The sequence below is a fragment of the Staurois parvus genome, unplaced genomic scaffold (assembly GCF_062004578.1).
Source record: "Staurois parvus isolate SC_StPar_1 unplaced genomic scaffold, SC_StPar_1.0 ptg000052l, whole genome shotgun sequence".
In the NCBI taxonomy this organism is placed as follows: domain Eukaryota; kingdom Metazoa; phylum Chordata; class Amphibia; order Anura; family Ranidae; genus Staurois; species Staurois parvus.
Window position 1 is genome coordinate 8351414 of NW_028317848.1, and position 143587 is coordinate 8495000.

The following is a 143587-nucleotide window of genomic DNA, read 5'->3' on the forward strand; positions in this document are numbered from 1 at the left end:
TTAAAAGAAGGTAGATTGTAGAAGGTTTAGAAGAAGGTAGCGTGTAGAAGGTTTAGAAGAAGGTAGAGTGCAGAAGGTTTAGAAGAAGGTAGAGTGTAGAAGGTTTAGAAGAAGATAGAATGTAGAAGGTTTAACAGAAGGCAGATTGTAGAAGATTTAGAAGAAGGTATATTGTGGAAGGTTTAGAAGAAGGTAGAGTGTAGAAGGTTTAGAAGAAGGTAGAGTGTAGAAGGATTAGAAGAAGGTAGAATTTAGAAGGTTTAACAGAAGGCACATTGTAGAAGATTTAGAAGAAGGTAGAGTGTGGAAGGTTTAGAAGAAGGTAGAGTGTAGAAGGTTTAGAAGAAGGTAGATTGTAGAAGGTTTAGAAGAAGGTAGAGTGTAGAAGGAGGTAGAATGTAGAAGGCTAGAAGAAGGTACAGTGTAGAAGGTTTAGAAAAAGGTAGATTGTAGAAGGTTTAGAATAAAGTAGAGTGTAGAAGGATTAGAAGAAGGTAGAGTGTAGAAGGATTAGAAGAAGGTAGAGTGTAGAAGGTTTAGAAGAAGGTAGAATGTAGAAGGTTTAAAAGAAGGTAGATTGTAGAAGGTTTAAAAGAAGGTAGATTGTAGAAGGTTTAAAAGAAGGTAGATTGTAGAAGGTTTAAAAGAAGGTAGATTGTAGAAGGTTTAAAAGAAGGTAGATTGTAGAAGGTTTAAAAGAAGGTAGATTGTAGAAGGTTTAGAAGAAGGTAGCGTGTAGAAGGTTTAGAAGAAGGTAGAGTGCAGAAGGTTTAGAAGAAGGTAGAGTGTAGAAGGTTTAGAAGAAGATAGAATGTAGAAGGTTTAACAGAAGGCAGATTGTAGAAGATTTAGAAGAAGGTATATTGTGGAAGGTTTAGAAGAAGGTAGAGTGTAGAAGGTTTAGAAGAAGGTAGATTGTAGAAGGTTTAGAAGAAGGTAGATTTTAGAAGATTTAAAAGAGGGTAGAGTGTAGTAGGTTTAGAAGAAGTTAGAATGTAGAAGGTTTAACAGAAGGTAGATTGTAGAAGATTTAGAAGAAGGTAGATTGTGGAAGGTTTAGAAGAAGGTAGGGTGTAGAAGGTTTAAATTAAGGTAAAGTGTAGAAGGTTTAGAAGAATGTAGAAGATTTAGAAGAAGGTAGGGTGTAGAAGGTTTAAATTAAGGTAAAGTGTAGAAGGTTTAGAAGAATGTAGAAGATTTAGAAGAAGGTAGGGTGTAGAAGGTTTAAATTAAGGTAAAGTGTAGAAGGTTTAGAAGAATGTAGAAGATTTAGAAGAAGGTAGAGTGTGGAAGGCTTAGAAGAAGGTAGGGTGTAAAAGGTTTAGAAGAAGGTAGGGTGTAAAAGGTTTAGAAGAGGGTAGATTGTAGAAGGTTTAGAAGAAGGTAGAGTGTAGAAGGAGGTAGAATGTAGAAGGCTAGAAGAAGGTACAGTGTAGAAGGTTTAGAAAAAGGTAGATTGTAGAAGGTTTAGAATAAAGTAGAGTGTAGAAGTATTAGAAAAAGGTAGAGTGTAGAAGGTTTAGAAGAAGGTAGAATGTAGAAGGTTTAGAAGAAGGTAGATTGTAGAAGGTTTAAAAGAAGGTAGATTGTAGAAGGTTTAAAAGAAGTTAGATTGTAGAAGGTTTAAAAGAAGGTAGATTGTAGAAGGTTTAATAGAAGGTAGATTGTAGAAGGTTTAAAAGAAGGTAGATTGTAGAAGGTTTAAAAGAAGGTAGAGTGTAGAAGGTTTAGAAGAAGGTAGAGTGTAGAAGGTTTAGAAGAAGGTAGAGTGTAGAAGGTTTAGAAGAAGGTAGAATGTAGAAGGTTTAACAGAAGGCAGATAGTAGAAGATTTAGAAGAAGGTATATTGTGGAAGGTTTAGAAGAAGGTAGAGTGTAGAAGGTTTAGAAGAAGGTAGATTGTAGAAGGTTTAAAAGAAGGTATAGTGTAGAAGGTTTAGAAGAAGTTAGATTGTAGAAGGTTTAAAAGAGGGTAGAGTGTAGTAGGTTTAGAAGAAGTTAGAATGTAGAAGGTTTAACAGAAGGTAGATTGTAGAAGATTTAGAAGAACGTAGATTGTGGAAGGTTTAGAAGAAGGTAGGGTGTAGAAGGTTTAGAAGAATGTAGAAGATTTAGAAGAAGGTAGAGTGTGGAAGGCTTAGAAGAAGGTAGGGTGTAAAAGGTTTAGAAGAAGGTAGGGTGTAAAAGGTTTAGAAGAAGGTAGATTGTAGAAGGTTTAGAAGAAGGTACAGTGTAGAAGGTTTAGAAGAAGGTAGAATGTAGAAGGCTAGAAGAAGGTACAGTGTAGAAGGTTTAGAAAAAGGTAGATTGTAGAAGGATTAGAAGAAGGTAGAGTGTAGAAGATTTAGAAGAAGGTAGAATGTAAAATGTTTAGAAGAAGGTAGATTGTAGAAGGTTTAAAAGAAGGTAGATTGTAGAAGGTTTAAAAGAAGGTAGATTGTAGAAGGTTTAAAAGAAGGTAGATTGTAGAAGGTTTAAAGAAGGTAGAGTGTAGAAGGTTTAAAAGAAGGTAGAGTGTAGAAGGTTTAGAAGAAGGTAGAGTGTAGAAGGTTTAGAAGAAAGGTAGATTGTAGAAGGTTTAGAAAAAGGTAGAGTGTAGAAGGTTTAGAAGAAGGTAGATTGTAGAAGGTTTAGAAGAAGGTAGGGTGTAGAAGGTTTAGAAGAAGGTAGAGTGTAGAAGGTTTAGAAGAAGGTAGATTGTAGAAGGTTTAACAGAAGGCAGATTGTAGAAGATTTAGAAGAAGGTATATTGTGGAAGGTTTAGAAGAAGGTAGATTGTAGAAGGTTTAAAAGAAGGTATAGTGTAGAAGGTTTAGAAGAAGGTAGATTGTAGAAGGTTTAAAAGAAGGTAGATTGTAGAAGGTTTAAAAGAAGGTAGATTGTAGAAGGTTTAAAGAAGGTAGATTGTAGAAGGTTTAGAAGAAGGTAGATTGTAGAAGATCTAGAAGAAGGTAGAGTGTATACGGTTAATAAGAAGGTAGACTGTAGAAGGTTTAGAAGAATGTAGATTGTAGAATGTTTAAAACGTCTTTTTTTGCTATGGATGTCTGCACCCTGATGGCTAGATTTCTTCTCATTTTCTGTTCTGTGCTATAAGGTTCTAAAGCTGACCATACACTGATTGATTTTCTGCTGGTTTCTGATAAATCTGTGTGGCATTAACTACTGTATTCTGACAGTTGCTGGCTCTGGATGCAAGTATACGATAGCCTCAGTGGGAAATTTGTCCATATGCTCTGCTTAGTGTTGAAGGAGGAATTTGCTATATTCTGTTAGATTACAGCTTAAACCTACACTTCACTAAAACAGTTTCTTTCATGGCTCTGTACAACCCCACTGCATAGATTCCCAGAGTCTACATGGGATGTGAACAGAAATCAAAACCTGGTGCTATACATTGCAGTGCTATTCATTTTGAATGGCACCCCAAAGCTCCTAACAGAATTGTTAGGTTAAAGACATTCCTTATCTCTCTTTGCTAGAAAGAAGAGAATTAAGTCATGGCTTGTAGAGACACTATCCTGTTCCTATTAATGACCATCTCTACTGGCATAGATTGCAGTGCTGGTGCTGTCAAGTGATTCACTGACTCCTTGATGTCTGCAAAGATCTACAGTGATGATGGCCCTTTCAAGGCTTTTCAATGTCTTACTGAAGTTCAGAGAAGATCCCTAATTAGCTGGTGTTAATAATAAAGTGTGTTTAAATAATAAATCACACAGCATAATTAAAAATGTATGCTATATTCAGCATTTTTGAGGAGCCAAGGGGTACATATGACATCCTCTAGTTTTACCAATACAAACTAAAGTCATCACACATTTTGTTTAGTATTAAAGAAAGTTCCCCACCATCTAGGAAACCTAGGGATTGGTATGTTTTCAGTTAGCCTCAGTAGACCAATATATTTTAGAGAAGACTAGCTAAGCCCAAGTAATGTGCTGCACTGATAATTAAGGATATGTCTACACATACACATACAGCCTAACTTCAGCCCAATATTTTTTTTTCTGGATAGAGTGGGGATGAATTAAAATTTTGGTAAGGTTTTTATTTTGGGCTGTGTCCACATTAGGCCAATTTTTCTTTATTTCCTCTCCCCGTGACACCAGAATCAGAAATATGGGGTGTGGTTGTTTGCAAGAAAGGATGGTATAGACAGCAGTAACACAATGCCAGGGGTTCTAACCCTTTCCCTGATCTACTAAACATGTAGTTCAGTGTGTATGTGTTTGTGTGTCACCTTTGGAGAGGTCACCCTGTCCTGTCATAAACAATTTAAGACCTGACAGAGGCTCTAACTCAGGGGTCCCCAAACTTTTGAAGCAAAGGGCCAGTTCATTGTACTTTAGACTTTTGGGGACCACACTGTGGCCAGTGGAAGTAGGAAATGCCTTTGTGTCAGTGGGATTAAAAAAAATACCTAAAGCCTGTGGTCATTGGGAGGGGGAATAGTGCACCATCACTGGTGTCAGTGGGAGAAAGAGTACCCCAGTGTTGAAGTCAGTGGGAGGAATAGCGCCCCATCATTTAAGTTTGTGGGAGGAATAATACCCCATCATTGAAGTCAGTGGGAGGAATAGTGTACTATAGTTGGTATCAGTAGAGAGCAATAGTGCCCTATCCTTAATGTCAGTGGTAGGAATAGTGCCTCATTGTTGGTATCAGTGGGAGGAAAAGTGCCCTGTTTTGGGGTCAGAGGAAAGAATAACACCCCGTCATTGATGTGAATGGAAGGAATAGTGTCCCATTGTTGGTATCAGTTGGAAAAGGAATAATGCCCCATCATTCTTTCAGTGGGAGGGATGTCCCATCATTGGTGGTAGTAGGAGGATGTCATTGGTATCTATGGGATGAATAGTGTCCTATTATTCCGTGGGAGGAATAATGTTCCATCAATGAAGTCAGCGGGAGGAATAGTGTCCCGTCAATGATTTCAGTGAGTGGAATAATACCCCATTGTTGGTATCAGTCAGAGGACTATTGCCCCATCATGTTTGTGGGAGGAATAGTGGCACAAGGACCAGATAAAGGAAAGCAAAGAGCCACATCAAGCTCACACAGTGCATTTTGGGAGGGCATTCTACCTAAAACAAACTGGATTAAACTTTGGTTACTTTCCGGTGAACCTTCCAATATGTAGTGGATATGCCTGCTCTTTATGTTGTAAGAGTTACATTTTGGTGGACGCTTGAATTTGTGCCATTATTTCATTTGTTCACATACATCTTTGCGGTCTGGACTAGACCGCACTAATATGCATGATAGAAGTTTTTGTTTTTCTGCAGTTGAAAATTAAAGCTGATATATCAAGTTGCATGCACAGTCACTAGACCACCCAGGGAAGAGCCCCATAGTGCGAAGCTTTATTTACTGTATGTAAAGTTGCACAATTCTCTTCTACCCTTCGACTCACTAAATCGGCCCTGGAAGAGGTTTTGCTATCTGATTGCTTGGTGAAGCCTACTTCCTATCTGTGCTCACACCTGTTAAGGGTTTCCCTACCAGCTTTGGGTGGCCTACGAGAGAGATGATCACAGGATGTTCCAGAATTAGCTGATGATGACTAGGATGATATTTGGGACTTTTGGCCTTTCTGCTCTCTGGTCTTTCTAAGAGACTGATTCAGTTCAAGATTGTACATCGGGTCTATTATACCTCATATAGGCCTCACAAAATGAGCTCCACACACTCCCCCAAATGTTGGCATTGTGGGGGCTCACCGGGAGATTTCGCTCATGTGTTTTGGCATTGCTCTGCATTGTCTGATTTTTGAAAGGTGGTAATATCATTGTGCAATAATTTGACCTTGACCCCCTTACAACCTACCATGTAGGTGTGTTTGTAAGGTCTGGTTAGTGACCTCCTGCCCACTATAGCTGAACATGCTCTGATTAGCCTACTGTTGTTCTATGCTAGAAAGGCCATAACTCTGAATTGGAAAAAACCTGCTCCTCCATCTATAATGTTATGGAAGTGGATAATTAATGTTAACTTACCACTTTATAAGATACTTACATGCACAGGGGATGCCCTAAGAAATATGATAGAGTATGGTCCAAATGGCTGGCTGAACCCTCCACTGCCTTTGACATGACAATGCCCTGAGCGATATTGTAATATTGTATTTTATGATGTTTTTTTGTATTGCTCTTGGTCTTGGGGACATAGTACATGCCATAATGTACACTAGGATGGGAAACTTTATATCCACACATTTATTTCTTGGTTGGTGGTGATAGCCATGTGAACCTTTCAGAGAATCTTTGCCTTTTGTTTTCAATTTCTCTGGATGTATGATTGACCTTCTCCACCCCTGCGAGGGTAGGACATATGGGAACCTTTGTTTATTTTTGTTTGTTTGTTGTGTGTACATCCTTAATATGTTAAACGGTTCAATAAAAAGAATAGAAAAAAAAATTGCACAATTCTAATATGGATATGACAATGAAGTCCTCACCATGCACTGCCGTGTGTATCAAATAAACTGTTAGTCCCTTTTTTGGAGAAATATAAAAAAGATAACCAATGTTTACAATTTATTGAAACAAAGTAATATGTTTTTTTCCAAGCACTGAAGTACCTAGGATCAAAAGAATTTTATGACATACTGGAACACAATTTGTTAGTCAAATGTTGAGACAATGTATTGAATTTTTTTCTGGTACCATATTGTGCAGTGGTTGTGTTTAAAAATAAAAATTATTAGGAAGTATATTTGTATTATATATAATGTAACCCGTCTAATTTTTGATAATTTATGAAGGGTTTAAAATGATATGAACATCTTTTATCTGGATGTAGTAAGCCGTTGCCATGTGTCAGTAGATCTGGGGTAATTATGTACTAGTTGTAAAAAGGATTATAGATTTACAGAAAAATATATGGAACTAGCATGCACCCACCCACTGTATTGTTATGTGACCTTTAATTACCTGATTTTGGAGAACTGTGTGTGATTTATTAGGCTAAAACTCATAAAGATAGAGTTTGCTTTGAAGTGGAGCACAAGCTTCTGTGTTAACCACTTGCCCTAAACAGGATTTACCCCCCTTCCTGACCAGGCCATTTTTTGCAACACGGCGCTGTATTACTTTAACTGACAATTGTGCAGTCATACAACGCTGCACCCAAACTAAATTTACGTCCTTTTTTTCCCACAAATAGTGCTTTCTTTCAGTGGTATTTGATTGCCTGTGTGTTTTGTATTTTTTGTGCTATAAACAAAAAAAGGCCGACAATTTTGAGAAAAAAAAACAATATTTTTTACTTTTTGCTATTAAACATGTCCAGTAAAAAAATGTAAAAGTTATTTCATCATAAATTTAGGCCAAAATATATTCTGCTATGTCTTTGCTATGAAAAAAAACCCTAATACATGTAAATGAATTGGTTTACGTGAAAGTTATAGCATTTACAAATGATGGTATATATACTGGAATTTTTTATTTATTTATTTTCACTAGTAATGGCAGCAATCAGTGATTTATTGAGGGACTGCAGCAGGCATTCTGACACGGGGGGAACTGACTTGGTGTCACTGACATCCCCAGTGACACCAATACAGTGATCGATGCTAATAAAAAGCACTGACACTGTACTAATGGCACTGGGCAGGAAGGGGTTAAAGAGGAGCTAAACACTGTGATACTTACCTTTCCATCAACAGTCCTATGTTCCTCTCTCAGCATCTTCTACCTGGGCTGGGACTGTTTTCATTGGCCAGCAGGGGATGATGTCACTCCTGTGCATATGCAGGATTGCACTCATCCCGGCACAGAGGCGCTGTGCCGGAATGAAAAATGAGCTGTGCTTCCAAAAGAAGACTGTGAGCCGGCAGATAGGATTCTTTTATTTCAGAAGAGACATTGCATGGCTCTTCTGTAATAAAAAGCCTGCTTGCTTGCAGTTTTTGAAAGCAGAACTTTAGTTCTACTTTAACCTCTTCACGCCTGTCGAATGCAAATGTGCAGCCTCCCGGTGTCTGGGCCTAGACGTTGAGTGGCCGCACATTTGCGTTCTATTAAAAAAAAAACATATGTGCTGAGAGCGCGCGCCCTGCGCGCTCCCAGCACACATTTCCGGTACTACTCACGGAAAGGTCCTCTTTCAATCAGGACCTTTCCCGATCATGTGATCGCCGTGTCATGGCGGTCACATGACTCTAAACCCCGCCCCGCCTCCCGGCTTCTGAAACCCTTAAAAGGCCGGGAGGGCACCGGTGCCAGGGGTTAAGGTCCAAATCCAGGTTCATCCTCCAGGTCCCCTCTTCCCCCCACGTGTGTAATTTTTATACCTTTTGTTTAGATGTCACCAGGCCAGTCACAGGACACACAGGGCCATCGTCCTTTTCAGATATTATCCCTGCAATAGGTGGTCCGTGTTGATGCAGAGTGTAGCGCTGACTTGATGATCTCTATACTTTAACCACTTGTTAACCACAATACATATACAAACATGGGTTTCAAGAGATTTACCAGGGTTATGTCTGAAGAAATCAGCCATAACCATGGTACAGTTTTGTTTAGTGGACAGCCAGCTTTCACATGAAAGCAGTCCTAGCGGCTCTTGAGCCTTTACTGTTAATGCCGGCCGATCTGCTGGTGTGGCCTCCTCAAGATGGCAGCAATGAAAAACTCTATGGTCTTGATCGCCTCTATCATGATGGAAAACTGGAGAAACGTCATGACTTCACATCCAGTCATCAGTGGAAGTAAAACATTTTTTTTTCTTTTTTAAAGCAAAAGTTAAAAAAAAAATTATTTTGCTTTTAAAAGTAGAGAAGAGGTTTGGGTTTTTTTTAACCCCAAATCTCTTCTTAAAGATGACCTGTCATGCATATTTCTATTGCAAAATGAAATAAAAAACAAAAAGCGCACCAGCCTTGCGCATTACCTCAATAACCAAAATTTATTACTTGTAAAAAACATACTCACAAACAGCGAATAAAATCAGGCATGTAAGTCCTCTCAGGGACTTGGAGATAACATGAGTCCCATCAGGGGAATGGGTGTTCAGTACACCTGACGCGTTTCGAAGGGGGTCCCTTCTTCCTCAGAGCTAACTGAACCATAAGTGCTCCCTCCTATATATACACATACCTCTGGACTAAAACTAGGCCCTCCCTACCGGGTTGGGCAGTCTCAGGATAGTAGGAGGGGCCAGAATCTTGTAAACTGACCATCAAAATTTGCAATGCCATTAGAGAGAAATAACAAATTATAAAATATATAAAAAATGCATAAAACACACATACAAAACAAAAAGTAAAAAATAAATAAAAAACACATATATATAAAAAAGACCACATTTTGCACCCACCACTTAGTGTGCATCTAATCCCTCAATTTAACAGTGACATCAAAGGAGATGGTGATCATCAACAATTATAAATAGTTGTCATGTTCCATGTTACATTAATGAACCATGTGTCCTATGGACATTTCATCTAGAGGACTTGTCATAACGCTGGATGGAAATATAGCGATCAATATGACAATAGACATAAATTGTTAATATAGATTGTTCATCAACGGTTATCTATTGGTTAAGTATCCATAGTGACCCAACTGCATGTATATAGATGTATGTACTAGCATATAGACTTAACCACCCACACTCAGGCCTTCAGCCCGGAGCTGTGTGTTTTTTGCACCTCCAGGCAGCTGCATGCGTTTCATGATCCGATGGTAGAGGGGATTAGATCAATACTCTTAATCCACATGTATATACATCTACATATATTTACAGACCCACCGACATATCCATCCACACTCTGACCTTCACCCCGAAGCTCTATGTTTTATAATACCAGACGGCCACATGCCTTTCATAATCCGATGATGAGGGGGATTAGATCGACTGCTCTTGGATCCATGATGCTTTGTAGTCAGCTGCAGAGGGAGAACATGAACTTCCCTCATAACTTGCAGCTTTACCCTGTGTGTGGAACGCACGCTAATGCGCTATACTCGTAACTGCGCATGCGTGAACCAACACGCGCATGCGCAGTAAAAGAAGGAAGGTCCGTCTGCGCGATCACGTACGCCCCCTTCACGCGCATCTGACGGCCACTATGTACGCGTGCGCTAACCCCGCTCTATTGAGTCAGATACCCGACATGCTACCCCGCCCCCAACCTCTGACGAGGCTCTCCTTAAGGGAAACGACCTATCTGGGGAATCCCCTCTGGCCGGCTTACTATTGTGTGCACCTTCTAAGCAGTCAAAGGAGGTGGTCAGACCGCTCTGATTGAGATCCATCAGACCTGGATTGGCAATGCCTTAGAAGTCTTAGGGACTTGTTAGTTTGCACCAGACTGCTAAAAAACATATATATTAAAAAAAAAAAAAACTAAAGAGACCATAAATGTCCTTGTAGTGTGGGCAGTGAGATGAAAAATTCTTCTTGTCAGGGCTAGTACTAGGTAACCACATTCCTTATACTCAGAACATTCCTGTTGGTAACAGAATATGTATTACTAGAAACAGTACATATATTAGATATATTAAATCGCAAACTGAAATAGGGGTGGAACAGTAGAGAACACCTAATAGTGTTGGTACTTCCTGGTGACTAAATGAGAGTATGGATCTCCAGGTCATCATTTAAGCCTCTAGGAGACAGAGTACCCAATGTGAAGATCCAAAAACTTTCTCTTCTGCAAAGTTCTTGGTATCTCCTCCCACTATCTAAGTCCTTTGTGATTGCTTCTATTCCAAAGACTTTCAGTCCATCGTAATTACTCTGATGTATTTCTTTGAAATGACGGGGGACTGAATATTTATCTTTTGCCAATTTTATATTACTTTTGTGCTCGCTGATGCGTGTCCTAAGACACTGTGAGGTACGGCCTACATAAAGTAGGCCACAAGGGCAGATTAAGCCATAGATGACAAATGACGTCCCACAGTTGATAAACTGTTTGATGGGAAATCGCCTGCCGTCTGTGCTCAAGAAATCTTTTTTCCGATGCCATATGACTCCACATGTGCCACAATTGGGAACGCTACATCTGTAGCTGCCCTTTTGGTCGAATAGCACTGACCATGGACCTGGGTTGGATGTCTGCTGGTAGTTCCTTTTCCGTACTCTACTAGGCGCTATTATGCTCCTAAGATCCCTAGGCTTCCTGAAAATAAGTGTAGGTTTATCAGGGAGTGCCTTACCTAGAGTCGGGTCGTTTTTTAAAATGTTCCAATTTTTCGACAGAGTGTGTTTGATATCCCAGGCTTTATTACTAAATCTCGTACAAAAACGTACTTCGTTCATGTTACAGGTGTCAGTGGTAGTCTGGGAGTTAACGCCAGCTTCCACGACAGTAGAATCTATGGGATTGCTATCATAAAGGGCTAGATATTTATTAGAAGCTGTTTGAATAAGCTGTGCATCATACCCTTTCTCCTCAAATTTCTTTTTAAGGATCAGACTTTGTTCTAGTCTTTTTTCATAGTACACGTACGTTGTAGCCTGCAGAACTGTCCGAAGGGAACATTACGAATCCATTGCGGATGATGATTGCTCTTGGCGTGTAAATATGAATTCCCCGCTGTAGATTTAAAATATGTTTTTGAGCATATCTGGCCGTTGATATCATGTCTTAATTGAAGGTCTAGAAAGACCAGATTATCTTCATCAATTACATGAGTGAATGTGATATCATACGGATTGTTTCCACAATGTTTAAGGAACCCATCCAGCTGGGAATCTGTACCATTCCAGATGATGATAATATCATCAATATACCTTCCATATAGGATAAGGTTTGCACTATAGGGGTTATTCGTCCAGATATAGTTCTTTAGTTCATTCTATAGTTCATTTTGCAGTGCTGATTGGGCTTCCCCAGCCTTGGTTTGGAGCTGCACAGCCTTTTATGCAGTGGTGGATGTTCTCCCCAGGCCTGGTTCCATCTTGTGCCACCTGTCTGGGTCCCGGAGCGCAGGAGAATTCTCGTTTGTTTTTTATGCATATTTCTATTACAAGGGATGTGTACAATCCTTGTAATAAGAATAAAAGCAATACAAAAAAACTAAAGGGGCCATAAAAAAAAAAAAAATTAAGTGCCTCCATCCCACCGTGCTCGTGCGCAAAAGCAAAGGCATACGTAAATTGCGCACATGCTCATGGGGTGAGTCCATACCACTCTTAGATTGTAAGCTCCAAGGAGCAGGGCCTCATAACCCTCTTGTATTGAACTGTATCGTTGCTGTATTGTCTCCCTTTATATTGTAAAGTTCTAAGAAAACTGTTGGCGCTATATAAATCCTGTATAATAATAATAATAATAATACCACTCTCCACTTACTGAATATCTTCAATCTTTTTGGTAAAATTAATATGGCTCTAATGGCTGAAGGTCTTTTACCTTCATACATTCTTAAGCGTAGGGACCGCACAAGGGATTTTGGGCTGCCTCTTTGCACTTTGAACTTTTTACCTTATCTTTTGAGCACTTTGAATTATTGGATATTGTAATCTATGATTCCAGCAATTTATACATTGAACACTTAAATTATATTGGATTTTGGCTATTATATGATCTATATACACTCAATGGCCACTTTAATAGGTACACCTTGCTAGCACCGGGTTGGACCCCCTTTTGCCTTCAGAACTGCCTTAATTCTTTGTGGCATAGATTCAACAAGGTGTTGGAAACATTCCTCAGAGATTTTGGTCCATATTGACATGAGCTACTGTTGCCTTTCTGTCATCTGGAACCAGTCTGCTCATTCTCCTCTGACCTCTGATGTCAACAAGGCATTTTGGTCCACACAACTGCCACTCACTGAATATTTTCTCTTTTTTTGGGCCATTCACTGTAAACCCTAGAGATGGTTGTGTGTGAAAATCCCAATAGATCAGCAGTTTTTGAAATACGCAGACCAGCGCGTCTGGCACCAACAACCATGTCATGTTCAAAGGCACTTAAATACCCTTTCTTCCCCATTCTGATGCTCGGTTTGAGCTTCAGCAAGTCATCTTCACAATGTCTAAATGTCTCAATGCATTGAATTGCTGCCATGTGATTGCCTGATTAGCAATTTGTGTTACCGGCAATTGAACACTAATAAAGTGGCCAGTGAGTATATACTGTATTTGTAATTTCACTTTATTCTTAGCACAATACCTTTTCATCTAGTTCATGCAAGGAAACTCACAAACATCTGACAGACTGTCAGAGACAGGTGGGCAGTTATACAAAAGAAGTCACTAAAGAGGGTAATACCAGCTTCTGATACCAAGGGTGTACTTACTACTTCTTCAGAAAAAAAAATTTTTACTTTTATATTTTATAGTTCTGACCATTAAAAAAACAAAAACATATGCATTCGGTTTAAAAGATTGTAAATTCTTTTTACTAGGACAAGCATTTGTTGTCAGAGTAAAAAGAATCATAACTATGCTTCTGGTCTTGTATTCATTGCCTTGAGTTACAGAAAGGTCATGAAGATAAGCTATTTAAAACTAGAACATGCTGGTAGGTAACTAGCTGTGATCACACGGAGTTGAAGGAGGCAACAAGGACTTACAAATGTCTTATTAGCTAACCTTCACATCCTCTTTGTTATTTTATTATTCACTCACTTCACTTCATTATTCTGCTTCAGACTGATTTGTGATTCTGGTTCTGCATTCCCCTGGCAGCATGTTCAGAAGAGGAATTCAGTGTATCTGATTGGGATAAGTAATGCGTTCTTTGTGTTCCAGGAGAGCACAGTGGGTATAGATTAGCGTGCAGAGTCAGATCTTTTTACCTCTATGAACTGACTGATTTCTGAAGATTTGCACTCGTTTGACTGTACAGGTGAAGCAGTACTGGTTACAATAGGCCATTGTTTGTATCATGCAACTAACATGGCAGTGAGACTTTGTGCCACACCAAGACTGAAACGCTGAACTCCAAGCAGATATAGATTACTTGCATTATTAAGGTACAAAATTCTGGAAGCTGTACCTAAAAAAGCAGGCATGGGGCACAGGACTAGTCATCAATGTTGCCTATTGTCTGTTCCCCAATACTGACTTACCATGCATTGTTCTGCACTGTGGTGTGTGACGATCGCGGTGTCAGACCCCAGCCCTTCTCAGCAAACTCGTGACCGAAGGACTAGCCAATCTAAAACCACGCTGTCACGTGCGTAACAATGCCACGCCCAGCTGCACCCTGCACAAATATTTTCCAGCTAATGGACCACAGGTGTGGGAATTTCATCCGAGACCCCCACCTCCCTCATCCCCCTTCCCGCACCCCAATCTATGAATACCTTTGCACAGGGTATGCGTGAACGGGTCCCCCCAACTCCCGTGAGGTTAAGGAACTTTCCTGGGATGAGGTTCCTTTGCTCAATCACCTCTGGTCGGATCAAGGTGACTTCTGCCCCGGTGTCACGGAAACCAGTTACAGTACAGGCTAATTGGTGTTAATAACCATGAGCTCTCCCGCTGGGCCTTGATGCCTTTTTGAACTCAGCACCCAGGGACCACGTGTCACTCAACAGAGAGGGAGGGGGGATTTGTCTAGGAGAGAGAGAGAGATACAAGATGGAGGATCCTTAGCAAGATGGAGGACCACGTCCATCTTTGTATGCACAATTGCTACATGGTGCACTGGTGCTGTATGTAGACTGCCATCTTGGTAGAGGCAGGGCTTTGCTTCCTCATGTCAGAGTCTCTAGCAATAAGAACAGTGAGCAGTACAGTAGGGGTGTCATCTCACTCCAAATCCCCTAAGACTAACACTCAAAGGCAGAAGTTCCTTAGATCTCACAGATATACAGCTATGATTATGTAGACACAGGCACTAAAGCCAGCCATAGATGAATCGAATCTTGGCTGGTTCAGCAGGGACTTGCCAAGATTTGATTCATCTATGTGTAGGATGCTTGCACTGAAGTTGATCAATTGATTGACTTCAGCACAAGCAGCATGGTGGCTCTAGCTGACAGCAGTAATCATTGTGTTCTGCCAGCAGGGAAGGCTCCCTGCCAAAAGGAGACAATAGTGTTGATTGTGTTGATGGGGGAAACAAGCGATTTTCTTTCCTGTGTAGTGCTACCCCACTTAAGAGCCTCTGAGTATTTTTGGGCTCCCTGTCTGCTCTGAGCCTGATTTGGAAGCACAGCCCCTGGTGACACCACCATATAACCTTGACCAGGGGAAACCCCTGGCCCTGAAACACAAAGTAATCACACAGTTTAAGATGAATCAGTACTCTGATTGTATTGAGATCAAAGTTAAAATAGTAGAAGCACAAAAGAAATAACAGTAAATGAGAACAAAAATTAGACAATCTGAGCTGAAATAGGCTATCAAGAATCTAACTCACTTTTGGGTTCTCAATGACTGGGGACAAGGTTTAACTCTAAGAATGGATATGTAGATAATAATGTCACCTTTAGTATTACCCTACAATATAAAAACAACACTTCTGCACACTTGTTGGGGCCCTAGTTGGTGCACATTAAGATTGAGGTCCTTTTTATTTGAGAGGAAGATTTTTTGAAGAAGAAAAGGCAAAGTAGTACTTCCCCTGACTGATGGTAGCAGAACAAGAAAGGGTCCCTTTGTGGAAGAAAGTGAAGGCAAAGATTGATATAGATGAGGAAGGGGTGGGAGCAGACTCTAGTAGAATTTATATTCCAATAAGTAGCGATGTGGCTTGATGAAGCAAGTTCCTTTATCGCCATAATATATTGAATTTTAACAGGGGTACTGTCCCCCAAGACACATGTGCTGCAGAAGGAGTCCTGCGTTCAGAGAAATGGGGAGGGGGGGGCATTAAAGCTTTAGGCTGCAGTACTGAATTGGTCTAAGAAGTCTGTGTTCCAAGTGGTAGACTGTGATGCAAAGTATACTGCACTGAAATAACTTGAAAAAACAGCAGGATATCCGGTAACTGAAGACACTTTTGGGTTGCAGAACCCTCTCACCAAGTCTGTAGTCTTAGCAGAGTGAAGAAAGGTCTCTTGGTTGGGGGTCCCTTGTCCTCTTGGTCCTTCTGAGAATGAAACAATACTGGTCACAATTCCACGATCTGTCTGCCTGCAGGATCGACTCTCCTGCTTGACAGCAACACCAGAAATCTGTATTCCTTCCTTCTGGCTTTCCGATGCAACCTTATCTGGTCTGTCCAGAACACGTCCTCACCCTCACACAGTTTCTCTCCTCCCTCCTGGAAGTTCCCGGGCTTTTGATTTTAAAGGCTCCCGCCCCATCACCAGCTCCTCTGGGAAATGCAGTCTGCTTTCAGCCTGTCCTGGCATAACAATTCTACCTTCAGCAAGTTCAACAATGCTTTGCTATACTCAAGTCTGTGATAGATAAACTGAGAAACACCGCCATTTTGTGGTCAATTAACATCCTGCAAACAGTAGGAACACAGCAGCTACAAGCACAAATGACACCATTCATGTAAGTACTGTCCCTGGCACTGATTACAAAAAACCTAATTGTTAGCTTTAACCACACCCCGACTGGCCTATAGCAGATATGCTGCTACAGGGCGGCATGGGTGCATAAAATCACGCATATATACGTGATTTTGTATTTCCAGGTAGGGGGTTCTTGCAAGCTCTCTACTCACGCCACCATTCGCGGCCGCGGCTGTCATTCACCAGGTAATTCTTTTTTATTTCATTTATTTCCCTTTTTTTTAACCTGGAAGTCCTGCAAATAACACACTCCCTGCCCCTGGTGGCTCTGTTAGTTCTCCGCTGTATCTATGGAAGAAGCCATGGCTTTCACCGCAGGCTGCTCTCCTGATATGATATGATATATAAGGACTGTAAGCTGCAATATATTACCATTTGTGTACTTGGGTTTAGTTATCCTGTAAAGCCTGCACCGCACATTTTTGTCTAGGGCTGGAGTCTCCAAACTGTGACCGGGGGGCCGGGTATGGCTCTTTGCTTGCCTTTATTTGGCTCTTGGGGCACTGTTCCTGTCACTAACATTGATGGGGCACAAGTTTTCCCACTGACACCAATGATGAGGCACTATTCCTCACCCTTATACTAAAGATAGGGCATTGTTTACCCCATTGATGCCAGGACATTTTCTGTTCCCACTGGCCAAACTCCAGCTCCCCTAAAGTCTGAAGAACAGTAAATTGGCCCTTTATGTAGAAAGTGTGGAGACCCTTGGTCTAGGGGATTGGAGAACAGAGAAATACTTACCTAATCCTCTGATCCTCCCCACACATGACCAGTCCTTGTGGCTCCTGCCCCTCTTCCCTGCAATCTAATGGTCTTGTGCATGTGGACGGTTCTGGGCATGTGGACGGCAGGAACACTCCACTGCTGGATTGTGGGGGAGTGCTGTTTGCAGGTGGAGCAGAGGATTGGGCGAGTATACAGCTTTTTCCTCTAAAAAAAAAATGAATGAAAAAAGTCAGCACTTTGTGGAAAATAAAGCAGCTACTAGCATTAAAAGGTAAATATGCTTAAATTGATACTAAACCCAGGACTCTGCATTCACTATTTCTGGTCTCTTACAGTACACAGAACGTGGAAATGCAATTATTTTAGTAAATATAAACTGCTAAATACCTTTTCTCATCAGCAGTTAGAGCAGTCTTGTGACTGCAGCAGAGCACTGATTAAAGCTTGTAGGAGAATGTGAAACCTCTGACCTCTGTCTGGACAGTGCTGAATGGCCCTGTGCTGATCACATGCACTCTCCCAAGAAAAAAAAAACCTCTCTACACACCAAATTGAGCATGTGCATGTGACTACGGATTCAGTCTGTATCAGGTGGTCATTTCAATACGAGAACAGCCTTTTTACACAGTGCAGAGGATTAACCCCTTAGGTTCCACAGTGAGTATAACAAGCATGCTTTACTCCATATACAGACTAATTTTACTGTCATGATAAATTATATGTGAAAAAAGTGCAGACAAGTGTCATAACATAAACATACAGATAGAAAAGTCCATCAAGTAAGGAAACTCTGGGGATAACAGTTCATCTAGTGATAAAAGTACAAAAAGTTATATGTGAAACGTGTTTATCACTAGATGAACTGTTATCCCCAGAGTTTCCTTACTTGATGAGTCTTTTCCTCTCTCCTGGAAAAAATAAGTTGTTAATCCATAAAGTGCAGGCACAGCCCTACTGCATAGGAAGACTTCTTTTTTGCCTGGAGTTGGGCTTTAACTATATGCACTGCAACGCACACATGTACGGTGTGATCAGAGTATATGGGAAACAATTGCTTTCTATGTCCCTCTACATTGAGCCTACCCTGATCTGTGGAGACCAATGCAGCTCAAAAGACCTGGTGTGAATGAGCCCTTATACCCTGTACACAATCCAAAGCACTTTGTTAGGGGAAAGCTGTAGTGAGGGAAATCTGGAACTTCTGTTTCAATCTGCTGCTGAAAATATCAGATGCCTGGCAATCTCTGGCTTCAGTATTGGAGTCAGTGATCTAGAATAAGGCAGGCCATACATTATTCATTTTCTTTCCTTCAACCTGCAGGTTGAATGAAAGAAAGTGAATCCATTTCCCATTCCTCACATTCGAGGTGGATGGGGGAATCCCTCCTGTGAAGCTATTATATTCTGATGGGAGTATAGCTGGAGGCACTGATTGAGCAAACATTTTCCAACAGGCTAGTTGTACAGAAGTCGATTAACTTCTGTACAACTAGCCTGCCCATAGATGGATAGAAATTTAGTTGAATTTCGATCATTTATGGCCAGCTTAAGAACGTCCAAACTTCTGATTGTTTGCTTGTTCCAGGTCTAAACGACTGAAACCACAGGAGAACCAATAAATGTTAATAATGGCAGGCTCTGTCTCTACATGTATCTTTTAAACTGAATATTGCCTATACCGGTAAGTGAATTGATGAGGTCTGTGTGTGCACAAGTAACAACAATCTCACAATCTGTCAGGCTGTTCTGTGTTTTTCTTGGCAGCCCAGCAGACACTACAGTCATGACCAATGAACCCTAACTAACAGGACAGGAGAGAAATGATTATTACAGACTAAACACCCTAGGATCAAAGGAAATTTCTTCTTTGCTGCATCTGTAAGTGCTTCTGCAAAATTAACTGACTTGTCCAGTTGTGAAAATTTAATTATGTTTTATAATTCAAAGAGCAAGACAGAAACAGGATCCTGTACAGTGAGCGGAATAATTGTGTCATTCTTTCCAGGCAATTCGTTTTGCATTATGGTTTTTCTAAAAAGGTGGCCTATAGAAGCTAGTGTTCTTGTATCCTTTTAACCAACAGAAAGATAAAGGATTTACGACCGATCAAACTATCTGTAAGACTAAAGGATTAAACTTGCAGTTGGGGGGGGGCAGGAAAAGCATGCGGTTGAGGCCTGTATTTACTGTCCCCAACAGCTCCCTATTAAAGCAGTATTAAACCCAAAAGCAAATATTTATTATATTGCTGCTTACCAACTCTTAGATGTGATGGCTGCATTAGTTTTCTTTTTTTTTAGCTTGCCTTCCTTTATTTTCTTCTACAAATGTAGCAGTTTATAATGTTAAGACAAACCATTTACCAATGACAGTGATTGCTTACAATGATCAGCTTTTATTTATGTAAAACCTTCATTCCAAACAGAAAAAAAAACGGTTTGCTGTAACTGCAGCGTGAGCTGGAGTTTGGCTTCAATTTCTTAGCGTATTTAAATCTGCTAGTACATCTAATTCTCCCCTCTCCAAAAACTGACACTGCTGTGCCCCTGTGCTCCTTCATTCAGAGTGGGGGCACTCTAAAACAGGAGATGTGTTACTGGACAGATCACCAGGTGAAAACAGAAAAAAAAAAGAAACAAATGCAGCCACAACATCAAATGATTGATCAGCTGCAATATAATACATATCTAGTTTTGGGTGTAATACTGCTTTAAAGTGGTTATAAACCTCAGATATGAAATATGAACAAAGCATATCCCTCTATAGTGCGTACTTGTCTCAATTAAGAGTACTAAGTGTCATTTCTGTCTGCTGCTTTGTCCTTTGCTATCAATATGAATCACTTCTGACAAGTTTTCCTGACACAAGAGAAAAAAGGTGACAGGGGAGGGACCTCCAGCAGAATGACAGCCTCAGCTTTGTTTCTGTGAGCTGTGTGGAGGTGGGTGTGCTTCTTCCCTCCAATCAGCTCTCAGAGTTCTCCTCAATGAGCTCTGCAGAGAGTATTTTCAGCTCTCCACCCCCTTTTCTATGAACTCTCAGACAAGCTTGTAAATTCAGCACTTTGAATGGATGTAGAGGACGGCTGTAGAGGAATACTACAGACAAACAGGTACAACTTATGCAAGAAAATGTGTTTCATCTGTATGTATCACCTGAGGCCAGTCACTTCACAGGATATATGCAAGGGTTTACAACTACTTTAACCTCTTCCCGTCCAGCCCATGTAGATAAATGGCTGGACGGGAGCACTGCCGATGCGAGTGGATGTTTCTAAATGTCCCCCCGCATCTATTGCCTGTGCCCACTCCCTGGGACACAGCAGAACACAAATCGCTGTGTGGGACCTCTGTGTGAGGTCCCAATTCATGTGATCACTGATTAGCCAATCAGTGATCACATGAATAGTAGTAAACAAGATGTCACTTCTGACAACATTGCTTACTACTTGTGAAATCTGTGAATGATCACAGAGGTCACATGGTACAAGGCTATTCAAAACAGCCTTGTACCATGTGACAAGCTGTGACCAATCACAGCTCACACAGTATTTCTCAATGGCTGCAAGAATGCAGCCTGAGAGAAGGAGAAATTATTATTATTATACAGTATTTATATAGCGCCAACAGTTTGCTCAGCGCTGTACATTATAATGGGAGACAGTACACGAGACAGCACAGTAACAATACAATACAATACACGAGGGGTTTGAGGGCCCTGCTCCTTGGAGCTTACAATCTAGGAGGGAGGGGAGAGTGGTACAGGAGGAAATAGCTGTGGGGGATGGAGTGGTGGGAAGAGCGGAGGAGATCAGCAAATTAGGTGAGGGCGGGGTAGGCTTCTCTGAAGAATTATTGTTTTTACAGCCTTTATGGGTGTAAAAGCAATCAGTGTAAAAAAAGAAAAAAAAAATCTTCATCACTCCCCACAAGTAGTACAGTGTCACCATGCTAGGGTGACAGTATGTAAAAAAAACAAAAACATAAGTAATAATATAAAAAAATTTAATAAAAATGTAAAAAAGATTTTTGAAAAATTTACATTTTTGGTTATAAACTAATTTGGGTTTTTTTTACTAAAAAGATAGATGAATACATTTTGGCCAAGATTTATGAAGAAAGATTATTTGCAAAATTGTATAAGAAACACTTTTTTCAAAATTTTTGGACTTTTTCATTTATATAGCAAAAAAATAAAAATCCCAGTGGTGAATAAATACCACCAAAATAAAGTGTTATCTGTCTCAAAAAATGGTAAAAAAATTCATATGGGTACTGTGTTGCATGACCGCACAATTGTCGATTAAAGTGTGATAGCACTGAAAGCTGAAAATTGTCCTGGACTAGAAGGGGGTGAAAGTGTCCGGACCAGGGGCGGACTGACAACTCATGGGGCCCCCAGGCAATAGGTGATCATGGGGCCCCCGTGTCCTTGCCCACACCCAAAAAAGCCTATAAAAAAGCCAATGAAAGGTACCAGGGGCATCTCATGGGGCCCCCTACTGACCCCGGGGCCTCAGGGCAGTGCCCGAGTGCTCAAATGGTCATTCCACCCCTGGTCCGGACTTGAAGTTGTTAAGGTGCAATAACAAAAGGAGCAGCTTTGAGTTTGCTGTAGTTTAGTTTGATTCACTTCTCAATAAGTCAGATCCACCTTCGGAAGAAATACTGTATAATGATTTGGACCTGTAGCACAATCAGAAGCACTCCTGTGCTTATGTGTTGTATATACATACGTAGCACACAGTTTAATTTGATTTTCCAGTAAACCCACCCAGTAGTCACATTCACAAATGCTCTATTGCACTACCATTACTGAACCTCATAATAAACAGTTTATAATGTGATAATCAGGAGACTATATACATTCATATGTAGAAGCTAAAGGGCCCATTCACACCGTGAATCACACAGGAATGCGCTGTGTGGTCCTGTGCAATGCGCATACGATCCGTGTGCAGTGCGATTTCAGCCCATTCATTTAAATAGACTGAAATAGTGCCAGACCGCACCAAAAGTAGTGCATGCATTAGTTTAAAAAACACACAGCAACTGGATAGCATGGTTATACTGTACCATGTGATCTGGTGCAAACAAATGTGTTTGGGGTTCGTTCGCTCACTGCAGATCACAAGTGCCATGCATTTTGAACATGGTGCTGGAAATGCGTGTGAACTGGCCCTAAAGGCATGTTGGTAGTTTTAGCCTTGCAGGCCATAAGGGAATACATTATAATAAACAATAAAAAAATGTTGGCACCAAGTTTGTCAATTAATCCCTAAAATTACAATTACTCAGAATTTACTCTATTAAAGATGGGCATTGATCTTTATCCTTGGTAACATGAATTGTTTTATGTCAGGTCCTTGTTATTCAAAACTTGCAGTAGTCAAGTGGAAATCTACACTAGTTCCCACACTATATGAAATGACTGATATTTGAAATGTCAGTGTCTTTTATGAACATATGTTAGCTATTAAGAACTATAAACAATCTCTGTGTTCTCAGAAATTGGAAAAAGAGTGACTTTCTCGTCCTGATTGTACGCAGGGTATTGAAGGGCTTTTGTCTGTTCAGTATCGTTTCATTTAATTACAATTATACGGAGCTGGCCCTTTCCTTGAGTCTCTTCTTGAGTAAGCTGGATGTTAAGATATTTTCTTGAGCTTTTTTGCCTAAAAGCAATCTATATGTTGTTTCACATGCATGTACCATGTATTCGTAATAGCTTCAAGTGAACATGTATTCATGAATTCTCAAAAGCTCTTTAAAGCAGAGTTCCACCCATTTTTAAACATTGCTTTCATCTACATGCCCACCCGCAGTATATTCCTAAATGGATAATAATATATATTTTTTTTATTTCTGAATACCTTATTTTTATCTGTGTATGTGGCACTTCTGGTCTGGCCACCTAGGCAATGTCGTCAGAAACTCCTGGGATATCTGCATCATCTATCCCAGGAGTCCAAGCGAATTGACTAATACTTAAATCTTACATTATTTCCCCTACCACATCTGAATTCTGGGTCTTCTGATTGATAGGTTGCCATAACAACAGGGCAGGAACTTCCTTTGATGCCACCATTGCTATGGCAACCTTCAATCAACAAACTAAACTGTGCGGTGTTATTACTGCGCAAGCACGAGATCGGGAGCTAAATGCTGGGTAGCCAGCTGCACTGAATCCCGGAAGTGAACAGGAGCGAGCTTCAGATGCCCACATCTACCATGGCTCCTGCCTGCTGACAAGATTGTGTGATCAATTACAGATGTAAGAATAACAGGTATGAATACAGGTACACCAATAGGCAATTATTGAAGTACAAGTAATAACAATCATGGTGGTGCTTTAACCTCCTTAGCGGTAATCCCGAGTGTAGCTCAGGGTAAAATTTCTATACCAAGAGCGGTAACCCCGAGCTACACTCGGCCTTACCATGCGGCGTTGCTCTGGGGGTCCCTGCAGCACTTACCTTGTCCCGCGATGTGTCCCTTGCAGCGTCCCCGGCCATCTCCTCCGGCCGATGCCGGCATCCGGCTTCTGTGTTCCGGTCCCTGTGACGTCGGGACGTACGGGCGCCGGAACCGGCGGGAAATTTGAAATTTTTAAAAAATGTCATTTTTGCTGTCATTGCTGTTTCAATGCATTTCACATATATTTTGTCCCTACTGCTTTGTCCTGTGCCCTGTCTGCATTTTGAATGTTCTTTCTGCCTGGAAACTTAGAAAAGTCCATGGCATCCAAAAAGCGTCCCTTTACGTCAAAAGCGGTTTTAGAACAGCGATAGTAAATCAGAACCACTTGCAGAATTGAGTGATAATGATTCGTGGGGAAATTTGTCATCAGACACTGAAAACGATTTTGCGACTTTGCTCAGTGATGTGCGAATTTGCCTCTGTATTTCAAATTTCAGTGTTTTTGGTTTGATTATATTATTGAATTAAATTTATTATTATTATATTATTATTTTTTATGATTATTTATTAAATTATAATTTATGATTTCGTGTTTCAAATTTTATCATATCCGGAATGTTTAATAGACTCTTGTTCGGACAGATTTCAGTGAGTTATTCCTAAAAATTACAGCCTACAATAAAAAACTACATATTTCCATGCAAAAAAATGGTACCGCTTTCAGCACAAAAAAATCGGAAAGAATCATACCGCCAAGGAGGTTAAATAAAAATTGCTGTGAAGACTGGAGCTCCGCTTTATTAACCTCTGTAGCAACAGGCATTGTGGGGAAATTATTCATCTGCCCTTACTTAAGATGGCAATGGCGAAAACTGCTAGGGGTACTTTTCTAACTCATTGCTCAGCAATATAAAGCATGGAGATATGGATGGATGGGTGTGTGTTTGCCTTAAAAATTAAAAATGAATTAAATAGCGCTTTTGGTTTGTGGTGCTCAGATAAAGTGTAGTTCCACGTTAAGGACCCGTGAGAATCGGAGATTGCATGTTTTAAACCTCATTAAAACACAGCACAAGGGACACATCATACTAAATGTAAGTTATGTTCCTTATGCTAATTTTTTTTTTTTGTAATTCAGACTACTGGTTGTTACTCTAAGTCAGTGGTTCTTTTTTTTTTTTTTTTTTTTTTTTAATTTAAATATTTATTAAATTTTTCATGTTAATACAAAAACCCAAAAAGGGGAATAATTCGCATAAAAATAGACATTTATAACATTTCTATCTTTCCCCTACTAAAAACACTTTTCTTTCCCATCCCACAACCCCCCCTTCCCACCCCTCATCCCCCCTCCTCCCCCTCTGCAGACTCTAGTCCATTCTAATCTCTCAAGGATTATTAATTTTTTGCTAACATCCTAGTTCATAATTTTCCTATATTTCTCTTTCAATCCAGCTCTTTCCCACTTTTCCCATCTCCTATAATAAACTCTCATCCTATCTTCCTGCATATGGTATGATCTTTCCATTCCGCCTATCTGGTTTACTCTATTGATCCAGTCTTCCACCTTCGGCACCTCAGATCTCCGCCAAAACTTGGGTATCAACCCCTTCGCCGCATTCAATAAGTACCATATACCTGAGTCTTTATATTTATTTACAGATGTCTCCACATTGTGTAGGAGACACATCGTTGGGTCTAACCCTATGTCAATTTCAGTTATTTCCTCAATCAATTTGACTATTATCTTCCAGAAAACCTGGATTTTTGGACATTCCCACCAGACGTGAAACACCGTGCCTATCTCTCCACATCCTCTCCAACACATATTTGAGTTTTCCCCATTCATCTTGTGCTCTACACTCGGTGTAATGTGCCATCGTGTCACACACTTGTAATTAATCTCTACCTCTCTCATACTAACATTATCGTGTATCAATCTAAACATCTTTCTCTGTTTATCCTCATCAAACCCAACTCCCATATCCCTTTCCCATTTTGTTACAAAAATTAACTTTGTGTTCGTGTCTAATTCTGTGAGTATTCTATACACCTTTGAAATACCGTGCTTCCCATCCCTTCTTGTTTCTAACAACCTTTCAAACATATTCCACTCTTGTTTTAATCTCAGGGGTTTCGGAAGATTTCCAATAAAACATTTCAATTGATGATATTTCCACTCATCTATTCTAATAAAAATATCTCCCTTCTTCTCTATTAAATCTTTAAGTGATCTCAATTCCCCCTCCACCAAAACATCTCTCAGTTGGGTATCCTCCTTTCTAAACCATCTCCCTGATATCTTATTCTTTCCCGGAGGAAAGTACTCAGTGTTTGTGAGAGGCATTAATATAGAATTAAATTCCCATTTCATGTTTTTGTGTAAATTGTCCCATACCCTTAACATATTCAAAGTGTAGATACTTGTGCTTTCTTTAATTCCTCTAAACTGTGGTGGAACCCATATCATCTAACTCAGTCTAATACCACTAAGATCGTTTTCAATTGTCACCCAGCTTTTCCCCCCATGGTTAAATGTCCAGTCATATATTCTTGCTAAGATCACTGCTTTATAATATCTCTTGACATCTGGTAGACCCAATCCCCCATTTCTCTTTAGTCCTACTCAATGTTTCATATGCTATTCTAGGTTTTTTATTCTTCCATATGTATCTTGTTAACATTTTTTTCATTATCTTAAAGAAGGCCTCTGGAATTTTAATTGGTACCATTTGAAATCTATACAGTATTTTAGGCATAATTACCATTTTGGTGGTTCTTAACCTTGTTGGAGGTACTGAACCCTACCAGTTTCATATGCGCATTCACCGAACCTTTCTTAATTGGAAAAATAAAATATGATTTTTAAAATTCAAAACATAGGTATATATTTAGGTATATATTTATACATAGGTGCACAAAATGAACAAAACCGTTAAGAACAAAGAACAAAACAATTAAAACATGATTTTCACACAAAAACAAAAACATAATAATGAATATTTACTGCACGAATCATATGAGTCGGGTGTGGGACTTCACCTCCGCCGAACCCGCGAGACTGACTCACCGAACCCCTGGGGTTCGATCGAACCCAGGTTAAGAACCACTGCTCTAAGTGAATCTTGATATTAATGTCTAAGTTTAGCCTAAATTACAAACATAGAATTCAGCATAAGGAAAATAACCTACATTTAGTATGATGTGTCCCTTGTGCTGATTCTTTTTGTTTAGGAGAAATCTTCTATGTTACTAAACCCAGGGGCTGAGTTTCAACTTTTGGCAAAGGGGGAAGTACAACCCAGAGGCCCATGGTGCACCGACTCGGCCTCCCGCACTCCTTCCTTCTTGCTTCCTCCCAACCCCATCCAAGGCTGCAGCTTCACTCCAGGTACTCCCTGTTTGCTGGGTGGGTTGGGCTGGACAGTGCCTGCTGCACCAACTCCAGGCTCCTGAAGTGGCCAGCAGGGGAGAGCTGGGGCAGCTTGTTTGGGGCTAGTAGGGGGAGGAGAGCCTCCAGAGGGGCACAAAGCCTCAGCTTGGACACAGTGTACACCATCCATGCCAAGGGGGTGGCCTGCACTCTGTCCTCATCCTCATCTCACACTCGGTAGGACACCAGCGGGGACTTTTTACTCCTTTTCACCAGGAAGCCTTTAGTGTAGGCATGTTTGCAGCGCAAGCAGTGAGGCCAAAGCCAAATTAGCAGCATCATGGGCCTGGTGCTTGCGGCAATGGAGCAGATTTAGGAGTGGCAGTGATATAACAATATGATGTAAGTAACATCAGATCCCAGATCTCCTCTTACTGGCTATCCTCCTTCCAAACCTGTGTTGGCGTGTGTCCAAACCTGAAAAAGCGCAGTCACACAGGGGTAACGCTAGGGAAACCTGGCACTTGATTTCCAAAAGGGCCGTGCGTCGTATGCCGAGGGGAAAGAGCGCAGCCCCAATGCTCCAGAAGCCCAAGGCTTCCTTAAGAGCCCTGCATCAGCATGCGCAGTGTGTCCTGAGGTGACGTGGAAGGGCGCAGCACATCTGCACAGGCCTAACACAACACCAAATACCAGGCTTACGTTAGGACTGCCACCCCAGTGCCCATTAATAATCCTGCCACCTGGCCCTGGCATAGGGTTGCCACCTTCAAGAAACCTTCAAGACAAATTTGAACACTTTAGTGGTGCATGGAAATTTTTTTTGTAGCATACACTATAGGATTGGGACTATCACTAAAGACCTGGGACACCTTTAGGTGGCCCAAGGAGAAGTTACAATGCGGAGCATGTAGAGTGCCATGGAGAACAGTGAGTGTGGCCAAATTGTGTTAATAGTAGGAGGGGCTTAACCACTTCAATACTGGGCATGCTCACCTCCTTCCCACCTGTGCCAATTTTTAATGTTCATTGCTGTCACACTTTGAATTATAATTGCGCGATCATGCAACACTGTACCCATATGAAAGTTTTATAATTTTTTTGAGACAAACAGCTTTCTTTAGGTGATATTTAATCACCACTGGGTTTTTTAATGTTTGCTAAATAGACAAAAAAAGAGAAAATCTTGAAAAAAAAAACATTTTAGTTTCTATTATAAAATTTTGCAGATAAGTAATTTTTCTTCTTCACTGATGTGCACTGATGAAGCTGCACTGATGAGGCCGCACTGATGGGCACGAATATGCTGCACTGATGGGATTGCACTGATAATCTATAGATGCCCTCCCAGAACTAGACAATCACGTTGTAGCTGTCTTTCGCGGTCGGGAGATGGTTAAAGGGGTGTGGTTAAATAAAACAAAATCAAAATTCTTGTTTCTATAAAATATGCTTAGATTGCTGTGCCACAATTAAGAGTCACACAGACATGTATAAACCTCAGCGCAATAATGTAAAAAACAAAACAAAAAACCCATTACCAAGGAGGTAAGTGCAGTGGGGGCCAAGGATGTTCCTTCACCTTTTAATTTTCTGTAAGTACAAAGGGTATTAAGGTATGTGCAGGAAAAGAGTGCGGAACGTACAGCGGTATACAGTATGCAGGAGTGTGGAGCGTATGATGGTATGTGTAGGAAAGGAGTGCAAACTGTATGATACCAGGGCTTTTTTTCTCAGAAAATAGGTGCAGGAACTCAACCATAACCCCCCCCAAAACTCCCCTCCCCCCCACACACACACACCCTACAAATCGCATCAAATAGTGGCTATAGTCAAATTTCACTAACAGTGGGAGGGTGTAATGGGGCATTAAATACCAAGCATGCATTATGTATCGAGTGCAGAGTTCAGGGGGGAGTTTACACAGAGAGTGCAGAGTTTGAGGGTGCACTACTCGCAGAGCGCAGAGTTCAGCCTTCTTCCAAAGCTACTTACCTCTGCATCACCCATCCACATCTTACTTTCACCCCTCTTCAGCTCTGACCTCTGCATGCAACCTCCTTCTCCACTGCTCCCATCCCCCCCCCCCTTAAAAGCTGCACCATCTTCCACATTAAAGCTGCAGCCAGGGCCGAAGCCAGACTATTTTACACCCTAGGTAAGACCAGCTACTTGCACCCCCCCTCCCCCCGCAAACAAAATAAAAAAATGTAAAAAGATAAAATATTAAATCAACAAAACATGAAACTGCTAAATGTCTTTTAATTTGCAAAAATAAGTGCCATAAGATGCTACCAGCACCAATATTAAAGACAAAATCAGTGTCACAGATGGACTGTATCTGTGGCTGGCAGTGGCAGGGTGACAGTTGCAGTGAGTGGAGGATGATGGATCCACACTCTGACAGATCCCAGGCTGGAATTCCCCAGACAATGGGGGGAGATAAAATGCTGTGACAGCAGGCAGTCCAGCCCACACACACACAGAGAACCTGAACTGAGCGATCCCACACAGTGACAGATCTGACACAACACACCACCACCAACACTGACACAGATCAGCGGGCCCAGCGGGCACTAGAAGAGCAGGATGTGGGATCGTGATGATGTCATCCTTCACTGACACATTTCACATGTGATGGATGGCCAGCCGGGTCACACTCACACAGACATGTGACATCAGAGTCAGACATTACCTTTCTCCACAGGCGCAGCTCCAACCTCCACTGATGAATGGGAAGAGAAGGACTTGAACTCCACACAGTGATCAGCAGCTGCCACCAGGCTTGCATTAATGGACTGAGTCTGAGAGGAACACTGGAAGGAGCAGCAGCTCAGCTGCTACACTGGACCCAGACACCTGGCATCTTCCTCTGTCCTCCTTCCTTCTCCCCTCAGCTGAAGGATCATTCATGACAGGGCAGTGTCCCACACAGAGAGAGTGCCGGCCTGTGCTGCACCCAGGAGCCCCTAGGCGGCTGCCTAGTTTGCCTGGTGGAAGGCTGTAGCACCCAGCTGGCTCTATTACCTCCCCATATACAGTAGATGGCTCTGCCTCTCTCACTTGCAGGGAGGTCATCTATTTGGAGTCTCAGTATGCACACTGCACCCCGTGCATCTGCATCTCCCTTGTTGCCATCTTGCACTTAGTGGGAGCCGCTCAGGATATCGGAGCTGTTGGGAGACAAGCTGTCACTTGTAACACAGACTTCTGTGTTTACAAGTGATAGTGGTGAGCAGCAGGTGAGCCAGAGGTGGTACAAGAGAGTAGACGGAATAGGCGCTTGGAGGGAACCACAAGTGCGGAGATCCTAATTTGAGTAAATACAGCAAATAAAAATCACAAACAGTACAGATAAAAGGTGACATATTAGGCATGAAGTCCAAAAATCCAAAGGTCCTAGATAGGGTATGACAGGTGAAGGCAGCTCCCCATAGAGCGAAGCAGTACTCTGCCGGAGATAAAATCGAACAGAAGGGGGCGCCAATTATTATTAACCCTCTACACTCAGATTGGCGCCCCCTTCTGTTCAATTCGAGCCAGAGGTGGTGGAACTGAGTTCCACCAAGTTCCAGCTGAAAAAAAGCCCTGTATGACATAATGTGCAGGAAAAGAGTGCAGAAGATTGGACGGTAGGTAGTATTTGAAGGAGAGGAGTGAGGAGGGTGTAACAGTAGTCAGTATATGCAGAAGAGGAGTGTGGAGTCTATAATGGTGGGTTGTATGTGCTGAAAAGAAATGTGGAGTGTTTGAAGGCCGGCATCCGTGAGCGGATCAGACCGCTAGTCTCAGACTTACTACAACGAGCAGGTATTGCATCACTGCCTGCTTACTGTATGAAGAACTACATTGGGAATGTGACAAGACCAGTGGCCCCTGGTCTTACAAAATAGAAGACAGAGGGAAATAACCCTGTATTTAAAAAAAAAAAATGCATCAGCTATATCTGAGAAACTACAGAGCCTACCTGAAAATGGACTACATATATTAGGAAGGTAGGATCAAAACTAAGTAAAAAAAAGTTTATGCCTGCTTTAACCATTTGATGTACACCTGCCCAGTCATAGCTCATTACTGCAAACAAGGGGGGAAAATTCCTCTTTTTTGGTGGGACTTTAACGGCACAATTTACTTGTTTGATAAATTTCAACAATTCAAAAGAGATTTTTTTCTAAAAACAGTATGCTGTATATACTGTTTTTTATAAAAAATCTCTTTTGAATTGTTGAAATTTATCATACAAGTAAATTGTGCCGTTAAAGTCCCACCAAAAAAGAGGACCTTTTCCCCCCTTGTATATGTTAGGGATGTTGGCACTTTGTGTATTATATCCCTTCCTCTCTCCATTACTGGAAACAGGTTATAGACCAGCTTTCCAGCCTTCCTTTTACTCCTGTTCCATTCACTCCTTAATACATATGTGTGCTAGGACTTCTTGATGAAGAACTATGGCCAGTATACATTAGGACAGTGGTTCTTAACCTTTTTGGAGGTACTGAACCCCACCAGTTTCATATGCGCATTCACCGAACCCTTCTTAATTTGAAAAATAAAATATGATTTTTAAAATTCAAAACATAGGTATATATTTATACATAGGTGCACAAAATGAACAAAACCATTAAGAACAAAGAACAAAACCATTAAAACATGATTTTCACACAAAAACAAAATAATGAATATTTACCGCAAATCAGTGTGACTTCTGCTGTTGTCTTTCAGAGGCCAGTTCAGAAATGCGCGGCATTACCTTGGCAAGTGCCACTCTCATGTCATTTTCGCAACAAAGTCTGTTCCTTTTCTTCGTCTTTATGTCCAGCATCCTCGAAAAGGATTGCTCGCAAAGATATGTTGTAACAAACGGTATGAAAATTCATCCCCCATATAGTAATTCATCCCCCATAGTAATTCATCCCCCATATAGTAATTCATCCCCCATATAGTAATTCATCCCCCATAGTAATTCATCCCTCATAGTAATTCATCCCCCATATAGTAATTCATCCCCCATATAGTAATTCATCCCCCATATAGTAATTCATCCCCCATAGTAATTCATCCCCCCATATAGTAATTCATCCCCCATATAGTAATTCATCCCCCCTATAGTAATTCCTTCCCCATATAGTAATTCATCCCCCATATAGTAATTCATCCCCCATAGTAATTCATCCCCCATATAGTAATTCATCCCCCATATAGTAATACATCCCCCATATAGTAATACATCCCCCATATAGTAATTCATCCCCCATATAATAATTCACCCCCCATATAGTAATTCATCCCCCATAGTAATACAACCCCCATATAGTAATTCATCCCCCATATAGTAATTCATCCCCCATATAGTAATACATCCCCCATATAGTAATACATCCCCTATATAGTAATTCATCCCCCATATAATAATTCATCCTCCATATAGTAATTCATCCCCCATATAGTAATTCATCCCCCATATTAATTCATCCCCCATATTAAGTCCCCAAGTCCCCCCTGTGTCAATTCACTTACCTTTGCTCCACACGTTCCTCTCGCTGTATTACCGCGCCGTTCTGGTCTTCAGGGCGGACTGTGAGAGGAGCCTAGCTCCTCTCACGTTCGTCACGCTGCCCCGCCTACACACATCCTGACAGCCAATCACTGGCTATCAGGATGTGAGTGGCAGCGAGACTGGCCAATCATTGCATTTGAGTCCCTGCCGCCCGAGAGGAGGGAGGGGAGCGGGCGCCCGGCACACAAGAGCCGCGGCTTGCCGACCACTGGGCTAAGCGATGTTGCGTGACCACCTGCAGCCAATGATGGACAAGCGGGGCATGTCATCACAAATCATATGAGTCGGGTGTGGGTCACCTCCGCCGAACCCCCGAGACTGACTCACCGAACCCCTGGGCTTCGATCGAACCCAGGTTAAGAACCACTGCATTAGGATATTTTTGAAAGAAACCTTATTCTTGGCACATAAACATATTGCATTTAAGGGAATGCAGGCCCCTTCCCTTTCAGTCACTCAGTGGATTATTGCTTTCAACCAAATCCTCCCTTATGAAAAAGTTCTATATGAACACAGAGGGTGCCCTCGTAAATACCACAAAGTCTGGGATGTGTGGTGTAGTTCAACCATACTATAATGGTCAATGGAAGATGACCTTATGTTTTCATTGAGATCTGTCTGAAGGAGGTTCTTATCCCACTCTTTTCAGATATTATTCTAGAATTCTCGACTATTGTATAGTCACACACAGAAGGAGACAGTGTTTGATATGGTTTGTTTGTCTATTGATGCATTGTTATTTCCTCCTTTGCTTTGAATCACTGTACCCTGCTCATTGAACGTCTCATGCAATAAACAGTGTTTAAAAAATCCATGATGTGTTATTTGGCTTCCTTCTAGATTTTTTTTTTCTAAAAGGTATTTAAAAGTATTGGGCTTGGGCTTTGGAGCATTTCATCAGCTGTAGCACAGAAGTAATGGAAACAGCTAAAGTGAGATTATGCTGCCATCTGCTGTTGGGAGAACACAATTGACTAACTAAAATCACTAGAGGTAATGTGTATAGCTGGTTACCTAAAACCATTTGCAGGGGTTATCCACAATTTTACACACCTTTCCTCAGATCTACTCATTTGTTCTGTATGGACATCTCATTTTAAAAGGATAAGTTCACCTTTATACAAAAAATAATAACTGCACATTTTTTTGGTAAAAAAAATGTGCATTTATTATTTTTTGTTGCAGGAGCCTGAAGCATTGCACCTGCAATCAGCAGATTGCTGGTGCCATGCAGATCTCCTGCTGACCTGTCAGTATATTTGCTTGCCTGTACAGGATGCACTGACAGGAAGACTCAATGAATGACCAGGACGCTCCACAGCAGCATGGAGGTTCATTGAGAACTACAAGCTGACACCTGCTCAGGCTGTCAGGACTTGTAGTTTCTCATTCAGAGAACACAGCGAATGAGTGACTCGGGTGGGCTGGAGAAATCCCACATGGCCACGTTTTTTTTTTAAATCTGACAGCTAGCAAGGGTGGAGAAGATCCCCCACTAGCTATCAAAGTGGGGGCCGGTCTGATCATAACATGTTACACTCTGAATATGCGTGTAACATGTTATGAAAGGTGAACTTATCCTTTAAAGTGTTACTAAACCCACAACAGTAAAATTAGTCTGCACAGTACATGCAGTAAAGCATGCTTGGTATACTCACTGTGAAACCTAATGGGTTAGTTCTCTGCATTGTGTAAAAAGGCTGTTGATCCTGTCTTCTCGGATCCTCCCCTTCTTCCAGTGCCCCCCTTTTATCTCCTGATAAGACATATCGTGTGGAGTCACTCTGCACATGCTCAGTTTGGTGTGTATTACTATAGAGGGTTTTTTTTTTCTTGGGAGAGTGCATGTGATCAGCACAGGGCCAATCAGCGCTGTCTAGACAGAGTTCAGAGGTTCTCCTAGAGTAAAATGAAAACTCCTCCTACAAGCTTTAACCAGTGCTCTGCTGGACACTGATAGAAGTCACAAGACTGCACTAACTGCTGATAAGAAAAGGTATTTAGCAGTTTCTATCTACTAAAATAATTACATTTCCATGTTGTGTGTACTGTGGGAGACCACATAGAGTGAATGCAGAGTCCTGGGTTTAGTAACACTTTAAGGCACCAAAAAACTTATTATGTATGTACAAGTTGTGTAGTCTTTTTGGTAGCGCGCCTCTCTATATTGTGTAACCACACAATGTGCTGTGTTGCAATGTGGCTGCCACACACATCCGTTAGCAGGGTGGGGTGACATGTCATTGACTATGAATGTTAACGCAACATCATAAGTGATTTATTGGCTTTTACCATTGAGAGAAGGCATTTGATTTTATCAGTGATTCACCAATTGCTATGGACGACCTGATGTGCTTGCACCTCATTGCACACATTCCACACCCTGCAAATGAGAATAAATTCTAAAATATTCATCTGTTTACTTTCTGTTTATAGGCTTCCTAAATGTGAAATCTGGAGAATGTGCCTTGATTTCCTCCTCTTTTTAAAATACATTATTTCTTAATCACAAACTAACGCACACACATACATGGATCCATTAATCATGCAAACACCAATCAAAGCTAAAGCCTCGTACACACGATGGAAAAGATCAGATGAAAAATACCACTTTCTGAGCGATCTTCCAATGATCTGATTGTTAGTACACAGCTTTTGAGAGCTCATCACAACAGTTCATGTCAAATTATCTGAAAGCACAAACAAGAATGCAGGAGCACTACTGGAGCATAGCATTGACACTTACAGGAAGTGCCTGAACAAGGACCTTCATGCCAGGATCGCCAGATATTATTTTAATGAAAGCTGCAGATTTAAAATACTGAAAATGCCTTTTCAAATGACATTAACATGTTAAAGTGTCTATGAGAGAATAGCAGTTGGATTAACATACATGGTTGTTTGTTTTTTCACTCTGTAAACCACCACAAAGTAAATCTTAGTTGTCTATTTAACTGGTATAATGAGATAGGAGACATGATACAAGAGATGGTCAGACTGCAGACATGCTACAGGAGATGGTCAGAGATGGCAGACATGCTACAGGAGATGGTCAGAAATGGCAGAGATGCTACAAAAGATGGTCAGAGACTGCAGACATGCGACAGGAAATGGTTCGACACTACAGACATGATACAAGAGATGGTCAGAGACTGCAGATATGTGGCAAGAGATGGTCAGAGACTGCAGACATGATACAAGAGATTTCAGACACTGCAGACATGTTACAAGAGATTTAAGGTGGTTGAAGACATGCTACAAGGGATGGAAAGAGACTGCAGACATGTTATAGGAGATAGTCAGAGACTGCAGGCATGCTTCAAAAGATGGTCAGTGTCTGCTGACATGATATAAGAGATGGAAAGGAACTGCAGACATGATATAGAAGATAGTCCGAGACTGCACACATGATACTAGAGATGGTCAGAGACTGCATGCTACAAGAGAAGGTCAGAGACTGCAGACATGCCACAAGAGAAAGTCAGAGACTGCAGGCATGCTACAAGAGAAGGTCAGAGACTGCAGGCATGCTACAAGAGAAGGTCAGAGACTGCAGGCATGCTATACGAGAAGCCCAGAGACTGCAGATATATTACAAATGATGATCAGAGACTGTAGACATGCTACATGAGCTGGACAGAGATGGCAGACATGCTACAAGAGATGGTCAGAGACTGCAGACATGCTACAGGAGATAGCCAGAGATCATACACGACCAAATATACTTTAGGAGTTGTTGGAAAGTGGAGACATGTTTTAGGAGACAGATTTCTACAAATCAAAGCTTTTATAGCCATTTACAAAATTATTGCCTCCATATTTGTGTTCCCTACAGCCCCTTAAAAATGATGTGTGCCACATCTGAAATTTCATTCAACAATATCCTTTATAAAAACATAAAGGGATGGGCAAAACAACTAAAACCAAGCATGTGTGAAAGAAATAAACCAACTTCACTGGTTTGAGCAAGTACCTAAGTAAGGAAAACACAGGCTACTGTTTGCAGGAGCCCTGAAGACCATCAGTTGCGCACCAGGGCTCTTACAGAACATTTGGCCAAGTATACAATAATTATTTTGTTTGCTGCAGGTAATACAAGACTGTAATTGAATATAGTGTACCAATAAACAATCCCCAGTCTCTGCTAGGTTCCTGTAAACTTTGTCTAAATGAAAAAAAAAGCCAAGTACACCATTTTGTTTTTGTCCTTTTTTTATTGTAAAATCTTTCAATAAAAAATAAGTTAAAAAAAACAAAAACACAAAAATACTTACAAATACAAACATTTAAAGTACTAAAATAATATGATAAAAGGCTAAAGTAGCACTTACTAATTTGTATTTTCTCGGGGTCTTTTAAAAAAATGAACAGAAAATAGGGAACAAAAGTGGATCTGAATCAGATCATAAGAAATTTCAGGTTATATGTTCCCGGGTTTAAGCACCTTCTAAATGCACTAGAGAGAGGCCAAGTGACAAGAGCCTGTTGTCCAATCCAGAAACAGTGGGAATCCATGTAGAAGAATTCATATAAAACTCATAGTACATTAATCTGAGTGACTTTCTCCTAGGCAACGCTCCCCCTCCAGAACTGAGCCTCCCCACTCTACTGATGAGCTCCTTGGGCTCTCTCCTTAATTGGGCACTTTCTTTGAATAAACTGCAAAGGCACAAGATGTCTGCTTGAGAAACTCAATAAAAAGCCTGCATGTCTGAAAAAGGGGAGCATGCTGCCAAAAGAAGGCTGTCAAAGATTATTCTGCCTTCATAGTGGGTATGTGTGTGCGGGGGGGGGGTCTACATTAAAGTAAGCTGGTCACACCCTTGAGCAAATCAAGTTGAACATAAGTTGCAAAAATTATAAGTAAAGGCAGGTATTTTTTTTCCTAGAAAATAGGTACAAGAACTCAACCACGACCTCCAAAACCCCCCTCTCCTACACACACCCTCCAAACCACATTAAATAATGAGTGTGGTCATATTTCATTAACAGTAGGAGGGTCTTTAAGGGCCATTAAATAAATACCAGGAGTGCATTACGTACAGAGTGCAGAGTTTGGGGGGAAGGAGGGTTACACGGAGAGTGGAGAGTTCAAGGGTGCACTACATGCAGAGTTCAGGGGTGTGCTGTATACAGAGTGCAGAGTTCAGTGATGTGCTACACACAGAGTTCAGTCGTCTTTTACAGCTGCTTACCTCAGCATCCCCCACCCACATCTCACTTTCACCCCTCTTGAGCTCTGACCTCTGCATGCAACCCCCCCCCCCTCCACTGCCCTGCTCCTTAAAAGCTCCTCCATCTTCCACGTGTTTTACTTTTGTTGCTGTATTAAGCTGAAGCACCCAGAAGGGTCTAGAACCTCCCCGCACACTATAGGTGGCTCTGCCTCTCTCGCTTGCAGGAAAAACTTCTAGTGGGAGTGTCGGCATCCGCACTTCACCCTGGGTATCAACATCTCTCTTGTCCCCATCCTGCACTCAGTGGGAGCCACTCACAAGATCAGATCTGTGGGAGCCGTTGGGAGACAAGCTCTCACATGTAAACACAGAAGCCAGACTTTTGTGTTTACAAGTGATAGTGGTGAGCAGGGGGCCTGAGCCAGAGGTGGTGTAGCTAAGTTCCACTAAGTTCCAGCAGAAAAAAAGCTCTGAGTACAGGTTACCTTGAGTGAAAACTGCCTATTAAAACAAACAACAAATCTAGAACTATAGGAAGTTGCAGTTATAGGTTATATTTTTTACTTTTTTGCTGTTATTGATCAAATTTGACCTGATTCCCACTTCAACTCCTTCTTATGAGTACTTTAATGTGACAGATAGTCTTACTTGACCAATAAAAAGGCTCAGAATGAAGGGGCTGAACTGTTACAGAAAAATAAAGATTTCTTATCTACCTGTGGTTTCCACTGATAGTAACTTTTACCTGTGCATTTTTTTAAATTATATACAGTATACAATCTTCATTGTCCAGGTGTGTAACTGATTTACTTTAATTAAAGCTCAGAATGAAGACATTATCTACTTTTTCAAAGTAATTCTTTAAAAATCTTATTTGTTCTGATATTAAAGTTTCAGAATACTGAAAGGTAAAGTGTTTCTCCTTAAAAACAAACTCCAGAACAAAAAAAAACTATATTAATGTCAGAACTATTTAGATCTGTAAATGTGATTGTAGTAATTCTGTGTAAATTTCTGAAACTGGGACAGCTGTCAGTACAAGTCTGGTGTGATCTGCTACACCAGACATCCAGAACAATTTGGTGTCTTTGTTCATCTTGCATTATAGAGACACTGGGGTTTATTTACTAAAGGAGTGCAAAATCAGGCTCACTTCTGCATAGAAACCAATCAGCTTCGAACCTCAACTTGTTTAATTAGGCTTTGGTAATAAAACCTGGAAGCTAATTGGTTTCTATGTAGATGTGTGCCTGATTTTGCATTCTCCAGCTTTAGTAAATAAACAACACTGTCATTTTTCACATTCATAGCAAAGTGGCATTGTCTTTGGATAGCTCATTCCCACAGCAAGGCATACTCACTAGTCCATGCTCCCTTGTCAGCTCCCAGCTACAGAAAGTCCATTCTGCGTAAGCTTTGATATTGGAGTTTATTTAAGCGGATGATGTCGGCGCATCCCAACATGACCATGTTGAGGTCTTTCAACTAACTGCACAGACTTGAAAAAGGAGTTAATTCCATTTTCTCCAGAAACCCCCTTAGAATACAGCAATGGAGCAGGTAGGCAGCAATGATTGAATTGTTAGGTGGGCTATCAGGAGACACTGTCAAACTTCCTTGAATGATAAAAGCAGAAGTGTGCCTTTGAGGTCACGAAGTGCCGTTGGGAGCCATGATGTGTCTGTGTCCACCTCCACCACTAAAATTCTTAACATATTGAGGAAAGGATTACATACAATATCTCTTATTTAGAGGCAAAGGGGTCTTACAATGTTTTTTTTTTTTAAATCTATATAGAAAAGGAGGCGGTTTCTCTGAAAAGAGCACTGTGGTTATATTATGTAGTAGTTTACATGTAAACATTATTTTGCTGAATTTAGCTTTAAGTAAATACTGAACAAATTTAAAACTATAGAAAAATATATATCCTACAGTACAAAATGTAACATTTACAAAATGGTCAAAACACATCACCAGATCGTACACAACTGCATTCTCATATCAGAAATCTTTCATCTATTAGAGTTTTGGACGCCAGGTTCTTCTGTCCTGCAGCCCCACGGATGTGACGGAAACACTAACGAACAAAAACATTCTCATGGTCAATAGGAAAGCAAAGTAGTTTCAAATAAAAGAGTTCTATTTTTCTATAAATATGACCTGTGAAGATATGCATCCCAGTTTTTGAATTTAGGAAGGTGACTAATCTGCAAATTAGCTCTCCTAAATCAGGTACTAGAGATAATTTGTTTCCTGTTCCCAGGCTGGGATTCAAGTTTCATCATCCTGTATTTGTGGCCATGACATGTTGAGCACAAGACCCACAAACACAGAGAACCTACACTATATTGTCAAAGGTTTGTGGAAACCTGACTATACTAAAGGTGTAGTGTGTGCCACCTACCTAAATGGCCAAAAATATGTTGCCACCCTTTCAAAATTATTGCATTCAGGTGTTCCCAGTGAGGTTACTGTTAAAATTACAACATGAAAATACATTTCAGATAATTTCAACCTTGTGGCAACAGTTTGATAAAGGTCCCTTTCTGCTCCATCCTGACTGTACCCCTGTACACAAAGACAGCTCTATAAAGACATGGTTTGATGAGTTTGTTGTGAAATAAATGCAAGTGGCCTGCACTCAGCCTTGACCTTAACTCTACCAAACACCTTTGGGATGAATTGTAAGGCTGATTGTGAGCCAGATCTTCTCGTACAAACATATAAGTGCTGAGTGAGCACAAATTCCCACAGGTGCACTGCAAAATCTCATGGAAAGCCTTCCCAGAAAAGTGAAGGCTGCGATAGTGTTATAGCCACAAAAGGGGTGACAGCTCCATATCAATGTCCATTATTTTGGGATGAGATTAAAAAAATCTCATATTGGTGAAATGTTCAGGCCTCCACAAACTTTTGACCATTTGGTGAATTTTTTGTAAATTCTTCAACATGACTGTTCATGACTATTAAAATCACAAGAAACAGTTTTTCTGAAATTCCATTTGGATTTTGTTTTGTGGTCAATTTAAAGACAAGCAGTGCTTAGAAGAGAATTTTTGTTAGTGGAATTACACAGATATACAATACATAGGCTGTGCAGTCTGACAATGGCAGGTTGTGCTTACTCTATATGTGAAAATACAATATAATAAATTGCATACCGACATAGAATGACTTACCTCTTGCTGCAGGTATGTGATGACTGCAGCCAGAACAAAGTTTTGTGACATGATATCAACAATGCAGAAAAACAGAGTATCAAAGATGATTAGTGTTGATTCATGACCGTAGAAGAGAACATCACTGAAGGAATGATTTTCATCTGTGGAGATAGAAAACATTCTTTTTCAGTTAGAGAAAGAAAACGTATATACAAACATGGAAACAGTTTTATGCTGTTTAAGAGAAACTCTGCCTGTACTTAAAATGGCTCAATGACTTTTTTTGACTGCAGGAAGGGAAATCAAAATTGAATATTAAAGTATGATAATTGTTTTATTTAAAATAGATATGACCTGTGTGTTCCATATTCCCATTCTTTAATAGATCCAAAAGAGAACACTTGGCTTTCTGGATCCATAAAAATAGAGATTATTTGTTTGAATCAGGATGTTTCCAGCAATTGTGTTACAAAGTTCAGTTAGAGAAGGAAGCATATTGGCTGCAGCTGCTGAGAGCAGTGTTTGAGTATGACAGTGGGCAAAGCAAACTATCAAGCTCATACATGGCATAGACTCACAGCTAGTATGAATCAAGTCCTCTGGGGGTGAGAGGGTACAGTACTACATAGGCTTTGTCTATGCAAGCTATAAATGATGCAGCTTTCTTTCCTGCAACCATGGGTTGCCGGAAAGAAAATTGCTCAATTCTCCCATCAACAGAGTCAGTGTTGATGGGGGAATTCCTCCCACAGCGCTATAGTGTTCTGCTGGTTGGGAGTCTATAGCCGCCGGCAGTAATCGCATGCAAAAAGTCCAACAACTTGGGTGTACTGAAGCTGATCAATGGATCGACATCAGTATAGCCATCTTGCCCATAGACATATCAAATCTTGGCTAATCCCTGCTGAACTGGCTGAGATTGGATCCATCTATGACTGACTTAAATGCAGAAAGTGGTTATCAAAACACTATATCATTAAAGTCAAAAAAAATTATTCATAGCTGCAAAAGGAGGATGAGGCGAACACCCCTATGGGGTAAAGGAAAAGGAGAAAAGCATCACCCATCCTATTACTTTGCACTATTCTAGTGTGATGAATTGTTGAAAACATGGACAAATCTGTTTCCTAAGGGATGTTAAATAAGAGTTGTGTAAATGAAAGATACAATACCATTATAGAAGATACTTCTGTCCATTGGCTCCATGAACTCCATGCTGAGCACTCGCTCCAAAAGCAGTTTGTCTTTCACAAAGTAATCCATGTCTTTGAAGGACTGCAACAAGAGCAAATGAACATTCTACAGGTTCCATCATAACATGCACAGTAGGGTAACTACAGTAGCTTCTAAACACATTTGTTTAGAGTGAAAATGTATAACTATTCCCTCCTTTTTATTTATTAGCTATCGTCTCAATTTACAGCAATGGGTAAAGATTTTTTTAACTTCCTTTTTCCAATTCCATTATTTGTCATTTGTGTCATGGAACCAAATTCCAGGGTAAAGCTCCTTCGGCTGCTCATGCATGTGATCAAGAAAACTGTCCCTGAGCAGCTGTATTATGGGAAAACAGTTCTGATGCCGCTTGCTGGATGGTTTTAGCTGCATCGTCAAGTGTGTTTTCCTGTCACAGGTGGCCCTAGCTTGGCTTTGGCACACTTCCAGTACTAACTCTATATACATGGCTTGGATTGGTTTGGCTTGTGTTGCATTTCCTGAATGCCTCTAGAAAAACATAGAAGACTGACAGCAGAAAAAGACAAAATGGTCCATCAGGTCTGATATTTTAGCTTTTTGTCTGAAGTGGACATGTCAAGCATGTTAAAATTCACTTACTGTTGGATTAGTTAATTACCTCTGCTGGAACTCTATTCACTACTCTTTCAGTAATATAACACTTTATAAGGTTTCCCTTTGATTTTTCTCCTGCAAGTCTTAAGCCATGCTCCCTTGTACTTGTTCTTGGATTGATTATGGAAATTTGATTAGAATTGATGTTTTCTATTTACTTTGTCCTCGTGTACAATGGTAGAGGAACAGCAAATAATGGGACTTGAAATACTCTTCCAATGGTCAAATATGCATGTGACACGCTTGTTAAAAAATGTTCCAACACTTTATGCCAATGAATTAAAAGTACATAATTTCCATTAAAAAGTATTAATGAAAATGGAATGTAGGTGCTACCAATTGTCTTCCATATACAGTGATGGAGGGACTGTAGCATAGAGTCCTTTAGAGATCTGAAGTGTTTTTGTCCTCATGTACAAAAAACCCTGCTATTCTACCTTTCCTGACTCTGGCCATGCTTTCGGTAGCTTGTGTCAAGATATATCCAATGGGGAAAACCATTGGATATATCTTGACACAAGCTACTGAAAGCATGGCCAGAGTCAGGAAAGGTAGATGAGCAGGGTTTTTGGTACATGAGGACAAGGGTGCACTTCTATTCAGGGATCTCTGGTGTTTACTAGATACTACAGTTTACATAGACTTGATTTTAAAAATTGCACTTCAAGAGTTTAATGTGACAGGTGAATTCTGGGTGAAATATAAGGGAATCCGGGTTAAACGAAAAAGTTAAAGTTTTGTTACTTATCGATATGCCATGGAATATAACATTGATATTTCTATAGTAAATTGTAGCAATGTTTTTATTGGAGTTTCATTTAAAGTTTGCACTAGAACAATGTGCTCTTTAGTTACACCTTTAACATTGAGGCTACACTCACATATTTGTGGGTGTGGGAGTGAGTGTAAATTGCATGCATTCCTGCAGCCGTGCAAAAAACACAGTGCTGTATAGAAAACACGTAAGGGTACCAATAGCTCTTAAGGGTACCCCCACACACTGAAAAACGCGGTGCGGTTTCTTGCACATGGAAGTTGCATGGTGCAAAAGCACCATGTGATTTCCATGCAGCCGCATTTTAAAAAAGGTGCAGGGACCTTTTCCCTGCAGGAAATGCGGGCACAGAACCCCATTCAAATAAATGGGCTGCAGTGCTCATGTGGCATGGAGAGCCCCATAGATGTGAACTGGGCTTTAAAGTGACAGTACATATAAACTGCCCTGACATGCATAATGAACACATACAGTACACTCGTAGCACATAAAGTTGGAAAACTGGTTTCAAAAATAATCATCCAGACAGGATACATACATGGTCAATGAAGGCACTGAGGAATTTATTCATGGTGTGATAAGCCTTTGTGCTCTGTTCAGATGCAGTTGGCGAATTCTGAAGAAAGCGCGAAGGTCCATGATTCTGAAAATAATACAGAGTATCTTTTAGGCTCTGTGTACACCGTATTGGGACATTTGCAAAACACTGATAACTTGGATCATTTTTACCTTTGTTAAGTTGCTGTGTATCCGGTCAAACTGGGTTCGGAGTCTGCCAGATATAGAGATCTGAAAAGTCTGAATATCGGAGTTTGGTTGTAGCCCTCTCTGACTACACATGTTCTCCTAAAAATAAGGAGCCAGCACTGAAATTCACATTTATACCAATATATACAGATAAGGTTAGGAAACACAAAAATCATTATGCTTATAAAGCTTCTAATACTTCAGACTGTCTTCTAGAAGAGACAACTACTCTTAATGTTTTACCTTCAACTGTTCCTTGAGCAGCTGCTGCCAACACTGGGAACTGAATTCCTGAGTCATTTGTATATAATGTAGGAGCTGCTTACAATGACAAGAGGCAGATTTACCCCTGAACCTATCTGAAGCACTCTCTGGGGTATATGTACTGCTGGCTGAGAACTAGTGTCCCTTGGCCTGTTCTCCTCTCTTCACTCAGAAATTACAACGCATATTTAGGTACCTATTATTGCTATTTTGTACTTGGGACTATGCTTTTAACCTCTGCTGTGCTTTTAACCTTTTAGTACAAACTGATGTTTTTTAAATTGTACACCTAGCTATTGCTTTGGATAGTAACAACTTAAGCTGGTCATAGATAAGCTGGCACGGCACTGCCCCCCACCACACCCAAGGCCCTGCCTACCGTAACCCCCCCATCACTGCACTCCTTCAGCCCTACTACCACTGAGGAAGTCAGCAGAGTCTTCTCAGAAGCCCGCCTCACTACCTGCCCCCTGTCCCCACCCTATCCCCTCTCAACTCCTCCGGTCACCCCCCTCTTCCCTTCTTCCCTCATCCGCTCCCTTACCCACATCTTTAATCTCTCCCTCTCTACTGGCGTCTTCCCCTCCCCCTAAAACATGCGCACATCACCCCCATACTCAAAAAGCCCTCCCTGGACCCCACTGACCTCAACAACCTCAGACCAATTTCCCTGCTGCCACTCACTTCCAAGCTCCTTGAGCGCTTGGTCTTCGATCGCCTAAGCGCCCACCTGACTGACAGCAACCTCCTTGACCCACTACAGTCCGGCTTCCGTCCCCTACACTCCACCGAAACTGCCCTCCTCAAAATCACCAACGATCTACTAACCGCCAAAGCCAAAGGCGACTACTCTGTCCTCCTCCTCCTAGACCTCTCCGCGGCCTTTGACACAGTCGACCACCCCCTCCTCCTTAATAAACTACTCTCCCTTGGCATCAGAGACACCGCTCTCTCCTGGTTCTCGTCCTATCTATCCCAACGCTCCTTCAGCGTTTCCTACAACGGTGCCACCTCCTCCTCACTCCCCCTCTCTGTTGGGGTCCCCCAGGGCTCTGTCCTTGGACCCCTTCTCTTCTCCATCTACACCTCCTCCCTTGGCAAACTCATACACTCCCACGGCTTCAATTACCACCTCTATGCTGATGATACTCAAATCTACCTATCCACCCCTCACCTCACCCCCACATTCTCCGCCCGCATCACTCACCTCCTAAACGACATCTCTGACTGGATGTCGCTCCATTTCCTCAAACTCAACCTCTCCAAAACCGAGCTTCTCATCTTCCCCCCAGCCCGCGCCCCCCCCATCCTTTCCATCACTACCAACAACACCACCATCAATCCCGCCCAGCAAGCCAAGGTCCTTGGCGTCATTCTGGACTCAAACCTTTCCTTTCAACCTCATATCAAATCTCTCACAAACACATGCAGGCTCCACCTCTGGAACATCTCCAAGATACGCTCCTTCCTTACCCCAGACACCACTAAACTACTAGTACACTCCCTGATTATCTCACGCCTGGACTACTGCAACTCCCTCCTCACCGGCCTACCCCAGTGCAGGCTCTCCTCCCCGCTTCAGACCATCCTGAACTCAGCGGCCAGACTCATCCACCTCACCGGCCGCTCCACCTCTGCCACCCCCCTCTGCCTCTCCCTCCACTGGCTCCCCATTGCCCAACGCATTAAATTCAAATTGCTCACCCTGACCTATAAGGCCATTCACAACACTGCCCCTAACTAGCTCACCGACCTGATTCCCAGGTACCACCCTACCCGTACCCTTCGCTCTTCACAGGACCTCCTTCTATCTTGCTCCCTGGTCTCCTCCTCCCACGCACGACTGCAAGACTTCTCCAGGTCCTCCCCCATCCTCTGGAACTCACTACCCCAATCCATCAGACTGTCACCTTCCCTCCTCACCTTCAGGCGCTCCCTGAAAACCCACCTCTTCAGGGAAGCCTACCCCACCCTCACCTAACAGCCGCTGCCCTTCCCTCCTCCTACCACTCCATCCCCCACAGCCGTTTCCTCCTGTGCCTCTACCCCCTCCCTCCTAGATTGTAAGCTCGAAAGAGTAGGGCCCTCTTACCCCTTGTGTACTGTTTGATGTTACTGTTCTGTTTCATGTATTGTCCCCCCTCTATTGTACAGCGCTGAGCAAACCCTTTGGCGCTATATAAACTCGATAAATAAATAAATAAATAGATGGATGGAAATTCAGCCAGTTCAGCAGGGACTGGCTGAATTTCGATCCATTATGGGCAAGCTAGTTGTACTGAAGTCTATACCTCAATCGACTTCAGTACAACTAGCCTGTCTGTTTTCTTTTCGTTCGATCACTACTGGTGACTATAGCTGCCGCTGTCAGAATACAAAAGCTCCACGGAGGGATTCCCCCATCAACACATTTAGTGGTTGCAGGAAAGAAAATTTCTTAATGTATGGCCTGCTTTAAACTTGCTAATGTATGTGTATGTATAGGCAAAACAGAATAAGTAGGGTTGAAACCCTACCATATTTTTTTTGTTGTTTTTGTCTGTGTCCTGCTGGTGAAAAATCCCATCATTTCTTACTGTGGAGATGCAACAGGAGGTCAGTGGATATTTCCTTAATGTGAGCAGAATTCCCATATTGGACAGTTGTCAACAGAATATTTATCCACTTTGGAAGATTACTTCTCACCTTGCTTTATGACAACTGTGAAACTTAGGATTTCTACTTACTTTCTGTCTCAGTGACTATGATCACCAGTACAAATAGAGAGGGGTATATCTTACCAGAGAGATACAGACAGCCATGAGAAGGGGTATAACCTTTCCCCACTCTATCTAGTACAATATACAGTACTCTATATACTGTATAATATATAAATGTTTCAGTTACTTTGGTGGACAATCCAATATTCTGCTCACAATGGTATAAAGAAATATTACTGTGGATTGAAGGCTAGTTTGGCTGAATTACATATTTAAAAATCTATCAATTAAATATTCATAATATATTTACAATCAAAGTTAAAAAAGGACAATGTCAATTTGTTACAAATCAAGGCCAACTCTAACCAAAAACTGTATCTGTATGATGAATTGTACATTGTTTTTTTTCTCTCTAAGATTGCATTGGAGAGATTTTCCTGCAGCAAATTGAAACTGTGGGATGGGGCTGAAGAACATACTAAAGAAGTCAGCCAAACTGTGGGATGTAGCTGAAGTACATACTAAAGAAGTCAGTCAGTCATTCTCGAGCATCTAGCATACCCCATTATCTATTTATTCTATACTACGGAGAATCTCTCGCAGAAGGTGTGTCACAAATATACAAGCCTGATTTCCCATTTATGGGCAACTGTCTATCATTTAGGTTTCTAACGGGAATGGCAGTTGCCCATAAATGAGAAATCAGGCTTGTATATTTGTTTTCTGAAGGCCTGGATATATAGCAACAAAAGAACTCTTTTCTGGTTGGATTTGCCGTCTAGCCCTTAGAAATAATAATTGTATTTTTGTACAAAATCAACAAAAGATGTCTTCATTCACTTACTGCTTCCCTCTTTAGATTCATGTTCATCTCCTCCATGTTGGTGTCAGAATGCCCATGGACTGAGCGGCCATGAACATAGTAACCATAGCGTTTGTGGGACAAAATGAACACTGAAATCTGCCAGTGAAAAAAACGTTAAGAAGCAAAAGTTATTAATGTAATAGAAGTAAACGGTATGGGAGCATTTCAAAGAATTTGTTGAAAGCAGAATTCCAGCCAAAAACAATTAGATGAAAGGAATAACGAATTAACACATAAAACATTAAAAAAAAAAAGGATTTTGCTCCAACATTCACCTTCAGTCCAGAGATTTCCCACACAGTACTTTTTTTTTCCTGCTACTACATGTCCTTAGCCTGATTACCAGTATCAATCAACCCACTTCCTCTTAGCCTAGGTCAGCCTGGACCTGCCCCAGTCTGTGACTGGACAGCAAAAGAGGCAGCACAATGATGAGCTCATCTATCAGTGTGGGTTCACACATGTGCAGTGCGGATTGAAACTCAGGTTTCACAGCTAACTGGCACAGTAGTTATTCAGGTCAGGTTTACATCAGGTTCAGGTCAGGATTTTATCCTGTTCACAGCTGATGACGTGCGGTTTATAAACGGTTCCCATAGAAGTCAATAACCTGTAATCTGCACCTGAACCAGATCACACTGTTCAAAAATCATACAGGATTCCTTTGCAATCCGCACTGCCAATGCACTGGACAAATGTGAATAGGCACCATAGGAAACAATATTATTTCACATGTCATGTGGAGGGGATGCGGTTCAAGCCGCATCCAATCCACATATATGTGAACCGGCACTTACTCTGTTTTCTCCTCCTATCAGCATGCTTCTTGTCAGCAAGCACATGAACTGATTTGATAACCTTAGACTGTAAGCTTCTTTGAGGACAGGGACTGATGTGACTATAGCAAATGTAAAGTGCTGCACAAGTTGTCTGTGCTATATAATTGCCTGTAATAGATAAATAAATTGGCTCCTTATACTGCTTTTTTACTCTCACACTCAAGCACAATGTACAAGGATTAAAAGAGACTGATAACAGGTAAAATGTGGGTACTTGCACTGCTTGCATTAAAAAAAAGAAATTGAATAATGTATTATTGATTACAGAGTTGCATTAATTGTGCGTTTTATATATGTCTGGAGTTCAAACTCAATATGGTTTCTTCTATAACATAATTGCCTGCAGTAAAGCAATTACAAACTGGATCAGTAAGACAAACTTAATTGCAGCTTGATTCATAAATTTCTCTTTCTGCTGCCCTGAAGCAGCACTGTGACAGTATAAAACCTACAGGTACAATTAAACCATGGTAAGCCAAACTACAATATTAATATAGCCTGAATGGACATGCTTCCTGCATGTAGACGCCCCAGCCCTGGCCTCATCCAGGAGAAAAACAATAGTGATCTGCTAAAAAGATATAACATGGCCCTTGATTATACCTGCAAGCAAGATCAATGTGGTGTCTGCTGGTACTCACAGATTTAATGATCGCTCTCCAATCCAGTCAAAACTGGCCACATTCTGCAACAAGGTTTACAGATACCTTTACACATTTTAAAACAAGGCATTATCAGGATTACTTACATTACTCATTGAACATAAATCAACAAACTGTCGGATCTTGTCTTCCACAAATCTTTCATAAATTCCAGAAAAAAACAGAATCTGAAAACATGCAGCAAAAAAGAAAAAAAAAATAGTGTTTAAATGTGAATTTTGTAAAAAATTATGGTAAAAAGCCTTTCCTATCTTCACCAATACCTGTAAACAGCCAAAGCCAAGCCACAATGCAGAAGTCACACCATAACGCAGAATACAACTCCATGGGGCTCTGTAATCTTGTGGATCTCTGGAGAGACTTGAAGATGAATCCCGTAATGCCAGGTTTTCAAAACCAACAATCTGAGAAACATATAACCATTATAAAAAACGTCAGCACTAATCTCTCATAATAAAACAGCACAATAACAGAGAAGTCAGTTAGGGTGGCTTCAGGCTGATCTGCTGTGATTTGGCTGTAGCGCAGTGTACCCATGGTTTTCGTGCACATTCCCCATTCTGTTATTTCCCTCTGTTTTAAGGAATTTTCTGAAAGGGCATGCAGGACTTTTGGTGCGCTTTTAGAAAGCACACCAAAACCTCATGAAATTCAATGTGTTTCAAAAACTTGCAATTACAAATCAGCAGAAAAAATGCTAATTCTTTAAAATGTTTTAATTTAAAAGCTAAAATATATTAGTCATCAATACAACAGCTGATAGGTTAATGAAAGCCACCCAAAACAGCTTATTTTAGCTGAAAAAGGATGCCAACATCTTCTTCTGTCTCTCAGGGGACTACAGTGAAGAATCTCAATGCTGCAGAATTACCATGCTATTGACCTTTGGGGAGAGAATGTTGCCTTAACCCCTGGGTGAGAACTTTATATTGTGGTCTGATTTTGACTGAAATACTTTAGTCATCAACAATTGTGCTGTCAGAAGTTGAAGGAAAAAAAAAATCGAACAAAACATATCAACCTTTAGAAAGAAGAGTACAATGAAAACTTGAAAGAGGGGGTTGATCTTGCGCACTGTCTGGATTTCATTCCATTCATTTGCAATGAAGTAAGATCTCCAGATACTGACAGGTGCAGGACCACTCTTCACACCACCTTAAAAAAAAAATATGACAATGAATAAATTGCAGTTATAGACTGTCTGCATCCAAGGCTGATCATTCATAAGTAAATCGCTTCATAAATCAATGATATGGGAGCAGCTGCGTTTAGCTGTCAGCCTCCCAATGCTTTCAATGGGGCTTCTGCCACTGCTAATTGTCGGAAACCCCTGCTGGGTCTCCTGCATCTGTTCACTAATGACCCCATTAGAAAGTGTGAATGGGGCCTTAAAATGTAATTCCAGTCAAAAAACATAACTAAGCTTAAACCTGCTCCTCCCCCATTCTAAGCCTATTCCTATACTCTGTAAAAAGTAAAGATGCCTATATATACCTATTCTGAAGTCGCTCCAGTCCGGTCACATGATTGGGTCCTAGTGCTGGCTTCAGTGTAGAGGAGGCACAGCCAACATCAGCTGTCCCATAGGCTTACTATGGGTGATGTCATCGGCCAGGCTCTGCAGCCGCTGTCGCTGCTCTCTTCTACACTAAAGCTGCTGCTGGAGAGACCAGACCAGAGTGAATTCAGAATAGGTAAGTACAGACATCTTTCCTATTAAAGGGTAGTGTGAACCCAGCATAAAACACTGTAAAGTGACATGTCAAAGAGAAGGCACCTCCAGGTGAAACCTCTTCTGCAGTGAAATCTGAGACCAGCTTCCATGATTTGAAACCTTGCCCCAAAAGGGCAGCCTTACTAACCATACCAGCATGACCCAGGATTCTGGAGTCCCCTTGAGCTCTGAAGGAGATCCAAAGCAATGTACGGACACCTGGAGGTAAATGCCATTGCATTAGGTGCCACTGTTTTGGTGTGCCCATAATCTTAAAACTTAAAATAAACCTGTGTGTCCCCACCCTGTATATGCAAAATATAATGCTTGTTCGGTCTATGAGGATCTAATAAAGAGGAATAATTACTTTACTCTGAAGTCCTGTAGCATCCGACACTTTGGACTTCTTCAATCCTGCCCCAGAATGCTGGCAGTTCCTCTACATCATTACATACCATGTAGGAACAGCTGTGGCTGCTGGTCCTGCACTGTACATAAGGATGTTGGCGAGAAGGTAAGAAACACAACTGAAGAAGAGGAAGGGCTTCAGAAAATGGTCATCAATACTGCAACTGCCTGGGAGGAAGCCTGTGGGGTTGTGGGGTATTCCTGTACATTAGAAACAGCAGACTCTTGGGCAAAGATTTATTAAAACTTATGCACTCAGAATCTGGTGCAGCCGAGCACGGCAGCCAATCATCTCCAAACTTCAGCTTGATCAGTTAAGCTTTGAAAATAAAACCTAGAAGTTGATTGGTTTCCATGCAGAATTGCACCAGATTTTACATGCTCCGGGTTTAGCAAATGCACCCCTTGGTGTCCAGTCTGCAGCCTTCCAGTACTTATTGGGCAGCCCCTGGACTCCAGTAGTAGTGGGAGTGAGCGCATTGAATTGTAAAGGATTTATGGTTTAAAGCAAACCAGTGCAAAGCAAATGGGACTAACATTAAAGCAGTGATCTCTACTAGCCTCATGTAACATGCTTCTAGTCCCTCATTCAGCAGAATGTCACCAGTCTCCAATCAAACCTGTAGAATGTCCACAGTTTTTAACCATCATTCCCATGTATTTTCTAGTATGCCTGCAGTCTCTGAAAACCTTCTCAAGCATTACATATACTGAACTATATGAAGCCCTTCTATAATGTCAGCAGCTGCAGCTGGAGCTGGGCTGTTATTCAAGACTCTTTAGAATGTGCTTGCCACAATATCCTAATGGAACCCATATGGACTTTTCCTGCAACACCTGGTTTACAGGTTCAAACACTCAAGTCTATGTTTGACCACTCCAAGCCTTTCAATTCTGTTTTTGACTTAGAAATACACATAAAAGTATAATCTCACCTTCTGATTTTAAGGTTCTGTTTTTGGGTCTTTCCCAGTCAATGAAGAAAATATCAATGGTCAGCTGAGAGATAAGAGTGTGCAAAAACTGAAGGGCCTAAAACAGAATTGATACAAATACCTTCAGACACACACAATAAGAAATATAATCTGTAGAATCACTATAAATAAATATATGTTTTAACTAATTACAACCCAGGAACACACCAGGTACTTAGTAAATCCTTAAATGTCCCACAACCCTGCTTAGTGTGCAACTTCTGAGTTGCAGATGGCAGGACCATTTATGATGTCAAAAATATTTACATGTGAATTCCAAGGCTGGGTATTAGAATTCACTCACAGTTTCCTCTATTAGCAGCCCACGTAGGGCAGCACCAGAATATCTGCAATCAGTGTGTGTGGAGGACCCTGCGAGTTAGATTAGTACAGCCACCATTACATTGTCAATTCACACAAAGACCTTTATATTTATCAGTGAAGGTAAGAATGATCACATGGCTGACAGTAACAATTGTTATGACAAATAAAACATGCATTGTAGCATGGTGAATATGTTTTATCACATCCCTTCCACAGACCAGTGCCAGTATTACTACTTTGTGGCCAGGCAGCTTGGCAGTTTCAAAGAGAAAATGAAGCAAGCCAAACATAAAAAGCCAACAGGAGCATGAAATTATTCAAAAAAATGCTATTATAGCTGCAAGATCACCCAATTGCTGAAAGCTGAGCATCCATCCCATGGAGAAGCTCCTGGGGTAGAAGCTCCTTGTGTGCATTCTATGTCCAATGATAGACTTTGTGGGAAGTGGATTTCCTAGCCCTGAGTATGGTAAGAATCACAGACTCAGAGATGCCTGTCCCTTACAACCTGGGCTTCAACAGCCATGCTATTATAGTCAGAGACCAATAAGAAGGATGGCATATTGGTCCTTGGGAAAAAGGTCTGGCAGGGCCTATGGACAGTCTGCTAACATTCTTAACAGGTTGGCATACCACATTAACCTGAGGCAATTTAGAGCAATGTATCACTGGTACTGGATTAGCATCTTGTGAATACCTGAGGTGCAGAGGAAAGGCCAAATGACAGGGCCACAAATTGAAGATGTAGAAGGTACACAGCAAAGTTTAGAAAATGCTGATGCGATGAAAAGATGGGGATATGTAGGTACGCATCCTTTGTGCCTGCAGATTTCATACAGAACTTCTAAGCCTAAATAAAGACATTCCAAGCTTTAAGATGCAAGATGGGGCAGATTCCCCTTTGTGCCTGGAATCTGAACAGTTCAGAGTAAAGCCTCCTAAAACCATTCTGCCACAGTGAGTTGGGCAATGACACCCTGATCTAATGGACCTCTCTTGTGCTACCTGTGTGGTGACAAAGCAAGGTCAGAAGTGCGGAGCCAAGGAGGGGAATGAGAACAAAACTCAAGCGTGTAGCCCCAGGAAACCACTTCCTGCATCCAAGCACCTGAGATAAAGCATATACAAGTGCATGCAAACACTAATACACACACCCCCCAGTTTGGAAAGTGGGGGGTGCACTTTCATGCCCAAGAAGACTGAGGTTTGGCAGACTTTGAGTTTGGACATGGAGTTTTCAGACATGGAGTAATGAAAAGGACTTTTCTTAACCTTCAGTGGGAATGATGAGTTTTCCCAGACTGAGTCTTAGTCTTCATTTGCTGAGAAAGATAGGTGCTCTTTTTATCTGTGGTGATGGCATACAGAATAGACCTTAAGAGGTGCTGTCCCTCAACGGCCATGTGGAGTAACCACTTCTTACATGCTGGTTCCACAGTCCAGTACTTTAACCAAAGTGCTGTCTGCCTGTGGACTGGCAGGAGACTCATGTGGGAAATGAGATGGGAAACAAACAGTCCTACACAAAAAAGAAAATCTTGTCAGGGTATTTCCATTCTCCTTAAAGGAGAAGTAGGTGCACAAGATAGGTCTTGGTGGTCTTAGGCACCCTAAACAATCCTAGCCTAACTACAGCACTAGTGGAAGCAATGGTTTAATCCTCTAGCTTCAAAGTGGTGCATACTGTGTCAATAAGAGACAAACAGGTCTCATTTAGTTTAGGGATGATGGCAGAAGACCAACTCTTGGAGGCAAGTTCAACTGGTAGGGACTGGAGAGATATGGAACTGGGCAGAGTTTCAGCTGCCAATGGCTCAGAGGATGCGGGCAGATTTGATTGAGAATCTGCGGGGGAAGGTGCAGGAGAGCACTTGTGTTGCCTCTGTATACAGAGTCATTACACAATTGTGTGAGCAGAGGAGGCGGCCATGTCGGACAGATTAGAGAAGATTCTAAAGATTGTACAGAGTATAGCAAGAACAAAGCAAGATGATTCCAGGCTGCAGGGGGGGCAACCGGAATAGTGGGACTGCCCCCCCCCCCCGTGCTTAGGAATCAGACCTGTTGCAACCTTGTGGTGGTGAAGCAGTGCTGCTCAGGGTACCAGGCAAGGGCTCAGGTACTCGCAAAACCCAACCATTGGTAGCAGGTGAGGGCCGGATAACCAGAAGTGACTGAGTCACTTTAGGTGTGCAGCAGGAACAGACTGATTATTGGAGTTCCATTTGGCTCTTGGCAAATCAGGAACAGCAGCACGAAGATTCTTCTTCAACACTGAATAGAAGGAAAGCAGATGTTGTCAGCACCTAATGCAAAAGAATGAACTCTTCCTCAGTAGTAACTGAAGGGAACCTGGTATTTTATAGATGCCCAGCAATTCAAATAAATCTATTATTATTACAGGTACTTGTATAGCGCCCAGGGGCGGACTGACAACTCATGGGGCCCCTGGGCAATAGGGGATCATGGGACTCCTGTGTCCTTGCCCAAACTCAAAGAGCCTATAAAAAAGGTACCAGGGGCTTCTCATGGGGCCCCCTACTGACCCCGGGCCCTCGGGCAGTGCCCGAGTTTCCAAATGGTCAGTCCGCCCCTGATACCGCCATCAATTTACGCAGCACTTTACATACAGTATATTGTACATTCAGATCAGTCTCTAACCCTCAAGAAGCGTACAATTTATGGTCCCTAACTTACATTCATACATACACATACTAGGGCCAATTTAGACAGGAGTCAATTAACCTACCAGCATGTCTTTGGAGTGTGGAAGGAAACCGGAGTACCTGGAGGAAACCCACGCAGGTAAAGGGAGAACATGCAAACTCATGAGGTAGTTCCTGGTGCTCTGCCTGATCAGCTTACTCACTGAGTAAATTTTCAAACACACAGCAAGCACTGAGGCAAAGGCAAACGGCTCTGGACCTGGAAAGTGCTTCACAGCTAATTTGTTCCTAGATACAACCTGGAAAGCAATTGCCTGAAAGTCACTACCAGGCTAGCTCTGCAACATCCAGCCCAGTGAGGTCCAGTCACAGCACTACAAGAAGGCAAAGCTGAGGATAGGCCACACTGGGTAGCTCCTTTCGCAGGGCCAGCTCTTGCAGCATATCTTGATTAGAGAAAAATTTTGAAGAAAAAAATAGTGCTACTAAAAATCAGTTAGTCCTTCACTAGAAGAGATGTCCATCCTCCTAGGATACTGAGGCAACTGGTAGTAGGAATAGTTTTTTTTTTCCTCAATGAATAGAAATACATTTTTTTTTTACATTGTTGTGTATTTGTCAGCCTATAATTTAAACAGTGGTCAGGAAAAGGTTAAGAAACAATGCCTTATACTGGACTAATGTGGACTGGTTGGTCAAAGCACTGTATAAAGATACTGCCATACCTTCAAAACAAATGCACATGATACATAAGTTATAAAGTCTTTTTCATCACTGGGTAGAGGCAGTAGCACAGAGACATATTGCTGACCCTAAAAAACAAACAAGACGCTGAAATTAAATCAAACTCTTTCTTAAAGGAAACCTGATATTTTTAATTATTATTAAGCATATACTGATTCAACATACAGTACATACAGTTGTGCTCAAAAGTTTGCATACCCTGGCAGAAATCGTGAAACTTTGTCATTTATATTGAAAATAGGACTGATCATGCCAAAAAACCCTGTCTTTTATTTAAGGATAGTGATCATACGAAGCCATTTATTATCACATAGTTGTTTGGCTCCTTTTTAAATGATAAAGATAAACAGAAATCACCCAAATGGCCCTGATCAAAAGTTGACATATCCTGGAATGTTTGGCCTTGGTGCAGACACTTGGGGCAGTAAAGGCTGCTTTCTGGTAACTCTACCATGTAGCTAATTTTTGTTCAAGTATTGTCATATTGTGCTCCTCCAAAACAATCATTCCAGAGAAGCCTGTATTTCTCCTGAGGTAACCTGTGGGTTTTTCATTGTATCCCAAACAATTATTCTGGCAGTTGTGTCTGCAATCTTGCTTGGTCTACCTGGCCTTGGCTTGGTATCAAGAGATGGCTGAATTTTCCACTTCTAAATGATTGAACAGTACTGAAAGACATATTCAAGGTTTTGGAAATCTTCCATCTCTATAAAGTTCCATTACTTGTCACGCAGGTTATTTGACAGTTCTATTCTGCTCCCCATGGCTCAGTATCTAGCCTAGTCACTGTATCCATGTGAAAGCTTTCAAACTCATTGACTATTTATATACAGATACTAATTGCAATTTAAAAAGTCACAGATGTGGGAAATTAACCTTTAATTGACATACTAACCTCTTGCCCTCCAGAGGATTTACCCCTTTCCTGACCAGGCCATTTTTTGTGATGTGGTGCTGCATTACTTGAACTGACAATTGCGCACTCATGCAACGCTGTACATAAACTAAATTTATGTCCTTTTTTCCCACAAATAGAGCTTTCTTTCTGGGGTATTTGATCACCTCTGCGTTTTTTATTTTTTGCACTATGAACAAAAAAAAATACTGACAATTTTTTAAAGAAAACAATATTTTTGACTTTTTGCTATAAAACATATTCAATAATAAAAAATGAAAAAATCTAATTTCTTCATAAATTTAGGCCAAAATGTATTCTGCTATATGTCTTTGCTAAAAAAATCCCAATACGTGTAAATTAATTGGTTTACGTGAAAGTTATAGCGTTTACAAATGGCGGTATAAATACTGGAATTTTTATTTTTTTAATACTAGTAATGGCGGCGATCAGCAACTTATAGCGGGACTGCAGTAGGCATTCTGACACTGGGTGGGAACTGACTAACTGCCACTGACATCCCCAGTGACACTAATACAGTGATCAGTGCTAATAAAAAGCACTGACACTGTACTAATGACACTTGGCAGGAAGGGGTTAACATTTGGGGCGATCAAAGGGTTAACTGTGTGTTGTGTGTGTTTTACTGTGTACTGTTTTATTAGGGAGACATGCTGTGCAGAGAGATATAAAAACAGTATGTCCATGCTGACAGAAGAGAGACCTGTGTTGTTTACACACACGTCTCCCCCGTCAACTTTCCCTGCCAATCGGCGAGTACCGGCCGGGAATCACCAGCCAGGACCCAGTGATTGACATCTCTAGCAGCCAATAGCGGCGCAAGTATTTATACATGTAATTTTGCGCAGCCCTGCCACCCTGTAGCAGTACTTCTGCTATAGGGTGGAGGGCAAGCTGTGTGTGTCACCTTGTGTGTCTGTACCAAGGCCGAACATTCCAGGTAAACTTTAACCTTTTGATCATGGCCATTTGGGTGATTTCTGTTATCATTATGATCTATAAAAGGAGCCAAAAAAGTTATGTTATAATAAATGGCTTCACATGATCACTATCCTTAAATAAGAGACAGTTTTTTGGGCATGATCAGTCATATTTTCAATATAAATGCCAAAATTGCCTGATTTGTGCCAGGGTATGCACACTTTTGAGCACAACTGTATGTATAAGAGTAATCTGGAAGAAATGAGTCCCAGTGCTTCTCTTACAAAACATATTATAAGTTATAAGAGTTAGTGAAAGCCTCAACACAAATAGTAGCTACAAATAGTAGTATAACTAACCTCAGGCCACTGCACCAGTTTCTGTCAATGGTGGGGTCAAAATTCAGGATTGTCAAAAAGAAATGCCCGATGACCAGCAATGAGATGGCATATTTGCCTGAATGACATCAGAGGCATCTTGACCAATCCATGTAAACAGGGCAATTTGTTCTGTTGTGCAGGCTGTCATCTTGTTTGTGGATATAAAAAAAAAAAATCAACTGCACAGGAGACATTCACAGCTTAGCTTGCTCGGATGCCTGTGACATCACCCAGGGAGGCAGACTGTCTTGAAGTTGGTCATCAGGCATCATTGTCATTACAACCAGCCTCAATGAACCATTCAACAACAGACATATCAGTCCCCCACTGCTAGGGTAAAGTACATTGGTGAATTTTATTTGTGTTCACACACTCACTGCCTCTTCTCTACAATATTTGTAGAGTAATTTTACCTAAGAATTCTTTTTAAAATATTTGCCTGATTAATTCTGGATGATAAAACAAAAATTACAGCAGTGCAATTGTCACTGCAGTGATAAATGTGGGGTCTAAATACCAAAAGTTAACACAAATTCTTACTTACTTTGAACAAAAGAAGCCAGTAAACACCAGTCCCCACGGTCACAGCAAAAAACACATTGGCCAGAACTCCAGCATATATAACTAAGAACTGAATCACAGTCTAAAAATAAAGGAAGATGGTCTTTAAATAACCACTACAATCATTGTCATTTTTTATCCACTATGCTATTAAATAAAGCCTGTGGTATAATAATAAAACACTATGTTGTTCTCCGTATTTTAAGAAGCATGCATCTCACCTGCAAGTCAATGACCTGGCTACCTATCCGTCTTTTCCAAGCTGCAGTTTTGAGAAGGGACCACAGCACAGCCAGCCCACCAAGCACACCTAATGCCACCTGCGGTACCATGACAGGGGTCATATATATGCTGGACACAGAATATTAAACACACTGTGAAATTTATGGTAACTTACATCTGTCTGGGTGACAGAATCTGCCTGATTCATTTCATACTGAACAGAGAAGAAAACCTGAAACAGAAAACAAAAAGTTCACATAGTAATTTTTGATCAAACATAGACACACATTTGCATAATCTAAAAAATGAAGAGCTAGAGATTAAAGCTAGAGATTATACATCACACACAAAATGATTCCACTTGATGAAGTCTGGGACAGTGCTAGGCCCTGCCGCTGTGTGAGTATTGGGAAAAGCAACATAGGGTTCACACTAATGCTGAGTGCAGGGCCCCAGAGTGTCTGTTACTGAGTGGAGAAAATTGGATTTTCAGTTTTTTCTGGGTTTTGCAATCATCTCCACATTAATAGGGCTCCAGTGCCATTCATCTTCTCCCTCAAGTTTAAGAGCAGTATTCTTCTCTTCAGAACACACTGTCACAAGTTTGCAGGCAGCTGACCATCACACAGAAGTATGAGAATACCTCTCCAAACTGAGATCAAGTGTTTCCGATGTTGGGTATTGTTATTTAGTAATACCTCAGCATACATGAATATTTTAGACAATTGTGCACGGCAGGTTGGAGAAGGCCCTTTTCCATTTCAGTATGATTGTGCCCCTGTGTACAAAGTCAGGTCCATAAAGACGTTTTGACCAGTTTGGTGTGGAGGAATGTTCTGCATACAGCCCTGTCCTCAACCCTGCCGAACACTTTTGTGCACAATTCCCAAAAACACCCTCCAAAAATTTTGTGGAAACTTACATTTCAAGGAACATGCTGTGGCCAAAGTTAAACAGCACGTTGTATTCAAACGGGCATTACCGTTACCAAACTCAACCAAACGTCTATGGGGTCGAACTGCAACCATCTGCAATGCATGCGGTAGCGCAGCATTTACAGGGTTAAATCAGGTGGTAAGGAGGCAACATAACGCCTCCTCACCGCCTGTCAAATGTCCTCTGAAGAGCAATCCAACACATATCGCTTTTAGAGGGCACTACATTTGTGAATGAGCCCTTAGTAAACACAGAGAATTGCCGTAGTAAAGAAGACATTATGGAATCTAATTAGTAGCTGATTTCTCCTTAAAAACCACCAAGATTTCTACAATTTTGTAAAAAGTATTTGCTCATTTTCTTTTTCTGGGTTTAGTGACATAACATGCAGTATGTAGACATACTCTGACTTCGTGATCTGATACAGAGTTCAGTTAAAGAAAATGCTTTTCTCTGTTGTATTCAATAAATACCTTCACAGTCTGGCTTTCTGGATTTTGTACTTGTATATCTGCGTATTCCACAGTCATGAGTGGGGGGTAAACTGTTCCTCTGTGGGTGCCAGGAACCAGGCTGATGCTGTAAGAGATGATAAATAAATCAATAGTGGTGGCTCCTGGGTAACATGTTCTTCCACTATTTTTCCTACCACCTCCCCCTCCCCTTTTTTTTCTTGTTTCCCCTGTTTTCCCCCCTCTTCCTTTTTGCTCCCTTTTCTCAAGACATGGTATCTACTCAAATACCTTTAGTATTGTAAACCGATGCTTTATGGGAATATACTATGCTTTGTGCCGCACTCATTTTACTCTCTTTGAGGTGTACTCTTTTTTTTTTTTTTTTTTTGTACAGTGAAAAAAAAATTCAATAAATACTCTCCAATTTAAAAAAAATACAGGAAAGCTTAATATACTTGTCGGTAAAGCAAACATTTTAATAGGAGGTACTTTTCCATCCAACTCTAGTGTTTAGTGATCTCTGTACTCCTGGAGAGGGCTCCGAAAGAAGCAGGTCACTTCTGTTAATGCTGCTCAAATGCTATTTGTGACTTTCTGGTCGGTGCCTTGAAAAGCCATGCCCACCAAACACCATTATCCAGAAAGCCGATTTTTAACAATTTCTGACAACCTTTTCAACCCAGCAATTTGGAGCACAGGTTAGGTGTCACAAAAGCATGCAAAGTCTATAACAGGGTGATTATCTGTAAAAGTACCAATGTACCTGATGGTGATTTTAGATGCGATACGAATCACACGAGGTGAACTGCTTAGAGTATTTTCTCGTCCACTTAGGGTGTCAACCAAAAATATTCGACGAGTCAGCAGCCAGTTGTTAACATTGTTTCCTTGTAAACATGTTTAACAGAAAGACACATTTTAAGAGCAAAACAAATGCAAACAAATTAATTATTATATAGTAAGGGACATCCTTTAATTTTACACAGCACAAAACTCTATGGTCTCCAACTCCCCTTGACTTATACCCAAGTCAAAAGACTACTTTTGTTAAAGAAAAAAAAAAAACACAACATACAGTATAACTTCTATACATAAGTCATTTTGTAATTATTCTTGCTAAAAATTACCTTTCCGTTTCAAATCAGCAGCAAAAAAATTTAAATGCTACTCCTTTGTGATCATGTCAACCCTGGGGCATCCTTTATACTACTATCTCTGTAAAGAATGCCCACAGAAATGTAACTTAAGGAGACGTATGGTCAAAACTATTTTGACCATACTTCTCCTATGGATCACAGATGTGCACTTTGTTCTGCACTCCTGTGAGCCATTTTTAGCCTACAGCGGGAAAGCCTGCTGTTGGCTGATATCACTCAACCAGTCCAGGCTGGGGAAATATCCAAAAATATCCAAACTACAGTCGGGATCCACCAAAATACCTGGACTGGCAGCTGACTCAGCCTCTCAACTGCACTGCTGGGGGACTGGAGTGCTGGATGGGCAGAGTTGAGAGCTGATGACTTACAGTCACAGCTCTCTGCTCAGAGCTGAGGGGGAAAACTGAACAATCAGTGGTGTTTGATCGCGCAGTTCTCAGTGTAGAGGCAGCGGGGGGACAAATGCAGTACTGGATCGATGCTGCATCCACCTAGGCAAGTATACACATTTTTTATTGTAAACCCTGAACTTTTACTACTCATGTGACTGACTTGCTGCTTTTCCTAGTAGTTGTTCTCTTACTACAAATCTAGGACTGATCAAGTATTAATAATAGGCAGACACTCCCACTGAGCACTCCAGATGTAGGAGTTTATTAGAATCCATTTGCCATTTTCATCAGATGCAGGTAGAATTCTGAAGAGTGCTGTAATCCTTGCAATGTACATATTTACTTACAGGGTTTTTTTTTTCCTCAACATAGTTGTGGCCAACACTGCCAAAAAACAGTTATTAGGATTGTCAAGAACAAAAAGCCTGCTTGCAGTTCAAAGAGCTGCCTGAGGGACCTTAAGCCAGCATTAGATGCAGAAATATTCACCTGGTTAAAACATGAAGAGTGTGTGAACACAAGACCAGGTGGAAACCTTCCAAATTCATGAAATGGAACTGCCTTGAAGGAAGCCACCATAAGCCTCAAGTCTCTCATGCCACAAAGATCTGCAGATCTATGGCAGCAGTGGTCAGGCCAAAACATGGTGTGGCAGAGAGGAACTGCAGCGAGGACTGTGTGTAAAGGGGACTCTGCTAAAGGAGAACATGACTCTGGAAAGAGCTTCTAGATCCTTATTAGTGTGGTTCTTAAAGGAAGGGACATCCTATACTGGTTTGTACATGTGTACTGTGACCTAGCTTACAGTTTCTGCTTGCCAGTGTCCAATCTTCCTGTAGGTAGTAGTATAACATGAAGGTTTTAGACTTCCTGCATCCCTCAGTAGACAAGAGAGAAAAACATTTTCTTACAAAGTCCTTGAGTCATGTATTGCGTGTGCAACAGTTTCACTTTCTGTGGCATCCAATACAACAAACTAATTTAAGTACATCTGAGATCCTTTGTCTTAAAAGTCTACAGTTGTGTCATTGCTGCTGAATATACACTCTGGCTTTTTACATCTTTCAGGAATTACAGATGCATTCCAAATACCAGTTCTGTACAAATACTGCAACTATTACAAAGCCACATTCCTCCAATAGATTTTCTATAAATGTATAATACGGAAAAAATGCTTGTCCGGGAAAGAGATACCTTTGTTATTATCTTGTGACACAGAACAGAGCTAATAAGCATACCTAAACATACTTAGAAACTAACAGCTTCAGAACCAAAGTCTGAATCTGATCGGTGGCATAGAACAGGTCCTACTTGAGATAAATAATACGTGAGGGCAGTTATGAATAAATGGAATTTTACAGACTTACCTAAATTGACAAACTGGTCATTGTACTGGAGGTTAAGGTTTAGGACAGGTACAGGCCATATGTACTGCTGACTGTCACTTCCACGGTAGGAGAGATACACATCATAAAAGACGGGTTCTGGAAAGTCATGGAGGATCTTGGACACAGACAACTCACACTATGCAAGATAAACCATAGTAACATCAGAAATTCACAGCAAAACTGTAAATTGGAAAAAAAACCACACACAAAACCATCCAGTATATACAGATTGTGTTTATTATTTTGAAAGCACCTCTGTTGTGCACTAAGAACTCTCTGAATCTGGGTCTGCATGAGACACCACATACCACAATGCAATACCAATTGTCTTAATTGGTGGTGAGGCACCTGAGTGGCACTGTAATGGGGGAATTGCTTAGACCCATTTTTCAGATCCTGGGGCTTTTCACAGCGCAACAGAAGCACTTTTACACAGCAGACCATATAGCTTTCTGGTTACAATGCGTTGTTTGTTGGTATGCCATGAACTATGTCATGTACAACATCTAAACTGTAATACAGCCACTAGTGTACCTCTTTTAGGAATGTTGAACTTAAGATTATTTTGAAACACCTTCAAAAACTGGGGTAAAGGTACATTTTTAAAGCAGTAAAAGTTTCTGCCACTCAGTTCTTACATTTTGGTCATATGTTGTTCCAAATTCATATGCAGCATCCAACCGCTTGGAAGTGTCAGGACACAACTGTAAAGAAAGGAAAACAGACAATAAATAGAGAGTTTCACACCTTTTGAATCCATAATTTTCCCTTTAATCAGTAACACAAGAAGGTGCAATATACTCCGAATTTATGATCTCTCAGTTCTCCTTAAAAGTAACCTGACATATGGATGCTGATCTACTAATGGAGTTTAGAATCTTTACACAATCTTTATCCAATCATGTAAAAAGCTAATGCCTGACCAGTGTGTTCTGGTGGAGGACAGTCCCCCTGTCAGAACACAGTAGCTCAGTGGGGGGAATCGCTGTACTAACAATAAATAATTAGTACAGCAAGCTCCTCTCAATCTCATCAGTTTTGTTTTTTTTTCATTCAGCCCACTGGAAAAAAAAACTGATAGTGTGTACTAGGCATGAATGTACAGTATGACCTGTTTAACTCTACCATTACTAAAGATAAAAAAAGTAATACATAATTTTTAGGGACAAACAAGTGTTTCAAATGTCAATACTGTCTTGCAAAATAGTTTTGATTTTTTTATGCAATCTATAGACAAGAAGACATAATAAAACAAAAATATATGCTTTGTCCTAGTTTGACCAATGTTAGGTTCTTAAAACAACTAGTGTTACTTTACCATAGATAAAAAGTGCACACTTTATTTTACAATTTGTCCCCTTTTTTTAACGCAGACTGTTAGACAGGACCATTCGGTTGATTGCAGGCTGGTTGGTAAGTTGAGCTGGGAATTTTTCTCTCTTATTGTTTGACATGCGTCACCTTTCCATGTACTCCTTCCTGTGAAGGCCAGTTATAGATTGGAGCAGTGGCAATTTGTAATTCAGGGAAAAAAATACTAAAATTAATTTTAGTGCACACAAACACATTATAATACCCATTTTTCTTGCCCTTACTCTGACATTCTCAGCGATACCTCACATGAGTGGTGCAATTGCTGTTTACATATGTGTGCGTGACCTATGGGTGATGGTCCTTCTCACTTAAAAGTGATCATATGGCTGTAGAACCACCTGGATCATGTTAACTAAAGAGCCAATCTCTGGCTGTAAAAAATATCACTAAACTCTTGGCTGCCTCTGCAGACATAAATTTGTTATAACCGCTTGAGGACAGGAAGTATATACACATATGGCAGTCAGCACATGGTCATGTAGAACTCTGGGAATCATTTCCCATGACAGACTTACTGTAGGCCAGCTTGGTTAAATCCAGTTCTACATGTCATAATTGTAAGGACGCCGGGGATTCCACAGTCCACTGTAATAGCATTTGCTTCATACAGTAAGCTGTGCCCTCTTCCAGAGAGTCAAAAGCAACTCCCCTCTGCTGCCAGAAACAAAAGAGCGCTCCTCACTTCTGTCCCTCCAACACCCAGGAGCTACCTTGTAGTCTGCAGAGGTGACGAGGAAGGGTAGATGACGTCATGCTCTTCACTTCACCCAATCAGAGCCTACCTAGTATTTGTTGACAAAACTACAAGGCAGTTCTTGGGTGTTGGAGGGACAGGAGTCAGGAGCACTCCTTTGTTTCTGGAATCAGAGGAGAGACGCTCCAACCCCTCCAGAGGTGGTCACACCTTACTGTATGTAGCAAAGGCTACCACGGTGGATTTGTTTATTTAAAATCATATCCAAAATTATTCACTGTATATAATAAAATAAATTCCCTGTGTAATGACACTTAAAAGTCCCACTTTCACCCTTGAAAGTCCTAATACAGTATAAATAGAATATTGCTGTATGTGTATTAGTAAAAAATTACGTCCCCGCATAGTTCGTAATATGTATTATATAACAAATATTGCTTAGTAAGAGTATATGGAGTATGAAAATCTGAGTTATAGGAAGTGATATAGGTTTGTAAGATCGTGGCAATGTGGAATTATCATCTTTCCCTTAAATATAATGGTGGCGAAGGACTCGCTGCCAATTAGGCAGACGGAGGTAAATGTGGCAGCCGATCCAATGGATACACCCCTTATGAGGAAGTCAGGAAGTGCCGAAACGCATCAAGGTACGTGACGTTGGACATTGCACAAAAAATTGGAAGTGGCGGAGCGGCCATCTTAAGTGACGTTTACCACATTTGGCGTTCCAGGAAGCTGCTTGAGGTGGCGTTATGGGAATACATGCATTTTTATGATTTCTAAATGTAAGCACATTTATTAAAGTCTGGATCTTTTATAATTGAACATACTACACTATATGGCTGTTATTTCTTCTATCTATGAGTAACATGGAGAAAATGAAGGCAGGAGTATATGAATGAATAATTTGTGATCTGAATGTATTCCTGTGGATATTGGAGTGAGGTTCCACTGGATTACTATTTTCTGGATTACTAGCTTTGAAGGCTGGTTTATTATCTAATTAGGGTAAGGGTATGTGATTCAGCCACTTAGATGTGTTCACAGAAGAATGTGTATATAGAAGTTTGCTTCACTATCATAAGTGTTTTCACGTTTTTGTGTGTTTTTATTTGCACAAAAAAGTTTTTCTTCTCTTTTTGGATTTAATTGTTATATAATTTATTTATTGTTTTATTGAGGATAATACACTATCCAGTTTTCCTTTGTTTGGAGGTACACAGCAATTTTGGAGTCACACGGTGAATTTAAATCAGAATTGGTATGAATAATTTTTTTGGACTTTGATTTTTGTGGATTTTTGGATATTTCACAGACACTGGAAAGGTTTATATAATACCACGGTGGATTGCCAAGTCTCCAGTGCTCATTACAGTTATGGCATTTGTAGGATCAGTTTTAACCAAGGTGGCCCAAAGTAAGTCTTTCATGTAAATGTGTTCCTAGTTTAAAGTGGTTGAAAGTGGTTGTAAACCCTTACATATACCCAGTGAAGTGACTAGCCTCAGGTGATACACAAAGATTAAACAAATTCTCTGACATAACTTGTACCTAATTATCTGCAGTCTTCTCCTCTCTACCTTCAATGTTCAGAATTGAAACAGCTCGTCTGAGCTTTCAGAAAGCAGGGGACAGGTAGCTGAAGTTACACTCAGTTAGGAGAGCTGTTTGAAAGGAGGGGACCCCCCCTTCAGAAAACACACAGGAACAGAGATGAGGCTGTCAGTCACAAGCTGTGTGCTGGAGCTCCCTCCCCTATCACCTTTTTACCTCTTGGCATCAGGAAAACTTATCAGAAGTAACTCATGCAGGTAGCAGGAATAAGGCAACAGAGAGAAATGACATCTAGTGTTCTGGATTGAAACCTGTATACACTATTGAAGGATATACATTTGTTCATATTTCATGTCAGAGATTTACCACCACTTTAAGGTTTTCAGATCATATGCCACATGCCCTAGGTCCTCTGCTGGTTAAGGAAAATACAGTACTTCCAATTACCTGCAGTAAGCCTCCATGAAGTGACCTCCAAGCAATGAACTTCCCGCTTACATCATACAAAGCTGCTAAAAATGCCAGTTTTGTGTTCTGTGCCTGAAATTAAATATAACATCATATTTCACTGACAAAATTATATTAATTCCGGAGTTTAAAAAGATGGCCCTTTGAAATATCTTATTCACCAAAGTAATTTTCTTCAATCACCAATCACATTACACAGATCTGTCTACCCACTTCACTTTTCCAGCTTAGTGGTTCACCTCCCAGCTCGTTGTATAGGGGTCATGAAGATGATTTATTGCCTACTGAACAGCCAGAGGGGTGACACAGGAAGCTAAATTAATGAAACAGGAAGTACGGGTGTCATCTGCATGGAATTGTGCACTGACAGAAATGTGTAAATTAAACAAAATTACGAGTTATTTGGCAGATAAAACATACATACAGTGGGGATCGAAAGTTTGGGCACCCCAGCTAAAAATGTGTATTAATGTGCATAAAGAAGCCAAGGAAAGATGGAAAAATCTCCAAAAGGCATCAAATTACAGATTAGACATTCTTATAATATGTCAACAAAAGTTAGATTTTATTTCCATCATTTACACTTTCAAAATAACAGAAAACAAAAAAATGGCGTCTGCAAAAGTTTGGGCACCCTGCAGAGTTAATATCTTGTACTGCCCCCTTTGGCAAGTATCACAGCTTGTAAACGCTTTTTGTAGCCAGCCAAGAGTCTTTCAATTCTTGTTTGAGGTATCTTTGCCCATTCTTCCTTACAAAAGTCTTCCAGTTCTTTGAGATTTCTGGGCTGTCTGTCACGCACTGCTCTTTTAAGGTCTATCCATAGATTTTCAATTATGTTGAGGTCAGGAGATTGTGAAGGCCATGGCAAAACCTTCAGTTTACGCCTCTTGATGTAATCCCTGTGGATTTCGAGGTGTGTTTAGGATCATTATCCATTTGTAGAAGCCATCCTCTCTTTAACTTCAGCTTTTTCACAGATGGCATCAAGTTACCATCCAAAATTTGCTGAAATTTTATTGAATCCATTTTTCCTTCTACTCGTGAGATGTTCCCTGTGCCACTGGCTGCAACACAACCCCAAAGCATGATTGATCCAACCCCATGCTTAACAGTTGGACAGAGGTTCTTTTCATTAAATTCTGTGCCCCTTCTTCTCCAAACAAACCTTTGCTCATTCCGGCCAAAAAGTTCAATTTTAACCTCATCGGTCCACAGAACTTGTTTCCAAAATGCATCAGGCTTGTCTATATGTTCATTTGCAAAGTTCAAACGATGATTTTTGTGGTGAGGACGTAGAAGAGGTTTTCTTCTGATGACTCTTCCATGAAGACCATATTTGTACAAGTATCTCTTTATAGTGGAATAGTGTACTACAACTCCAGTGTCTGCCAGATCTTTCTGGAGGGATCGTGCAGTCAAACGTGGGTTTTGAATTGTTTTTCTCACAATCCTGCGAGCTGTTCTGTCTGATATTTTTCTTGGTCTTCCAGATCTTGCTTTAACTTCCACTGTTCCTGATGACTGCCATTTCTTAATTACATTCCGAACAGAGGATATTGACATCTGAAAACGCTTTGCTATCTTCTTATAGCCTTCTTCAGCTTTGTGAGCGTCAACTATTTTCAGTTTCAGTTTTCTAGACAACTGCTTAGAAGAACCCATGGTGCTGATTGTTGGGGCAAGGTCAGATGAGTCTGGGCATTTAAAACCTTTGAGATTGACATCACCTGGTCTTCCCAGACGATGATTGAGAACAATCCATGACACTGGCAGGTCTCAGCTTGGCAAAGGGGGCAGTGCATGCTATAAATTCTGCAGGGTGCCCAAACTTTTGCAGACGCCATTTTTTTGTTTTCTGTAATTTTGAAAGTGTAAATGATGGAAATAAAATCTAACTTTTGTTGACATATTATAAGAATGTCTAATCTGTAATTTGATGCCTTTTGGAGATTTTTCCATCTTTCCTTGGCTTCTTTATGCACATTAATACAATTTTTTAGGTGGGGTGCCCAAACTTTCGATCCCCACTGTATGTATAACTTACTTTAAAAAAAGTGATAGTAATTTTCTGCTGAGTCCAATAAAATGTAAAAATTACAGACACATGGTTAATATCCTTATCTTTGTGTTAGAGCTTTGTAAATAGAGCCTATTGTGTGGGGGCTTTTACCTAATATTAAAGTGGAGCTAAAAGCCGCAATACTTGCCTATCTTTAACAGTCCAACATCTCTCACTGTGGCCGTCTTCATTGGCTGGCAGAGGATGATGTCACTTCTGCACATGTGCAGGAGTGAGTGCAGTCATCCCAGCACACAGGAGCAGGGCCACAAAGTAAACTGAGCTTTACTTACACAGCTCAATGTAAATTCCACAGAAGACTGCAAGCAGGCAGGTAGGTTTTATTGCAGAACAGACATGCATGTTTCTTCTGCAATAAAGGGCCTGTCTGCTCGCAGTTGTAAGTTTTGTTTTAAAGCATTACTAAACCCAGGACCCTGCATTCACTATATCTGATCTCCCACAGTACACACAACATGGAAATGCAATTATTATTTTGGTAAATAGAAACCACTAAATACCTTTTGTCATCAGCAGTTAGAGCAGTCTTATGACTTCTATCAGTGTTCAGTCAAGCAGTAGCTAAAGCTTGTAGGAGGAGTTTTCTTTCTGCTCTAGGAGGATACAAAACCCCTGACCTCTGTCTGACCAGTGCTGATTGGCCCTGTGCTGATCACATGCACTTTCTTAAGAAAAAAAAAAAAACCTCTCTAGTAATACACACCAAACTGAGCATGTGCAAAATGCCTATGGTTCAGTCTGTCTTATCAGGAGCTAAGAGGTGGTTGCTTAGACAAGGGGAGGAACAGAGCTAACAGAATCAAACTGCCTTTTTACACCATCAAGACGATTAACCCCTTAGGTTCCACAGTGAGTATAACAAGCATGCTTTACTGTATATACAGACTGATTTTACTGTTGTGGGTTTAGTAACACTTTAAGAGTCAAAGTAGATGTAAACACTAAAATAATGACATATAGTTTGCCAAAGCAGTAGTGAGACACGGGCATCTGACACACCCAGTGGTGATGGATACTGAAGGTTCTAGTGACATCTCTAGCTCTGCAAGAGAGCAAAGACTGAAGTCAACAGAGTCAGTAATGGTGAATTTTATGCCTGTATTTATAACACTGTATTCACATAAGCTTTTCCAGTGTCATAGCAGTGTCTTCAATGGAGGAGATCATTTGAGGAAAGTGGAAAAATAGAGCTGGAACCATAAGGTTATCTTACTGGCAACTTGGCTTGTAGTGTGATGTAACAAAAATGTTCATTGAAGCGCCACACCACTGCTAAGGGTCCAAATACAACTTTATTCCAATGCGTTTCATCAGGGCTTGAAAACAATGTGAATAGACTAGAAGTTAATTGGAGCTTTCATTTTATTTATTCTAGCGTAATTACAAGCACAGGCCAGTGAGAAGAAGGGTTTGTTTTCATACAGTTTTCTCTTGCTTTCCATTCCCATCATGATCAGTGCAAATTATTCCAGGAAACAAAGAAACGGAAACGAGTGATGACTCGATAAAACTGCAAACTTTGTAAAATAGAAGGATTAAAGTGGTTGTAAAGGTTCAAGGTTTTTTACCTTAATGTATTCTATGCATTAACCCTTTCAATGCCAGGTCTGTATTGTCTGGATTGTGTATAAAACTGATAGGCAGACTCCTGCCTGCCAGGTGGAAGCAATCGGGCTGTTTCGCTGCCGCCTCATTGCTTCCACAGCCCCCACAGCGATCTGCATTGCAATACATTGAATGGAGGCCAGAGGAGGCACGCTGGTTCTTTTAGACTCTGCATGCCTCAATAAAGAGAACCTGTCACCTACAAATCATCACATAAGAGACTTTGTGTCCCCTGTGTGATGCAAAAAGATAAAAGTTACACCCAAGCACATAACATCCCCCCCAGAATAAAAATTTGCTCCTCCCCACCCCCACATACACACGTTCGAACGCAAACACACACGTGAGGGTGCCTACTCGTGAAAACGTCAATTGCGATGCACAGGTTACAAATTGCCACGCACGCCGGAGTGGGAGCAATAATTCTAGCACAAGACTTCCTCTGTAACACCGAACTGATGAGCTATAGGGGTTTTTGAAGCGTCGCCATTTCATAGGCGCACGCAAATTTAAGGTTTGGCATGTTGGGTATCTACTTACTCGGCGCTCACTTACTTACCTTGTTGAATTTCCTAGACCTATGGTAATATCTTAGGACAAAAAAATTGTAACTACTACTTTATTCTCTGGGGTGTCTGCTTTCAGAAAATATACAATGTTTTGTGGGTTTTGTGAGATCTTCAGGCCTAAAATGATTTTTTAAACAGGTGTGCAAAAAATGCAAAAACAGCTCTGGCAGCGAAAGTGTTAGTGTAAAAAACCTTCTGGGTGCAGCTCCCGCCTAGCCTCTCATACTTATCTGAGCCCCAACTCCTTCCAGGAATGTACGCGAGAGCAGCGGCTCTCATTGCTCTCTCTCTCCTCATTGGCTCATTCAGCAACGGCAGCCATTGGCTCCTACTGTCAATCACAGCCAGTGGGCCAATGAGGAGATAGTGGGGGGCGGGGCTGAGCAGTACTCCGTGAATGGACACAGAGCGAGCTTGTTCGGGTGCCTCCATAGCAACGTTTTGCTATGGGTGCACTCGATAAGGGGGAGGAGCCGAGACCATCGGTGGGGGACCAAAGAATAGGCAGATTGTGGATGCTCTGTGCAAAACCATTGCGCAGAACAGGTAAGTATAACATGTTTGTTTTTTTTTTTTCAAATCCTTTATAATCACTTTAATACATGAAATAAGGAATAACAGCACTTACAGGAAACAAGAATGCAGTTGCGCTCCTGCTTTTTATGATAAGAGATCAATTACAGTCATGGCCGAAATTGTTGGCACCCTTGATATTTCTCCAGGAAATCATGTATTTCTCACGAAACGTATTGCATTAACACATGTTTTGCTATACACATGTTTATTCCCTTTGTGTGTATTGGGACAAAACAAAAAAAGGGAGGAAAGAAAGCAAATTCGACATAATGTCACACAAACCTCCAAAAATGGGCTGGACAAAAGTATTGGCACCCTTTCACAACTGCGGATAAATAAGAATGTTACAAGCATGTGATGCTCCTGTAAACTCACCTGGGGCAAGTAACAGGTGTGGGCAATATAGAAATCACACCTGAAAGCAGATAAAAAGGAGAGACGTTCACTTAACCTTTGCATTGTGTGTCTGTCTGTGCCACACTAAGCATGGACAACAGAAAGAGGAGACGAGAACTGTCTGAGGACCTGAGAACCAAAATTGTGGCAAAATATCAACAATCTCAAGGTTACAAGTCCATCTCCAGAGAACTAGATTTGCCTTTGTCCACAGTGCGCAACATTATCAAGAAGTTTGCAACCCATGGCACTGTAGCTAATCTCCCTGGTCGTGGACGGATGAGGAAAATTGATGAAAGATTGCAACGCAGAATAGTCCGGATGGTGGATAAGCAGCCCCAAACATGTTCCAAAGACATTCAAGCTGTCCTGCAGGCTCAGGGAGCATCAGTGTCAGCGCGAACTATCCGTCGACATTTAAATGAAATGAAACGCTATGGCAGGAGACCCAGGAGGACCCCACTGCTGACACAGAGACATAAAAAAGCAAGACTACAGTTTGCCAAAATGTACTTGAGTAAGCCAAAAGCCTTCTGGGAAAACGTCTTGTGGACAGATGAGACCAAGATAGAGCTTTTCGGTAAAGCACATCATTCTACTGTTTACCGAAAACGGAATGAGGCCTACAAAGAACAAAACACAGTACCTACGGTAAAATATGGTGGAGGTTCAATGATGTTTTGGGGTTGTTTTGCTGCCTCTGGCACTGGGTGCCTTGACTGTGTGCAAGGCATCATGAAATCTGAGGATTACCAAAGGATTTTGGGTCGCACTGTAGGGCCCAGTGTCAGAAAGCTGGGTTTGCGTCCAAGATCCTGGGTCTTCCAGCAGGACAATGACCCCAAACATACGTCAAAAAGCACTCAGAAATGGATGGCAAAGAAGCGCTGGAGAGTTCTGAAGTGGCCAGCAATGAGCCCAGATCTAAATCCCATTGAACACCTGTGGAGAGATCTTAAAATTGCTGTTGGGAAAAGGTGTCCTTCCAATAAGAGAGACCTGGAGCTGTTTGCAAAGGAAGAGTGGTCCAAAATTCCGGGTGAGAGGTGTCAGAAGCTTATTGATGGTTATAGGAAGCGACTGATTTCAGTTATGTTTTCCAAAGGGTGTGCAACCAAATATTAAGTTAAGGGTGCCAATACTTTTGTCCAGCCCATTTTTGGGGTTTTGTGTGACATTATGTCATATTTGCTTTTCTGCCTCTGTTTTATATTTGTTCCAATACATACAAAGGGAATAAACATGTGTATAGCAAAACATGTGTTAATGCAATACCTTTTTTGTGTGAAATACTTGATTTTCAGGAAAAATATCAAGGGTGCCAACAATTTCGGCCATGACTGTATATATGTGCAATAATCTCATGTGGGTCACCAATTGATATGAATGATTCATAAGGCGCTATGGAATGTGCCTGTGGCATGTAAAACAATAAAGTAGGGAGTAGATAATATGTTTCTATGGTAAAAAGAAGAATAAAAAGCCCAGTATTGATTTACTGGTTTAAGTTAATCCTAAATACCTACAGTATATAGTAATGGTGGCTCACCTGTTCACCCCACTTAAAGCTGAAGTTTTCTGGGAATGGAGAAGCTGTAAGTACTCGGACTGCTAATCCCGGCTGGTCATCATAGTACAGCCATGGAACATTGGTCCTCCTGTGAGAAGAACCATTTATTGGACAGTTGTACATTGAATAATGAGAAAACCGTTCATTATGTTGGAGCCTTGTCCATAGCAGACTGTAGCTGTAATTTCTGTACAACAAGTTGAAAACCAAATATCGTCCTACTTTTTCTGTGTCCGAGTCTTCTACTTAACAATTGACAAAAAGTACTCCAGTTTAACTTCACGGCGATGCCTGAACAGACACTTTGAGAATGAATGTTCTGCCAGATGCATGTCTGTCTGAGCAAGGCAGGCAAAAAGCCAGCGTGATGTAATATTAAAAGTTCCCTTGGATGTGCAGACATTTCCGGATAACAAAGTAACATCATTTTGTACCCAGTTTATCACCTCCTCTAACACGGAGGAACCCATAGGATTCATTCACACCATACGTGCAGAAAAACGGATGCATATATTTCATTTGCAGAGACACAAATTTACATCAGTGTTCATGCGTGTTTATATTAGTTTTATGCATGTTGCAGATTCCTGCTCAGAAAAAAATCTGCACGTGATACTAATGTTGTGGTGTGCACAGGGCACATAGAGAACAATTGTTTTCTTTGTGCCCTTGCAGAAAAACGCACATCTCTGTACACTAGTGTGAACAAGGCCTTAAAGCGGAACTAAAATCCTGCTGTCAAAAAACGCGAACAGGCAGGCTCTGTATTGAAGTTTACAGGCTCACTGGCACAAAGAAGTGTTGAAATGTACATCCAATAACAAAACATAAATAAACATTTTAAATCGTGAGAATTATTTATAGATTAGGAATACAGCTGTATTTTTATTTCATCCCTCATAAGACTTTTGAAAAACACTTGGTTACTTATATACTCTCCATTATTTATTATCTTTTAAATGTCAGTGCTTTCTGCTTGGCTTTAAAAATAACTAAAAGCAAAACGTTTTTGGTGTATAGAGTGCAGAGAAATTGGAACACCTTTCAGGTTTTTTTGCTGTCTGTGTCCCCATTACAGAAATTCCCCATCTCTAATTGTTTTCAATTTTCATTAAAAGTAAATGTAACAGAAAATCCAAAATTTTAGGTTGTCCGCAGAACAGTATTACAGGAGAAATATTCCAATGGGAACATCAGTTCTTTTAACCCTGGTAAGAACCAGGGACTCCCTCAGTTTGGAGGGATTTTCTGTTTTGGTTACAGGACAGAAAGTGAAGGGAAATCTCAGATCTCATACAGATGGCAAAAACAATTTATAACTCTCTCTTACTGTATCCAAAATGAAAAAAAAAAAGTTTTGCCTTTAGTTGCAATTTAAAAGAAACATGAAGTGAGAGAGTTACAGAGACTGCCATTGCTGATCTTCCTCTAGAAAGCCTAGTTGCCTATCTTTGGCTTCAGTGCTTTCTCAGTTAGAGACCTGAAACAATGAGAGATAAGAAAGTCAGAGTGGCGTCAAAGCTCCTGATTTACATACTTCTTCCAGGTAAGTGACACCGAAAGCGCTGAAGCCACAGGACCTTCATGACAACCAGGTAAATAGCATTTTCAGAAGGTGAAGTCAGCAATGGCAGCCTGAATTTTCTCTCATTACAGGTTTCCTTCCAAGAATGATTTTATGTATTGCCTGGCAGTAGGTTTTCACACTGTATATCAATGAAGACATGCAGAACAAAGCTGGAACGTTTAATGTTGTTCAAGACATTATAAAGACCTCAGCATATTTCCAAGGGGTTACATATATAAGTAATGCATAGTTTACCAGTATGAGATGGAATGGACCACTCCACGTGCAGCTGTGTTAGTGAATATGTACCGGAACAGACCACAGGCATCAGTACTCTGCAGACTCACAGAGTTCATGTTCATTACACACATGTTCCCCAGAGCCTGGCATGCTGTATGGTTGGAGTAGAGCTGTGGAACAAGAATACATCACAGGGCTAAGAAATAGAACACACATGTGAGTAACAGCTTGATTTTTGTTTCTCCCTATAAGAAGTCATACAGTAGATATATATGGCACATGCAACAAACCGAACGGATGGCGGTCAAATGTAACATATCAGTTACATTCATTACCTACTCAGCTGGCATGTTGTCAAATGAGCGTTGTGATATGTAAATGCCACCTGTAGGGATGACCTAACCTAGGTTCAAACTGAACTTTGGCTGTTTGGGCGAACATCCACACTTTAGCCCATTTAGCCCCCTGTTAAGCAGTCATATGATTTTATATAGGATCTTGCTGGTGGAAAGATTCCATGTAAAATCTTGTTTGTACACTATACGCATGTAACATTTGTGATAGCGATAGTGGAAACAGGCAGCTTCTGCCACCTAATGTCATTGGTTGTGACAATGCAGGCAATCTTGCTACCTGTCATCCTAGGATGCTACTACTCAGATGGCACCTACCGCATCCTTACCCTAGGTTCACACCTAAGCGTTTTCTGTAGCATTTTGCGTTTTGAAGAAACGCAGTACAGTGCATTTAACATGATTTCCTATGGGACATGTTCACATCTGCGCGTTTTCACCTGGTGTATTTTTTTTTAAAGGGTCAGGGACTTTTTCGATCACCAAAAGTTGCGTTTTGGGTTCTATAGACTTTATTGGAAATGCTGCAGAAAAGTCTGTATTGCGTTTGTGCTGCGGTTTTCATGCATTTTGCGTTTTAAATATGCCTAGCAACAAGAAAAATGTAAAAATGAAAAGAAAAAAAAAGCGTATCAAAAATGAAGCAAAAATGCAAGTGCAAAAACGCAAAACGCAATGCAGAAACTACTCAAACGCAACCTGCATAGGTGTGAACCTAGCCTTAGAGTGCTTAGTTGTTAGGACACAGGCAGCTACTGCGGTCTAGGACCTGGGTCACTAGGATGTAGGTAACTCCTGATATCTAGTATCCTTGGTTGCTAGGATGGGTGTGACTCTTGCTGCCTAATATCCTTGGCTGCTAGGATGCAGACAACTCGTGTGGCTCCTGCTATATAGCATGCTTGATATTCATGACCAATATCATACACTTATGCTAAACGCATGTAAATATTAGCACAAGCGGTAATATGCATACAGCAATAAATACGGTCCATATGCAGGACACTGAGTGCAGAATATTTCTTTTTTTTTTTTCTTAAGCGGCTGAATGCGGCTGCATGTTACATCACTGCTGGGCATAAACTCATGGCATAACATGCAACTTCATTCAGAGTTTAAAAAAAAAGTGTGCATTACAGATCTGATGCGGCATATTTTGTGCCCATGTGCATGAGGCAAAATAGTGCTTTTGTTGTTCTGACAGCTGTTTACAATGAGCTAAAATGGTGACCAGACTGTAAGGGGATGTACTACATCATGTTAATACCATCTACCCATTGCTAATCTATGAATGTTAATACCATCTACCCATTGCTACTCTATTAATTTTTGTTTGTTTTTGTCCCCTATTCCTTCTCTAATATTAGCCTTAAATCTTTTTTTTTTAAACATACGATCACATCTATCTAATAAAAGCAGTAAACAAACATACCAAACAAGCTGCAGCTGCTGCCTGCAAGTGAATGGAAAGCCATTCTGATCTTAGCAAAACTCCCTGGAACAAAAATACATTAGAAACAATGACAAATCTTTTTAATATGCAGTCTTATGATCTGTTCTGCAGAGTATAACGGGCTTACCAGTTGTGCATAGCGGATAGTCGAAATAACTCTGGACAGGATATGGCCTCCTGCTGCATTGAAACAAATACCTCCAGCCTAAGAACATAGTAGAATTAACTGGTCACCAACTGGATAAAAAAAACCTACTCAATATATCACACATAATCTTATTTGATAAACATTACTTTAAATGTATTTTAACCACTTCAATACAGACACTTTCACCCCCTTCCTGCCCAGGCCAATATTCAGCTTTCAGCGCTGTCGCACTTTGAATGACAATTGCGCGGTCATGCAACACTACCCATATGAAAGTTTTATCTTTTTTTTCACACAAATAGAGCTTTCTTTTGGTGGCATTTAATCACCACTGAGGTTTTTATTTTTTTGCTAAATAAAACAAAAAACACCTGAAACTTTTGAAAAAAAAAACAGCACTTTTCTTCATTTCTGTTATACAATTTTGCAAATAAATAACATTTCTTCATAAATTTAGGTCAAAATGTATTCCACTACATTTCTTTGGTGAAAATAATAATACTAATTAAATTTGTATTTTTTTTTTCAAATTTTTCTATTATTTTTTTATTACATTTTTTCTTTTTTTTACTATTTTATTTTTCAGCACACTGTGACCAAAGCAATACAATGTTACCATAGTAACATTGAACTACTCTTCAGTATTTTTTTTTTTCTTAAACACATTATGATTGCTAATACCAATGTACTTCATTGCTATGTGCAATCATTGTTACTGAATGAAACATTAATTCAGTCTTTTGTTGTGATTAGCTGTGATTGGGCAAAGCTGATCACATGATACAGATAGGCTGTGATTGGCCCTGCCTGCATCATGTGACTACCTTGACAAGTCACAGCTAACAACATAATTGTATACAATGGATGGCATGACAGGAAGCCATCCATTGTATACAATTGACATGTGATCTGCTGTGATTGGTCACAACGGTCACATGACAATGGCAATGGGCCAGTGTAGTGATATGTCATCCCGTGGACACAGCTGGTGACAGATCGCGCCGCTGCGTGGCTCATTTTAACAGGACGTCATATGATGCCCAGTCACAACAGTGAGTGTACCACCCTGCCGTCAATCTGCTATAGGCCGGGTGGGAAGGTGTTAAATATTAACAACACTACAACCATGGATCACTTTTTTAAAAAACAAAAAAGCAAAAATACATATGTTGCATGTTTATTGCTCTACCAGCTAAATATTTTGTAATTCTGTGCAGCCAGTTATGTGATTTACACACATTATTGTACAAATAGACAAGTAACACCCGTAGTTCCTTATCAAACAATTCAGCTTCCTAGTTCAGCAGTCTAACTTCCTTTGTCATTTTTCTGGCTCCTGCTTAGATAGTGAATCAGCATCAAAATCAGATGCAGGCACTGTTTGGGTATTCTGACAGCTTGTGGCGCTGGCTGTCAGAATACAATAGAAAGTGAATAGGCTATCGCGCTGACTATAACCCAACCGTCATTTAAAGGGGCACATAAGGCGGCTTATGGTTTGATAAAGGGGCAATCCTGTCTGCCCTGTAACATGTAGCCACATCCTGTCACCATCACCCAGCAGAGAGAGGTGCTGTTTGCAGCTATCTTGATACTTCTGGAAGCCATTGTTGCTTATGTTCCAGCCTGAAGCCTGACAGCTGTACTTTTTTTATTATTATTATTATACAGGATTTATATAATGCCAACAGTTTACGCAGTGCTTTATACCATAAGGGCAGACAGTACAATTACAATACAAATGAATACAGGAGGATTCAAAGGGCTCTGCTCTTTAGATCTTACAATCTAAGAGGGAAGATCAAGAGATAGAAAAAGGTGATAACTGTGGGGGATGGACTGATGGACAAAACACATGTACAGTTGTTGGGTGGGGGCAGGATAGGCCTCTCTGAAGAGATGAGTTTTCAGGGATCGTTTAAAAGTGGACAGAGATGGAGATAGTCTGACACATTGGGGAAGGGAGTTCCAGAGGATGGGAGAGGCTCTGTAGAAATCCTGGAGGCGAGCATGGGAGGAGATGACAAGGGAGCTAGAGAGCAGGAGGTCTTGGGAAGAATGAAGAGAACGATTTGGTTGGTATTTTTAGACCAGGTTAGTGATGTAGCTGGGGCTGAGTTGTGGATGGCTTTATAAGTTGTTGTAAGTATCTTGAATTTTATTCGTTGGGTGAGTGGGAGCCAGGGGAGGGACTGGCAAAGAGGGGTGGCAGACACTGAACGGTTGGTAAGGTGGATGAGCCTGGCAGCAGCATTCATGATGGACTGGAGGTGGATAGCTTATGCAAAGGTAAGCCACTGAGGAGGGAGTTGCAGTAGTCGAGGCAGGAGATGACCAGGGAGTGAGTTAGAAGCTTTGCTGTGTCATTGTTTAGGAAGGGGAATATCTTGGAGATGTTGTGCAGGTTGAGGCGGCTAGCTTTGGACAGCGATTAGATGTGGGGCCGAAAGGAGAGTTCAGAGTCCAGAATTACATCTAGCACCCTGGCATGTGGGGACGGGTTGATGGCTGAGCTGTTGATTTTGACAGAGAAGTCAGTGGAAGGGGCACATAGGGGAGGAAATATTATGAGCTCAGTTTTGGATAGATTAATTTTCAGGAAGTGGTGTGACATCCAGGCTGATATGTCTGTTAGTTCCACCAAGAACACTGCTTCAGCCAGCTACATGCCTGCAGAGCTCTGCAGCCTCATGGTGATCCTTTGGAGTCTATATGGGTTTATGATAAGCCTTGAACCACTTAACTAGTGAGTGCATTTTTATTGTCTTTTAGTCTTCTTAATAAATCGCTACACCTAGATGGAGGCGCCCTTTATCTTTTGTTCTGCGTATCGGTGTATAGCTAGCTTAACTAACTAGTAGAAGTGAGGTGTTCTGTCTCTCCAATCTAAGCATTGAAAGTGTGATCTCTGTAACTTAAAGTTGTAATGAGATAGCGATAACTCCAATCTTAGTTGAATAACACAGGCAGTGACTCAATCCAGATGACACCTTGTAGTTCTTGTGAAGTTTATTCCATAAACTGAGAGAATCTTACAACAATGAACATTCAATAGGTCAAAAGATCATAATGTGATCTTCTTCATGACATGAGGCTTGAAGCTGATATGCATTACTGGGAAAAGGGGCGGGCTATCTATACAACATTAACTAAACCAAAAGGAAAGGGGGAGCAGAGACAAAATTCAAGAACACTTAAAGGCATATGACAGTCAATGTGAAACATGACATGAGGGTATCAGAATGATTGGCTAAAGTTACAAAACAGATAAAACATTACACACATACAGTAAGTATTTCAACCATGTATTTATCGGTTTGCCTATAGTTCCACTTTAGCTTGCCATAACTCCTCACACACCAGAAACCAAGAGGACAGTAAGAGTTCCCAAAATAATAGCTCTTTTGTTAAAGGGATTGTAAAGGATTTTTTTTTTAAATAATAAGCATGTCATACTTACCTGCTCAGTGCAATAGAATTTCAAAGAGCGGCCCTGATCCTCCTCTTCTCAGATTCTCCACCAGCGCTCCTGGCTCCTCCTCTCCTGTTGGTGCCCCCAACAGAAAGACGATTCCTATGGGGGAACTTGTACGGGCTCGCTCCTGAGTCCCACTAATGCATCCATGGACACAGACAGCGGGAGCCAATGTCTCCCAATGCTATCGATCTGCCAAGTGAGGAGGGACAAAGCCAGGAGAGCAGCAGCTCCCATGCATGGCGCTGGATCTCGATGGGGCTCAGGTAAGTATAAGGGGGGTGAGGGGGCCAGTTTGTGACACAGAAGGTTTTTACTTTAATGCACAGAATACTCCAAAGACATGCTGGTAGGTTAATTGGATCCGGTCTAAATTGGCCCTAGTATGTGTATGTATGAATGTGACTTAGGAACCTTAGATTGTACGCCCCTTGAGGGTTAGGGACTGATGTGAATGTACAATATATATGTAAAGCGCTGCGTAAGTTGATGGCGCTATATAAGTACCTGAAATAAATAAATAAAAATAAATAGAATGCATTAGGTTAAAAAAAACCTTGAGGCTTTAGAACCACTTTAAGTGCTGTCTCATTTACATATCATAAGAGAATAGAGTTTTCTACCATTTAGAGACATATACCCCCTCATTCATGTCATACTTTGTACCTCAATGAACAGCAGGAGAAACTATCAATTGTTTGTAGAATGTTTGGTATATATTAATAGACTTTTTTTTTTTTAATTTTATTTAGGAGCCTATTTTTAAAGTCGTGAATATTACATTCACCAAACATTTATTGGTGATTAATCATTTACTGCATGTTAAAAACACATTCACTGGAAACATTCACTGACATTCACTACTCTATACATTTTTTTAACTTGCAAAAAAAAAAAAAAAAAAAATCATTTGAACATTGAAAAGAGTCTAACTTTCATCACAATTTGGATTGCAAATCAGAATTCCCAGTTGTAATTGTCTATTGGTAATTTGGCTAATGCATTCCATGTCATGTTAGACCTTTTTTACACAAGTGAAAAAGAGGTGGTAAAAGCAGGCGGTTGAACCATGTTTTTGCTGCCTCCCCAACCAACCACAAAAAACCTACCATGGTAGCTGGAGGGTTCAGTAGCAAATGTAACTTGGCGTGTCAAGTCACTTGCTCAAGTCAGTAAGATTAGCTTGTGGTTGCAGCACAAATGCTTCACTTGCGGTTGCGGAGAAGTATTTAAATGCAAAACCCCCCTTCAAATGAAAAAAAAAAACAGGCATTCAGGAGGTGGCAGAATTGTTTCCTGAACACCTGAAAACTGCTGCTTTACTATCCTCTAAAAAGCAATCCACTGCAGATTGCTTTTCAGTGGGGCAGTAGAGACTGCCAACCATGTAAAAAGAGACCTAAAAGGGTATTATTTGGACTGTGTGTTTTGAATGGGTGACTTTAAGATCTACCTCGTATCCTATGCCACATCCCTTTGTAAGTTCACTGTGGTGGGTTTGAGACACTGCCATGGATTCACACTTCTCTGCCCTTGCACCATTGCTTTAATGAAGTGGGGCTTCTGGGTATGAGGGAATGTATGATCCCTCCTATGTGCTTAGGCCTGAACGGCCAATCACCATGCTCAAACACTATCATGTAGGGAGGGGCACTGACATCATCCACCCAGGCAAGTTCTGACACCAGTTCTGAGAAGCACAGACTGGTGAGTATAACTTGACTGGAGTGGGCTATATAGGCAGACACTGTCATTTTGCCCTGAATTAACAAAGTGACAGTGTCTTTAAGTTAGGTTGTCACTTGCAGTGATGTTCTATGATTCTGAAAAGAAGAGAGAACAAGCATTTATAGGATAAATATATACTTTATACCGGTATACAATTTGTGTTTTGCAAATACAAATGAAAAAACAGGGAACATGCATAACTAGAGCACAGAAGATGTTTCCTTCCAAATGGAGGGAGTGGGGAAAGTCACTGCTCGCTGCACACATAGCTTTAGTTATGGAGCTTGGTTAACATCAGGTTTTTATCATCAAGTAAACAGAAAATGAAACATGAACAGGAGACTGGAGCTCAACCTCAGTAATCTTACTACCAAGGCCTCGTTCACACTGGCGTACCACAGCGTAAACCAGTGTGAATGTCATGTTTGTCCGAAAGAGGGATGTACAGGTTCTCCACAGCTGCTGCTCCCAATCTAACAGCCATGCGGGTGCAGGTACATGGCTCTGAACGCAGACAGTGTGCATTCTGGGCTGTGCTCCTGCACCCACACATCTGTCAGATTGGGAGCAGCAGCTGCGTCCATGCAGTTGCTACATTCCTATTGATATGAATAGGACTGCGTTTATGGGGATGCAAGGAACACCCGTGCATCCCTATGCAGGCAAACATGGGGCTCGCTCTGGTGTACACTGTAATGTACAATGTGAAGGAGGCCTTAAGAAAAATGTATAAATGTGTACATTTGAGATATGTTCTGTGTGTCCTTACCAAGGTATTTGGCTGGTAGCAGCTGCATGAGTTGGTCCGACTGATAACTGTTTGATGGCATCGTTCACACCTAGAACATGACAAAGAACAGTCTATGATAAATGTATTTGCACTGACTTTGAAAGAATAAAATGAAACTATTTTTCCCTCACCCCCTTTATATAGACAGAAATGGGAAGCTGATAGTGGTGTCACCTTCTCTGTAGAGGACTGGGACCCCATGGTGGATAACATATGTAAGAGCTCTAGATCTCTTTCTGTCCGTAAGTATTAACCCTTTGGTATTATACCCCCTCTAGACTACACATCATGTTCCCAGAGAGGTCCCACCTTTGCTTCCGGGGTTGTAGCCTAGCTGGTACCCTTGTACATACATTTTGGGCCTGTCCAGGCATTTCATTGATATGGCGTAAGATCTCTGCAGTGGCCTTTGCTGTGGCTGATGTCCCGGTACATTTGTATATGTAGACTTGCCTACTGGGAGCCCATACCTCGGGAATACAGACTGAGGCTATGAGGCTGATTCACACCATCTGTGTCTCAGCCTTATGGGCCATTGCCCATTGGAAGTCGCCCATGGTACCACTGGCCTCAGTTTTACAAAGAGTCGATGCGGTGATGCTCATGGAATGTATTCACTATATGTTACTGGATAGGATGCACTTATTTGCCAAAAAATGGGATGAAAACTCATAGGCATTTACTGTCTGACCAATGAATATTCATGATTTAGTTGATGGTGTCTTTCTGTTGGTGGCCTTATTGCTCTGCCTACCTTGCTCATGTACTTAACTTTTATGTTCTACATAACTGTACCTTATTGGAATGAATATTACAGATGTGCCTTTTTCTGTTGTATGTTACACCTTATGCTGTTAAGCTGTTTTTTCTGTTGTATTTTATACCTTATGCTGTTAAGCTGTTTTTTCTGTTGTATGTTGTATGTTATACCTTATGCTGTTAAGCTGTTTTTTCTCTTGTATGTTGTATGTTATACCTTATGCTGTTAAGCTGTTTTTTCTCTTGTATGTTATACCTTATACTGTTAAGCTGTTTTTTCTCTTGTATGTTATACCTTATGCTGTTAAGCTGTTTTTTTCTGTTGTATGTTATACCTTATACTGTTAAGCTGTTTTTTCTCTTGTATGTTGTATGTTATACCTTATGCTGTTAAGCTGTTTTTTCTCTTGTATGTTATACCTTATACTGTTAAGCTGTTTTTTTCTGTTCTATGTTATACCTTATGCGTTAAGCTGTTTTTTTCTGTTCTATGTCATACCTTATGCTGTTAAGCTGTTTTTTTCTGTTCTATGTTATACCTTATGCTGTTAAGCTGTTTTTTTCTGTTCTATGTTATACCTTATGCTGTTAAGCTGTTTTTTCTCTTGTATGTTATACCTTATACTGTTAAGCTGTTTTTTCTCTTGTATGTTGTATGTTATACCTTATGCTGTTAAGCTGTTTTTTCTCTTGTATGTTATACCTTATACTGTTAAGCTGTTTTTTCTCTTGTATGTTATACTTTATACTGTTAAGCTGTTTTTTCTCTTGTATGTTATACCTTATACTGTGAAGCTGTTTTTTTCTCTTGTATGTAATACCTTATGCTGTTAAGCTGTTTTTCTGTTGTATGTTATACCTTATACTGTTAAGCTGTTTTTTCTCTTATATGTTATACTGTATGTTATACCTTATGCTCTTAAGCTGTTTTTTCTTTTGTATGGTATATGTTATACCTTATGCTGTTAAGCTGTTTTTTCTGATGTATGTTATATGTTATACCTTGTGCTGTTAAGCTGTTTTTTCTCTTGTATGTTATACCTTATGCTGTTAAGCTGTTTTTTTCTGTTATATGTTATACCTTGTGCTGTTAAGCTGTTTTTTCTGTTGTATGTTATACCTTATGCTGTTAAGCTGGTTTTGCAGCCTATGTCTTAATAAATAAAAACGTTTGTAAACAAAAAAGGAATATAATGAAAAAGAGTGTAAAATACAGATACCGTAGTCCTAGCTGGTCAGGAGCTGTCAGTGATGACTCGGACCCATCACAGTCAATGCATTCAGCTTCATGAAGTGGTGTGCCATTCACAGACCTTTCAACTAAATGAACAGGTTTAAAAGCAAAACTCACATTAAAGCAAAAAGCTACTAATGCTGTACCAAAATGTTGCACTACATTAACACTATAAAGTTCACTCAATTTATACTATTCTAGGTTTTCTGTAAACCCGTGTAACCCCATTACTCCAGCTTACAAGGTAGGCTTGAATCTGATTGGTTGGCTGGAAGAACATCTGAGTGTTCACTTTCTTTTACATCAGATGTTCTTTAGGCCCCTTTCACAGCACATGGCTTGCTCTGGGCACACACAGAGAAGATGAAAAGCATAGAGGGCTCCCACGGGACTGTAGAAGAGGAGGTAAGGGACTGCTTTGTGCATTATCATAGTACAGTAAGTATAACTTTGTTTCTATTTCAATGGAGGAAAAAAATAACTTTATTGCTTTAAGTTTATTTTATTGCAGAAGAGACATTGAATGCATGTCTGTTCTGTAAAAAAAGAGCCTGCCTGGACATTTTTTTAAATTTAAAAACTTTAGTTCCCCCTTTAAGGCCTCGTTTACACTTGCTTTGCTTTCTGAAGAGTGATCCACATTTGGATCACTCTTCAGAGAGCATTTGCCAGAAAATGAGGAGGCGTTTTATTGCCTCCTCACTGCCTGTTTTAATTGCTAAATGCTAGGCTATTAGGCCACAACCACGCACGTTGTGTGCCCTTGCAGCAAGGCCCCATTCACTTGACTGGGTCATGTTCAGTGGGTGGAAATGCTAGCTAAGTGCGACAGGTTGTATAACTCCTGCCACAAAGCAAAGCACCATGGCTGCAAGCATGTGAACATCCCCTTTTCCATCTAAAGAGGGAGCAGGGGCAGACTGACCATTTGAGCATGCGGGCACCGCCCGAGGGCCCGGGGTCAGTAGGGGGCCCCATGAAATACCGCTGGTACATTTTATAGGCTTTTTTGGGTGTGCTTTGAGTGTGGGCAAGGACACAGGGGCCCCATGATCCCCTATTGCTTGTGGGCCCCATGAGTTGTCAGTCCACCCCTGAGAGGGAGCATTTTAGAAGTGCTATAAATGTGGCTCAAATGCATGTTTTTACCACCCCCCCAACCACTAGTGTAAATGAGTACTAAGAGGTTTCAATCTTTATTTTTCTGCTTGCCCTGCCCCCCTAAGCATGTTATAACTGAGTAAGGCTGAGTTAAAAAAGCACACTTTCTAAGACGTAATGTAAACCTTCCCAGGTCTGCTCCTCCATTTGTTTTCCTGTGATCCAGTGCAGTGAAGTTAGTGTTCCAGAATATATGCATGAAACCTCTAGATACTGCACTGCTGCAATATATGTGTTGACTATGCTGTCGTTGCAGGAAAATGAAGCAAATGCCTTTAAGTGTTTACGTTAGCTCCTTATAAAATATTACAGATGAAGCTTACCCAGTATATTTCCTGGAGAACACTGGCACGTGCCGCGTGCACTTAATGCGCCAGGGCATTTAATGCAATCCCAGCCATCAGTGGATACACCCTAAAATAATATGTAGATATATTACATCAAGGGTGTTATGTCAAATACTTAACAATCTTTGTTATCTTATTTTATTATTTAGGCATTAGAGTTTTTTTAATACTTTTTAGGGCAGGATGGTGGAATATCTTTGACCCCCTTTGGCATCAATGATATTCCCAATTTAGGATCTGAAGCACACTTACTAGCAGACTGATTGGCTCCTTGTACTGGTTCTCCTTCTCACACTCCAGCCCTGCTATACAGGAACTGCAAGAGGCTGATACCAGGTCAAATCTAGAATTCAGTTTTAGGTGTGTAATGTTGAGTGTTCATTTTAGGAGACAGGTTTTGTTAGAAGAGTACATTAGAGCTGCACATTTAGGGGTCATTCACATGTGCAACGGAGACTGCTGCTTTCCTGTAAAGATGCCCACGCTCGGATTGCTTTTAAAAGGTGTTTGGCAGGTGGCGAGGAGGCGATATGTTGCCTCCTCACTGCCTGATTGACCCTTTAAATGCCGTTTGAATGCTGAAATGTACTGCATGCGATTACAGGGTGGTTGCAGGGTGGCCCCATAGAACTGCATTAGTTGCATTCAGCAGCAGCAGCAGCACTGCCCTCTGAAAGTGACATGCTGGCTAAGTTATGCTCTATGTTAGCATTCAGGCAGGTGGTAAAACAGCAGCTCAAGTGCCTAGTTTTACTACCCCCAGCCATGGCCGGATCTAGGAGGGTGCTGGGGTTGGCTATCCCCCCCAGATTTTAGTTGTGCCCCCCCCCCCCCTAAAGCCAACCGCCTCCCCTCCATCTCAAACACTCTGCCTGTCTGCTGAACCATACTGCAAATAGTTGCCCTTTCCTTGCAGCTTTGTAAATATACAAGTAAATGTACTGCCCAGTTAAACTTGTAATCTGGTTAGCAGGGGGCCTAGCGGGGTGGGCAAGGCAGCCAATAGCATTTGCATTCTCCTCCCCTGGAGGTGTGCAGTGCAGGGATGGGAGAAGGAGCTCTGCTGAGTGCCCTGCCAGCAGCGACCCCTTTCCTCTGCCCTGCCAGCAGCGACCCCGGTCCTCTGCCCTGCCAGCAGCGACCCCGGTCCTCTGCCCTGCCAGCAGCGACCCCAGTCCTCTTCTCTGCCAGCAGCGACCCCAGTCCTCTTCTCTGCCAGCAGCGACCCCTGTCCTCTGCCCTGCCAGCAGCGACCCCTGTCCTCTGCCCTGCCAGCAGCGACCCCGGTCCTCTGCCCTGCCAGCAGCGACCCCTATCCTCTGCCCTGCCAGCAGCGACCCCTATCCTCTGCCCTGCCAGCAGCGACTCCTATCCTCTGCCCTGCCAGCAGCGACCCCTGTCCTCTGCCCTGCCAGCAGCGACCCCTGTCCTCTGCCCTGCCAGCAGTGACCCCTGTCTTCAGCTCTGTTTCCTGTACACTGCCCTACAAACTTATGGCCTCTGTACACTGTCCTACATAATGCTGACCCTGTTGTTTGCCCTGCTGACCCCTTGTACACTACTCTGCTGATTTCCAATCTTCTGCCCCCCTGACATTTTTCACTGCACCCCTACATTGGACAGGCTAGGTCCAACCCTGCCCCCAGCCACACATGTAAACAATCCCTAAGGTTGCTTTCACACAGACCGATCTGCGTTGGATATCTGTTCAGAACGTGGTTTACACCTGGTTTAGAGATATTCAGAAGGAGATACTGCCACCCCCGAAAGGCCTCTTTTTTCAATCCCAAGGGAGATTTTACATTGAAATACCATGCTGAAAACACTAAAATCAATGGAACTGTGTGGCAACAGCTTTTGAGATGTAGTCCTTGGGGGGACTACTGGACGTGTCTGGCTGGTGAAAAGTCTGCAGAATGTAAAACCGGTATATCATGCAGCGATGTGAATGCACTAGTCTGAACTGCTGTATTGGGAAGTAAGGTAAACCTCAGGTGTGGGTGTAACTACTATGACCCAAATACCTGCTTTTCACTGCAGCCCTCTGCCCAAGTGAACAAGGCCCGACTCCATGGCGGGAGCCCTGCACTAAAATCTATTAAGCACTGAATTTCCAGTGCTGAGAATATACAGTATGTCTGCATTTTACAATACCTAGCAACTATTATTTCTTACGGCCAAAGTCTTCAAACTGGTGTCAGAGTGTAAGGGGGCTAATTCAATGTCAGTCTGACATCTGCCAACATAACTTATACCTATGGCCCTTTTTGTATGGCAGGTCCAACTAGGTCTGCCAGTCAGTTTTTCAGGAGGACATGATTGGATGGTCTATTCACCACAAAGACCTCTGAGTTTAAATGGTCTTGTGTCTGATCTGGTCCAATAATAAATAAAATGGAACGGGATCTGTCCCCCTCTGTCTAGGCGGATCAGATTGGAGGGTGTACAACGGACGGGGGCAGGGAACTCGGGCACAGCCCGAGGGCCCAGGGTCAGTAGGGGGCCCCATGAGATGCCCCTGGTACCTTTTTCATAGTTTTTTTTTAGCTTGGGCAAGGACACAGGGGCCCCATGATCCCCTATTCCCCAGGGGCCCCATGAGTTGTCAGTCCGCCCCTGGATGTTGGAGTACGTTTACACCCGGCCACCCATAGAGCAGAGTGGGTTTTGTCCGTGTCCACTTTGCGGAAACTGAGCGGACACGGAACTGTCATTCTCCCGCTCTGCTGTGATCTGCAGGGCATCCGCGAACAGATTCCCTGCTGATCAAAACCGTGTCCGCCCCATGTGTAAGGGGTCTAATAAAATGTGCAAAATTGCTTGAAAAATAAATAAATCCTTACCATCCTGTCGGGGCATTTTTGGCAAGTGATAACAGGATCATTCTTGGGACCAAGTTTATATCCAGGAAGGCATTCACAGGATAAACCTAAAGAACAGAAAATGTTTAATCACCTGTGTATTGGTTTTCTGATCTAGATGTAGCTTTCAAATATTCCTTGTGTTACTTTTGCATATTATGAAAAGAACTACTAGCTTCTTTACGGTTAGTTTTTCCCCTGGGCAAACATAAAACAAATAAAAACGTACATTTTGGGCCTGAGTTGATTGCAAATTTTTATGTTACACGATATTTGTGGCTATTTCAGTCCAGAATAGGCACTGTATTGTCAGCCCACAACAGAAAATTAAAGTGGAAGTAAATGCTCTTTTTTTCTTGAAATAACAAACATGTTTTACTTACCTGCTCCGTCCAATAGTATTGCACAGAAGGGCCACTTACCTTCTTTGCTGGGGTCCCCTTCCAACGCTCTTACCTCCTCCTCTTCTCTGAGCACCTACTTAGCAATATGTGAGGGGGCACTCTTGCTGGTGTGCTCCCAAGCAGGGCTGTGTGCGTCTATAAACATACACAGTGACTCAGCCCCACTCCTTCCTCACAGGATTTGACTGACAGCAGCTGGTGCCAATGGTTCTCGCTGCTCTCAGAGAGTCCTACAAGGAGAGGAAGAGAAAGCAGTGCTGCTGCAGAAGAGCACAGCGCTGGATCGAGGTAAGACTCAGGTAAATGTTTGCAGGGTGGAAGGAGCAAGTAGTTGGACATGTTCTAACTGAATGCAGGGAGTGCATTATGGTAGAAAAAAGTCTTGGCTTTAGAAGCACTTTAAAGTAGATTTCTGGGAAAAATCTAACTAATCTTAAAATTGTGTCTCCCCCACCCCCACCCCCATAACACCTATGCTAACCTATGTAAGGTGTACACACTTACCTATTTTCAGCCGGCACTGGTCCAGTCACACCCTCCCTTGAACTTTGTGCCCATACCTCAGTATGGGCTTTCACTTAGAAAGCTGGAGGAAGATGGAATGGACTACAAGCATGTGGAGTGGGGGCAGGGGTACTCAGTTGGAGGGGAGCACATATGTGATAGGAAGTCTTCTATTTAAGGAATTGGTTGATAAAATAGTTGGAAACCAACTGCAGGCACCAGAATCCAGTTAACACACATCAGATATTAGGGCATTGCAATAGAACAGCCATTGATGTAATTCACTCAATATGGCACAGTATTGTAAAGGCAGACTACTCAGCAATGGCACAGTATTGTAACGGCAGTCTACTCGGCAATGGCACAGTATTGTAACGGCAGACTACTCGGCAACGGCACAGTATTGTAACGGCAGACTACTCGGCAACGGCGCAGTAATGTAACGGCAGACTACTCGGCAATGGCACAGCATTGTAACGGCAGACTACTCAGCAATGGCACAGTATTGTAACGGCAGACTACTCGGCAATGGCACAGTATTGTAACGGCAGACTACTCGGCAATGGCACAGTATTGTAACGGCAGACTACTTGACACGGTGTTGCGGGGGGGAGAGCTCAGGGGGTGAGGTGGCAGGAGCTGAAACATGTTACACCTTAACTAAGGGTGTAACATGTGCCAAAGGTGAATTTAGCCTTTAAAGCTGCACTCCAAGAAAAAGGGATATCTTATACCTGAGGGGCTGCTGGGGAAACTGACAATCGCTGTAGTAGTTGGTGCTACTGCAGTGATAGCTGCCATCTTCGGGGTCCCATTGGGATTCTGTACAGGCAGCTTCCCCTCTGCACACTGACCTCAAGTCATTCATTAAAAACAATACAAAGTGTTCTATGAATTGCATGTGTGTGGGGTGAGCGTCCCCTGTGGTCAGTTTGCAGTGGGGCAGCTGCTTACATAGAATCTGAGGAGGACCCAGAAGATGGTGGCTATCACGGTAGTAGCACTGACTACTACAGTGATTGTCGGCTTCCCTAGCAGTCAACAGGTATGAGATATGTGTACTTACATTGTGCCAAGCTGGACCAAAGTAACAATATAGCTATGAAGACAAATCTTTTCTGGAGTTCACCCTTGACAAGACTGAAATACGGTATGCAAAGGGAGGGGGGGATTTACTAAAACTGAAGCACTCAGAATCTGGATTAGCTGTGCATACTAACCAATCTCTGCCAATCACTCCACTGGCTTCCACTCGCCCAACAAATAAAATTCAAACTTACAAAGCCATCCACAACTCTGCCCCCAGCTACATCGCCAACCTGGTCTCAAAATACCAACCAAACCGCTCTCTTCGATCCTCCCAAGACCTTCTGCTCTCTAGTTCCCATGTCACCTCCTCCCAAGCTCACCTCCACAACTTCTCCTGAGCTTCTCCCATCCTATGGAGCTCCCTACCCCAATCTGTCCAGCTGTCTCCTAATCTATCCACCTTTAGACGATCCCTTAAAACCCTTCACTTTAACCGCCTCCCGCCTGCCATATAGTACAATGACAGGCGCAAGGCGGTTCTCTCATTCTGGGAGGACGTCATATGACGTCCTCCCATTCTAACCTCGCATGCGCAGCTCCGGGAGCGCGTAGCGTGGCGATCAGCAGTGCGCTGTGTCCCTCGGCGGATCACCGATCAACGGAAAGAGCCGAAGATGTCGGCTCGGTCATGTGATCAGCTGTGTCCAATCACAGCTGATCGCATGTAAATAGGGAAATGCCAGTTATTGGCATTTCTCTCCCCACGAGCAGTCACGCTGACAGCTCGAGAGGAAAGGAGAGCCAGTAATCGGCATTCCTCAAAGGGGACATGTACACTGATCATCAGGGCACAGATGATCAGTGTGCCCTGATGATCTTTGTAGCCCCAGCAGTGCCACTTGTCAGTGTCCATCAGTGCCAGCTGTCAGTGCTCATCCATGCCACCTGCCAGTGCCCATCAGTGCCACATCAATGCCACATTTCAGTGCCTACCAGTGCACATAAATGCCACATATCAGTGCCCATCTGAGCTGCCTTTCAGTGTCACCCATCAGTGCCAGTCCGTGCCACCTATCAATGTCAATCAGTGCCACCTATCAGTGCTGCCAATCAGTGCTGCCTATCAGTGCCAGTCAGTGCCGCCTATCAGTGCGCATCAGTGCCACCTAACAGTGCCAGTCAGTGCTACCTAACAGTGCCAGTCAGTGCCGCCTATCAGTGCCAGTCAGTGCCACCTATCAGTGCAAAATATGAGTGCTGCCTTTCAGTGCCCATCAGTGATGCCTGTCAATGCCCAACAGTGCCATCTACCAGTGCCTCATCAGTGCCACCTGTCAGTGTCCATCAGTGCAGCCTATCAGTGCCCATCAGTGCAGCCTCATTAGCACACATCAGTGAAGGAGAAAAATAACTTATTTACAAAATTTAATAACAAAAACTAAGAAAAAACATTTTTATTTTCAAAATTTTCTGTGGTTTTTGGTTTGTTTAAGAAAAAATAAAAAACCCAGAGGTGATTAAATACCACCAAAATAAAGCTCTATCTGTCTCAAAAAATTATAAAAAAATTTATATGGGTACAGTGTTGCATGACTGCGCAATTGTCATTCAAAGTGCAACAGTGCTGAAAGCTGGAAATTGGCGAGGGCAGGAAGGGGGAATAAGTGCCCTGTAGGCTTGTGGTTAAAGAAGCCTATCCTAGTAAATCGCCATTTATTTCCTCCATCAGCTCATCCCCCCACAGCTATTACCTTTTGTATCACTCAACCCTTCCTCCTAGATTGTAAGCTCTTACGAGCCGGGTCCTCTGTTTCCTCTTGTACCAAATTGTATTGTAACTGTAATGTCTACATTTCATTTTGTAAAGAGCTGCGCAAACTGTTGGCGCTATATAAATCCTGTATATTAATAATAATCTACCTCCAGCTTGTTCAATTAGGCTTTGAGAATAAAACCTGGAATCTGATTGGTTCCTACGCAGAGCTGCACCAGATTTTACACTCTCCAGTTTTAATAGATCTCTCCCCAGTGTAGATATTCCAAAAAGTGAGTCTTAGTGTGGCTGTATAAGCACCGTGTACAGTCATTGTCTTACTTTTTTCGGTTTATGCTCTTCACAGCCTCCCTTCTTCCAATAAAGTCACATAACACTGGTTGATTCCCCCCTTCCTTGTAATATGGAGCTGTGTGCATCCCCCATGACCAGTACAGCACCCACCCCCAATGTATTTATATATATATCTACCATCCTGGCCGGGCCGCTGGGTGTCTGGGCACTGCACACAAGACAGATTCCCCAGGTTGTAGTATTGTTGTGGTGAGCAGTCCTCTGGACGCTGCAGGGGGATGGAGTAGAGGAGGCCGCTGCATGGCAGGCACAGAATGGCCAGGCACAGGCCTCTGGAGCCCACACTGATCCTCTTCCCAGGCTCCATGGCTGAGTGGGGGAGGGGGAGGAGGAGGAGAGGGGATAAGTGGGGACATGCAGAAGGAGGAGGGATGGATGGAGGAGTGTACACACATACACGTGCGCAGCCTGGATCCTCATTCCTAGTACACACCTCATCTATGTGTACAGTCAGGGTTGGGACAAGGAAGGGGCTTTTTCCCTGGGTGCAATGTTAACAATAGTTTTCTATGTGTCGTGTTCACACCAGAGTGCAGCGTTCCACTGTATTCTGCAGCGTAATCCCTCCTCGCTGCCACCAACTCGCTCTCCCTCCCTTCCAGAGGAATGACTTTCACACAATCCTCCCATCTCATACATCCGCACTGCACACATCTACTAGTGTCTCAGCTCCGAGCAGTCCACACACCCGTCTGTCTGACAACCGCAGTCCACACACCCGTCTGTCTGACAACCGCAGTCCACACACCCGTCTGTCTGACAACCGCAGTCCACACACTCGTCTGTCTGACAACCGCAGTCCACACACCCGTCTGTCTGACAACCGCAGTCCACACACCCGTCTGTCTGACAACCGCAGTCCACACACCCGTCTGTCTGACAACCGCAGTCCACACACCCGTCTGTCTGACAACCGCAGTCCACACACCCGTCTGTCTGACAACCGCAGTCCACACACCCATCTGTCTGACAACCTTTCCATCCCAGCTGACTTTTTATCTCCTCCAACTGTCCTGTCCCCATCATGCAGTGTAGCACATTCTCTGCAGCTCTGACTACCCCCACCCCCTCCCTTGCCTTTTTTTTTTATCCTAATGCTCATTACACATGATAAGAAAATCGTATGAAAAATTTTGCGGAACCACTGATCGAACTATTTTCTCTTCGTTGATGAGCAGGATGTTTTAACCAATAACGATATTGTGAACATAAAAATCCGTTTGAACAACAGTGAAAAATTTTGTCGTTTCGCATACGAAAGTCTGATTTTCTATGCGTTGGTATGACTGTCATACGAAAAAAAATCTATCAAGTGCTATCACGCATGAGCGGAAACAGAAGATGACTCGGATGTTTATTTCCAAGAAATCTTCGTAAACACAAACGAAAAATCCAAATGTTAAAAGTTGGCCTAATGAGATAATGAAAGCAGAATTCTGCATATTCTATTTTATGTATCACTATTTATGTATATAGGTAATGTAATAAACTATATTATACTCATTGCTGGTAATTGTTGTGTATATCGCTCGTTCTGGCCAGAAGGGCGTGGCTACAAGGTCACATGCACGATGCATCACTTCCACTTGTACGGAAGACGTCAACATTACGTTTTGTCTGCCGAATGTTTTTTTTAGATTGGTTAATGTGGGTCACAATTTCAACCAACGAACGAACGTCGAATGACTGATTGGTCGATTTTCTAATTGTGTATTCCCACCTTTAGGCTTGGTTCGCACCTGTGCTTTTTACTTTTGATGTTTTTAAATGCACATTGCATTGTGGTTTGCATTTTTGCCATGTTTTTACTGCGTTTGCATTTTTTTCAGCTTTTTAAATTTTTGTTAAAGTGGAAATTTTTTTGTTGCTTGGCGAAAACAAAACACAAAACGCTGCAAACCACACTACATGCGTTTCAGCAGCTTCTCCATTGGACTCTATTATAGCACAAAAAAAAACTCTGCTTCTTTCCTAAAACACAGCAGCTCAAAAAAGTATAGATGTGAACATGGCGCACAGGAAACCATGTCAAATGGACTATAGTGTATTTCTGCATAAAGCACTAAAAGACACATTGGTATGAACCAGGGGTAACTGATTCCGCATTTTTATTCTATTTTTGATTCAAATTTTATCAGCCATATCTCGTTCCTCATTCACACCATATGCGCAGGGAAACGGAAGTCCAGATTTCACTTGCAGAGACATCAGTTTACATCAGTTTTCATGTGCACTCCAATGAGTTTTATACATGTTGCTGATTCCTGCGCAAAAAAAAAAACGCATGTGATACTAGTGTTGTGGTTTGAACAGGGCACATAGAGAACAATTGCTTTTGTTGTGCCCTTGCAGAACGCGTGCAGAAAACCTGACATCTCTGCACCATGGTGTGAATGAGCCCTCAAATGGCTAGTTCACCTTGAGCACTGGTTCACACTGACCCGGAGTTCATGCTGAAGCGCATAGTGATTTATGCATGTGTTTCTGCATGAATAGCATTGCAGTTTGAGTGTGATTTCACCAGAGGTGTGATTTTAGCATTTGACTTTAAGACAAAATCGACAGCCACTGACTTATTTATTTCAGGTACTTAGTCAGGTCCATAAATATTGGGACATCGACACAATTCTAACATTTTTGGCTCTATACACCACCACAATGTATTTGAAATGAAACAAACAAAATGTGCTTTAACTGCAGACTGTCAGCTTTAATTTGAGGGTATTTACATCCAAATCAGTGAACGGTGTAGGAATTACAACAGTTTGCATATGTGCCTCCCACTTGTTAAGGGACCAAAAGTAATGGGACAGAATAATAATCATAAATCAAACTTTCACTTTTCAATACTTGGTTGCAAATCCTTTGCAGTCAATTACAGCCTGAAGTCTGGAACACATAGACATCACCAGACGCTGGGTTTCATCCCTGGTGATGCTCTGCCAGGCCTCTACTGCAACTGTCTTCAGTTCCTGCTTGTTCTTGGGGCAGTTTCCCTTCAGTTTTGTCTTCAGCAAGTGAAATGCATGCTCAATCGGATTCAGGTCAGGTGATTGACTTGGCCATTGCATAACATTCCATTTCTTTCCCTTAAAAAACTCTTTGGTTGCTTTTGCAGTATGCTTTGGGTCATTGTCCATCTGCACTGTGAAGCGGCGTCCAATGAGTTCTGAAGCATTTGGCTGAATATGAGCAGATAACATTGCCCGAAACACTTCAGAATTCATCCTGCTGCTTTTGTCAGTAGTCACATCATCAATAAATAGAAGAGAACCAGTTCCATTGGCAGCCAGACATGCCCACGCCATGACACTACCACCACCATGCTTCACTGATGAGGTGGTATGCTTAGGATCATGAGCAGTTCCTTTCCTTCTCCATACTCTTCTCTTCCCATCACTCTGGTACAAGTTGATCTTGGTCTCATCTGTCCATAGGATGTTGTTCCAGAACTGTGAAGGCTTTTTTAGATGTCGTTTGGCAAACTCTAATCTGGCCTTCCTGTTTTTGAGGCTCACCAATGGTTTACATCTTGTGGTGAACCCTCTGTATTCACTCTGGTGAAGTCTTCTCTTGATTGTTGACTTTGACACACATACACCTACCTCCTTGAAAGTGTTCTTGATCTGGCCAACTGTTGTGAAGGGTGTTTTCTTCACCAGGGAAAGAATTCTTTGGTCATCCACCACAGTTGTTTTCCGTGGTCTTCCGGGTCTTTTGGTATTGCTGAGCTCACCGGTGCGTTCCTTCTTTTTAAGAATGTTCCAAACAGTTGTTTTGGCCACGCCTAATGTTTTTGCTTTCTCTCTGATGGGTTTGTTTTGTTTTTTCAGCCTAATGATGGCTTGCTTCACTGATAGTGACAGCTCTTTGGATCTCATCTTGAGAGTTGACAGCAACAGATTCCAAATGCAAATAGCACACTTGAAATGAACTCTGGACCTTTTATCTGCTCATTGTAATTGGGATAATGAGGGAATAACACACACCTGGCCATGGAACAGCTGAGAAGCCAATTGTCCCATTACTTTTGGTCCCTTAACAAGTGGGAAACACATATGCAAACTGTTATAATTCCTACACCGTTCACCTGATTTGGATGTAAATACCCTCAAATTAAAGCTGACAGTCTGCAGTTAAAGCACATCTTGTTCGTTTCATTTCAAATCCATTGTGGTGGTGTATAGAGCCAAAAATGTTAGAATTGTGTCGATGTCCCAATATTTATGGACCGGACTGTATATAGAGCTGTCAATTTACGCAGCGCTTTACACATATATATTGAACATTCACATCAGTCCCTAACCCTCAAGGGGTGTACAATCTAAGGTCCCTAACTCACATTCATACATACACATATTAGGGCCAATTTAGACAGGATCCAATTAACCTACCAGCATGTCTTTGGAGTGTGGGAGGAAATTGGAGCACCCAGAGGAAACCCACGCAAGCACAGGGAGAACATGCAAACTATATGCAGGAGGCGCCATGGTTGGGAATTCGAACCCATGACCCATTTTAATGCAAGGCAGACGTGCTAACCACTAAGCCACTGTGCCGCCCCAATGCAAAAATGTCTCACATTGACTTCAATGCAACATTGCCTTCCATTGACTTCAGTGCAAAAACATTTTCCTTTGACTTCAATACAAAAACACCTGTCAATCGCAAAACTATGCGAACAATGACCTCAGCATGCCACTATACTCTATCACTTGCGAGTTTGGAAGGCACTGCTCCAAGCTTGCACAGTACCTTTTATGGAATCAGACTCAAAATGCAATGCCTGTGGATTGCATCTGTGTAAAGCACCTCAAAGAGAACACATAATATCTAGCCTGCCATGAGAATCTGTGTGTTTGAAAGCACATCCACACATATGTGTGAACCAGGGCTCATGCAGTTCTGATATGTTCCAGAACGCATAGATTCACATATCAAGGGAGATAACATGGCTTTCTACGGAGGTTGTTCACACCTACAGTTGTGTTCAAAATAATAGCAGTGTGTTGAAAAAAGTGAATAAAGCTCAAAATTCTTCTAATAGTTTTTATTTCCATACACACAAATGCACTACACATTCTATTCCAAATCAAAACATATCAAATTTGTATTTTTCCTCTAAAAAAATTGAAGAAAGGTGAATATTAGACTTCAAAAAAACAGTGTTTGTATTCTTCTTTACAAACTCAAACATTCACTATATAAACTGAAAAATGTTTGAAGATTTTGCTTTCCTTTGAATCACTTAATTAATATTTAGTTGTATAAGCACTGTTTCTGAGAACTGCTGTACATCTGTGTTGCTTCTTCTGAACTGTGGAATGTAGTCCAATCATCCTGGGCTGGAATACCTGTTCACAGGTGCCAAGTATTCTGATGTATTCAGACTGATCCATGATCCCTGGTATGCGATAAATAGGTCCAACACCGTAGTATGAGAAACATCCCCATATCATGATGCTTGCGCAACCATGCTTCACTGTCTTCACAGTGTACTGTGGCCTGAATTCAGTGTTTGGGGGACGTCTGACAAACTGTCTCCGGCCACTAGACCCAAAAAGAACAATCTTACTTATATCAGTCCACAAAACGTTGCGCCATTTCTCTTATGCCAGCCAATGTGCTCTTTGGCAAATTGGAACCTCTTCAGCACATGTCTTTTTTTCAACAGTGGGACTTTGCGGGGCTTCTTGCAAATAGCTTGGCTTCACATAGGCGTCTTCTAATTGTAACAGTACTCACAGGTAACTTTACACCTTCTTTGATCTTCCTAGAGCTGATTGTTGGCTGAGTCCTTGCCATTTTGGCTATTCTTCTATCCATTCGATTGGTAGTTTTTCGCTTTCTTCCACGTCTTTCAGGTTTTGGTTGCCATTTTAAAGCATTTGCGATCATTTTAGCTGAGCAGCCTATCATTTTCTGCACTTCTTTATATGTTTTCCCCTCTCCAATCAACTTTTTAATCAAGGTGCGCTGTTATTCTGAACAATGTCTGGAACGACCCATTTTCCTCAGAATTTCAGAGAGAAATGCACTGTAACCAGCATGTACAATATTTGCTGCCTTCCTTCCTTAAATAAGGGCAATAATTGCCACCTGTTTTTCAAAGAATGAATGACCTCACTAATAGAACTCCACACTGCTATTATTTTGAACATGCCCCTTTCAATTAGTGATTCAATTACACAGAATCAGCAGCATGCATGTCATGACTGTTGGGTCTGTTGGATTTCTATTACTCTACTACACCTGCTAGTAAAATATTTGCCATGTAGAAATATTATTTCTACCAAAAACAGTGATTGATCAGGTTAGTGATGTCTGACTGCTATTATTTTGAACACAACTGTATGTATTCCAAACATGATGCAATTTCCAAAAGGGTCCTGTGCATGTTTGGTGCGATGTGGTGTGTTTTTGAGCCTCATAGACTTTAATGGAAAAAGCAGTGAAAACACATAGGTGTTCAAATTTAATTTCAGGTACTTATATAGCACTGTCAATTTACTGTCACTGCTTTACATATATATTCTACATTCACATCAGTCTCTAATCCTCAAGGAGTGTACAACCTAAGGTCCCTAACCCCTAAGGGGTGTACAATCGAAGGTCCCTAACCCTAAAAGGGTGTGCAACCTAAGGTCCCTAACACTCAAGGGGTGTACAATCTAAGGTCCCAAACCCTCAAGGGGTGTACAACCTAAGGTCCCTAACCCTCAAGGAGTGTACAACCTAAGGTACCTAACCCTCAAGGGGTGTACAATCTACGGTCCCTAACCCTCAAGGGGTGTACAATCTGGTGCCTTGTTTGGGATTTGAACCAATGACCCTAGTACTGCCAGGCAAAAGTGCTAACCATTTAGCCAAACACAGATTGCCAGGCCTGGACTGGCCATAGGACACACCAGGCATTTGCCTTGTGGGCCAGGGCTGCCGGGCTTAAGATGACCGGGCCACACAGCGGGAGGTAAGTGGCAACCGCAGTCTGGACAGGGCTAATAAAGACCTCACCCGCCGCTCACCTCCTGCTGTGCGGCTATGCCCAAAGCAGGGCCGACAGGAGGAGTGGCAGTGATGGCTCCTGAAGACAAGCAGGAAGCGCCGCTGACACACGGACACCTCCTTGGCTGGCCGCTGCACTGAAGGGAGAACAGCAGCAACCCTTCTTCACCCGTGGCCACCGCCACACTGTGACAGGTCTGTAGCGGCAGTGGATAGGGCTTTCCCTGCTGGAGGGGCTGTCTCTTTGCTTGATGAGCTGTCTCATTGCTGGATGGGCTGTCTCTTTGCTGGATGAGCTGTTTCTTTGCTGGAGGGGCTGTCTCTTTGCTGGATGGACTGTCTCTTTGCTGGATGGGCTGTCTCTTTGATGGGCGGGCTGTCTCTTTGCTGGACGGGCTGTTTCTTTGCTGGATAAGCTGTCTCTTTGCTGGTGGGGCTGTCTCTTTGCTGGATGGGCTGTCTCTTTGCTGGATGAGCTGGAGGGGCTGTCTCTTTGCTGGATGAGCTGTCTCTTTGCTGGATGGGCTGTCTCTTTGCTGGACAGACTGTTTCTTTGCTGGAGGGGCTGTCTCTTTGCTGGAGGGGTTGTCTCTTTGCTGGAAGAGCGGTCTCTTTTCTGGAGGGGCTGTCTCTTTGCTGGATGGACTGTTTCCTGGAGGGACTGTCTCTTTGCTGGGCAGACTGTCTCTTTGCTGGATGGGCTGTCTCTTTGCTGGAGGGGCTGTCTCTTTGCTGGATGGGCTGTTTCTTTGCAGGAGGGGCTGTCTCTTTGTTGGAGGGGCTGTCTCTTTGCTGGATGGATTGTTTGCTGGATGGGCTGTTTCTTTGCTGGAGGGGCTGTCTCTTTGCTGGAGGGGCTGTCTCTTTGCTGGATGGGCTCTTTGCTGGATGGGCTGTCTCTTTGCTGGAGGGGCTGTTTCTTTGCTGGGTGAGCTGTCTCTTTGCTGGACAAGCTGTCTCTTTGCTGGATGGGCTGTCTCTTTGCTTTGAAAGGTGTCTTTTTGCTGAATGGGCTGTCTTTGCTGGACGGGCTGTCTCTGCTGAACGGGCTGTCTCTTTGCTGGACAAGCTGTCTCTTTGCTGGACGGACTGTCTCTTTGCTGGATGGGCTGTCTCTTTGCTGGACGGGCTGTCTATTTGCTGGATAAGCTGTCTCTTTGCTGGAGGTGCTGTCTCTTTGCTGGATGGGCTGTCTCTTTGCTGGAGGGGCTGCCTCTTTGCTGGATGAGCTGTCTCTTTGCTGGATGGGCTATCTCTTTGCTGTGACAGGTGTCTCTTTGTTGAATGGCCTGTCTTTGCTGGATGGGCTGTCTCTTTGCTGGATGGGCTGTCTCTTTGCTGGATGGCCTATCTCTTTGCTGTGACAGGTCTCTCTTTGGTGAATGGGCTGTCTTTGCTGGATGGGCTTTCTCTTTGCTGGAGGGGCTGTCTCTTTGCTGGAGGGTCTGTCTATTTTCTGGATGGACTGTTTCTTTGCTGGAGGGGCTGTCTCTTTGCTGGAGGGGCTGTCTCTTTGTTGGATGGACTGTCTCTTTGCTGGAGGGGCTGTCTCTTTGCTGGATGAGCTGTCTCTTTGCTGGATGGGCTGTCTCTGCTGGACTGTCTCTTTGCCCAGTTGGGTCCAGCAAAGAAACATCCCAATCTCGCAAAGAGACAGCCCAGTCCAAGAAGGGACATCCCCATCCAACAAAGAGACATCCCTGTCCAGCAAAGAAACATCTCAGGGATGACAGGGAGACATCTCAGCGCATATATACACTCACTGGCCACTTTATTAGGTACACCTGTTCAATTGCTTGGTAACACAAATTGCTAATCAGCCAATCACATGGCAGCACCTCAGTTCATTTAGGCATGTAGACGTGGTGAAGACAACCTGCTGAAGTTCAAACTGAGCATCAGAATGGGGAAGAAAGGGGATTTAAGTGACTTTGAGTGTGGCATGGTTGTTGGTGCCAGACAGGCTGGTCTGAGTATTTCAAAAGCTGCTGATGTGCTGGGATTTTCATGCAAACCATCTCTAGGGTTTACAGAGAATGGTCCAAAAAAAGAGAAAATATCCAGTGAGCAGCAGTTGTGTGGACAAAAAATGCCTTGTTGATGTCAGAGGGCAAAGGAGAATGGGTAGACTGTTTTGAGATAATAGAAAGGCAACAGTAACTCAAATAACAACTCGTTACAACCAAGGTATGCAGAGTATCATGTCTGAATGCACAAAAGAAGAGTTTTAACTTCTGTACTGTAGTTTTTTTAAAAAAAATTGACCTTTGATAAGTATATTTTTATAAATGTATGAACATTATGTTTTTCATTTATACAAACAATTCCAGTTGCATCTTTTTATGGAGAAGACCTTTAAAACTCAAGAGTTTATATTTACATTAAACAATTATTTTCTAAAAAAAATAGTTGCATATAGCAGGCAAAGCCAGGAATCTGGTTCCTATGGGCAAAATAGTTACCTACACTATATTTCTAAATCATCCCCCATAGCAGTGACACAAGGAATCATTTTTTATTTTTACTGAAAGGGGATTAGGTGGATTTGTCAGCAACTGTTATGATAGTCGAATAAGCAACTGTCTTAAAGAGTAAGCAGCCTGAAGAAATTTTACTTACATAGCATTCCTGTGTTTTAAAGGGAAACTATAATGTTCTTTGCTCAGTTTTAATTTATTTAGCTTTTCTGAAAGTTTAGAGCTTTTTGAATTGTTTTTAAATTATCGATACATATTCTGTATTTTACAAATAAACTGGAATTACAGGGTGCTTTAATCTTAAAAAACATGAAGGACTTTTAAATATGAAAGCCCAGCACTAGCTTTCTGCTTTCTGGCAGATTGCGTTAAACCACTAATAAGGACTTGGTAGCACTCTCTCTGTTGGTGAGGTGTGCAAGTAGTAAATATAAACATTTAAAACCAGTATTTCATATTTTCCTTTGGAAAAAAAACACTTATTGGTTTACTAATGAACATAACTTAATATGTTAAAAAAACATTTAAATAAAATGAGTTAAAACCCACCAAACAAATTAAAACCTTTAAATGATAGGCATTCCAAGCAAGACTAGGGCGATGGTTTAAAGAATACCTCTTTACTGTTACTTGGGAATCTAAATATGGAAGAAGAGTTTTTTTATCCCTTGCATTCCAAACCAAAGATTATCCATTTTAATAAGTTACGAAAATGATGCAAATTTTATAAACTTTCAGCTGTAAAGTGTAAATGTCAGGCATTTTAAAATCTTTTGCTTAAGTGTCATTTTAATCTTTGTTTCTTTTTAAGATGCTTTCTATTTCCATAGAATATGGAAAAGACAAAACGTATGGACACAGTTATGTTTACATTCCTAATTTCATTTTTACAATTAAACTATGTTTGGAAAAAATGCATTTGCACTCTCAAACCAAAAAATAAATCCATAGACTGAAAATATTTGCTTTTTATGTTTTATTTTTATTAATTAAAATAGTAATAATTGTTAAAGTAACCTTTACCTAGCCTAAAGAGGTAATAAATAATGTAATGTGGAAAGGATCGCTGCTACTCCTGACTAGCCTTGGTGAAAGATAAGGAGCGGCCTTAGCCTACATGTCTCCACTACACCACACACCCTGGTGTAGTAGGCTGAGGCCGCGCTTTGTCGTTCACCTGGGCTGATCAGGAGTAGCAGAAGACATGTAGGCTGAGGCCGATCCTTATCGTTCACCTGGGCTAATCAGGAGTAGCAGAGACATGTAGGCTGAGGCCACTCCTTATCGTTCACCTGGGCTGGTCAGGAGTGGCAGAGACATGTAGGCTGAGGCCATTCCTTATCGTTCACCTGGGCTAATCAGGAGTAGCAGAGACATGTAGGCTAAGGCCACTCCTTATCGTTCACCTGGGCTAATCAGGAGTAGCAGAGACATGTAGGCTGAGGCCACTCCTTATCGTTCACAAGGGCTGGTCAGGAGTGGCAGAGACATGTAGGCTGAGGCTGATCCTTATCCTTCACCTGGGCTGGTCAGGAGTAGCAGAGACATGTAGGCTGAGGCCGATCCCTATCGTTCACCTGGGCTAATCAGGAGTAGCAGAAGACATGTAGGCTGAGGCCGATCCTTATTGTTCACCTGGGCTAATCAGGAGTAGCAGAGACATGTAGGCTGAGGCCACTCCTTATCGTTCACCTGGAGCTGGTCAGGAGTAGCAGAGACATATAGGCTGAGGCCACTCCTTATCATTCACCTGGGCTAATCAGGAGTAGCAGAAGACATGTAGGCTGAGGCCGATCCTTATTGTTCACCTGGGCTAATCAGGAGTAGCAGAGACATGTAGGCTGAGGCCACTCCTTATCGTTCACCTGGAGCTGGTCAGGAGTAGCAGAGACATGTAGGCTGAGGCCGATCCTTATTGTTCACCTGGGCTGGTCATGAATAGCAGAGACATGTAGTCTGAGGCCACTCCTTATCGTTCACCTGGGCTGGTCAGGAGTAGCAGAGACATGTAGGCTGAGGCCACTCCTTATCGTTCACCTGGGCTGTTCAGGAGTAGCAAAGACATGTAGGCTGAGGCCACTCCTTATCGTTCACCTGGAGCTGGTCAGGAGTAGCAGAGACATGTAGGCTGAGGCCACTCCTTATCGTTCACCTGGAGCTGGTCAGGAGTAGCAGAGACATGTAGGCTGAGGCTGCGCCTTATCGTTCACCTGGGCTGGTCATGAATAGCAGAGACATGTAGGCTGAGGCCACTCCTTATCGTTCACCTGGGCTGGTCAAGAGTAGCAGGGACATGTAGGCTGAGGCCACTCCTTGTCATTCACCTGGGCTGGTCAAGAGTAGCAGAGACATGTAGGCTGAGGCCACTCCTTATCGCTCACCTGGGCTGGTTAGGAGTAGCAGAGACATGTAGGCTGAGGCCGATCCTAATCGTTCACCTGGGCTGGTCAGGAGTAGCAGAGACATGTAGGCTGAGGCCACTCCTTATCGTTCACCTGAGCTGGTCAGGAGTAGCAGAGACATTTAGGCTGAGGCCACTCTTTATCATTCACCTGGGCTGGTTGAGAGTAGCGTTGATCCCTTCCTCGTTATATTTACTAGCCCTCTGGATTGGTATAACCCTGCATTCCTTGTTCTGGTACACATGGATATACTTTTACATCTACTGTGAGCGGTGCAAAGCAAAAGGTCACAGGTAACAAATGATGCAGAAGTTGTCTGCAAGCACCTGCTGTGTGCCACCGATATTGAAGACAGAAACAGGCTTGCTAAGAAACAATGTTGCACGCCAACCACTAATCTTCTTAAACCGCTAATTGTCTGACTGTTATGCTGATGCAGGGTTTTGGTATTTTCTATGTCAATGACCGGCATTTTGCCAGTCAGGAGCTCTCACTTCACTTGCTGCCTGCTTGTTCTACTGTCCTAAAAAATGAAGGTAAGAAGGCAACCAAATAACAAAAATGTTATTTGACAATTGCAGATCACATGTTTCTCCCATGCTTCTTTTAATCATTTTGTGATCAAAGGACATTGATCTCTAGATATCCAGGCCACTTTTAAATATACAGCATAAATAGACACTATCACCTTGCCCATTCAGGGTCAGACGGTGCCTTTGCAAAGGGCCAACCAACTTTGCCAGCACTTGCTCAAAGCACCTTCCTCTGTCACAATGAGTTACAATACTGGTGCTTCTAGGTATGTGATAGCATGTGCCCTCCTCCCATGTGACAGAGTCAGGTCTAGCAGCCAAATGCTTGGCTCGGGCATTGTCACATGACAAAGAGAGAATTGCTGTGCTTTGCTTTAGCTCTCAGCTACATGCTGAAAGACAGAGTCAACTGTCAATCAGGCAGCCCAGTGGATCCTGACAGTTTGTAGGGATCCTGCCTAAATGTGATGTGGCTCTGCCCAATGTGACTGGACATTGAATGGAAAAGCAGGTCACTTATGAGCTTCTTTTTCTGTTTTGTGCTGCAGCAAAGCTCATTGGCAACTTGTGTTGCTCTCCCTATCCAAGTCTGAGCTCTACTGTACAGGGGTTTCCTGAAGGCTGATACCACATGAAATTCAGGTATTTACGCTGCTTTCTTAAAAATAAGTACATTTATTAATGTGTCAGTAAATAGTGTATACTGTGAGTACTGAGGGCATTGTGAGTACCGAGGAGTACTGTGGGGACCAAGGAGTAGTGAGGGGGCACTGTGAGTACTAAAGGAGCTGTGAGAGCTGAGGGCACAGTGAGTGCTGAGGGGGTACTGTGAGTACAGAAAGGGCACTGTGTGTACTGAGGGAGTCACTGTGAGTAAATCAAGTGCCGCTCTGTTTTACCGAGGAGCATGTGAATACCAAGGGGCACTTGTTACATTCCCAAACAGTTTAGGACAAACAAATAATGCTCAGAATAACAAACCTCAGAATAGTGCTCAGCATAAGAGACCATATCCATGAATTTGCTGATGAAAATAGTATAACTAGTGGTAACCAACATGTGTTATGAAAGGCTGTTCTTGCTAGACCAACCTTTTAACATTCTAAGAGGAGGTAAACTGTAATTTGGATAGATGAAGTGTATCTGGATTTTGCTAAGGCATTTAACCACTTCCTGTCCGGACACTTTTACCCCCTTCCTGACCAGGGCAATTTTCAGCTTTTAGCGCTATCACACTTTGAATGACAATTGCGTGGTCATGCAACACTGTACCCAAATGAATTTTTTACCATTTTTTTGAGACAGATAAAGCTTTATTTTGGTGGTATTTATTCACCACTGGGATTTGTATTTTTTTTGCTATGTAAATGAAATGTCAAAAAATTTTGAAAAAAAGTGTTTTTTTTATAAACTTTTGCAAATAAATAATATTTCATCATAAATCTTAGCCAAAATTTATTCCGTTATCTTTTTAGTAAAAAAAAAAAATCCAAATTAGTTTATAAGCAAAAATTATAATTTTTAAACATTTTTTTTTACATTTTTATTTTATTTTTTTATATTATTTTTTATTTATTTATGTTTTTTTTTTACATACTGTCACCCTAGCAGTACAGTGTCACTGATTGCTTTTACACCCATATAGGATGTAAAAGCAATAATTTCTCTTTCTCTCTGTCTGCATTCTTGCAGCCACTGAGAAATACTGAGTGAGCTGTGATTGGTCACAGCTTGTCACATGGTACAAGGCTTTTGTGAATAGCCTTGTACCATGTGACCTCTGTGATCATTCACAGATTTCACACGTAGTAAGCAATGTCAGAAGTGACATCTTGCTTACTACTTTGCATGTGATCACTGATTGGCCAATCAGTGATCACATGATCGGGACCTCGTACAGAGGTCCCGTCCGACGATCGGTGTTTCACTGTGTCCGGAGGACACAGCGGGCATCGGATCGCGGTGCTGCGCGCTCCCAGGGAGCGCGCACAAGCAGGGTGCGGGGAGGCCGTTTATAGACGGCCACCCGACCCTGCAGTGCCACCGTCCGGCCGTTTATATACAACGGCCGGATGGGAGGTGGTTAATACAGTACCCCATAAATAATTAAATTAATGTCTCTTGGCATTGAAGAGATTGTATGTACCTGGATAGAAAACTGGTTGCAGGAGTGCGTCCAGAAAGTAGTGAATAATGGCATATTTTCTGAATGGTCTAGAATTGTGAGAAGGGTGCTCTAGGGCTCTGTCCTGGGACCAATTCTATTTAACTTGTTCATAAACAATACAGAGGATGGAATAAATAGTTCAATCTCAGTCCTTGCTAATAATATAAAGTTTAGCAGGGCAACAACTTCACACCAGCATATAGCAAATTCACAATAGGTAGCTAGTTAAAAAAAAGAGGAGCTAAATGACAGATGAGTTTTCAAATAGAAAAATGTAAAGTAATGCACTTGGGAACCAAAAATATACTTGCAAGTATAGCGCTACCCTCTTGAGGGCCACTGTGTTTTAGGTACTCCTAAGCACAGCCAGGCAACACACATTTTCCACACTTGCATCCACAGTGAGGAAACAGTCCATGAGCTTGGTTTTTGTTATTTTATTAGGGGAAATAACTTGTATAAGGTATTATGGATTATGGGATGCCCAATTTATCTGAATCAATGCATGGGGACAACTTCCTTCCTATGTACAGAAACAGATCCTGAACCATTCTCTTTTTTGAAAGCTGTCAGTCTTTGTGGATCAGTAGCAACAGTCCTTTATGGGCGAGGAACTTGCACTCCTCTGGAATCAACTTAACGTCTTGTAAACTACATGCAGGGATGTCTCCTCTCTCCTGTAGAACTGCTCCCAGCTCCACAGCCTGCAGACACTACCAGCCCTCTTGGCTGCTCTGAAGATCTGCCAGGAAAAGGATAAAGGATTAAGCACAGTGCTGTCCTTTGACAGCTTGCTACATGTGGCAGTCTTTCCCCTTGCAAATCCCAGGGTGTGCTGATGTACTCACTGTCCTCTTTGCTCTCCCACTTCTCCCAGCCCTTCATCCTGTTCACGCCATACTGTTGAATGGATCTTCCTGAGCCAGCATGGAGACCAACCCCCCCCCCCCCCCCTGCAGACCTAGGGGAACCCTCCTAGGCCACCAACAGTCACCACAGCTTCAAGCATCACTGCAGCATTGCTCTTGTCCACCACCAGCCAGTTACGAGTTTGAGTAAGCAAAGCAGCAATATAATAGGTATACAGTGGATATGAAAAGTCTACACACCCCTGTTAAAATGTCAGGTTTCTGTGATGTAAAAAATGAGACAAAGAAGTAATTTCAGAACTGTTTCCACCTTTAATGTAACCTATAAACTGTACAACTCAGTTGAACAAACTGAAATCTTTTAGGTGGAGGGAAGTAAAAATAAAAAAACTAAAATAATATGGTTGCATAAGTGTTTTGATTTTATTATAGCACTCTTTTTAGGTATGAGTCTATTAGCATGGCACATCTTGACTTGGCAATATTTGCCCACTCTTCCTTGCAAAAACACTACAAATCTGTGAGATTGCGAGGGCATCTCCTGTGCACAGCCCTCTTCAGAACACCCCACAGATTTTCAATCGGATTCAGGTCTGGGCTCTAGCTGGGCCATTCCAAAACTTTAATCTTCTTCTGGTGAAGCCATTCCTTTGTTGATTTGGATGTATGCGTTGGGTCGTTGTCATGCTGAAAGATGAAGTTCCTCTCCATGTTCAGCTTTCTAGCAGAAGCCTGAAGGTTTTGTGCCAATATTGACTGGTATTTGGAACTGTTCATATTTCCCTCTATCTTGTCTAAGGCCCCAGTCCAGCTGAAGAAAAACAGCCCCAAAGCATGATGCTGCAACCACCATGCTTCACTGTGGGTATGGTGTTCTTTTGGTGATGTGCAGTGTTGTTTTTGAGCCAAACATATCTCTTGGAATTATGGCCAAAAAGTTCAACCTTGGTTTCATCAGACCATAACACATTTTCCTACATGTTTTTGGGAGACTTCAGATGTGTTTTTGCAAAATTTAGCCAGGCCTGGTATGTAAGAAAAGGCTTCCGTCTTGCACCTCTACCCCACAGCGCAGACATATGAAGAATATGGGAGACAGTTCTTGGTAATGTCACTGCTGCACCATATTTTCATCACTTGATGATGATTGTCTTCACTGTGTTCTATGGTATATCTAATGCCTTGGAAATTCTTTTGTACCCTTCTCCTGATACTTTTTAACAATGAGATCTGTCTGATGCTTTGGAAGCTCTCTGTGGACCATGGCCTTTGCTGTAGGATGCGACTAAGAAAATGACAGGAAAGACCAACTAGAACAGCTGAACTTTATTTAGGGTTAATCGGAGGCACTTTACATGATGGCAGGTGTGTACTGACTCCTATTTAACATAAACAGGAGGTCATTGCCCAGGAGTCAGGAGGGCTCCACCTAGGAGAGGTGGGAGCCAGAGCAGCAAGGGGCTGTATACATAAAAGAAGAAAAAAAGAAGAAAGAGAGTGGCTGTGTGCTTTAAAAGACTCTACCCTTGATGCTAGTTCTCACATATGGTGGCATATGCAGTGGGCAGAATTGAAGATCCCTGCAAAAGGAAAGTTCCATACCATGTTTCCCATGCAGGGGTATCCTCTATCAAAACAAATGAAACAAATATTCAGCCTCCTGGCTCTCTCAGGTATACAGCACCTTGCTGCGCTGGCTCTCACCTCTCCTAGGTGGAGCCCTCCTGACTCCTGGGCAATGACCTCCTGTCTGCCGGGCTGGAGCCCAGAACCATGCTTTGGCCTCTACAAAAAGGCCTGCACACACCTGTGCAATCAGTGTGCTGGGGGTTCTGAAAACACGGACCCAGGATTGGAGATTTCCTTCTTCCCAAATCACTGCAAAATCTCCAGGCCCCAAAATGGGCTTTTTGGGTTTATAATCTTTAATACCAGATATGGTGTAATAGAATAGATATTTTCCTTTCAGAATCAACATTTTCCATGGGAGACTATACTACAAAATACTCCCACAAATGCAGGCCATTGATTGCAAACAAGATTTGTTAAATTGCACAAACAAAAAAGTATTTTTCCTAACAAATTCATTCAAGACCATGAATATACCCCAATGAAAGTCCTAGGAGCAAAGGTAAATTTTAGGCTACGTTCACACTAGCGTTGTGTGCAGGCGGCAGAGAGGCGTTTGGGAAGCGTTTTTACCGCTTCCCAAACGCCTCTGCTAATTCTGCACATTACAGCACATGGTGCTGTTCTAACGGGAGCGTTTGCGTCACGTCGCGTCATGGCAAAACGGACGCCTCTGGTCGAGTCAGGAGGCTTTGAAGCCTCCTATTCTCGTCTATGGTGCCGCTTCCGCAAACGCCTGGCCAGCGTTTGCGGTGCGGGGCATTTGCGGAGCGGTAACACCACTCAAACTGCATTATAGGCGTTTGTGGGGCGTTATTAATGCTTGGAAAATGCCTAGCAACCGCTGCTAAACCGCGCATGCAGCGTTTGCGGAGCGTTAAAAAAAAGTTATGCAAATGCCGGACCAACACTTGCCAAACGCTATAGGGGCGTTTGACAAGCGTTGGTAAAACAGCCAAGTATGAAGGAGCCCTAAGACAACAAAATCCTAATTAACAAGAATTCAAATACAGGTGCGTCTAATTATTCATTAAAACAGGTGTCCAGCAGTTGATTAAAAAAGGGTGTTACTTAACAAAGAAAACCCCTTCCCATTTCATGCTGTCAGCGGTGTCACCACATGGAAGAGAAATGTCACAATGCCTGAGAAAGAAAATAATTTCTTTACACAAGAAAGGTGAAGGCTACAAGATCAGAAAAGCTTTACTTATCAGTCAGAATACTGTGGAAAAAGTGATACAAAAATTTAACAAAGATGGAACTCCATTGTTTCCCGTGACACAATACAGCATACACTGCAGAGAAATGGCATACATTGGTGTCATCAGTAGCATATTTTAGTTTTGTGCTGCCCTAGGCAACACTAACATTCTGCCCCCCCCATCTAAATTGAAGGGGAGAAAGAGAAAAATAGAGATATAAAAAGAGAGGGAAAGATAGAGAAAGATAAAGAGACAGATAAAGAGTGACTGATAAAGCGGGAGGTAGAGAGAGAGATAGAGGGAAAGAGGTAGAGAGATAAAGAGGAAGGGAGAGAAAGATATATACCAGGGTGCAGCAATATAATTTCCTTTTTTGAAATGCGTGCCATTCAGGCTGTAGTGGCCATAGCGGGGCGGGAGTGGTCTCAGGTGACAGGCGTAGTTCTAAAGTTTTTGTTCTCTTCCAGGTCAGTCATCATCATGCGTGGAACAGTGAGCAGCGTGCGTTTGCCGTAGAGGCCTACTTTTCGAACGGATTTTCTGTGATCGCAACCCAACGCGCCTTCCGACATCGCTTCAATGTAGCCCCATTGGGCCGTGTCCCGGACCAGAAATCAATTGTTACGGGGGTCACTATGTTCAGACAAATCGCGAGTACGACAACACGAAGAGCTGGAGTCCCTCGACCCATCAGATCACCTGAGAACATCAAAGCAGTGAGAGCTTCAATCTTGCGATCCCCGCGCAAACATACGTCTGCCCTTGGACTTTCAGATCGTTCAGTGAGGCGAATTCTTCACGATGACCTTCAGTACCATCCGTACAAGTTGGCGATTGCGCAGGAACTCTCCGAACGCGACTTCAATTCTTGGAGGAACGCATGTGAGGCAGTACTCGAAAACGTCCCTGAGGACGCAATTGTTTTTTACAGTGATGAAGCCCATTTTCACTTGACTGGATGCGTCAACAAACAGAACATGCATTACTGGGCCAACACCAATCCTCGAGTATTGCATCAAAGGCCTTTGCATTCATCTAAAGTCACAGTGTGGTGTGCAATTGCCTCAGCTGGGATTATTGGTCCCTGGTTCTTTGAAGAAAATGAGGTCACAGTGACAGTGAATTCAGACCGGTATGTGAATATGTTAGAGGAATTTGTTTTTCCACGACTTGATGAATTGGACTTAAGGGACATTTGGTTCCAACAGGACGGAGCAATGGCTCACACTTCAAGAGCATCAATGGCTGTTTTAAGGGAACACTTCCTGAAGCGCCTCATCTCAATAAGGGGCGATTTGGAGTGGCCAGCCCACTCCCCCGATTTGGCCCCTTGCGACTTTTGTTTGTAGGGATTTTTGAAATCCTGCATTTATGTAAACCGTCCAAGGACCCTACAAGACCTGAAGGCCAACATCCGCGCAGAAATTGCCAACATACCCACTGCTATGCTGGTAAGGGTCATGAAAAATGCCAGAAATCGGCTTATTCAGCGTATGGACAATTGGGGGCGTCACCTACCTGATATGATTTTCAAAACTGTGTAAAACAGAACTTTAGATATGTACCTACATTATTATAGACAATAAAAACAATTCTGATTCATAAAATGGGTTTTATTGCGTTTTGAAAAAAGGAAGTTATGTTGCCGCACCCTGTATATAGAGAGAGATAAAGAGGGAAAGAGATCAAGAGAGAGATATAGAGAGAAAGAGGGAGAGAAATAAAGAGGGAGGGAGAGAAAGATAAATAGAGAGATGAAGAGGGAGAGAAAGATAAAGAGAGAGTGAAGGAGAGAGGACCGGCAGTGGTGAGAGCATTGTGCGGTCTTCCCTCTCTGATATACACTTGCATCTTTGGGCTTATTTTTTCTGACTTCTTGTAAGCAGTATTCCTCGGGCAGAGAATAAAAAGGTTTCAAGTGATACTGCACCATGTCGGGTCTCTATTTTTTATTTTCTATGTGATGTCTGTTGGGAGTATCGGAAAGAGGTTCTATTATCTTGGAGAGTCTGAGCCATCTTTAGAGAAATTCATTCTGTGTCTTGAAAAAAGGATCTTTTCCTTGGAGAAGTATATACCCAAATGCGCAAAATGCCAACCATGAGAATGGAAGGCAATTATGTCTGGTGAGTGCATACCTGAGAGGGAGCACAGCACAACTTCAGATTGTTTCACTAATACGTGGTGATTATTGGAATATGATTATGAAGTAAATTCACGTGGTTATCATAAAAAGGACTGAAATATTTGGATTTTTCATGCGTTTACATTATTATTTTTTTTTAAATCATTTATTGAGCGCCATATTAATATTTTATAAAATATTATTTTGCATGTATGTTTTGAGATATATGAAAAGATTTGTTTGATTCACATCCACACATTAATAGCGCAGTTTGTTTTTGAAGGTTTACACCTAAAAAAAATTTATTTTTTGTTTGAGCACTGTATATGCCTATGATCTTTTACACTGTAAGTGCAATTGGATTTAATTAATAAATAGCATTTAGGCAGAGAAGATTTTACCTTGTCTGTTTATACACAATTTGGATGGGATGGTGATTTAATAGAAGAGGAGAGCTGACCAGATGGTTGTTTGTATCCTTTATCAAGTTGGTACCATTGCTGCAGAGAAGTCCTGTCTTTATCAGGCTATTTATGACCTCCTGTAGCCTAAAGGATGTTCAAATGGTAAAATAAATACATAAATAAATGCACATCTTTTTGTAGAAAAACTAAATGTCCATTTATTTTTATTTTTTTGGTGATCCCTTCTTGTTTTTTAACTCCTCTGTGCTATACACAGTTATACAGGATCGTACCCAGGTGGAGTGGTGTGTCTGAATATTTTGTGCTGTGGGACAGCAAGGCACTTCATGATCTCTCTGTGGGATCAGTGTCTCTGGTAAGGATTACACCTTACATGTGGGTGGTGTGATTTCCTGGCACCCTCTATTCCTGCAGCACCGAATATTCTCCATCTTACACTTTGAAGTGGAGATAAGCGCAGGCCATCTTTCCTTCACTAATCTCTATGCCCAGCGCCAGGATCGCCCAATGGTTTCTCAGGTAAGGCTGAGAACGACCGAGCGGCGGGGTTTTTTCAGCACCAGTATCAGTGTTTTTCCCCATATCTGCCGATGGCCGAAAGGGGTGTTTTTAGCCGACACATTTCACTCACCGAAATTTCGGTGCGTCCCTACTGCAAATACGTAATAAGTGCACCTCCACCTAGGAATAGGATTGCTACTCACCTCATAATGGACCTATGGTAACATACAGTCAGGTCCATAAATATTGGGACATCAACACAATTCTAACATTTTTGGCTCTATACACCACAATGGATTTGAAATGAACCGAACAAGATGTGCTTTAACTGCAGACTGTCAGCTTTAATTTGAGGGTATTTACATCCAAATCAGGTGAACGGTGTAGGAATTACAACAGTTTGCATATGTGCCTCACACTTGTTAAGGGACCAAAAGTAATGGGACAATTGGCTTCTCATCTGTTCCATGGCCAGGTGTGTGTTATTCCCTCATTATCCCAATTACAATGAGCAGATAAAAGGTCCAGAGTTCATTTCAAGTGTGCTATTTGGAATCTTCTGCTGTCAACTCTCAAGATGAGATCTAAAGAGCTGTCACTATCAGTGAAGCAAGCCATCATTAGGCTAAAAAAAACAAAACAAACCCATCAGAGAGCAAAAACATTAGGCGTGGCCAAAACAACTGTTTGGAACATTCTTAAAAAGAAGGAACGCACCGGTGAGTTCAGCAACACCAAAAGACCCGAAAGACCACGGAAAACAACTCTGGTGGATGACCGAAGAATTCTTTCCCTGGTGAAGAAAACACCCTTCACAACAGTTAGCCAGATCAAGAACACTCTCCAGGAGGTAGGTGTGTGTCAAAGTCAACAATCAAGAGAAGACTTCACCAGAGTGAATACAGAGGGTTCACCACAAGATGTAAACCATTGGTGAGCCTCAAAAACAGGAAGGCCAGATTAGAGTTTGCCAAACGACATCTAAAAAAAGCCTTCACAGTTCTGGAACAACATTCTATGGACAGATGAGACCAAGATCAACTTGTACCAGAGTGATGGGAAGAGAAGAGCATGGAGAAGGAAAGGAACTGCTCATGATCCTAAGCATACCACCTCATCAGTGAAGCATGGTGGTGGTAGTGTCATGGCGTGGGCATGTATGGCTGCCAGTGGAACTGGTTCTCTTGTATTTATTGATGATGTGACTGCTGACAAAAGCAGCAGGATGAATTCTGAAGTGTTTCGGGCAATATTATCTGCTCATATTCAGCCAAATGCTTCAGAACTCATTGGACGCCGCTTCACAGTGCAGATGGACAATGACCCAAAGCATACTACAAAAGCAACAAAGAGTTTTTTAAGGGAAAGAAATGGAATGTTATGCAATGGCCAAGTCAATCACCTGACCTGAATGCGATTGAGCATGCATTTCACTTGCTGAAGACAAAACTGAAGGGAAAATGCCCCAAGAACAAGCAGGAACTGAAGACAGTTGCAGTAGAGGCCTGGCAGAGCATTACCAGGGATGAAACCCAGCGTCTGGTGATGTCTATGCGTTCCAGACTTCAGGCTGTAATTGACTGCAAAGGATTTGCAACCAAGTATTAAAAAGTGAAAGTTTGATTTATGATTATTCTGTCCCATTACTTTTGGTCCCTTAACAAGTGGGAGGCACATATGCAAGCTGTTGTAATTCCTACACCGTTCACCTGATTTGGATGTAAATACCCTCAAATTAAAGCTGACAGTCTGCAGTTAAAGCACATCTTGCTCGTTTCATTTCAAATTCATTGTAGTGGTGTATAGAGCCAAAAATGTTAGAATTGTGTCGATGTCCCAATATTTATGGACTTGACTGTAGGTCAAACGAGCATAGCAATTCACTGAATAGGCTCCAGGTGGCAGCAAAGAGCTGGTTAAGGCAAGAAAAGGGATGATAATGCACGATCATCCACAGGGATCTCCTCAACTCCACCTGCTCAACGCAGCTCAGGTAACATGGAAAGAAAGCTGCCATCCAACCAACTGGGGAGAGGGGGGCCTTAGACCGTTCGAGTGTAAGCTCCGCAGTCCAGTCTCCAGCCGGCCTCTGTTCATCAGCACTTTCAAGTTCGGTATTCCATAGCTTAGTAAATGAAATGACGTTTTCATTTACAAAGAATACCCAATCACACGCAAGGAAAGCAGCACTTCCCCTAATTTACTAAACTCTGGAGCAACTGCACTTGCAATGTACACAGGCTATTTGCCTTTTGTAAAAATCAACCCTAATGTGTAGAGGGAAACTGAAGGAACTGGATTTTTGTTAGAACGATTGGTTAATTAAAGTGAACACAGCTTAACCTTATCAACTAAGCCCAGTGAACATTCAGTTGCTATATCTTTTAGGCTACGTTCACACTAGCCTTGTGTGCAGGCGGCAGAGAGGCGTTTGGGAAGCGTTTTTACCGCTTCCCAAACGCCTCTGCCAATTCTGCACATTACAGCACATGGTGCTGTTCTAACAGGAGCGTTTGCGTCGCGGCAAAACGGACGCCTCTGGTCGAGTCAGGAGGCTTTGAAGCCTCCTATTCTCGTCTATGGTGCCGCTCCGCAAACGCCCGGCCGGCGTTTGCGGTGCGGTTGTGACGCGGTTGCGGGGTGTTTGCGGAGCGGTAACACCACTCAAATGCATTATAGGCGTTTGTGGGGCGTTATTAACGCTTGGCAAACGCCTAGCAACCGCCGCTAAACCGCGCATGCGGCGTTTGCCGAGCGTTAAAAACGCTCCGCAAACACCGGACCAACGTTTGCCAAATGCTATAGGGGCGTTTGGCAAGCGTTGGCAAAACAGCCTAGTGTGAACGAGCCCTTACTTTGGTAAATTACATCACACTGTCTGGAACTGCTGCGTGGTGAGAGACCAGTGCATACATTGAGCAGTGTTGTACTGAGGAGCAATTATGTGCATCTTAGATTGTAAGCTCGAAAGAGCAGGGCCCTCAATCCCCTCATGTTTTGCATTGTATTGTTATTGTTCTGTCCCCCTTTGTAATGTACACCGCTGAGCGAACTATCGGCGCTTTATAAATACTGTATAATAATAAATTATCCTTGTATTTTTTTCTCCGATTGCTTAATATAGAGAGAACTACAAGCTCCCTTGTCTTTCAAACATGTGATGTGACATTTGGGCTATATATGAAAACAAGGGTGCTTCCAAATGATTGATTCCATGCATGTTCAGCAGCCCCATTGGGGGTTAAAAGCACTGTTTGACCTCATTCCATGATAGGATGTCAGAAGTGGAGATGAGCATATTGGAAATAATATGTGCGAAGAAGATTCAGACTATTTTTCTGGGACACTTATCTTGAAGTAGTATACATGTTAAGTACATCTACTGTACTTTTATACTTTGGGCAGCACTACACCGTTTTTTATTGGAACAAATTAACTAGGTTAAGTGATATTGACCTCAAACACCTCCTTATCCTGTCAAAGACAAAACACGTGTGTGAGAAGCGATTTGGGAGGAGACTGCAAAACCAAATTAAACACTCACTGAGACATGGGAGCACACAAGGAACAATCTGTGTGACACCTAGCACAAAGCCTTTAACCAAGGAATGAGACTCAATAGGCCACTGAAAAGTATGGCTATGACTGAGACCTGCCCCTTAAATGGCACACAAACCAAAAGATATCTCCACGCCAGATGGCAAGAAAGCCAAAATTCTTCCCAGGACATACTGTTGGGGGTAAACCATTTGAGCTTCTCAACAGGTAAACTCTACCAAGTACGATGGTATACCTTCCCGAAATGTTCAAGTCCTGAGAGTAGGAATTACAGAATCAAAGATACCCATCCCCCAGAACTTGGACTTCGACAGCCATGCTGTCAGAGTCAGCAACCATAGAGCAGGATGGAACATCAGACCCAATGCAAATCTAGCCAATCTGGAAAAGCCCACAGCTCATTTGCTAAGAGATATACATGTTTGCGTATCACATTCGTCCTGGCTAAGCCAGTGCAATCAGAATCAATCACCCTCCACCTTTATCCTGCATAACAGATGAGGAAGGAGTTCAAGTAGAAGGAAGGCTTAGGTCAGAGAACATTGATCCCAAGGAGTCACCAGGGCACCTACTGCAGGGGTCAGACGATGCCTAGTTGAGGATACAAACCTGTTGAATCTGGTCACCAAGAGACCCACAGCTGACAAATCTCTGCGAACTGTGTGGGGTGGGTCTATTCTCCCACGTTCAGCAGCTGACAGCTAAGAGCCCTAGAGGAGTATGTATCAGTGCAGTCAGCATTGCTTGGGGGTAGGATGGTACAGATTCACACTGGATTCTGTCAAGTTAACGTGGGGCTTAGAAGCCACATGTATGGGACCTTACAGTCAGGTCTCCTCCCACGCCCGACTGCAGGACTTCCCCCATCCTCTGGAACTCCCTACCCCAATCCATCAGACTGTCACCTACCCTCCTCACCTTCAGACGCACCCTGAAAACCCATCTCTTCAGGCAAGCCTACCCCACCCTCACCTAACAGCTGTTCTCCTCCACTCCATCCCCCTCAGCCACTTCCTCCTGTACCTCTACCCCCTCCCTCCTAGATTGTAAGCTCAAACGAGCAAGGCCCTCGACCCCCTCGTGTATTGTATTGTTACTTTATTGTCTCATGTACTGTCCCCCCACTTTAATGTACAGAGCTGAGCAAACCTTTTGGCGATATATAAATTTATGATGTCCCATTACTTTTGGTCCCTTAACAAGTGGGAGGCACATATGCAAACTGTTGTTATTCCTACACCGTTCACCTGATTTGGATATAAATATCCTCAAATTAAAGCTGACAGTCTGCAGTTAAAGCACATCTTGTTTGTTTCATTTCAAATCTATTGCAGTGGTGTATAGAGCCAGAAATTTTAGAATTGTGTTGATGTCCCAATATTTATGGACCTGACTATAAGCCTAAATAGTCTGTGAAGCACATGCAGTAACAGTATGTTTATGTTGCACATCACCTGTATAGCACCCCATAAAAGAAACAGTATGCTACTGCCCCAACACAAGGCCTCCAAACCCAGGAACACTGCAAGGGGGGACTGCCAGTGCCACACTGCATGGCCATTTCAGGCCCAAAGTTCCCCATCATGGCAGGCATGCCCTGCAGTGACTTTAGGAACTCAACTCTCCTCCAAGGGGATCTACTGCCCTAGACCTCTATAGTGCAACCTGGCAGCAAAAATATCAGTACACAGTACAGCAGACATCAGCACCTGCAGCATCCAGCACTGAACCACAACAATCTTTGTTCTTGTGTGGGTACAGTCCCTCTTTGCCTGCTGCTTGTAATGGCTGATCTAGATTGAGTCAATTTCTGAACCAGTAGGGAACAGAAATAGGCCAAAAATTTGTAGGAGGGGCAGGATATTTGTACAGATCATTTCTAAATGCAAAAAACACATGCAATAATTCTTCAGTGGGGCCATTCACACCATGCATTTAGGCTCTGTTCAAGAAAACAGAACTCTGTGCTTCCAGGTTTCAATCAGAAATTCTAAAATGCAGTTAAATCTGCTCTAAAGCAGGCACAGCTAAGCAGAAAATAAAAAAAGATTGGAGAAGCATTAGTTGTTTATACTTCCACTATCACTTCTCCTGCATGGATGAAGCCTTAAGACTGTCCTGTTAAAGCACCTCCTATAGCAAAAATGGCCACAGGCATAGGCTGTCGGTATTGCCAGTGATCTCCATGCAGCTGATCTTTCTCTTATAGCTTTATCATGCCTCATTGAGCACATTCTCCCTATGCAGGCAGCCATCTTTGTAGAAGCAGGACTTCGCTGTCACTTATCAACACCTCCAGCAAGAACAGGGAGCAGTGCTCAGCCCAACTCACTTGTGTTCCTGAAGCAGGACGAGAAGTTCCCATCCCGCTGCCAGAACACAGCGCTGTATACAGCTGAGGCTACATACAGTACCAACAGCTCTGCAGAAGTTAATGAAGTAAATAGTATAGCTTGGTCCAAACAAACTAAACATCACAAATCTGGAGATCCACTTTAACTAGCCCCACTTTAAAACCTATCCTTAGGTTAAGCCTTTTCGTATACAGTGGGAAAGAGAACCTGTCAGGTTTTAATTGCAATCTGCAATGGGTGTGATATCACCTCATTTTCTTTCCTGCTGGCAACATTTTTCCAGAAGAGGAAGTGAGGGACAGTGTTTAACGGGGACCCACAGTAATATAAAGAAGACATTTTAGTCTCAGAGTGGGGAAAGTCTAGAAGCTATCAACTTTTGATCACCGTCTACAGTATATTGCCCGTGTTGTGACCATAAACGTAGTAAGTCATTAGAACATCAGATGTTCTAACCTTTCCCTCACACTCCTACAAAAAAAAACAAAAAAAAAAAAAAACACAACCACATGTGGTTAGTGTTACACTTTAAAATGAAAAGGAACAGTGTTAACCCTGTATTGATGCAAACAATTCACTACACACAACTGCCCAACTAAAGATCTCAGAGCGAGTGTGCAAGAGGACCTAGTTGATGGAGAGTGTGATGAGGCTGAAGCACTATGGGTGGAACAGCACATAGGGGTGCGTACTAAAAGGTAATCATTGGAGAATGTTATAGATCACCCAGTGTTAATGAGGTGGAGACTCATTTCCTTGCACAGATCAAAAGGGCTGGGACAGTAATATTAATGGGGGATTTTAACTACCCGGAAATTGAATGGAGTAATGATACTGCAGGAACAGTTAAAAGGCTAAAATGTATAAATCTAATACAGAAGAATTTTATAGTACAGTTCAGAGGCCCCAACTAGGAATGATGCTCTGCTGGACCTGGTGATCTCAAACCATGCAGCGCTTATTACGTTATGTCCATATAAAAACCATCTGGGTAACAGTGACCATAACATGATTTAATTTATTGTTGGCTGTAAACAACAAGCACATATGGGAAAAATAAAAACGCTCAATTTTGAGAGCTAATTTTCCCAAAGCTGAGAGCTTCTCTCCAAGACTTACTGGGAGGGAATATTGGCATCGATGAACACAACACAAAAATTGGGAGTTCTTCAAAAAGACTATGTGAACACACTGCAAAATATATTCCCATGGGCAACAAAAGTTTAAAAGGCTAAAAATCAAACCTATGTGGCTTACAGCCAAAGTTTAAAAAGCTATAGATAAGAAAAAGAGCTTTCATTAAATATAAAAATGAAAGAACGCCATCGTTGTTTAACCTCTTCACGCTGGCCGCACACAAATGTGTGGCCTCCCGGCGGCTGGGCCTAGACGTCGAGCAGCCGCACATTTGCGTGCAATTAACAAAAAACATATGTGCTAAGAGCGTGCACACGGCACGCTCCCATCACACATGTCCGGTACTCACGGAAAGGGCTCGGTCTGCTCTTTCGATCGGGACCTTTCCCTATCATGTGACCGCCGTGATGACGTGTCACGGCGGTCACATGATCTCTAAACCCCTCCTCCTGGCTTCTGAAACGCTTAAAGGGCCGGGAGGCGCCGGCGGGAAGGGGTTAAACATTACAAAGAATATAAACAGAATATGCAAAAGGGAAGTAAAGGCTGCAAAAATTGAAAACGGACAGATTGCAAAAGATAGGACAAGCCCCCAAAAAGTCTTCATATATTAATAGTAAAAAGATCTGGTTCGAGCATGTAGGCCCTTTACAAAAAAAAAAAAGAAAAAAAAAAAAATCAGAGTGGGTGACTGGGGACAAAGGCACATTTATTAAACACATTCAGCTCTGAGTATACAAAAAGGAGCATGGGAGAGCTCTTGTCCATAGTGGGCATGGTATTGACACAGCTCCAGGTGATCCACATTGGCTCCCAATTGATATGAACCAGAAATATTTAGACAGAATAAAGATGAATAAAGCACCTGGACCGGATGGCATACACACACGGGTCCTTAAAGAATGGAGCTCTGTTATTTCAAATGACTGGCATAGTACCACTGGATTAGCATAATGCCAATATTTAAAAAGGGGTCAAAATCTTTACCAAGTAATTATAGACCTGTTAAACTTCTATAGTTGGGAAAATACTGGAGTTTAACCACTAGCCTACAGGGCACCCCCTTCCTGCCCAGGCCAATTTACAGCTTTCAGCGCAGTCACACTTTGAATGACAATTGCACGGTCATGCAACACTGTACCCATATGAAATGTTATCTTTTTTTGAGATAGAGCTTTATTTTGGTGGTATTTAATCACCTCTAGGTTTTTTATTTTTTCTTAAACCAAAAACCACTGAAAAGTTTAAAAAAAAAAAAAAAAAAAAAAAAAAAAGGTTATAAAATTTTGTAAATAAGTGATTTTTCTCCTTCACAGATGTGTGCTGAGGTTGCAGTGATGGGCACTGTTAGGTGGCACTGATGGGCATTGACAGGCATCACATATGGACACTGCACTCATGACACTGATAGGTGGCACAGACTGGCAGCTCAGATGGGCACTTATATGTGGAATTGATGTGGCACTGGCAGGTGGCATGGATGAGCACTGACAGGTGGCACTGCTGGGGCTACACAGATCAGGGCACACTGATCATCAGTGTACATGTCCCCTCCGAGGAATGCCGATTACCGACTCTCCTCTCAAGCTGTCAGCGTGACTGCTCGTGAGGAGAGAAAAGCTGATAACCCGCATTTCCCTATTTACATGCGATCAGCTGTGATTGGACACAGCTGATCACATGACCGAGCCGAGATCTTCGCCTCTTTCCATCAGTGATCTGCAGAGTCCGAGGGACACAGCGCACCACCGATCACCGCGCTCCCGGAGCCACGCATGTGCGGTTAGAATGGGAAGACGTCATATGACGTCCTCCCAGAACGAGATAACCGCCTTGCACCCATCATTGTACTATATGGCGGGCGGGAGGCAGTTAATAAAAGCCCACATAAATTAAGTTCTTGCTTGAAAAAAAATATTTTAAGAAAACAGACAGCAAGGATTCATGAAAGATAGAAGTTGCCAAACAAATCCGATTTCTTTTTGAGGAGCTGAGCAAAACCTTGGACAGAGGGGTGGCAATGGACGTGGTATTCTTTGATTTTGCAAAACCGTTTTAACAGTTCCCCACACACAGCTAATGTGTACGGTAAAGTCTACGGGCTTGGAAAAATCCTTATGTAAATGGAGAAAACTGGCTAAAAGATCATACTCTGAGTAGTGGTTAATGATTCATACTCTGAATGGTCTAGGGTTGTCAGTGGTGTACCCCAAGGTTCAGTGTTGGGACCTTTACTTTTTAATATATTTATATATGGGGCCTGAGATTAGAAATACAATTTCAGTCTTTGCAGATGACACCAAACTGTGCAGTGGAATTAAATCCTTACAGGATGTCTCCAACTTACAAGCCAACCTCAATGCACTGTTTAATTGGGCAACTATGCGGCAAATGAGGTTTAATGTTGATAAATGTAAGGTGATGCACTTGGGGGCTAAGAATATGCATGCATCATACATACTAGGGGGAGTACAACTGGGGAAGTCAATGGTGGAGAAAGATCTGGGAGTTCTGGTAGATCACAAGCTTATTGATGGCATGCAATGCCAAGCTGCAATTTCTAAGGTGAGCAAAATCCTCTCTTGCATTAAAAGAGGTATAGACTCCAGAGAGAGAGATATCATATTACCCCGGTACAAATCATTAGTAAGACCTCATCTGGAATATGCAGTTCAATTATGGACACCAATTCAAAAGAACATTGGGGACCTGGGGAAAGTACAGAGAAGGGCAACCAAACTGATAAGAGGCATGGAGGAGCTCAGCTATGAGGAAAGATTAGAGGAACTGAATTTATTCTCTTGAGAAGAGATTAAGAGGGATATAATCAACATGTATAAATACATCAGTGGTTCACATAGTGAACTTGGTGTAGAGTTATTCACCTTGAGGTCAGAGGACAAGAGGGCACTCTTTACATCTGAAGAAAAATAAATTTAATCTCCAAATACTGAAAGGTTTCTTCACAGTGAGATCTGTAAAAATGTGGAATAGACTCCCTCAAGAGTTGGTTCTGGCCAGCTCAGTGGATTGCGTTAAAAAAAAAAAGTCCTGGATTCTCTCTTAGATACACAGAATATAACTGGATACTAACATTTATAAGTAAAGTTGATCCAGGCAATATCAAATTGCCTCTCGGGATCAGGAAGGAATTTTTTTTTCCCTGCAAGAGCAAATTGAATCATGCTTTGCTGGGTTTTATTTTGCCTTTCTCTGGATCAACTGTGGGTGTAGGATTTTTTTATTTTTTTTTTAAATAGTTGAACTGGATGAACTTCTGTTTGTTTTTCAGCCAGACTATGTTACTATGAAGATTACAAATGGACCCTTAAGGCTGTTTCAGAACTGTGCAGTTTTTGGCACGCTACCAGTCTTGCGGATACATCTTTGATGTGCTTTCATCAAAATAAGTGTTCTATAAAGTTCAAATGGTAGCCTGCCTAAAAACGCATCACAAAGATATGAATCAACCCTTAATATGAGCCTAGTTTGCCCTAAAAAGTACCCAAGGTAATGCAACTTGAGTGCAGGCACCTGGTTGTACTTTCATGTTATTTTTCAAATCTATCCATATGTCACTTGGGTGCAAGGCCTAGGCTTTATAAAGTCCAAACCTAAATATTTAGCTATTAAATGCCCTTCCCTATTACAGATAGATACCTGCAGCCATTTACTGCATCATATGCCCTCCCGCACACACAAACGTTCTGTTCAAATATAAATGAGTTGTAATGCGTGTTGCTTTCCACTAATCAAACAAAATCACATGTGGATGTGTCATTTTAATCTGTAGCCACAAGGTTTAGTTCTCATTCACATGGTATTTCAGAACCAGCTTTTGCAAGAATCCAGCAGATTGTTGCAGGTGGATGAGGGGTAGTTGAAGCCTGTACAATGTAATGACAAACTGACTGGTGGACAGCTGTGTCCACTGTGTTCCAATGTAATTGCACATGGAGCAACAGGTGGTTAGGGACATATGATCATCCCTGGATGCAAGTTATGTCCAGGGGTAATCTGTCCCTAATCGCAGGCAAGTCAGGGCTTTGTACAGATTGCGCAGCCACAACTATCCACGTTCATCCAGGGAATCCAGCCACAAAATGTCACTGGATTGTTGCTGCAGCTGGCTGTAAAATACTGTGACCAAGGCCTTATATTTAATTTATATACAGAGGCCAATACCAAGAACAAAGAAAAAATATACATACACGACACCACATAGTGCATTTCTTTTTTGTAAAGAAAGAGACAAATACCAAGAACTGAAAAAATAGATCTTTTATTAACACACCAGAAAATTAGAGACAAAGAAAATAACCAACTTTCATTCATTAGGGGCTGAAAATGAGCTGCTGGGAAACAAATCATACATTTGTATATTTGTCTTACTATCACTAGGGACCCCATCTCCATGTAATTATGATAGCTAAAATAGTTAGCACTTTTACTACCTCCTTAATTAAAGCTTGAAAGAAAGCTGCTGTAAACAAGCTCATAGCAGCTGTGGGCTTGTTTATAAAGGTAAGATGCCTTGCCACACCTACAGGCTAGAGTGTAAAAATTCAGTATTAAAAAAAAACAAAAAAAAAAAAAAAAACACCTGATGCACACCTCACACACCACCCCGTCACAGATTCACTAATCCAGCGATGGTCCATTTCTCCCCTTCCAGGTTGAATGACACCCAGTCCCATTCAACCCACTTCCTGTGAGCCCAGAGTTTTAAGGCTCCAACCCCACCCTGGAATCTCAGGAGAACAAGCAAAACCTCTATACAGTATGGGGACTTGTAACATCACCACACCCGGGACACCTGGAAAAAAAAAAAAAATAATAATGTATATACATTTATCTAAATGGGTGCAGTAGTGCTGCAAGGAAAGTGAGGGGGGAGGCTTCTGGCAAGCCCACAGTTGAGCTTTGACACCGCTGCAACAAGCAGTAACTGTTATTTAGTGGAAACAAAACTCCAGATGTAGTAACTAAAGGAAAGATAAGTCACTTTGCAAGCCTCAAATAGACTGCCGTCTTTTTGTTAAAACTGTGAAAGCTCTGCTCATCACTCTGTCCCCACTGAAGAGACTACCTCCTTGCTTCTTATGTTACTGGGACAGAAGGCAATTAAAAATCTGTCCAATGTTGACAGTAATAGGAAAATTTCTAGTATGGGGAAGTGTTATACACTCGTTTTCCTAATTTTTCAATCTCTGCAGGTTTTCCACATCACACAAAAAAAAAAATAAACCCTCAAAGTAGGCAAGGTCAACAATTTTTTAAAATTAAAATTCATTCAAATTTATGCACTCTGTTGTGACACTGCAGTGTCTTGCATAAAAATGCTGCAATGATCCACCTCACAGTGGTATGGTTTGAGCAGGACACATTGAGAACAATTGTTTTCTATGTACCCCTTTGTTGATCTATACAGATCAGAGCTCAATGGATATGGTGTGAACAAGTCCTTCATTTAATACAGACCAGTACTCGGAGCCATTGTGAATTGTATTACCTTCCAGAGGGTCCTGGAACAAGACTTACCAATTGTTACCTGTGTGTAAGCATCCATGCATCCAAACATCAAGTCTAAAGCCTGAAACAAAAAGGGGAAGACGAAATGAGAAGTCTGCACATATGTAGTATATGTAATTATCACCAACATAACATAGAAATGAAAAGGTCAGTCTATCCATTTCTGTATTAGGTACTCTTACAAAGACCTTGGCACATTTATTACCACATTGTATTGAGAACACAAACGCCTTGGTAAACTAGGACAAGACAGGGTACACCAGCATTGACAACTGGTTGCTACCTAAACAATTAAATCAGTGGATAGCTCCATGGGCTAAAGTTAAAAAAAATAAAGCTTAAGTGGACTGAACCGAAAATCATTTCAGCAATTTCTACTTATTTGCCTACAAGAGGTAATAAACAATCCAAAACAACAAATGCCATATAACATGCTAGCATCAAAGAAGTGAAAATTGCTTTAGCAGTAGCTCTTACAGACTTGTATGGACCAAGTAAAAACATTTTACTCAAGTATTCACAATTCAGCTAAGGGAGGCTATAGGTGTACTTTTATCAAATGATGTTGATTTGAAGTTTTATCTTGGCATCTTGAGAACTGGTGAACATTCTTCAATGGAAACCTGTATTCAGTAGCACAGTGTTTTATGAAAAGCAGGAGTAGCACTAGTGCTCCACAGCCAAAATTGGCCAGTGAAAGCAAACAGACTCCTAGCCAAACAGGTTGAGACATGTTCTGCCGAAGTACTATTAGTGAACTATGCATCAGTGGAACGGTTGTACACAGATGACAAATGCTATATGTTTTGGAGTTACAGGGTAAACTAAATTGACAATATGAATCTCCTGCTATTGAACACTTTAAACCACTAGGTTTGCAAACGCCTTAGTGACAATACAGCAAAAGGAGACTGTCATGAGGGGAGAAAAAAAAAAAACACCACAACAGCAGCTGCCAGTGTCAAGCCCTCCTGAAAAAGCCAGTAGACTAGCCATGCCAAATCTCTGGCTTCAATACTTTGTCAGTAGCCTGGGACAAGCTTGCAGATTACTTTTCTACCTGTCTGCATACTATAACTGAGAAACTGTCCCCCCCCCAAAGCCTGAGAGATTTTGATGGATCTCCTTGGACCCCCCCTTTGCTGACCTTAGGAGTCACTGACAGTGGTAATGTGGAGGCCAGCAAGAGAACCAGGGAAAGCTGTGGAGGAACTGAGATTGATATTAGTTCTCCAGCAGACTTTGGACTGAGACTTCTCAGGAATTGAGTGGTGTAGCCGGCAGGAGAGGCAAGTATTCTTTTACAGGCCTTAACTTTACTAGTGTCAAGGTTTCTTTTAACCTTCACAACACTAGCAGAGCAAGCACTATGGAGACTACACCTGGGCTAGGTAGAGTGAAGATTTAGGGTACAGGATGTATGGGAAGCATCAGTACACCCAACACTTTGTTCCCTAGCAGTTACTTTGATGCACTCTATATGAAAAAAGGTACAGCTGAACATTTCAGTGACTTGTGAGAAATTCTATGAGGTAACCATCTTAAAAATGGATACTTTATTGTTGGCTGGCTCTGGCATTCTCCTAGACACGGACAGACTAAGTGGGAGAATTGCTGGCAGCCTAGTACTAGTGATCTATTACATGGTTTTTGACATTCTCACTCATACTGGCAATCAAAGATTCTATAAGTAACCACAGAATTATCTTTCAGTCAAAGTTAGACAAACAAAACTATATGGCTGAATGCCACCTTTTCGGCTGGGACTGTACCTCTTTCATTGATTGATTGATTACGGATCATACTGACATCTGAATGATAGTTTCCTTTACAGGAATAATCAACACCATGCACAGCCAGCATTTCTGGGTATTCCCTAAATTTCAAAACACTGACAAGCCAGAGGTCAGCAGTGTGTGGCAGTTTACTGGAAGCTCTATAAATTAGGAAAATCACTACTAATATGAGCAGTTCCACTAATGCACACAGTACCTGCCAGGCTATTTGTAATATGGCAGCACTAGATGGATGTTCAAAGTAGGATTGTAGGTACATAGTTCATGTATAAGGCTGCAGGTAGTGTTCACAAATCTGTACAGCAATACGGCTGTCTACCATAGCCTTCAATTTAAATCAACCAAACCAGTTTTCACAGTGCACCAAAAGTCTCATGCATTTGTACTAATGAAATCTAAAATAGTCCAATGTTTTAAGCTAGTGTCCACAATAAAATACAAGTTTAATGACATCACTCAAGCTCATGGACTACATTCATTGGGAGAGAACAGGCAATCAATGAGGTCCCAACGATGTTCTATAAGAGATCCCCTCGAAGCTCATTTATTATATTCCAGCATCCCCAGAATTTAGATACCCAAAATAATGAACTTGAGCACAGATCTACTGGAGTTTTTTTTCCTGTGTATAGTATACATAAGAACATTCATGGGTTCCAAGCCAAGGTCTTGCTATACTTAAAACATCAGGAACACAAACATCTCAAAAGCAGCTACAATGGCAATATGGTCTTCAAAAAGCAAAGTCCATCCATGTAGATCACCAGTTAAATTTTGCAGATTCCTTTTTACAAGGCGTAACCCCACCATTAGGAGTAACTCCATAACGGAAAACTAAACCTAAACTTGTACAAAAGTAAACTGTAAAAAAAATATATATATATTCACAATTAGCAGGTAATTTGAGAATGGGGGTGCGCGATTCGGGAGTCTAAACCTGAGTGGGGGAGCACGGTTCAGTAGTGTTAATCTGACTCACCTCTACACTCCTGGTCACATGTCGTGTACTGCTTCCAGGTCCAGCTGCTTCCTCGTCTGTGGCTTCCTAGAAGTCGTCTAAGGGGAATCCGGGGATCTTCTGATGTGCAGGGCAGAGTAGCAACAGGACTCGAAGTACTCAGTTTAACTGACCAGCTGGTGGCAGATTAATATCCCTCATTTCAACCAAAAACATGTACAAAAAGGGTGATTTGAAGCCACAATCTTAAAACCTTGAAATACATTTTCTTAAAGTTACAGCCTAAACTGATGAATTTGGAGTGAAAAGCAGTAAGGTTATTGATGTTATAGCATCAAAAACCTAAATCACAAGTTGCATTATACAAGAACTTTTAATAGCAAAAAGTACATGGTTAGGAATTCAGAATTAATCTGCATTATTTACGATTCTCCTACACAGACTAAGGCCTCATGCACACAGGACATTCTACCATCTCTCCTAGACGCCTTTCCTCCTAGCAGAAGTGTTTTGGCAGACAAAATGCATGACACTTGTATACGTATGTAATGCATTTAGTCATGTCAAGCGCTTGGGCATGAATTCATTTCACTGGCTAGAATAATTTATGCTGGCTATTGCAATGAATGAATTCTCAAGTGCTAAACATGCCTAGCATTAATGTGCTTTTACAGGCCTCAAAGCACCGCTGATCCTGGACATGGTGACAGTGGGTTTTTTTTTTCCTGCCACAACACCCTGCCTCTAAACGCCTATGTGTGCCTGGACACATAGGCTAACATGCAGAGGCATTTAAAAAGAGAACCCCCCCTCCCCAGCAAGATGTTTCTAACAGCAACGTTAAAAAAGACCACTGCGCATGATGTTAACGTGTAGTAATTCACTTAACACACTGGGGACAGCATTTTCACAGGACACATTGGGCAATACAGAATGGGTAATACACAATTAACTGCACACTCAAAGGATATATGGATTGAAAAATATATTTAAAGTAAATCAAATTAACAATGAAGTGTTAAACAGCAATAAAAAAAAATTGATATCTTGTAAAAATGCTGCCCCAATATCTGAAGGCCTGATCCCCTGGTCATATGACCATGTAAGTAGAGATTCATGTCCAAATTGACCGATCTGCCCCTACAACAGATTAACTGAGCAGTAATTTTTCAGGGAAAAACACCACACTTCACATAGTGTTTAACATTTAAAGATAGGTCCACTATGAAAATCTGTGTTTGTTTACTTTACAATAGTCATATTATAGGCCAATTTAGTCTAATCTTAAGAAAATTTCTACCTTGGCTTACGGTTGCCCAAATACACCCAGAAAAAGCATATATATATGCTCCCTCAACATACTGCATTTCATAAAAAAAAAAGCAAACCCCAAAAAAATCAGAGGTTTAGCTCCTAGACTTTCACTACTAGCCAACAAAAAGGAATTAGTTTTTAGCTAGCCCTCATAACTTGGTGTCTCAAGAGGCTACAAATAACTCACTAATCCAAGAGCTGCCCTAAGCTAGCTGAAAATGCACACAACTTCAAAGCACAAAACGTTCCTCAACAAAGGACACAACTGCACACTTAGGGGGGGTGGAGACCACCACTGCAAAAATCAGCATTCCAAATCTGCTTGTTTCCAAGCAGCTTACAATAAGAATAATGTGCAGTTAATAGACAGTACCAGGTGCTCTAGATTGCTTAGAACAGTTTTTATGCTTAATGTCAGACAGGTTTACATAACATGGTAAGCCTTTATGTACAGAATCTTATTTGAAACAAATATATGTTGGTGAGGGCAACACATGAATAAAACCAAAAAGCAATGGTGCTGTAGGTTTCAAAATCACTCCATAAAAACCTAACTGCACCTTTGTCCCCCCCCCCCCGATGCATTTTTCATTGAAAATCAACAGAAATGCATCTCACTGCATGTCAACATGTGTTGCAATGCACTCTGCATTGCAGGTCAACATGTTAAGGTGTGTTTATTGATTTTAAGAGAAACGGCATCAAGCAAAAGTGAAAGGTATGTTTCTAGCCCAAGCCATACAAATAGTGTACTAGAATCTCCCCAAAGATGGTAGCTCAAACTACAACCATGTACTAAAAGATCTTTATAATGCAACTTGCATTCAATTTACAATATTTTGATCCTGTTTCAGGTAGAAGCCTACACTGCATATATAGCATGGTTACCTTGGGCCACATCCCTCTGACGTCTGTCCACCGCAGCTCCTTTCCATCAAAACACTTAGTCCAAATCCTCTTGATCCATCGAGATTCAGTCTGTCTGCTGATGCATGAAGCTCCAATGAAGTCTCCTCTGCAGTCCTTCCAAGTGTCTCTGCTTGCAGTCATGGCGATTCCAGCTTTTTTTTTTTTTTTTTTTTAAATTATATATATTTTTTGCAGTAAAACACTTTCACACCCCAAACTAAAATAATTAGTTCAGGGTAAAAGAGAAACCCATTGAAATCATACTTACCTTTTTCAGCTCTAGTCTGCCAAATGGCAGTTCAGAAGTATTGCCGTATAAACCTTTTCTCCCTGAGATGAGCTACCTAATGCATCTAGCTACCTGACCATTTAAAGAAAACAGTGAAGCAACTTCTACACAGAAAAATAGGACTGCAAAGTTAAGTATGATTTAAATGGGTTGTTACCAAAACTACTTTATTCACAATAAAATCTGTTTTGTTTTCAAGTAAGAAGAAAATAATTCAGTGTGCAAAACAGACCCACAGAACATTCTGCAACGGTCGTACAGGGCATTCCAAACTGAACACTAACACTGTCATAGGCTAGCAGCCAACATGAGACCTAAAGCAAGCTGTTGTCACAAACCAGTGACATTGGGCTAAATATTCCTCAGATTATAAATGGCAAACACTTTTTATCCACCTCTTGCTTTGAGCAAAAGAGGGCATGTTTATAAACTGGTAAACAGCATTCACCAAACATTCAACTCTAGTGATTTTTTTTCCCCCCCATCTAATTTAACATGCTATAGGAGAGACTGGTTTATATACCAAAGCTGGAGTGCACACAATCAGGCTCACTTCTGCATAGAAACCAATCAGCTTCCAGGTTTTATTGCCAAAGCTAAATTGAACAAGCCAAGGTTAGAAGCGGATTGGTGTTACTATGCAGAAATGAGCTTGATTGTGCACTCTCCAGCTTTAGCAAATAAACTAAACAGTAAATGTCTGGTGAATGCCACATTCACTGCTTTATAACCATACCTTTAAATCCTAAAATGTATGCATTTAAAAGGAAAAAATATATCTATGCAGCAAACGCATGCATAATTCCCCATGTTCGATTCTGAAATGTTGAACACAAATAATTGTTCTAGGGGTCAGAAATTCCCTGCACTAACTTTTTAAGGGCTAGTAGTTACATTCCTCCATTTTACTGAAAAAGTAGTTTTACAGTAGCTCGTCCTCATTGAGAACTCCCATCACTTCCTGACCTGAGAGGAAGTCTCTCCAATTAAGTCACTGACCACAACTAAAAATACACTGTTATGTGAATAAATTTCTGACCTTCTTAATGTTGCCTGCAAGCCTGTTGGGGCAATATCCCCACCTCCTGGCAATTAAGCAACCAAGACTAGGAGTATGATGCAAGCTCTCCATAAGGAACTCAGCAGCAATTCAGAACAATTTTTTAATAAAGTGGGATGCTAGCACCCGATAGGTTTTTTTATCACTGTGTCCCTATTGGATATTTCTCCTCACTTCCATTCCCATGATAATACTACCACTAAGAAGTTGGGGGAAAATTCCAAGATAGAAATTGAAGGGGGATTCCTTCAACAAGGACACAAAAACCTGAAAGCTCATTCACATCACAACACGTGCACTTCAAATGCTGTTTTGTGCATTGTTTTACTCAGCTCACTCATTTTCAACAGGCCATTAACACACGAGATAGATCTTGCACTACTGGGCATATTCAATCTCACATACTGGCTTCTAAACATTTTAATAGTTATTTGCCATGTATAATATAGCATGAAATTGAATGTTCATTTTAGTATATTTTTATTAGGCATGCATCCTAGTGATGTTGGTTGTGTTTCACTTCCATAACATATGGCTTGTTTAAAAAGTTCTGCCTGCAATAAAAAAATTGCATGCATGCCACCCCCGGTTTCTTAATCTTCACCACTGAAGTCCAAGGCCGCCTGAAAAATGTTCACATTCACTCTGAGTGCATTGATACCTGGTCCCCTGCTGCACACTCTAGTTTCAGCCACAAGTCCTTGTGTCACTTCAGCATACAGCGGTAAACATTAAGGCCAGCAGATAACCAGTGTGAGCATTGAGGGAAGTGGGGGCACACAAGCATTCAACTTCACCGTAAGTGTTGGATGTGACAATTCTTCAGGTGGCAGTAGCTCCCGAACACATGGATATTACCAGAAACATGAGGGACATAGACAAACGTAAACATTTGTCAGGTTGTGTTTGCCTGTGACCTTATTGTGGAGATTTTCCCTCACATTCTGCCTATGTAAGAAATACAATAAAAGCATTGTTAGATGTTACAGTGCTTTACCCACCATACAAAAACCTGCATTTTTGTCTTCATCACTGGAGAAACATCCCATTACCACCTGTTCTGACTGGAAGCGATGAAAAGCTCCCAGACATCTAAAAAGAGCCCCTCCTCTTATTCTTCTCAATTCTATCTAAAGCAGAGGCAACTAGAGAAAAAACTTATTTTTACCCACTTTGGATAGAGTAAGGAATTGTCAAAACCCAATTTTTGTCATTTGTCACACTGGGAATGCTAAGTAGGCAAAGTGAAAAAAAGATACTCGGTGAGGAAAATTCCTTCTTAGCTGTCAACTGGACAATGATGCTCATCAGAATACTTGTCCAGGTGACAAAATACTGGACTTTTCCTCACTTTTCATCCCTGTGACATTGGTCACCAAGAGAAATGGAGATATATTTCCCCAGCAAGAACACAAAGGCAATAAAACCCTGAGGGGTTCTATGAAGAAAAAAAAAAAAAAAAAAAAAAAAAAAAAAAAAAAGGACAGGTTTAGATTATCTTTTTTTGGGCCAAGCTGACCAGAATAAACTATTTTTTTACATACCTATGTGGCTGTTGTGCAAGCAACAGTGTACTGTGGTAGCATTAGCTATATAACACTGGCCGACTGCAATACATACATATACATCGCATTTCGCAAGTGGTTTACAGCTGAAGCCATTAGCCATAACCCCAGGATTGTTTTCAGCCAGCGGCTGGCTTTTTCATGATAGCGCTCCGAGCAGCTCATTACCTGCTGGATCGCTTTCAGAAGCTTCTCAGGCTTACCGTTTCAACTGTCACACTCAAGAAACTATCACATCGTCACAGACGAAGAGACATCCGATCGTCTGATCACCTCTATGGCCTTGGAAGACCATAGATGACGTCACTTCCGGTCTAGAGCAGATGTAAACAAAATCAAACCAATTTTTTTTAATCTCTCTTTTGCTTTTAAAAGTAAAAAAAGATATTTGGGGTATTTTTGACCCCAGATCTCTCCATTCTGCCATCCCTATTAAAAGGGATGTTTACATTCCTTGTAACAGGAATACAAGTGATGAAGAAGAAAAAAAAAAAAAACCATATACAGCGTAAAAATAAAATAGGAAAATAATTTAAAGCGCATATGCAAGTCACACACGTGAAAGGTGCTTGCAGCACAAGTGAGGTATTGACGCAAACAGAGCGAGAGCAATCATGCTAACACTAGACCTCTTCTAACTTCAAACAGGTAATATGTACAAATATTTAAAGCATCGCCTAAGGAGATTTTTTTTAACTTCTAACTACTGTAGTTTGTCACCATTCCACGAGCGTATGCAATTTTAGTGTGAAATGGGTATTTACTTGGCGTAACAGCTTTATTTTACCAAAAAAAAAATATAAGATTGTGGGTTTTTTTTTTTTTAATTCATTAAAGTATCTTCTTCCAAAAAAATGCTTCTGAAAAGCCACTGCGCAAATACCATGTGACAAAATATTGCAACGATCACCAATTTATTCTCTAGGGTCTTTGCGAGGAAAAAAAAAATGTTTGGGGGTTGCAAGTAATTTTCTAGGAAAAAAAAAAAAAAAATACTGCTTTAAACTTTTGAACAAAGTGCCAGAAAACGCATGGTCTTCAAGTGGATAAATTGGCACTGAATTCCGGCAGCAATACAGGCAACATCCAGAATAAGTTGGCCTGGGTTATTCTCTTCTATTTATTAGAATCCTTGCATTTTTATCAAAGAATACAAAGTGTGCTTTTTTTTTTACAATGTCAAAATCGTGAAGCATCCACCTCTGCCAATCGGACAAGGCACTGATAAAAGTACAAGGCTTTTGAATGGCAGAGAAGCACGTAGGCCAACTATCCAATTCCAGGAGTAGACAAGTTGCCTGTACTACCAAGGGAACACAGCACTACCTACTGATTGTAGCTAAATTCTACCACAGTACGCTTGCAGTGCACACAATGGCCACCTCATGAGCTGAATCCCCCCCCCCCCACCAAAAATAAATAAATAAATAAAATACTCTAAACAACCCTTTCAAGAAAGCAGCTTTCCTGCCTGCAACTGCATTGTACTTTGCTGATGCTCATTAGATTTGCCACAGAAAGGTACCTTTATTTTAGGAAAATTTAGAAAACAGTTTTTTTAAACAAATATTTCCTTTTCTTTACAGGTATTACAGCCAAACTACAACTTAAGATTCATCCATAAATTGTGGTGTTCATAAACAAGAAAGAAAAACTTGGATTATGGATTTGCCTTTACCATTAAACATGCATCACAATGTACAAACTAAACAATTCTATTTAGAGCAGGGAAATTACTCCATTATAAAGGATGAACATTGTCCATACATTTGCTGACACTATATGAAGAGTGAAAATTACCAAAGACAAATATACACTTACCAATGAATCTTAGCCAGCAATTAAATTAAGCTGAGTAACACTTGCTTAAGGCCAACCTCTTTCTTGTGAAGTGTCTCTATGGCAGATTTAGCTTCAACATCAGACATGCGCACAGTTGCTTCACCTTTTCCAATATATTTGAGATTTACAGAGCTCACTTTGTAGTCCTGGAGAAAGTCTAAAATTTCATCAGAAGTGGTTGTAACAGGTAAGTTCCTGATGAACACAAGAGTCATACTGTCAGACAAGTCTTCCTTATTGCCATTTATATCCTCTTCATTTTCCAGTACAGAGTCACCTAGACATTCATCTACAGAATTATTCTGTGGCAAAGGATCTGAGGAATCAACATTTTCAGTGTTCTCAGAGTTTAGTGGTGGAGTGACATCCATTTCCTCTTCACCATCCTTTTGGGCATCCATTTCCTCATCCACATCATTTTCTTTATCGTCATTTTTCTTGTCGACATCCAAATCCTTTTCTCCATTTTCCTTGTCTGCATCACTTTTACCATCATTTTCTTTGATGGCATCTACTTTTTCACCGTCATTTTCTTTTTCGTCATTTTCTTTTTCGTCATTTTCTTTTTCGTCATTTTCTTTTTCGCCATCATTTTCCTTATTGGCATCGGAGTCCTTTTTGTTACCCAATGGTGGTACCTGGTCAGAGTTTTCTGCCTCTTGAGCATAAGACTCATCGCTAGTGTCTGGCACCTCACTAGCTTGCGAAATGCTTGAGTCCCCAGGGTTGGCAGATTCCTTATCAGAGGTATTACCTTTGGTAAGCGCTTTCATTTGCTCCTCAGAAATGCGGCTTAGCAGAATCTCTGTGCCTTGATACTTTTCATGGTTTAATTTTTCTGCCTTGGATGCTTCTTTGTCATCTGCAAATTTGGCCAATGCTTCCCCAAGGCCAACACCTTTATCATCATACAGCAAAGTAACATCATCCTCTTTTAAAGAAAAATCTTTGAAGAATGATACTACATCGGCCTTTGCAATATGTGAGGCAAAATTGCGCAAAAATACAAACTTCCTGTGTTCTTGAGAGCCTTCAGATTTTCTACCCGATCGATCCTTGCTGGTTCCTGACTTCCTGCGGTCGATTAACTCCAACATACCTTTTTTAGAAACGGGCAATATGTTTAAAGTATGACCTTTAAAGGATTCAAGATTTAAATTTAGGGCTCTTTTGTAATCTTTTTGTGTAGTGAACATTGCAAAGGCTTCCCTTGTTCTTTTACCGTCTTTATCAATTAGGAATGTAATATGGGAGTCATCCATGTCAAGGTCAAAGAAGAATTTTTTTATGTCCGCCTTTTCAGCTCTGTAACTTACATTAATCAAATGAACATAAAATTCACGGATGTATGGTGACCTACGTCTCTCCCTCCTTGGAGATCTAGATCTGGTGCGAGTTCGCCTTCTTCGTGGAGATCTACGGGGAGACCTACGCGGGGTTCTACGTGGAGATCTTCGCGGAGATCGACGTGGAGGACTGCGATCCCTTTTCTGAACATTCGAATCACCACCATTTTTGTTCCACTCATCCTCATCTGAAAGTCGGAGTGTTACTGGAGAACCACCAAGGAAAACCCCATCAAGTTTGAGTGCATCACTAGCCTCATTAGTACCTTTAAATTTAATTAGAGCATTCCCGTTTCTCACTCCACTTACAAATTTTAAGAAAATGACGTCCTCCACTGTAAACCCCTTAAAAAATTCACGGAGTTCAACTTTTGTTATTTTTTGGGACATCCCATGTATGTATAAAAATGAAGGTTTCGCTGAACCTTGGGGTCGAACAGCTCTTTGACTCATTCCTGAAGAAAGACCACCCAAAGAATCATTTGGGCCAATTCGGTAAACCTCCAATGCTCGACGCATCTCCGTTTCATTGCTGTATGATAGGTAAATGTATGAAGTCTTCAGAGGACGTCCTGATAGAGTCATTGCATACTGGGCATCTTCAAATGTTGCAAATATGATAAAGGCCTCACCATATTTTCCTCCTGTGATATATACACCTCCCCTGGGAATATTTAATCCATAGAAAAATTGTCGAATGTCAAAAGAATCCGCAACAGGAGGAAGTCCCTGCAGACGTACGATTATTGTCATTTTCAGGTCCGAAACAATTGCACCTGCAAACAAAGAAAAGTGTTCATGAAAAGTTAACGTTATATAAATGTGAATATCATGCAACTATGTACAGGGATATTCGATTGCTATCACCCGATGCCGGGACATGTAGTTCCGGGCACTTAGTTTTTTTTTCTACCTTTAGCCCTGCTGTGGCCAAGCAGCGTGCTCATCCGTCAGGTGAAGCATTCAGGAGGCCACCCGATTTCTTCCACACAGGGGACTTTGTCCCCTATGTGATGAAAAAAAAAATGTTTTTATTATTGTAGAAAATTTAAGTTACACCCGAGCACATAGCATCACCCTTCCCCCCCCAAAAAAATAGAACCCCCCACATATATGCACGTAAAAGCACACGCCGGGGAGCCTATGCATGAAAACATTGATTGCGATAAACATATCACATATTGTTGCGCATGCCAGAATGAGAGCAATCCTAGCACCATACCTCCTACGTAACGCTAAACTAATGACCTATAAAGGAGCTTTAAAAGTGTCGCCTATAGAAAATATAGGGTACTGAAGCTCATTGCCATTTCATGAGCGCGCACAAATTTAAGGTTTGACAAGTTGGATATTTACTTCATCTTTTATATTTTACATACAAATTGGGTTATTTATTGCTTTGTGCCCTAAAATTAGCTTGTATTTTTTACTGAAATTTTGCATTGATATCGTGCAACTTAAAAAAATCGTAACTACCACTATTTTATTCTCTAGGGTCTCTGCTTTCAGAAAATATAATGTTAAGAGGTTTTAGGTCATCTTCAGGCCCAAAATGATTTTTTTTTTTTTTTTAAAACGTGCGCAAAAACCGCTCTGGCAGCAAAAAGGTATAAAGGATAAGCCCTGGACCACCCTTTCCTGAGGAGCAGCTAACCGGTGCTCATTACATTGCAAGGTCCCCTCCCTGCTAGTCCCCGGGTGCAGAACCGGAAACAGGCACGGAGGAGATAAACAGCGCAATGTTAAAAATATTAAATGTTTAAGTCGCCATAAAGACCCTTTTGTTTTTAAAAGTCCCAGACATTCTTAATATAACCTCCGATTAAATACGGGTTTGGTTAAATTTTTTTTTCCCTGGACAAGTAGATTGTCATGAGGGACAAGTAGATTGGAGCACCAATTTAGTCCATGGACAAGTAGTTTTTTCAAAAATGTCCACACTCTTGTATGTGACCTCTAACAATGTCCTAAGAAAATTAGTATGGCAATAAAGCAACTGCTCTAGGAATGAAAAAGTCAGATTAAGTGCCGGTTCACATATATGTGGATTGGATGAGGTTGGAACCGCATCCAATCCAAGACATGTGAAAAAGCTTTGCTTCCCATGGTGCCTGTTCACATATGTCCAGTGTACTGGCGGTGCAGATTCAGCGCGGTTTGAAAAAGTCTTGTACGACTTCTGAACAGTGCCTTCATGTTCAGGAGCAGATTACAGGCTATTGACTTCTATGGGAACCGTTTATATACAAAATATGTGTGAGCAGAATAACATCCTGAGCTAATTCTGTCCTGAACCTGATGTAAACCTGACATGAACCGCTGAACTACTGTATAAGTCAGCTGAGAAAACTGAGCGTCAATCTGCACATGTGTGAATCCGCTCTAAGACTTAAATATCAATAGTTTTTTTTTTTTTAAAGAGTATTTTCCATTGGCGATTACATGCCTGTACATAGGTTTATCAAAGCAGACACTGCAGAGATGTTACAAATGGTTATATTCATAACACCATAAGTTAGTGTGAAATACAAGTACATTATTAATGCTTATACAGCCCAACTAAACTTTCAGTTTAAGTGGAAGTAGACCAGTCTACCCTTTCTCCTCTGACATCAACAAGGCATTTTTATCCACACAAGTGCCGCTCACTGAATATTTTCTCTAGTGGTGCACCGAAATGAAAATTCTGGTGCCGAAACCAATACAAAAATTTCAGATAGCATGTGACCGAAAACCGAACCAGTGAGTGTGTGTGTGTTCCAATTTTTTTTCCTACTTTCATATATATTTTTGGGGGTGATTGGCAGCCAGGCTCAACATTTAGATGGAGTCATGGAACAGATGCCCGTCCTGTCACAGCCAGGCTGCTGGCAGGTGTGTATGAGGCAGGGGGTGGGGAGCGGTGGTACTGTGCAGGCAGGTTAAAGCAGGACTGTGAAGGGCGGGTTAGGGGAGCTGTAGAGAAGTAGCGAAAGAGGGGCAGGTTGGGGGGGGGGGGGGGGGGGGAGAAGCGGAGCTGACATCTCAAAGATCTTCCCGAGACTGGCCACCGACCACAGCCAGGGTCTACGAGTGGGAGACCGACCTGAGGAGCATCACCCATGAACAGGCGGTGCAGGCACTAAATGAAGGGACCCTGGAAGGTGAGGAGCCTAAGCACAAACCCTTCCTACCCACACAGCCCCCACCTACAGCAGAGGTAAAATTTTTCATTCCTTCCTCACATACTCCGTGTATTCTCCGGCCCTTTCCCCAGCAGATCCCCTGCTACTGTGCGGAAAGGTTCTCTGACTGACCCGTGATGCTGGAGACACACAAGGAGGTGAGCAGAGTGTAGCTGACACAGAAAAAGCTTTGTTAGTTATAAAACAAACTGGCTTTAAACTTTTTAGCTGGCTCCTAGATTCAAAGCAAATTTGTCAAGTCCTGCATTAAATATTTACCCCTTCCCACCAATATATGAAGCCTCACTGAAGTGGGGCTTTTCCATTGGGAACGCATATATACAACATATATGTGTATATACATATGCACACACAGGTTTGTACTAATAGTAGGTTTCAAGTAAGGAGCCCGAGTGGTCACTGACTCAGAAACTCGTACCAACAATTGGAGGCTGGAAGGGCCAGCTCTCAATCACAATCACTGTGACAGCCTGTGACTGGCTATCAATGATCAGTCACTATACAGCCTACCCTTGTGTTTTTGCCTTGAATAGAGAAGATCTACTGGCTAGAGGAATGTAAACAAGGTTTGCTCTGTCACAGCGTTTGAGGTAGGGGAAAAAAACAAAAACATGCACTATTATTTC

The 143587-nt window shown here is 41.7% G+C and overlaps 2 protein-coding genes across 6 annotated transcripts in view; both read right to left on the reverse strand.

Moving 5' to 3' along the window:
• Window positions 1-36707: 36707 nt before the first annotated feature.
• TMEM67 (transmembrane protein 67) lies at window positions 36708-95302 on the reverse strand. Of its 3 annotated transcripts, none has more exons than XM_089666913.1 (28): window positions 94899-95302; window positions 90699-90784; window positions 87832-87922; window positions 86334-86433; window positions 84334-84403; window positions 78341-78418; window positions 78193-78213; window positions 76423-76577; window positions 74580-74688; window positions 67781-67873; window positions 64350-64415; window positions 63691-63847; window positions 61538-61661; window positions 60793-60898; window positions 59559-59615; window positions 59383-59481; window positions 59145-59243; window positions 56365-56451; window positions 52611-52707; window positions 50575-50708; window positions 49817-49957; window positions 49640-49720; window positions 48032-48148; window positions 44207-44323; window positions 44016-44120; window positions 42024-42126; window positions 40870-41012; window positions 36708-39767 (listed from the first exon to the last, which is right to left on the reverse strand). In XM_089666913.1, the coding sequence occupies exons 1-28, from the start codon at window positions 95086-95088 to the stop codon at window positions 39687-39689; spliced, it is 2907 nt and encodes a 968-aa protein (XP_089523039.1). In that variant the 5' UTR covers window positions 95089-95302; the 3' UTR covers window positions 36708-39686. The 3 variants fall into 3 exon arrangements, with proteins under 3 accessions (XP_089523039.1, XP_089523032.1, XP_089523046.1); XM_089666906.1 differs by having other exon boundaries at window positions 78193-78255; window positions 94899-95301; XM_089666920.1 differs by lacking the exon at window positions 87832-87922 and having other exon boundaries at window positions 78193-78255; window positions 94899-95035.
• Window positions 95303-127431: 32129 nt separating this feature from the next.
• LOC149470160 (RNA-binding protein 12B-like) overlaps window positions 127432-143587 on the reverse strand; it is a 21507-nt gene continuing 5351 nt past the window's right edge. Inside the window, exons 2-4 of one of the 3 annotated variants that reach the window (XR_016310666.1) lie at window positions 138410-140552; window positions 131473-135971; window positions 127432-128758 (exon numbers count right to left, since the gene is read on the reverse strand). Coding sequence is in view for 2 of the 3 variants with exons in the window: in XM_089666939.1 (XP_089523065.1) it covers window positions 138430-140529 (2100 nt within the window). In the remaining variant the exon portion in view is untranslated. Of the gene's footprint in view, window positions 128759-131472; window positions 135972-138090; window positions 140553-143587 lie in introns of those variants that run through there. The other 2 variants (XM_089666939.1, XM_089666930.1) reach the window with 2 other exon arrangements.

Bases quoted from the DNA above. Each gene is read 5' to 3' on its own strand.
- TMEM67 (XM_089666906.1), bottom strand. From the start codon at position 95,088: ATGGAGCCTGGGAAGAGGATCAGTGTGGGCTCCAGAGGCCTGTGCCTG. The intron at 50,709-52,610 runs GTGAGATTATAC...TTTTTTTTTAAG, and splicing joins CAGAACCTTAAAATCAGAAG to GTGGTGTGAAGAGTGGTCCT. The intron at 44,324-48,031 runs GTAAGTGAATGA...CCTTATTTTTAG, and splicing joins TGAATCTAAAGAGGGAAGCA to GAGAACATGTGTAGTCAGAG.